A 144,179-nucleotide genomic window follows, 5' to 3' on the forward strand; every position below is an offset into this window, starting at 1 on the left:
CGCAGTTGGAGATCCAGTTTGTGAGGTTGAGGGCTGCGTCGTTGGGGTCGGTGGTGAGGGTGGGTTGGTTGGCGGCGAATGCGGAGAAGAGTTGCTCTTCAGGGATCTTGTTCCACTGTCGGCGAGGGATGGGTTGAGTGCGGAGGTGGCGGGTCTTGCGTCGGAATGTGAAGTGCACGCAGCTGTGGTCGGTCCAATGAAGGGCGGAGGCGTGGCTGAAGAAGACGTGTTTGCTGGCGGAGAAGATAGGGTCGAGTGTGTGTCCGGCGATGTGGGTGGCAGTGTTCACCAGTTGTTTGAGGCCGAGGTTGGCGAGGTTGTCGAGCAGGGTGGTGGTGTTGGGGTCGTTGTTTTGTTCCAGATGGAAGTTGAGGTCGCCTAGGAGGATGTAGTCCGGTGAGGCGAGGGCGTGCGGGGAGATGAAGTCGGCGATGGCGTCGCTGAAAGGGGCGCGAGGTCCAGGAGGACGGTAGACGAGGGATCCTCTGAGGGTGGTCCTCGGGTCGGTGCGAATCTGAAAATGCAGGTGTTCAGCGGCGAGAGGGGAGTCTTCAGTGGAGGTGGTGACGCTGATGGAGTCTTTGAAGACGATGGCGATACCTCCTCCTACTTGGTTGGTGCGGTCTTTCCTGGAGATCTTGTAGCCTTCGGGGATGGCGGTGGTGATGTCTGGAGCAGAGGAGGCGTTCATCCAGGTCTCCGTGATGAAGGCGACGTCCGGTGCTGTGGAGTCCAGGAGGTCCCAGAGTTCAACGGCGTGTTTGTGAACGGAGCGAGCGTTGACTAGGATGCACTTGAGGTGGTTGATGGCACGTGGGCTTGTGGTCGTGGTTGTTGCGTGGTGGAAGATGCGTTTGCAGGAGTTGCAGGCGAAGGGTCCATGGGTGCGTTTGGGGTGAGCTTGGAAGCAGGTGTTGGAGCGTCCTGGGTTGAGGGCATGGAGGGTCGTAGCGGATCATCGGGGCTTGGGAGAGCTGGGGACCAGGGGTCGTGGCGCTGGGCGCGGGCCAGGCGCGGACGGGCGCAGACGGGCTTGCCTCTGGCGCGCCTCTGGCGCGCCAGCGGCGCAGACGCGCAGCGGGCGCCATATGAGGTAGGAGGGGGGGGAGGAGTCAGCTGGGGGCAAATGGGAGCAGGGGGGCGGGGGCGTGCAGGAGGTCGCGGCGGGAAAGCGCGAGGGAGGGGGGGACAGGTAGAGTGAGAAGAGCTGGGGGAGGGGGGTTGAAGGGTGGAGGGGGGAGAGTGTTAGGAGGTTTAGGAGATTAGGGAGAAAGATAGGTGTAGGGTTGTGAAGATAGGGGAGGGGGGGTTGTAGAGGTGGGTGAGGGTGAGAGGTAGAGTGAGGGGATAGGAAGATAGGTAATAGAGGGGGTGGCGGGAGGGGGGGAGAGATAGAGAAATAGGTAGAGAGAAAAGGTAGATAGAGAAATCGATAGATAGGGAAAAAGATAGAGAGATAGGAAGATAGGAGGAGGTGGAGAGTGAGGGAGTTGGATAGTGGGATAGAGAGATGGAGAGATAGGTAGATAGGAGGAGTGAGGGAGGTAGAAAGTGAACGGGTTAGATAGGGGAGATAGAGGGGGGGATGCGAGTGGGGGAGGGGGATGAGGCAGGAGCAGGAGGGCAGGCACGGGGAGAAGAGGACGGAGGAGGCAGAAGAGCCGAAGGCAGAAGACAAGAAGACAAGAAGAACAGAAGAACAGAAGAACAGAAGAACAGAAGAAAAGAAGAACAGAAGAGCAGAAGACCGGAAGGACTGAGGACCGGAAGAACAGAAGAAACACAGAAGAACAGAGAGGAATACAGAAGAACACCGAGGAAGACAGAAGAACAGAGAAGAATATAGAAGAACACAGAGGAAGACAGAAGAACACAGAGGAAGAAAGAAGAACACCGAGGAAGACAGAAGAACAGAGAGGAAGACAGAAGAACAGAGAGGAAGACAGAAGAACACAGAAGAACACAGAGGAAGACAGAAGAACACAGAGGAAGACAGAAGAAGACAGAGGAACACAGAAGAAGACAGAGGAACACAGAAGAACACAGAAGAACACGGAGGAAGATACAAAAAACAAAGAAACAGAGTGCAGAAGACCACAGCAGAAGATGAGGAAGAAGAGAAGAGGAGAGAAGACGGGGAGAAGAGGAGTACAGAAGAAGAATACAGACGAGGAGAGAGGAGGAAGAACAGAGAAGAAGAAAAGAGGAAAAGAAGCAGGAGCAGGAGAGAGGGTGAGTAGCGCGGGGCAGAACGAGGGGCTGGGAGGTGGGGGGTACTTACTGTGGGGTGGGTCTCAGGAACTCAGGAACCTGGAGGAGCTGCAGCGGCAGGGGGAGCGACCTACCCTTGGGTCAAGGGTCGCTACCACTGTCGCGCAGCGGCCGCCATATGAGGTAGGAGGGGGGGGGAGGGGTCAGCTGGGGGCGAATGGGAGCTGGGGGGCGGGGGCGTGCAGGAGGTCGCGGCGGGAAAGCGCCAGGGAGGGGGGGGACAGGTAGAGTGAGAAGAGCTGTGGGAGGGGGGTTTAAGGGTGGAGGGGGGAGAGTGTTAGGAGGTTTAGGAGATTAGGGAGAAAGATAGGTGTAGGGTTGTGAAGATAGGGGAGGGGGGGTTGTAGAGGTGGGTGAGGGTGAGAGGTAGAGTGAGGGGATAGGAAGATAGGTAATAGAGGGGAGGGGGGGAGAGATAGAGAAATAGGTAGAGAGAAAAGGTAGATAGAGAAATCGATAGGGAAAAAGATAGAGAGATAGGAAGATAGGAGGAGGTGGAGAGTGAGGGAGTTGGATAGTGGGATAGAGAGATGGAGAGATAGGTAGATAGGAGGAGTGAGGGAGGTAGAAAGTGAACGGGTTAGATAGGGGAGATAGAGGGGGGGATGCGAGTGGGGGAGGGGGATGAGGCAGGAGTAGGAGGGCAGGCGCGGGGAGAAGAGGACGGAGGAGGCAGAAGAGCCGAAGGCAGAAGACAAGAAGACAAGAAGAACAGAAGAACAGAAGAACAGAAGAAAAGAAGAACAGAAGAGCAGAAGACCGGAAGGACTGAGGACCGGAAGAGCAGAAGACCGGAAGAACAGAAGAAACACAGAAGAACAGAGAGGAATACAGAAGAACACCGAGGAAGACAGAAGAACAGAGAATAATACAGAAGAACACAGAGGAAGACAGAAGAACAGAGAGGAAGACAGAAGAACAGAGAGGAAGACAGAAGAACACAGAAGAACACAGAGGAAGACAGAAGAACACAGAGGAAGACAGAAGAAGACAGAGGAACACAGAAGAAGACAGAGGAACACAGAAGAACACAGAAGAACACGGAGGAAGATACAAAAAACGAAGAAACAGAGTGCAGAAGACCACAGCAGAAGATGAGGAAGAAGAGAAGAGGAGAGAAGACGGGGAGAAGAGGAGTACAGAAGAAGAATACAGATGAGGAGAGAGGAGGAAGAACAGAGAAGAAGAAAAGAGGAAAAGAAGCAGGAGAGAGGGTGAGTAGCGCGGGGCAGAACGAGGGGCTGGGAGGTGGGGGGTACTTACTGTGGGGTGGGTCTCAGGAACTCAGGAACCTGGAGGAGCTGCAGCGGCAGGGGGAGCGACCTACCCTTGGGTCAAGGGTCGCTACCACTGTCGCGCAGCGGCCGCCATATGAGGTAGGAGGGGGGGGAGGGGTCAGCTGGGGGCGAATGGGAGCTGGGGGGCGGGGGCGTGCAGGAGGTCGCGGCGGGAAAGCGCGAGGGAGGGGGGGGACAGGTAGAGTGAGAAGAGCTGGGGGAGGGGAGTTTAAGGGTGGAGGGGGGAGAGTGTTAGGAGGTTTAGGAGATTAGGGAGAAAGATAGGTGTAGGGTTGTGAAGATAGGGGAGGGGGGGTTGTAGAGGTGGGTGAGGGTGAGAGGTAGAGTGAGGGGATAGGAAGATAGGTAATAGAGGGGGTGGCGGGAGGGGGGGAGAGATAGAGAAATAGGTAGAGAGAAAAGGTAGATAGAGAAATCGATAGATAGGGAAAAAGATAGAGAGATAGGACGATAGGAGGAGGTGGAGAGTGAGGGAGTTGGATAGTGGGATAGAGAGATGGAGAGATAGGTAGATAGGAGGAGTGAGGGAGGTAGAAAGTGAACGGGTTAGATAGGGGAGATAGAGGGGGGGATGCGAGTGGGGGAGGGGGATGAGGCAGGAGCAGGAGGGCAGGCGCGGGGAGAAGAGGACGGAGGAGGCAGAAGAGCCGAAGGCAGAAGACAAGAAGACAAGAAGAACAGAAGAACAGAAGAACAGAAGAACAGAAGAAAAGAAGAACAGAAGAGCAGAAGACCGGAAGGACTGAGGACCGGAAGAGCAGAAGACCGGAAGAACAGAAGAAACACAGAAGAACAGAGAGGAATACAGAAGAACACCGAGGAAGACAGAAGAACAGAGAAGAATACAGAAGAACACAGAGGAAGACAGAAGAACACAGAGGAAGAAAGAAGAACACCGAGGAAGACAGAAGAACAGAGAGGAAGACAGAAGAACACAGAGGAAGACAGAAGAACAGAGAAGAGTACAGAAGAACACAGAGGAAGACAGAAGAACACCGAGGAAGACAGAAGAACACCGAGGAAGACAGAAGAACACAGAGGAAGACAGAAGAAGACAGAGAAACACAGAAGAAGACAGAGGAACACAGAAGAACACAGAAGAACACGGAGGAAGATACAAAAAACAAAGAAACAGAGTGCAGAAGACCACAGCAGAAGATGAGGAAGAAGAGAAGAGGAGAGAAGACGGGGAGAAGAGGAGTACAGAAGAAGAATACAGACGAGGAGAGAGGAGGAAGAACAGAGGAAAAGTAGCAGGAGCAGGAGAGAGGGTGAGTAGCGCGGGCAGAACGAGGGGCTGGGAGGTGGGGGGTACTTACTGTGGGGTGGGTCTCAGGAACTCAGGAACCTGGAGGAGCTGCAGCGGCAGGGGAAGCGACCTACCCTTGGGTCAAGGGTCGCTACCACTGTCGCGCAGCGGCCGCCATATGAGGTAGGAGGGGTCAGCTGGGGGCGAATGGAAGCTGGGGGGCGGGGGCGTGCAGGAGGTCGCGGCGGGAAAGCGCGAGGGAGGGGGGGACAGGTAGAGTGAGAAGAGCTGGGGGAGGGGAGTTTAAGGGTGGAGGGGGGAGAGTGTTAGGAGGTTTAGGAGATTAGGGAGAAAGATAGGTGTAGGGTTGTGAAGATAGGGGAGGGGGGGTTGTAGAGGTGGGTGAGGGTGAGAGGTAGAGTGAGGGGATAGGAAGATAGGTAATAGAGGGGGTGGCGGGAGGGGGGGAGAGATAGAGAAATAGGTAGAGAGAAAAGGTAGATAGAGAAATCGATAGATAGGGAAAAAGATAGAGAGATAGGAAGATAGGAGGAGGTGGAGAGTGAGGGAGTTGGATAGTGGGATAGAGAGATGGAGAGATAGGTAGATAGGAGGAGTGAGGGAGGTAGAAAGTGAACGGGTTAGATAGGGGAGATAGAGGGGGGATGCGAGTGGGGGAGGGGGAGGGGGATGAGGCAGGAGCAGGAGGGCAGGCGCGGGGAGAAGAGGACGGAGGAGGCAGAAGAGCCGAAGGCAGAAGACAAGAAGACAAGAAGAACAGAAGAACAGAAGAACAGAAGAAAAGAAGAACAGAAGAGCAGAAGACCGGAAGGACTGAGGACCGGAAGAGCAGAAGACCGGAAGAACAGAAGAAACACAGAAGAACAGAGAGGAATACAGAAGAACACCGAGGAAGACAGAAGAACAGAGAAGAATACAGAAGAACACAGAGGAAGACAGAAGAACACAGAGGAAGAAAGAAGAACACCGAGGAAGACAGAAGAACAGAGAGGAAGACAGAAGAACAGAGAGGAAGACAGAAGAACACAGAGGAAGACAGAAGAACACAGAGGAAGACAGAAGAACAGAGAAGAGTACAGAAGAACACAGAGGAAGACAGAAGAACACCGAGGAAGACAGAAGAAGACAGAGGAACACAGAAGAAGACAGAGGAACACAGAAGAAGACAGAGGAACACAGAAGAACACAGAAGAATACGGAGGAAGATACAAAAAACGAAGAAACAGAGTGCAGAAAACCACAGCAGAAGATGAGGAAGAAGAGAAGAGGAGAGAAGACGGGGAGAAGAGGAGTACAGAAGAAGAATACAGACGAGGAGAGAGGAGGAAGAACAGAGAAGAAGAAAAGAGGAAAAGAAGCAGGAGCAGGAGAGAGGGTGAGTAGCGCGGGGCAGAACGAGGGGCTGGGAGGTGGGGGGTACTTACTGTGGGGTGGGTCTCAGGAACTCAGGAACCTGGAGGAGCTGCAGCGGCAGGGGGAGCGACCTACCCTTGGGTCAAGGGTCGCTAATTGGGTCTCAAAAGTAACAATCAAAAAAGTATTTTAACAAATATGTCTAATAATGGCCAGTGATGCAGAAAATAATCGTGACTCTTAATCCTCAGCCCAAATGTGTTAACAGAAGCTATTATAGCTGCTGGAAGTGTCCGTTTTCTTGATACTGCAGGTCTTCACTCCATGGTGATGTGCTGGCCTGGGGGAATATAGGTAGACAGTTCAAAATGGCTGATTCCAAATCTCCAGAATCTTCAGTACACATTAGTCTCAATGCTCAAAAGGTATCTTCTTCTGTAGATACATATAGTTTCCCAGTGGTACTTCAGTTAACTATATATTCCGGAGCTAGTGCATCATTTTCCTCTGGTGCAAGACTTTCTCGGACTCCAAGCATTCCTGGGTCTCAGGAGGCCTCTTCCTTCAAAACATCGAAGAAGTTTTCTCAGGCAGGCTTGGGTACAGATGTTCCATTGCACTTATTTAGTTAACTGACTCTCACAGTCCTTCGAGGAAGCCCTACTAGATTACGAGGATAGAGGCTGGATCAAAGCTCCTGGTTTTAATCTAGAAGGATGATTCTGACTGGTTTTTTTTTTTTTTTTTTTTTTTGTGAGGTGATTATGTATTTTAAAAATGATCTTACTGCCTTGGCATTGATGAATATTCATAAAGCTGTTCCTAGACTATCCCAATAACCTCTAATCCTATCTTTTATATTTTTATTTCAGTGGCATAGATTTTCTCAAGGAGCTCCTTTCAAGACGTAGCCACAATTATGTGTGTGTTTCTACATAATCTGGAGCTCGTTTCTGCTGCTCAAAGTACCTCCTGGATACCAAACACTCATATCGCACTGCAAATGCTTTGGGCTGACAACAGAGGCAGAAGGTCTGAAGGAGTACAGTAACAGCTGTGAGAGGATCACCAGACCATTAGGGGAAGGTCTTCTATATTCAAATGCAGGAATACGTTGGTACAAATCTCATGCCCATTTTATTAGAAATCGTGTACATTGATAGAGACAAAAAGGGTATTTACCTGCTATGATTAGGGTTTTATTTAAAGTTATTGGTGGCGGCCCGCTGTCTGTCAGAGTTCGATGTGACATCAGAGGAGTTTCCCTCAAGTGGCTTCTCTGAGGCATTGCAGATTTATTGAGTGGCCCCCATATTTCAATTCAATGCTCAGCATTTTTTTCCGTTTTTCAAAAACAAACTCTCAAAGGAGTGTAAGACATTTAGTTATTTTTTGAAAGTTCTGGAAGCACTACTCAAATAATGAACACAGTCCCTTTCAGGGCGAATAACAAAAGTCCATAAATAGACTTGTGCTTAATCCTCTCGTAGCTTGGCAGGAAAGCAGTCAGGCTTAGTTTAGAGGCAACGTGTAAAGCATTTTTACAGCACTCAAACAACAATAAAGTGAAAACACAACAAAAGAAAAATCCCAAACCAATTTAGACAAATAAAATAATGTTTAATAAATAACATTACACCAAAACAACAAAGATCCAATCAGCAGACCCAGAGGTTTGTGTTTTTAAAGGTTTAGGTGAAAATAGTGCCAAAAAAGCAAAGCACCACTAGTGAGCAACTAATCGCGCTGGACGGGGTCAAAGGTACAAGTTCAGGATGACTGCAAGGGAGTGTGGGTTGGATACAGGGACTATATTTTCTCTGGTGAAGAGTTTAGCTTCTTAAAGTCAAAGTCCACATTGGGGGCCTCGGTTGGAGCTCTGCGTTGGTGGGGGCTGCATGAGGAGGTCGATATTGGTGTGAGGAGCAGGTTGCTGCTGAAATTTCACATCGGTAGTTAACGCACATGGTGGCTTTTTGACACGAAGAGTAGGTCATCACTGGACCTTTGCACTGGCAGGAGAAGTGGCGACTGTTGCCCTTGTGTGAGGTCATTGCTGAAGCAAAGAGCAGGTTGTTTCTGGAGCTTTGCATGGACGGGTGCCGTAGATGGTCATTTTATGGCACGAGGAGTTTGGTCGTGAGGAGTCAAAAACTCCTTCATTCTTATCTAGAATTCAGAAATAGTACACTCTGATACCAGTCAAAGTCTCAGGACCTGTGAGTTACTCCTTGTGGTTCATGACTCACTCCAGTAGAGCCCAGAAGCAGGGCTCAGTCAAGTCCATGTAAGTCCAGTTGGCGGTGAACAGCCAAGCAGTTGCAGGGAGGCTACGGATGCTTGTTATCTCCCTGTAGCTCAAACAGGAGGTCAGCCAACTAACCTTTGGATTCAGCTCTTGGTAGCATGGGTTCAAGGCAAGCAGGTCCACTCTTACATTTTCAGACGGCATGGCAGTCCTTCTTCTGAAAATTCAATGGGTCCAGGAGTGTTATGAAGGTATTATTCTTATACCCAGTGCCAGCCTAAGGGTGATGGATTGCCACTTCATGTGACCAACCATCTTCCCTGGGTTTGGCTCCAAACCATCTAAGTAAACCAATGTCAGGCAGGCCTAGGTGTGAGCTACATTTCAGTGGTAGGAAAGGCATCTTTTACAAGTCAGGAAGGGGGTGAACATAGCCCTGAGGCTACTCCTTGAAACTCAGAAAGAGCTGAGTACAACCCTCTGGAGAGGAACGCCATGCCCCACATCCAAGACTCTTTTGTTCTAGTGTCTGGGAAGAACACACAGCCTACAACAGGAGAGCCATTCACAGTCATGTGACCCTAGGCACTGACAGAAAGGCACATTTGGTTTTGGTAGAGAAATGTCTACTTTTAAAATGCAGCATTTTCAGAATAGTATATTCATAATCTGATTTCACCAAGGGGATTTTAAATCACCGTTCAAAAGAGTGAAAGAAGCATTTCTCTATCTGTTACCAAACTGAAGTTATCATGTATAACCCAGTGTTAGTCTGTGGGTGAGACGACTTAACAACAGTGAAAAACAAAATCAGGGTTTTTCACTGTTAGGACATGTAAAAAAATCTAAGCACATATGTCAAACTTTTTAAAAACCATGGACCCTGTCCTAGGAGTAGCTAAGACCTAATTTAGGTGTGAACTATAAGTAGCATTACAAAATGTTTGTTTTGCCAGGTCTGAATGGCAGTTTAAAACTGCACTTCTGGCTACATTGGAAGGTCTTAGAGGGTGCTTCTTTAGGGGTGATACAACGAGTTCTGCATCCCACCAGTAGCATTTATTTTACAGGTCCTGGGTACATGTAGTACCATTTATTAGGGACTTGTCAGTAAATTAAATATGCCAATTAGTTGTAGGACAATTTACCCATGTTTAATGGAGAGAGCACAAGCGTTTTACTACTGGTTAGTGTGGTACATTGGATAGAGTCCTAAAGCCAACAAAGACAAATACAGTAAAAATAGTGGAGTGTAGGCATAATGCCTGGGGGAATACCAGTTCAAGGATGTCATATCTATCAAGAAGTTCCTATTTGAAACAAAACAAAACTTATGACCCTGTCACCCTGAGGCCATTCTCACCGGGTGTGTGAATATTTTGTTTTTGGGAAGGGCGTTTCCAGGGTTATCTTGGCCATCCCAAGCAAGGAAAAAGTACATCAGAACTTCCTGCCTAATGAAGGGAAAAGTTCTGAAGAACTTAGACCAACAGCTCAATGTCAGTGGGGTCATCAGTCTAAGGTTTTCACCATCAGAGCCAGTGGGGAATCCAGCAGTGGAAGCATCATGGTTCACGCTGTTGGAAAATGCACACAAAAGTCTGTCTTTCATAACGTGAAAACAAAAATATAAAATGTAATTTTATCTGCAGATTTGATACTCACTGACTCAACAATATAAACATATTGCATTTGATATTTAGATCTGCCATCAGTCCAGTGTCAGAAGATGGCAGTCAATCCGATTGTTGTGACCCGCTTGCTGCTAATGGCCACTGGCTACCTGTATGACTGACAGACATGATCAAGAGGAGCAATACCACCTACAACAAACATTGGAAAAGCCAATAGGTTTTGCCTTTGGGATCGCTTGGTTTTGCTAAAGATGTGCACCATTGGTAAAATAATTTTTTCATTCAGATGCTGTGAAGCATCAGAAAACAAAATAGGGAAAGAAAGCACAATGAAGCAGCCAAAACAGTTGCTAATAATGTCAGTTCACCATTGAGTGCTTACATTTCACGCCCATGCATGCATTTATCACCATGCATGTGCATAAATTCGAAATGACAAGGCGCTAGGGGGCATATTTACAAGAATATGGTGCATCAGTCCTGATGTGCCACTTTTCTTGCATCCCCCTACCGCCAGCTAACAACACCATGGATGCACCGTATTTATAATACAGTGCACCATGGCAGTCATTATGACAATAGCGTTAACATTTTTTATGCTATTGTGGCGCTTTGCTGCACTAGTGTCAGTGACTGTGATACTAGTGCAGCAAAGCACAGGGAGGCCCATAGGTTACCATGGGTGTGTCATTTTAGCGCCTGCCTTGGGCAAGCATTAAAAATGACAAAAAAAATTATGCAGGGAAATGTTGTAAAGTTCACTTCACCATTTTGTTCAACCCTCTCTGTGTCAGAACGCCCCCCTTGCATACATCGTGCCTGTTGCAGGCATGATGTGGAGCAAGGGGTCGCAAAGTGGTACAATCCAAGCATTGTGCTACTTTAAAGCTGCATAGAGCATAAAAAGCATTAAAAAAATTGATGCTAGGGCGACACAAGACTGAGATGGTTCAATAAATTTTAAAAAATTGTGTAAGAGCATTTTGCTTCCTGGTCCTGCAAAAAAACATTACATGTAGAAGAAAATGACACTGATATAGAATGGAGAAGCAGGTGGTGGGGGGGTAAAATAAAAATAAAGCCAGGTGGGGCAAGGAGGAGAAAAGCAGCACATGAAGGAGAGAGCAATGCCGGCTGGGGAGAAGCACACAAGGGAGAGAGCAACAAGTAGCTGGGACGTTTGGTGTAGTGTCAAGATACTTATTAGGCAACAGAAGAGTATCACTCACTGTCCGCACCTTGGGCCAGCAGCAGGGGAGGCTCCTCCATTAGGGTGGAGGAGCGTAGCCCCCCAGATCCCCACCAGCAGCAGCAGCTGCAAAACCTTTCAAAGAAAAGGATAATAAACCATGTTTATTATCTTTTTCTTTGAAAGGGGCGGGCCAAAAGTGTGACGTGCACTGAGGGGAAGTGCACAGCAATCCCCCTCACTGTGCATGTATGTTTGGCCGGCTGTCTCGGGCTGGCCAAACACACATGCATACAATACTCTCTGCACTCTCTAGCCCAGCAACACAGTTGCTGGGCTGGAGAGAGCCTGCACAGGCTCCCAGTCTGCCTGGGTTTGCCCTGGCTGAGACACAAAAACAGGACTTTCCCGCCTGGCTGGAGTGTCTAAAGGTTGTATTGATCTGGGCATACCCACATGTGCTTTGCTATGTTGAGAAATCACCCGTTTTCTCTACAGGGCTGTTTACCTCTGTCAAGCTAGTAACTCTGCTGTGACTTAGTTGTAAAATAGTTTGTTATTGATGAACAAGCCTTCTCTCTTCAATATTGTTACTTACTGATTACGACCTTGGGGGATGGGATACTCTGTCACAAACATGACGGATATCACTTCCGCGGTATTACAAGTTCCATTATATCCTATGTAACTTGTAAAACGGCATGCTGGATATCCGTCATGTTTGTGACGGAGTATCCCTTCCGCCAAGGTCTTAATCAGGCCCATAGTATGGTGTAAGCATGTATTTAGATATTAGATATTTAGGGGCTCATTCTAGGAAAAAGCGGGAAAGCCCCTGCAACGAGGAAGCCGGCTCCGAATGGAGCCGGCGGAGTTGCAGGGGTGCGACGGGTGCAGTAGCACCCGTCGCGATTTTCACTGTCTGCATAGCAGACAGTGAAAATCTTTGTGGGGCCCTGTTAGGGGGCCCCTGCACTGCCCATGCCAGTGGCATGGGCAGTGCAGGGGCCCCACGACACCCGTTCCCGCCATCCTGTTCCTGGCGGGTTTTACCGCCAGGAACAGGATGGCGGGAAGGGGGTCGGAATCCCCATGGCGGCGCTACAAGCAGCGCCGCCATGGAGGATTCTCTGGCCCAGGGGAAATCCGGCGGGAAACCGCCGGATCCCCTTTTCTGACCGCGGCTTTACCGCCGCGGTCAGAATGGGCACTGAAGCACCGCCAGCCTGTTGGCGGTGCTTCCATTGCCCGTGGCCCTGGCGGTTTAGGACCGCCAGGGTCAGAATGAGGGCCTTAGACTTTTATCATTTTTTCTTTTATATTTCATAAAATAAATAATCTATTCCCATTCAAACATTCACTGCAGCCTCTCTTCTCCACCGAAAATGTACTCGTTATGACATCTTATGCATTGTGACGAATGTCGCCTGAGAAAAAAATCACAGCACATTTCAGTCTAATAAGGGTATCAAAATTCCAATTTAAGGAGTATATAAAACGGGATATATTTCAAAAGATCACACTGAGGGACTGATTTAACAGCCCCTAGCGCCTCCTTGCGCCACATTAGCATAATTTTTTTATGCTAATGTGGCGCAACGAGGCCAAAATCACCACACCAGATTTAGAAAGAGCTGTAATGCATGCAGTGAACCACTTTGTAACCCTTTGTGCTTCATTATGCCTGTGCCAGGAATAATGTATGCAAAGGGGGAGTTCCCCAATTAGAGAGGGAGAAAAAATGTCGCAAAGAAATCTAAGAGTTTTTTTGGCACTTTTAATGCCTGCTCAGAGCAGGCATTAAAAGAAGGAGCACCATTGTTTTCAATGGGTCTTAATTAGCTTTGCATCACCATTTTTGACGCTAGTACTGCAAAGCTCCGAAATAGCGTCAAACATTTTGACGCTAGTTTCCCTAAGTACCACCGTATATTAGAAACAGCGCACACATGGTGGCGTTGATGGGGTGCTAAGGGGGGAAAGGACAGGGTGCAGCACCACTTTCCTTAAATCAGGCCCTAAGAGTGCAGAAGAAAATGTTGTAAATTAGACATAAAAGCTTCCTGTTGTCCCGTTTTTTGATAAAAAGTGCTGCAAAGCTTTGTGTAAAAAGGGAAAACAAGAACAAAGCATCACTGATCATTCAAATATTATGTCTAGTTTGTAGATATGGTGAAATCTGAACACAAATATTCAAAATGTGTTTCGAAAACTGCCTACATGTTATTACAATGGCTCACAATTTCATATTTTATACATTTGACCATAGTTGTAATTAACCCAGAAGTCATGCAAGTTGCAAAAGTGGGTGCATGCCTGTCAGAGCCCAACTTCCTTACCATGCCTTAATTATTTTATTATGCTACAATGACTTATTTCCAGTGGTTACACCTGTTGTGTACAGTGTTGTGAAACAGCACAACTGCAGCAGCAAGCACTTTCTTTGTTTATTTGGGAGTTTTTCATTATGAGACTTAGGGGGTCGCCGCCCGCCAGGCGGGAACCGCCATTTGGCCGCCATGCGGCCTAAATACCGCTGCCCCCATTTCAACATTCCCGCTGGGCCGGCGGGCGCTAACCAAGTTTAGCAGTTGCACCCGTCGCGCTTTTTACTGTCTGCTAGGCAGACAGTGAAAAGCTGGCCGGGGCCCTGTTAGGGGACCCCTGCACTGTCCATGCCCATGCCATGCCAGTGGCATGGGCAGTGCAGGGGCCCCCAGGACACCCCTTACCGCCAGCCTCTTCCCGGCGGTGAAAACCGCCAGAAACAGGCTGGCGATAAGGGCGTCAGAATCCCCAGGGCAGCGATGCTTGCAGCGCTGCCCTGGCGGATTCTCCCAGCCGGGGCAAAAACGGCGGAAAACCGCCGGCCCCGGCGGGGTGACCGCGGCTTTACCGCCGCGGTCAGAATGGCATGTGAAGCACCGCCAGCCTGTTGGCGGTGCTTCCATCATTCGTAACCCTGGCGGTCCAAGACCGCCAGGGTCAGAATGACCCCCTTAATTTTTTGCAGTGGTTATAGAGCAATTAGCCTGCCAATCTGTGGTGGTGGCTAATGACTTAGAGCTGAGAGCACCACAGTGTACTTTAGGGCAAATAACGTTAAAGATATGTAGGAAGTTCTGCACCACCAATAAAACGGGAACAGGCTTCTTCACATGTGTGGATTCAGAACTTGAGTCTTCTGACTGGTACATTCATTGGGCAGCTTCATCTCGTCCTCTGTCATAAACTGCATGAAAGGAATGTTTTAGCCAGTTCCTTAAGCTGTCCTTTTTCCATTGAAACCTTAGAATCAGTTCTAAGTTGTTCCATAAGATAGGGATCAGGCCCGGTTCCAGGAATTTTTATCTAGACGGCACAAGAGTGCATTGGGTGGGCCAGTGCGGTCACAATTTATGTCAATTCTGGAGGTAGCCTACTAGCCCTAGATTTACACATGGACATCGGTTCATAAAATGCCAGGGGCTGCAGAAATGACATCACACTCCCTTGCCCTTAATGACATCACAGGAAGTGACATCATATGACCTTTGTCCCTTAATCTTCCTACAAAGTGATGTCACATGACATTAACCCTGATGGCCTCTCAATAAATGACATTGCTGAAGTTATAATGGAAGTCATAATAAAGGCATGACTAGTATAATAACACAATATAGAGAAAAGTCTGTTTTAGATACCACTTGTATTAGGTGGCTGATGTGATATGCAAGTAGATCATTACTCGTTTATCTTAGTATTACATGAAAATTATGCGTTCATCTGAAGAGGATAGAGTTCCACAACACACACAACAGCACTGGAAACCTACATTTTTTATACCATAAGCTGTCATTATTTAATAGTTTCCTTACTTGGTGCAATGAGAAATGTATTGCTAAATCATAGGGAGAAGAAAAAATTGATTTACATAAAACAATGCTAGGTATGTCCACATGTATTAATGAATGTATAGCTGACCATTTATTAAATATAAACTATATTATTGGTGTAAATTATTCTTCACTGTTAATCGTTTTGATTATGAACATCTGCAAAGTTCTATCATCCATGTGAAGCACAGAGGTAAAGGTATTATTCAGACACAATTTTTCACGTATTAACAATAATGAAATATTGCAACAAATTCTACAAAAAAGTTTGTTTTAGTTCATTTTTTTATTTAATCCTAAGAGTGCACATTGCACTGCCAAATATATACATTTTACAAACTCTAACGTGTAATATACCAGTCCCAGGGGAAGCTGCTAAAAGTAAACAGTGCTCATGACGACCCCATTTGGCTGCTCTTCTTGGAGCCACAGCTGATGATTTTTTAAAGTGGTATGCTGTAATACTTGCCCTGAACAGTTGAGAGTGAAGTGAGTGAACCTGACATCTTCTAGAGAGGGTTCCAGGGGGGGCTCCCCAATAAACATTTTAAAAAACGGGACTGAGTGCATTTTAAAGTTTAAAGCACGTTTTTTACATACATTTGCTGAAAAATCCTAGGCTCCGCTCTCATTAAACATTCAAGTATTTCATGATATGTCAGGTCAGTTTAACCGGATGCTCCCAAGAGTTCACCTCAGTTTTGCCAAAATGTACTAAAGGTACTCCTACATGACAAAAAATACCTGCATTGTCCCAGATACAGCATTTTGTCATGAGTGCTCCACATATGCTATATGTGATCTTTAAGTCCACAGCTTACATACAATACGCTCCTGCCAGAATTTTGCCTTTAGTGCCACCAATAAACCATGCCTGAGCCTAAAATCTAAATTATCTCTAGTATGTCAGGGCCAGCGCTTTCTTATAATCATCCTGCCCCGTTATATATCATGGTTGTCCTCCTTTACACCAAAATGTACCTTCAGTATGCCAGGATTTTGACATGGGTGGCCCTATGCAAAAAATATTCTTTAGTATCGTAGTAATTTTCCAAAGTTACCCCTGTGCCACAAATTTCTTCCAGTATGCAGATTACAGGATTTTGTCATAGGTGTCCCCATTTTCTAAGTACAATGTCTAGTGTGTCCTTTTTGCCTAGCATTTTGTCACAGGTGCTTGTCATACGAAGAACTGCCTCCAGCATGCCAGTGAGAGAATTTTGCCATGGGTTCCTCTTTAATTCAAGAATTACTTTCAGTATGCCATTGTGAAGGGCACAAGCACAACATAACATTCACACTCATGCTTACATATATCCACTCGTTCACAATCTCACTCTCATTCATTCTCACTAACATGCACTAATTCGTTCTCACTCAGTTGTGCTCACCAACTGCCACTCACTCTTACTCATTCTTGTTCACATTCATACTCATTCATTCTCACCCATATACTCTCACTTTTTTGCAGTCACTCTTTTTCTCACTCACTGATTCACGCATACTCACTGACACTTAGGGGCACATTTACTAAAAAACATAGCCACATGCAGCACAGTAACAAACGTTGCTACACTGCACTGCACTTGAGGAAGAAGGCATCTTAAAGATACATCTACTAAGATATTGCATTGCTGCTCTTTTCTCCAGCACTCGCGCACAGACAAGCTGCCTACCACTACGCACTCATTCCTTTGCACCATGGTGAAAATGTATGCACATGCTGTCTAAGAAATGGTTTGTACTTGATAGTTAACCTTCCGGTACATAGTACAAAATACTGTGCTTAAATATACTTTAAAACCTTTCACACATTGTATGTGTGCTGTACAATGCAGCACACATGCAGCACTGTGATATTCCAAAAGGGGCTGCAGACACTTGAACAGCTCCTTCTGCAATGCAAATGAAGGAATCACTTTACCTCTGCTCCTGTCCTGTATTATGAATGCCGAACAGAGGAAAACAGACAGCATGTATTTTCTTAATGGGATTGTGATTCAGCTTTAGGCCCTGAAGGGTGAGGGACCACATACTGTGCATCTTTTGAGCATTGATCATCAACTGTGTGACCTCCAATTGTAAGATAGCCCCTTATCAAACCTAGTCCTAAATTGTGCAAAGTAAAATGTAAATAAACACTAATTAGGAAATCTGACCAAATACAATAGATCAAATGTTGTCTTAATACTTGTTCATTTGGTTTAAATATGGCTTTATAAAGAATATGCTGTGATTTACATAGAGACTATCCATTTATCTGAAAATCATATTTTGTTTGTGGCAAAACGTTAGAGATGCTCATTTTAAAATACATCTGTGCACTGAAATATTTAAATCTGAGGTAAGTTTGGATAATTAGCATTAATGCCACTATATGTATATATTGTCATATTGTATAACCCATGGTAGTCTTTCATTGAACTAAATTATGACCATTGCGAGTAGAGATGATTAGAAAAAGATTAAGATCACTATAACCAGGGCACCTGAAATTATGCAGCCAGGGAGGCCCAAATCATGTATGAATAAATTGTGCAGCAAGAAAAGACAAATTCATAATGAGCTACATTTTGTGATAGTATTATTTTGTCATTTGTCATTTCCTTTACACTTGTTAACACTGTCCGGGTATAGGTTGCACTGCATTTGTACATGTGTAACACCCAAGGACAGCAATAAGCAACAGAAAGTTGACAATTTAACCTTTGCAAAGGGCCTTCAACTGCACTGCAACACGAGTTGCAGCATTTTGGTCAGTTTGAGCTACATTTTTTTTAATCTGCAGATTTCGCAGCAGATGACGGATTATGTGGCAAATCAATAATTATATGGAAAACACCACAGCAGCAAAATTACATAATTCCAAAGGCCTGGACTATAACCTGGGAATGTGCAATGTAATGCAACAAGATATCAGAACATGAAATGCTCACATTTGTAAACCCTGCCAGGTGGGTGAGAATAAATTCAGGCCAGCACAATATCTTAAAAGAAATATACTGGTTATTTTACCACTACATCCGGCAGAGAACAGACAAACACACATACTCTAGTATATTGTAATTCCACATATATTCATAAATAATGGTCAGACAGTTATGCACTGCGACTAAATGAATAGTATAATATATGCCCCATTGTACAGTATATTACTGCACGCATTATACACAGACTAAAATACATAAACACTCTCAGAACCCCCACACTGAAACAGACATAATTAAGGGTCAGAAGGACACTAACAGCTCTGGGCCCTGGTGCCTCTGCGACTGCTGCATCATTGGCAGCTAAACCACTACCCCACTACACATCGCCCAACTGCAGCTTGCCTCAGACAGGAGCTAGGGTTGCCACAGGGTCATCTTCTTCAGAAATGAATATTTTAATGTCTCATTCAGTAGACAAATACAAAAAAATCATCTAAAGCTGGCATGTTTTCACTTATTAGTGTATATCTAAAACAGTATTTAAAAAAACAATGGGGGTCATTCTGACCTCGGTGGTAAAAGCCGTTTACCGCCGGTCAGAAGGCCGCCACAATACCGCCACGGCCGCGGTTAGCCGCTACGGACATTCTGACCCACAACTGCAAAACCTCCAAAAATCCGACCTCCACTGCAGTCCGCCACATCAGCGGGCAGTGGTAAACTGGAGATGACCAAACCTCCACCGCCACGCCAACAGAAATACGCCCATGCCATTACGACCCGCAAATCCACGCGGCGGTCTTTCAAACGCGGTAGTCGATTGGCGGTACACACCGCCGCGCTCAAAATACACACACCTTTACAAAACTCTACCACATTGGACAATGTGAAAGGCACACACCTGAAACACATACACACACCACACCCACACACCCAATACAATATAAAACACACACCCACATCACCCACAAACCCCTACTAACAAAAATCAGAGACGAAGGAGAGAGAGAAACATCACAGAATAGAGAGCTACATCACACCGAGGCACACTACACCATCACACACACCACATACAGTAGAAGCACAAAGCACCACACACCAACACACACATCACCACATACAACACCCCACACCTCATACACACCACCCATGGCACCCCAAAGGCACCCACGCTTTTCGGACCAAGAACTCCGGGTCATGGTGGAGGAAATTATAAGAGTTGAACCGCAGCTCTTCGGCTCACAGGTGCAGCACACCACCATAGCCAGGAAGGCGGAGCTATGGCAGCGGATCGTGGACAGGGTCAACGCGGTGGGACAGCATCCCAGAAATAGGGACGACATCCGCAAACGCTGGAACGACCTACGGGGGAAGGTGTGCTCGATGGTCTCGCGACACAACATCGCAGTGCAGAAGACTGGCGGAGGACCACCACCCACACCACCCGAATTCACAGCATGGGAGCAAGAGGTGCTAAACATCCTGCATCCTGATGGCCTCGCTGGAGTATCCGGAGGAATGGACTCTGGTAAGTACAAGCTCAACTACTTCACCCCCCCCCAGCATGCTAACCACCACCCCCACCCTCACCCCCAACCCCCATCACACATCCTCCCTGAGAATGTCTCTCCAGCACAACCCACCCAACACCAACCCCTGCATGCCACCACAAACTATGGACACCCATCACCTAAGCATGACCACTGCACATACATATCCCCCCCCCACAAAACACCCTCACAACACCTCCCCCAAGGGAATGCCAGCACTGGGGGACAAGGGCACCCATAAATCGCACGCAATTGTACACACAGAAACAATAACCATACTCTCTTACCCCATGCAGGACCCGAACGACAACACACCGGTCAGGAGGGACCAGAAATGTCCATCCCACCCCCGGAAGAGGCCCCTAGTGATGACAGCAGCTCTGTCGACCTGGACCCTGATGACCAGCCCGGACCATCGGGGACCTCTGGACAGTCGGTTCCCCTCAGGCAGCCACAGGCCACTGCAGACCCAACCCCCTCTGGGAACAACAGCACAGCTCCCACCCAGCGGGCCCATGCCTCTGTCTCTAGGACAGGTCAATCAGCGGTGTGTCTGCCACTACAGGGCACCCAGGGTAACCCACCACCCCAACGACAACAGGGACCTGGGGGCAGTGGTAGTGGGCACACCGTCCAGGGGACAGAGGCCGGGGGAAACCGGGCAACTCAGAGGGCTGCTGTGCGACAGGGGGGGGAGGAGAGGCCCAGGGAACCCACTCTCCAAGAGGCCCTCACCACCATCATGGCAGCCTACCACCACTCACAAGAGACGATGGCGACGGTACTGGCCAGGTTCCAGGAGATCCAGGCACAGCAGGAGGAATGCTACATGGGGTTCAGCAACCAACTAACCAACATCTCTACCGCTGTGGGGAGCATAGTCCAGGCCCTCAACCGTATAGAGGACACGTTTCGGGACCATGTGGCATCACACAGGGCCCCTGTCACTAGCCCGGAACAGGAACAGCCTACCACCTCCGCCGGCGCTAGTGGACAGGAGGCCCCACCACAACGACAGGCCACCAGAACCCCACCTCCTGCTGAACAACAACCACCCCGCAAGAGGAGCCTGAGATCCAAAAAATCGACAGAGTAGGATGTCAAGACCCCCGCCAGCATCAGATACCCCCTGAAGTCCTCCCACTGTCCCACATTGCCACCCTGTCAAACCTTGAACTGCCCCTGCTCCATCCTTCCACAGGCATATGGACAATGCACCTGTGAGACTGAGAACTGGACTCCGCCATGGACATTACTCCACCCCCACCCATCACCGTTTGACTAGAATGTACCATCATCTTGCACTAAAAATAAATCACTCATTGCACTGAAATCAATCAGGACTCAGCCTGTATTATTTACAAATGTATAACACATTACATATCAATTACGTTCTGTTAACTTTGTGCTGAACACATACCGAGGTCACTTAGCATTAGTCCATGGGCTAACCAAGCAGAAGTCACGCAGTGGGTCATACAGCACTGAAAAGGGAACGGAAAATCAAACATCAGTTTTAAAGTTCTGGGGGGAAATAGACAAAGTTGAGATGCAGGAGGCTTTCAGGAAATGTAAAATGGCATGGGTGATTCTTACCTGTGTGCTACTGAAAATACTGTTCTATTACTCTGTCCCTGTTGTCTGTGTCGTCTTCTGAGTCTTCCTCCTCTTCACTCTCCGCAGGCTCCACAGCTGCTTCAACACCACCATCTGCACCATCCTCCTGCAGGAAAGGAACCTGACGTCGCAATGCCAGATTGTGAAGCATACAGCAGGCCACGATGATATGGCACACCTTCTTTGGTGAGTACATCAGGGATCCCCCTGTCATATGCAGGCACCTAAACCTGTTCTTCAGGAGGCCAAAGGTCCTTTCTATGATCCTCCTAGTTCGCCCATGGGCCTCATTGTACCGTTCCTCTGCCCTTGTCCGGGGATTCCTCACTGGGGTCAGTAGCCAAGGCAGGTTGGGGTAACCAGAGTCACCTATTAGCCACACACGTTGTCTCTGTAGCTGCTCCATCACATAGGGGATGCTGCTATTTCGCATAACATACGTTTATGGACTGACCCAGGGAACTTGGCATTTACATCGGATATGTACTGGTCAGCCAAACAGACCACCTGGACATTCATCGAATGGTAACTTTTCCTGTTTCTGTACACCTGCTCATCGTCTTTTGGGGGCACCAAAGCCACATGGGTCCCATCAATGGCACCAATGATGTTGGGGATATGTCCAAGGGCATAGAAATCACCCTTCACTGTAGGCAAATCACCCTCCTCTGGGAAAATGATATAGCTCCGCATGAGTTTCATCAGGCAGACAACACTCTGGACAAAATCTTGGAAAACATAGGCTGAGACATTCCAGATGACATGGCCACTGTTGTCTGGAATGACCCACTTGCCAAAAAATGGAGGACTGACAGAACCTGCACCAGAGGGGGAATGCCTGTGGGTTGGCGGATGGGGGACATCAGGGCTGGCTCCAGCTGGGCACACAGTTCATGTATAGTGGCACGGTCAAGTCTGTAGCGTAGTATTATATGGCGTTCTTCCATTGTCGACAGGTCCACCAGCGGACGGTACACGCGAGGATTCATCCTTCTCCTCGGAAGTCCCAGCGGACGGTGCCTAGGAAGGACAACATGGAGCACCGAGTCAGGCAAACCACAGGTACGTTCACACAGCTTACACAGTTAAAGAATCGCAATGCATTGAAAGGCGTGTATGTGTGGCAATGCAAGGCCTAGGCCTGTGTGACGCAGTCAAATTTAAGCCATGTGGGCCCTTGAAATGGCAGCTGCCTGACCTGTGAAGTGGGACAATGGGATGTGAGGTCAATGCGCTGGCATGGCACACCGTGGCGGTAGGCGGTCGAAGACCGCTGTACGGAGTCGTATTGGTTAACATTGAACCCTATGGGATTCAGGAGCCAATGACGATGTGCGCCGGCGGTCGTGGTACGCACCGCCGCGGTACGCACTGCCGCGGGCGTGACCGCCATTTTCTATCTGATTAATCACTCGAGACCTGATCATCCACAGGAGAGGACCTATACTGCAAGTGCTGCTGTGAACTCGGTCTGGAAGTGACAATGGCTGCTGCGACTGGGGAAAGGGCCCCTGCCTTCACGTCTGAAGAGTTGGAGAAACTTGTGGATGGGGTCCTCCCCCAGTATGCACTACTCTACGGTCCTCCAGACCAACAGGTGAGTACACTGAGTACTCCTTGAATGGTCTATGCCTGTGTGTTGTGGGGTGGCGGTCAGTTGGTGGGGTGGGGAGAAAATGAGGAGTGCAACGCACGACAGATGTGAGAATGGGCCACATGGCAAGGTTGGGGAGGGGGGGGCATTTACTCCATACTTGCAGAAATGTGACGTTTTCTCTTTCCCACCCTGTACATGTCAAACAGGTGAGCGCCCATCAGAAAATCGATATTTGGCATGCCATCGCCAAGGAAGTCCGGGCCCTGGGGGTCTACACCAGATGGGGCACCCACTGTCGGAAGAGGTGGGACGACATCCGCCGCGGAACCCGTAAGACCGCAGAGACACTGCTGGGGATGGCCTCCCGACCTAGGAGGGGTGCCAGTCGTACCCTGACCCCCCTGATGTCCCGGATCCTGGTGGTGGCCTACCCTGAGTTGGATGGGCGCTTGAGGACAGCACAGCAGACACAAGGGGGTGAGTATCAGCACATTCTGCTATCCTTACGTGCAGTTGAGGCGTCTGGGTGGGGGAGGAGGCCTGTGTGTGACAGTAGGCCAGGGCGCTTTCCGTAGTGTAGTCCCCTCCCTTAGACATGGCCCTGTGCCCCCGCCCCCCACCTCTGTAGGGTGCCAAGTGCAGCTATCCATGGTCCTCCATCACCCATGTGCGCGTCTGTTGTCCCTAGACCTGTTGGCCTAGTCAGAAGTACTGAGTAGTATTCCCCAAGTTCGCGGCTTAGTGCACGAGGCACCTGTGTCTGTCCTCTCCGCCAAGGGTATTGACAAGGCATACACTCAACGTTGTTTTATTTCTCCCCCCACCCTTATTCTTTGTTTTCTTGTGCATTAGCATCATCAGGCGGAGGAGAATTGGCGTCGGAGCACGAGGGAGCTGCAGGTCACCAGGCCCCGGTGGGCACTGACACAGACACCGAGGGCACCAGTGATCCGGAGGGCGAGGGGAGCACCACAACGGGGGCCGGTGGAGACACCAGCGACACGGACACGTCCTCGTTTGGGAGCTCCCTAGCGGGGGCGGCAACATCTGTGCCCCCCGCAACAACAGGTACAGCCGCCACCCAGCGCACCAGCACCGCCCTCCCAGCAGCCCCTCAGTCTTCGCTCCGTGCCCGTTCACCCAGGAAGGCGCGCGTCTCCTTCGCCCCAGGCACCTCAGCCCCTGCCTCTGTTACCCCTGCTGCCCTCAGTGCGGAGCTCATTGACCTGGTGAGGACGCTCATTGTTGGGCAGACTACCCTTTTGAATGCCATCCAGGGGGTGCAAAGGGAGGTGCAACAGAGCAATGCCTACCTGGAGGGCATTCATTCGGGTCAGGCTGCCCATCAACGAGCGTTCACTTCTCTGGCCTCAGCACTGACGGCAGCCATTGTCCCTGTCTCCAGTCTCCCTCTTCTAACTGCCTCCACCCTTTCTCTGTCTCCTGTTCCTCAGCCTATCCCATCCACACCATCAGACCAGCCTGCACACACCTCAACACCAAAGGCCAGCTCATCCAAACATAAGCACCACAGAACACACAAGCATTCACCCAAGCAACACCCAGATGCAGACATACCAACATTCACTACCACCTCTGTGTCCCCCACCTCCTCGTCTCCCTCCTCCCTCCCTGTGACGTCTACACTCACACCTGCGTGCACACCAACATCAGCCAGTTCTTCCATCACCAGCACACCCTCCACTACAGTCCTCACACGTGCAGTCACCACCCCCACTGCCATCTACACGTCCCCTGTGTCCTCTCCCACTGTGTCTGTCACCCCCTCTTCCAAGACACATAAACGCAGGCAGCCACCCAAGCAACAGCCAACCACCTCACAACAGCCTACGTCCAAGGACAGCACACCTGACTCTCCTACAACCACATCCTCTTCCTCCACTTCTATCACCACTACTCCACCCTTTACCTTGGTCCTAAGAAATATTACCTCTCCAATCTTAACCTCTTTCCCTCCCCTGACCCACCCCCTCCATCTGGGAAAAGTCCCAAAGGCACCTCAGCCACCACCAGCCCAGCTGCTAAGGTACAAGTGGTGCATGGATTATGGAGCCCACCCTTTGGCGGCAGTGACACTTCACTGAGCAGCAAGGGGACTGCCAGCCCCCCCCAGGCAAGAGGACCCGGAAAGTGAAGGGCCGCCGTGAGCGGACTGAGACGGCTGCCCCCAAGGAGGTAACTCCAGCCACTTCACCTGCCACAACAGCCAGGGGAGGCAAGGGCCCGAGAGCCCCATCTAAGGAGCGGAAGGGCAGCAGGGCGGAGAGGCCAGCCAGCAGGAGCGCGGAGCAGGAGGGCCCCACACGCCCCATCCCGCCTGCAAGGGACGACACCAAAGGGCCCATGACTCCGTCTCCGAAGGGGCCTGACACTGCACGTTCGGAGGGCGAGTGAGCAGGTTGTCAAGGCCAGGTCTGACTCCCTACACTGACTGGAAGAGCACCGCTGAACAGGGCCCCGCCATGAAGACAAGCACCGCTGAACAGGGCCCGCCGTGCAGAAGAGCACCGCTGAACAGGGCCCCGCCGTGCAGAAGAGCACCGCTGAACAGGGCCCTGCCATGAAGACAAGCACCGCTGAACAGGGCCCCGCCGTGCAGAAGAGCACCGCTGAACAGGGCCCCGCCGTCTCACACACCGCTCCGCTGGGCCCTTCCTGTCAAGCACCGCTCCGCTGGGCCCCGCCGTCTCCCGCACCGCTCCGCTGGGCCCTTCCTGTCAAGCACCGCTCCGCTGGGCCCCGCCGTCTCAAGCACCGCTCCGCTGGGCCCTTCCTGTCAAGCACCGCTCCGCTGGGCCCCGCCGTCTCACGCACCGCTCCGCTCGGCCCTTCCTGTCAAGTACCGCTCCGCTGGGCCCCGCCGTCTCACGCACCGCTCCGCTGGGCCCTTCCTGTCAAGCACCGCTCCGCTGGGCCCCGCCGTCTCAAGCACCGCTCCGCTGGGCCCTTCCTGTCAAGCACCGCTCTGCTGGGCCCTTCCTGTCAAGCACCGCTCCGCTGGGCCCCGCCGTCTCAAGCACCGCTCTGCTGGGCCCCGCCGTCTCAAGCACCGCTCCGCTGGGCCCTTCCTGTCAAGCACCGCTCCGCTGGGCCCCGCCGTCTCAAGCACCGCTCCGCTGGGCCCTTCCTGTCAAGCACTGTTCACGGTTCACTGTGCCCACCATGCATCCTCCATGACTAGTGGACTCTGTTATCCACCTGATGGACTGTGGCTTTGCACTCCCCAGGATGGCACAGTGGGCAAGCCACCCACTGTAGAGACTTTGAGAGACTGTGGCTTTGCACTCCCCAGGATATGTCAGTGGGCATGGTGGGCCCTTCGTGGATCTGGCGTCGTGGACTCATGTGGCTGTGGTGCCCCCCCCTTCCCTTCCCCCTGAGGTGCCTGTAGTTTTGTCACCAGATGCCCCTGCAGTGTTCTCTCCAAAGGACTCAGGTATCCTGTGTGGGCTTTGCCCTTGTTTCGCTACACTTTGGCCCACGGACATGATGAATTCGTAAGATGTGCAGGACTACTTGCTTCAGTTATCCACTGCTGTGTAAATACTTTTTTTTAATGAAATATTTTTTGATGGTTGAATAAGACTTTTCTGAAGCTATTTTGTACATAAATATTTGTTCTCAATTTGGTTATGTCATTGTATTTTTTACGGGTGTTTGGGTGGTGTCACTGTGAGTTGTTGCTCTGCATTGGTGTGTACATCTTGGGGGGGGTCGCATATGTGTGTGCCCGTAACCTTTCCTCCTCCCCCCTCCCGTGTGTCGTAGGTGCAGTACTCACCGTTGTCGTCTGCGCCGGACTTCGTACTCGTGGTAGATGAGAAGGTAGACGAGAGCAGGTAGGATGTTTAATTCGGGTTCCATGCTGTCCTCCGTACTCGTGGAGTGCGTAGAGGTGAGCGTTTTCCCGTTCGTAGTCTGTTTCCGCCGTGTTTTTATCGGCGGTGCTCCCGCCCCGGAAAAGGTGGCGGATTGGTGAGTTGTGATAGTGTGGGCGGTACATTGTCTGCCGCCTGGCTGTTGGCGGTGACCGCCGCGCTGTTTGTCGGTCCCGCCGTGGCGGTCGGAGTGTTAAAGTGGCGGGCTGTGTTGGCGGTTCCCGCCAGGGTCAGAATTCCATTTTTTGGACCGCCGGCCTGTTGGCGGTTTGGCCGCCGCTTTATCACCGACCGCCAGGGTTAGAATCACCCCCAATGTTCTTTAAAAGGTGTTCTAAAACTTCCGTAATGACCCTTGATTCGGATTGCTATCTGGCTAGTTTTCTACCTGCACCACCAGTATTTTAATGGTAGTTTTAGCCCTTATCTGTACATACTTCAAACAGCAAATATAGATAGAAAACACTTTTAAATGTGTTGTAGGGGTGCAAAGGTTACTGACTAAGAAAGTAAATACAGGCAGAAGAGTCATGCTACATAGAAATGAATACACTCGATTGTATACATAGTCCTATTTAGCATAATATCCATGCCTTTGCACATTCTTATAACTACAACAAATGCCTGGTATCTTTATTTTGCAAAGGTGAGAATCCTACCCTTGGCTGATAAAATAAATAAAGTGAAAAAACATCACAAGGTTTGGCCGTCCACATGGAGGAAGCAATTCTCAGGTGCGTTGTCCATTGCCTCCTCTGCGAACTGGGACGGGCAAAAGTCATCTTTGGGTGGGCCTGGCACACCTGGCCCACCCATAGAACAAGGCCTGATGGGGATGCAGGTTTTGAGAGGCAGTTTTGTGAAGTGGACCTCACTGGTGTAACGAAACGTGAGGGGGTCCCCCTGCAAAGTACATGGAGGGACCCCACTACTCACTAGGAGCTCTCGGGCCAGGGTACTGTACTGAGGGGCACCCTGGAGCTCTGGCCCCTCCGCAGGGTGTGGGCTGCGGGGGCTTTTCTTATGCCACTGGTAGATCTGTCTGAAAGTACTGCCCCTAATGTCAGAATTCAACCATAAACATTCTGCTGGAATATATTATAGCAGACAGATTCTTCACGATGCACTGCCTCTGAATGATTGGCTCTGCTGAAACAGAGCCCGCCACGTCAAGCTCACCCGGCAAGTGCATGACTCTTCCCCAGCACGACCGGCGTTTCGGAGGCGTCAGTTTATCCGGGAAATCGTCTCATCTCCCACAAGGCCAGCCTGCCGCTGCTGGCACTCTGAGCAAAAAAAAAAAAAAAACTTGAACAGTGTCAGCAGGCACAACACTGGTTTTCACAAGAGCAGCCAACCATATCAGAGACCAGTGAAGCTCAGCGAGCTGGGTGTGAGCAAGCAGCCAGCCGTTCAAGCAGAAAGCAATCTAATTTGTATGACTGATGGCTGCTATGATACCCCAGTTCAGCCATGCCTTTGTGATTTTTTCTCCGTGTTTTCCAAAGAAACCAGAGCACCACTGTTCTAGTGTTGTTAGTTAAAGTTACAATAGCGTTTCGTCTAAAAAAAAACAACGTTATCAATTGTTTTCAACCCAGTAGAAAATGTGTGCCCACTATATCGAAAACGTTCGCTTTTCTTAGCAATGTGAGCTCTGTTGGCTCTGATCAACAATAAAGTGACTAGCTACTGGGTAGCATTTGTTGCTTTGACTAATTTCTCCTGTTACCACATTTGAGGATCCACCAGCGTTTCCTGATCAGTCCAGCAACCTTGAGTGTCTGACCATTGTATGGAGTAATCAATCGCACCTCTTCTTGTAACTCTTTCACACTCACACAGTCTTGTTCTTCTTTCACACTCACACAATCTCTCCCGTACAAAGCCTGCCCCCTAGATTTCCCATTCACTTTTTGTACCGCTTTGTCCAGCACCACCTGCGGATAACCTCGTTCTCGTAATCTTTCAACCATAACATTTTGTTCCAATTAGAAGACTGATTTGCTCCTACAATTGTGTTTGGTCCTTAGTAGTGCCATGTAGGGAATATCACATTTGCGCACTATTCCAAGGTGGTGCCTTATATGTTGTGCTATGGGTGTGACTAGACATTTTTGTATGTTTAGAAGATCACACAAGCAGTGCCACGCCCAGATGGTGCTCGTTTCAATGAGCACAGCTGTTTAGCCAAAATAGCCAGCAAATTGTACATCTATGATAATTTGCTATAATAAATTTGCAACTTTATTGGCGTCCAGACTTAGGGGGTGATTCTAAGTCTGGCGGGCGGCGGAGGCCGCCCGCCAGACTTCCCCCCTCCAGAATACCGCACCGCGGTCGGAAGACCGCTGCGGCTATTCTGTGTTTTTCACTGGGCTGGCGGGCGACCGCCAAAAGGCCGCCCGCCAGCCCAGTGTAAAACTACCTTCCCACGAGGACGCCGGCTCAGAATTGAGCCGGCGGGGTGGGAAGGTGCGACGGGTGCAGTTGCACCCGTCACGAATTTCAGTGTCTGCAAAGCAGACACTGAAATTCTTTTTGGGGCCCTCTTACGGGGGCCCCTGCAGTGCCCATGCCATTGGCATGGGCACTGCAGGGGCCCCCAGGGGCCCCGCGACACCCCATACCGCCATCCTGTTCCTGGCGGGCGAACCGCCAGGAACAGGATGGCGGTATGGGGTGTCAGAATCCTCCATGGCGGCGCAGCTTGCTGCGCCGCCATGGAGGATTCATTTGGGCAGCGGAAAACCGGCGGGAGACCGCCGGTTTTCCACTTCTGACCGCGGCCGAACCGCCGCGGTCACAATGCCCAGCGGGGCACCGCCAGCCTGTTGGCGGTGCCCCCGTCATTTTAGCCCTGGGGGTCTTGGACCGCCAGGGTTAGAATGACCCCCTTAGTGTCCTTTTTTCTAGTGCCATTTAATAACTGAAGGCATCTAGGTTATTAATACTACTCCTATGCTTTGCCCCTTTCATATAAAAGAAAGAGTAAAGTGGAGTTATACCTGGGGCTTCTAATAATAAAACAATCTAAATGTAAAAAAAACACTGAAATTCACCAGTTACATGTAACTGACCGAAGTAAGATTTGCGCTGCCATAGACAAATGAAGTCATAACGGTGCAAGTAATACTGAGGTAATTTACATATAACTGGTGAATTTCAGTGTTTCTTTTCAATTGGAAGATCTACCTACAGCTCCAATTTAACTGTTGCCTTTTTTCAGTGAATTTCTTTGGGTTACTTTAAACTCAAGTTAAAATCGTACTTACTAACTTATGTATAACTAATGTATAGATCTTATGACCAAATGTCTGCAGCCAACCCCACTCAGTGGAAAGCCTTTGGCAAGGGGAAGCCTGGGGGGATTGGCTACAGGGCCTGGTCAGGGGCCAGGTCCTGGCCCAAATCCCCTAGGCAGCCAACACCTTGCGATTAGCCAAACACCTACAGACCTCTTGCCCCACATTTTCTTTTTTATTTATTCTTTTTTTAGTCCAAACAGAGGGGCCCTGCTGCATCCAGCAGGAGCTGCTAAAGAAGGTGAGAGTACAGCAGGACCAGCTTACCAAAAAAACATAACTTTGAGATCAGGGTGGTCCTTCTAGGACTCTCCCACACAGGTCATGGTACCTGCACCCTGCCCTCCTATATGTTTTTTTTATTTAATTACTTCATGAGACAGGGACGACAGAGTTCCATGGGGCTGAGACGGCTGACAGGAAAAAAACTAGGGGTGGGTGGTGAACTCTGCTCTGCTGGTAGAGTTAACAGAGTTTTGGCACTCCACGTTCCGCTTAGAGCGCAGAGTTCGGCAAAAAAACTCTGCCTGCCTGGCAGCAGAGCAGAGCACACCGGTGTACGCACTGCGCTGGCACTGTGTGGCCCATAACTGGGCTGCACTTTACACTCAGCCCAAAATGAAAACAACATTTGCCCTACGACAGGCAAGGAGATGCCTAACTAAAGCTTTGCTTTTGGCCAGTCAGTGTGGAGCTGCTGCAAGCTGCTGCTGATGGGCTGCACCAGTGCCAGCTCTGGATCCAGGCCTCCTTCCTTTCACTGTCCTCAGCGGCCCAGGAGCAGGGGGCAGAGAGAGGCTGAGAACCAGGTCGCTGGCAATGGAGATCCTGGATTCCGACAGCATTCAGACCCTCATTTTGCTTTCTCTTCTAAGTTTTTGTGCATGGACAGGATTTTCATATGAGCGGGGTCTGTTCTCGGAAAAAAGGAAACTTATAGTCAGAGTTTCATTTGAAAAGATCCTGTCTCCCCAGAGTCCCTGGGAAAGGAAGTGGTGTTATGGGGTACAGTGCTGAGGCCATCAGGGAGAACTAGAGACCGGGGCAGCATCAGCTGCTGAGTAGTAGTCCAGCGGCCCCCACCACATGGGGATGTGTGGCCGGGGAGAGTGCCCTAGATCCCAGTGGCAAGCACGGGTAGGCACTTTGTGAAAATACCCAGCTGCTGTTGCAGAGCTGGTTTCCTGCTGCTAGTGCTGGGCCCAAAGAAAGGGTTGTCTGAGCCTGTGTGTAAGTGAATAGGAAGTAATCTCAAGTCTGGTGCAAGACAGTGGGTGTGCTTGGCCCTCCACAGCAAGTTTGTGAAGGAGGGCATTTGGTGAAAGGAAGTGTGCAGGAGTGGTTGACAGCAGCAAGCTCCAGACCGGTGGGCTATTTCAGCATAAGAGGCCTGAAACAGCAGCTTTTGCTGCCTATAGCCATAGTTACCACCCTGAATGTGCCCAATCTTGAAAGCTAAGCAGGGTCGGATCTGGTTAGTACTTGGATCAGAGGCCGCCTGGGTATACCATGTGCTGGTGGCATTTTGCCTCTTGCTGACAGTAGATGGTGCTCGTCTGGAGCTCAATTACAAAGCTTACTTGCTGATTTCACTTTTCATTTTTTATTTCTTCTACTCTTTTTTTTCCTTTCTTAAAAAATAAATTTAAAAAAGCACAATAACACCAAAATACGAGATGCCCCTAACTTTCCAAAGGACAATTGAGAATTTAACCAAAATAGAGTAGCGGAGCATTCTTATTATGGGTAAAGTAGTAATCAGAGATCACAGGTATGTAGAGTGGACATATTTTACTTATTAAATGAATATACACAATTTTGTTTATTTTATTTTATTTACAATAAGAATATATTACTACAGACTAGATCAAGCTGTCTTCCACATTGTTTTAGCATGAAACATGGTCCTTGAAATTAATAATTGTTCATGTCCATCAAGTTGTAGAGGTTGTGATTTGCATGAATGTCGCTAGTCAATTCGAAGATTCAAGCTGATTGATGCAAAGATTCAGCCGACATGTGTTTCGTCCCTGTTGAGAGTCATCTTCAAGGCTGATATTAGGGTGATAATAAGCTCTAAAGCCAGAATACCTATATTACCAAAATAATCTCACTATACCTCAACCAGTAAATGTCACATGCATGTCTAACAAATGTTAGGATGTGTGGTTACCAAGTGACCATAGATGAAAACCACACAATTGTGAATCATTAATAAGTGGTAAAGAGTGTAAGAACACCAAGAGAGTGTTGCGACCACAGGAAAGGAGAGAAGTCACAATAACATGCTACATGAATCTAGTCAGATGTCTATAGATGTAAAGAAGACATACCACAAGCTTCCAAATAATAAATAAAGGAGTTATGTTATGTTATAATTGCTTATATAGCGCCTAAACTGCCCAGAAGCCTTGTTTCGCTTGTGCTGCAACACGGACCTATCACCGTCTATATTCGTAGTGAGTGAGATCAGTACCTATGCAAAGAGGTGAGAGTCTTCATAGGCCATGAAAAATGTAGTACTAGAAAATGTCCTGAGGTAGCCCAATATTTGTAGAAAGGGCAGCTCTTACCATTTAAAATAACGTATATGGAATCTTCCAAAATAAAGATAGGATGGATGAGGAACTTGAAAAGTGTCTTCCTCTATGGTAAGTGTTTTGGAGTAACTAAAAAGAAATATGAAAAGATAAACAAAAGTCCTTCCCTAAAACCATCATGAATTGTTGGTCCAAAAAACAATGGAAACAAACCTTCACGTCTCAGAGTGCAAGAAATTAAAGAGCCTTCATGGAAAAAGTATCAAAAATCCTTAATTGTCGAGACGGGGCCACTCACTTGAAAAGCAGGATGTCTGCAGGGGCGAAGTATGCACCTCGACCTCCTGGAACACCGCTCGACACTTCCTGGTGGACACAGAAACCCCAGCAGGTGTCCCAAAAGGAAAGGGGGAGTGGAAGAGAAAGAGACAAAACACTGCCACGTCTTGCCGGTCCAGCCAGGCACCCTGTATCTTCGGGGGGCAGGTCGTTGTTGACAGAGTGATAGTAGAGTTAGTGAACTCAACTTCCTTGAAACTGAATCTCTCTTTCTGATATGGGCATGGGAGCGGTAGAAGAGAACAGGGATGTTCCAGCACTTTTCTTTGATAATAATAACTGTTGGCACAATTACTAACACTGCATCACCAAAAACCCAAGCTGAGTACCATAACAATAAGTACTGCGACACTAGGGCTGGCTTCACAGAGATTCACTGTTGCACACTACAATTAGAACTGTCGTTGCACTTATCATGCACAAGAAAGACAAACAAGGGCATTAAATATATCACATATAACTTTCCTGCATGCATAGGGTTAAACTAAAAAGAACAAAAACAATCCAAGCAATACAAATGTCCACTCTGGGTTCAAACAGTTAGGGTGGCACAGTTTGGTTTGGTTTCACTGTGTGTGTGAAAAACCCTTCAAAAAGCAAATTCCTGAAACCTGAAACACAGACATGAATGACACAATTTAAAATCCAAGAGTGATGCTATTAGAGAAAGAAAAGTCACATAAATAGTCTTTCAAAATTGTACTGTCACTGTTTGTAGTACTTGAGCTCAAGCAGATTTCCTGAAGCATATTTAGGCAAGTAACTACAATAATAATGTAGAATGTTTCCTCAAGATAAGCACTCTGCCAAAATACGAGGTCTGAAATACACCAGCTGTTCTAGGAAAGCACAGCGCTCAAAGAACAAACTCCCTGGAGAATCCTAGTCACTTATCTGCAGTCTTTTCCAGAGTGCTGGAGGAATGCCTGATGTCAGCTGGTACAGGAACAAAGAAAATAATTGCCTCAAAAGTCCTGAATATGAGGATGACAGCAGGGGCTGGACTGCCAAGTCAGATCCTGAGAACAGGAAGCAAAACAAAGCCAAGCAGGGAGGCATGCTTCACTCTGCTATTTATAGCCAATCAGGAAAGCAGTTGAGTTTCCACATGTGGATGAGTCAGCACACCCAATTAGAAGCACATGTCTACACCTGCTCACATTAGCAAACAAGCATTTGTAAAGCAAGCATTGATAAAAACCAATTGTGTAACACAGCACATTATGTTTACTTAGAAACATGAACGTTTAACCAAGAACAGAGATATGATTTAACCCTGATCCCTGGGGATGCTGACAGATATCGCAGTAGGCACCTTGGGGATTCCTGACATTAATATTGGGATCTAAATACAGACGTAAAGTTGTGTCTTGAATCAATGGTGGTCCATAAGATATATTATTCAAATGTATATAGGACTCCACATTAATGGAGATCATTTTGCACTCACTGACTTTTTTTTCATACTTTTTCTCTTTTCTTTTATATTTTTTGTGTTTTCCTCTCTTATTTACTAGTTTTTGTAGTGGTTATACGGCATTGGGCTTACCATCATAAGCATTTTTTTAAGTTTGGCTAACCTTGATTCGATAAATTACGGCCAATAATATAATCTTTTTTACTTGATTTACATTTAAAGTCCTTCTTTTTCGCAAATTTCCTCCATTTTGTTAGTTTTTTGGGGTTCACTAGTGTGCTCGCTTTTTCTATGCATTTTTTTCAGTTCGGTGACCCAACGTAGGCACGTACATTCAGGATGTCACCGAGGAGTTTCCATGACATGTACGTCACTTAACGTGCATGATGTACATACGGCCTAGGCTTCATAGGAAAGCCTATTGTGTGCGCATACCAAATTCGGAATGCGCATGGAGCACCATCGAAGCTGAGGGACATGCTGTCTTGATGCATAGGTAGCACTTGGCTAATGGATTAGGTCAGATGTACATTAACCAGTTAATGAGCACTTGTTATGAATAACTTAGGTGATCTTTATTTGAGGGGGCACACATAGGCACACTTAACATTTCATTATGAATTTGGGTAAACAATATCTATGCACTGGATAACGGAGCTGGCAGCGGGAAACATATTAACTATTTGAATGCATATAGATATCTCTTTATATTCCTGCAGCACAGGGTACCCAACAATAAAAAAATAGGCTGATGAACATTATTTGGTTTTCAATATTGAAGGAGTTTGGTAAACAATGTTTATGTACTGAATAATGGAGCTGACGGCGGATAAACATATTAACTATTTGACTGTATACAGATATCTCTTTATATTCCCGCAGCACACGATGCCCAATGATAAGTAAAAATTGGCTGATGGATACTATTTGTTTTTTTTCAATTTTGAAGGACTCATATATATGTTTTTCTCATTGTTGTCTACTGTCTAATTTATTTTGGGGGCGTGACATGTTGGATGTGCGATATTGTAGTTATTAAATCTCTTGTTTTGTACAGAGACCTTATTGTGAAGGCGAAGTTGGAAGTTTGGCTAATATAGCTTATGGCCCACCATCGATTCAAGACACAACTTTGCTTCTGTATTTGGATCCCAATATTAAGGATTTTAGCTATTTTTCCAATGGAGGCTCTTTAATTTCCCATACTTTGAGACGTGAAGGTTATTTTGCAAGGAGAATTCATGATGGTATTAGGAAGCGACTTATGTTTATATTTTCTTATATTTGTTTTTAGTTACTCCTAAATACTTAACATAGAGTAATCCACTTTTCAAGTTCCTCATCCAGGTTATTTTTATTTTGGAAGATTCCATTTGTGGTACTTTAGATGGTAAGAGCTGTGCTTTCTACAAATATTGGGCTACTGCAGGACATTTTTAAGTGTCACATTTTTAGTGTCCTATGGCAGTGACTCCCACCTGTTTGCACGGATATTGATCTCTTTCCTTTGTTTACTACTTGAAGCAAGTGGTATGTTTTCTTTAAATCGATAGAGATCTGACTAGATCCATGTAGCATATTATTGTGACTTCTCTACTTTCCTGTGATTGCGACACTTTCTTGGTGTTCTTACACCCTGTACCCCTTGTTAATGATTCACAATTTTGTGGTTTTCATCTGTCGTCACTTGGTAACCACACATCCTAACATCTGTTGGACATGCATGTGACATGTGACATTTACTGGTTGAGGTACAGTGAGATTATTTTAGTAATTTAGGTATTCTTTCTTTAGAGCTTATTATCATTCTTTTATCAGTCTTGAAGAAGTTTCTCATCAGGGACGAACACATGTCGGCTGAATTTTCACATCAATCAGCTTGAATCTTCGAATTGACTAAGCACATTAATGCAAATCACAACCTCTACAACTTGATGGACACAAGCTATCATTACTTTCAAGTACAATGTTTCATGTTAAAACAATGTGGTAGACAGCTTGATCTAGTGTGGACTAATACATTCTTACTGTAAATAACACTCTTTATATAGAAATTGTGTATATTCATTTAATTAATAAGTACAATATGTACATTCTACGTACTTGTGATATTTGATTACTATGAAACCCATAATGACAATGCTCTGCTACTATATTTTAGTTTTACTAGGCCAGGCAGAATTTTTTTTTCTGATTAGACTTTTTCACATGAGGGCAACAGCTCTGTTGTAGCGTATGAGCATCTAAACGTGCAAATTTCTAGAAGTTACATGGGATGTGCATGAGTACAACCCATTGTTGCATTTCATTATGAAAATTGAGAATTTGTCTGCACTTTACAGTTGCCCAAAATGAAGACAACATTTGCCCTATGACAGGCAGGGGGAACCCTAGCTAAGGCCTTGCTTTCTGTTGGTCGGCGTGGAGCTGCTGCAAGCTGTTGTTGAGTGGCTGCACCGGTGCCAGCTCCAGATCCCGGTCTCCCTCCTTTCACTGTTTTGCTCTTTCTTCTATGTGCACATTGGTGCCGGCACTGGTTATGTAAATATTTTGGATATGAGGAGGGTCTGTGGCTGTGCTCTGAAAAAAGGAAACAGACAGAGCTCCATGGAAAAGAGAGATAGATTTGTTCTTTTCTGTGGAGCTCTGACTGCAAGATTGCATTTTTCCAATCACAGCCCCCAGCCACACATGCAAACAAATAATGTCAAGGCCCAGTGCCCCTGCTCGGTGCCCATAGATGAGAAACCGAGATGAGGGTCTCGTCTGTTGGCACGTGGGGTGGAGGCACGGGGCCTGGAAATTATTTATTTGCATATTACACATAGGGCAGGCAGCAATCCACTCCATGTTGAGTTACGCTGAATTATGCTGAGTTTTCAACTAACTTGGTGAAATCCTGCAGAGTAGAACTCCGTGAGCTCTGCCCACCCTTACAAGAAAATCCCTCGCCACCAATCAGATAGCTCTATTATTTAAATTTATGGTCCTGTGGGACTCCATGCTCAGTTTCTCAAATTTATTTCCTCACAAATGGCAGAATGCATTTACAACAAATAATAAATCATAAAAAAGACACTTCATGAATTCTAGTTTTCTGCCCAATTTGGTGCAATTTTGGTCCAGCATTTTTTTTGTATTCTGTATTTCCAAAAAATGGTTCATTTATGTCACCTTTTTCTAGGAAATTTAAGGGTGATTTGTCAAGCAGGAGCTGGGAAAATCAGTCAGTCAATCATAATTGATAAAGTGCGGCTAATCACCTGAGGGGATATCCAAGCATTGGGATCCTGCTGTCATCGCTTAAAGAGGCAGGCCTTCACCTTGAGTCCCTTTATGAATTCTGTCAGCTAGCGTGATGTTGGAGGAGGGGGAGGTTGTTCAATGATTTCAAGGTGAGGTAGAAGAAGGAGCAACCTCCGGTGAGGCTTTAACAGATGCAGGGAGTGCGGGAGAGGGAGGTGAAGTGCAGGTGTTTGGAGAATTGGTGGAAGTTGAGGCGGTGGTTGATGCAAGCTGATCCTAGGTCATGGTGGGCCTTATTGGCATGTTACCATTTTAAGATGGCATCTTTTATGGAGAGGGAGCCAGTTGAGGCTCCTGAGCTATGGGGATGATGTGGGTCCATCTGGGGATGTTAAGGATGAGCCTGGCAGCTGTATCAGTTGACGTCTCTTCAGGAGTTGAGTGGTGGTTCTTGGATAGAGCACATTGCCCCAGTCAAGCCGGATGGTGAAGTTTTTTCTGGTGTGGACTGGGAGCCATCTGAAGTCCTTTTGAAGCATGGGAAGGGTGAGAAAGCAAGCGAAGGCAATTGTGTTGATCTGGTGATTTATAATGAGTTTGCTGACCTGTATAAATCCAAGTTTGTGGGCGTGGGCTGGACCGAGTTCGGTGGGCCACCAGGTGTCGTTCCATGGGGAGGTGTTGTTTCCAAAGAGCCACACTTCTGTCCCGTCTGCGTTAGGCTTCAAGCAGTTGGTCTTCATCAATTCGGCAATGCTGGTCATGCAGTCGTGGAAGTCAGTTGAAGTGGTGGAGGGATCTTCTGAGAGGGAGAGGATAAGCTGGGTGTCATATGCGTAGGAGATGATGTTGAATCAATGGGTTCTGACAATGTCATCATGTAGATGCTGAACAAGGTGAGGCTGAGGGAAGAACCTTGCAGGACACTGCAGATGATGGTCATGGGTTCTGACATGAAGGGTGTTTGACAGATTCTCTGGGTTTGTCCTCTGAGGAAAGAAGCAATACATTTAAGGGTGTCTCCCTGGATTCCAATGTGGAAGAGTCCCTTGATGAGGGTATGGTGTGATACGGTGTCGAAAGATGCTGAGAAGTCAAAGAGGATCAGGGCTACTGTGTCTCCCCTGTCAAGAAGGGTTCTGATGTCATTGGTGGCAGTGATCAGAGTAATCTTGGTGCTGTGGTTGATGTTTCCCATGCAATTTGACGTTGGAACTTTAGAAAATGTTGCAGCCAAAACAGCTCTACCAAATGTGGTAGAAAGCTAGAACGTTACAGAGAAAGCATGCTTTTTGTGATTTTGTATATATCAGTAAGTCATTTTTGAGAAATTAAGGTTAAAAATTTATAGAAATTTCTCATACTGTAGGCAAGTGGGAGAGGCAGATCAAAAGATCTGATCAGTTGCCTTCAACATCAACAAAGATACTTGGCAGCCATTTTAGGACTTGGAAATTAAAACTCTTTGTCCTGAAAAAGATATAAAAATAACATATGGAGGGGAGAATAGGGATATCCTGACCTACTAGGCCTTGTCAGGGGACCAAAGAACTCTCCACATGAGGCCAAAAGAAACAGCTCTACCAAATGTGGTAGAAAGCTAGAACATTACAGAGCAAGCATGCCTTGGTGATTTTGTATATCTCAGTAAGTCATTTTTGAGAGTTTAAGGTTCACAATTTATAGAAATTTCTGATGCTGTAGGCAAGTGCGAGAGGCAGATCAAAAGATCTGATTAGTTGCCTTCAACATCAACGAAGATGCTTGGCAGCCATTTTATGACTTGGATATTAAAACTCTTTGTCCTGCAAAAGATATCAAAAGAACATATGTAGGGGAGAGTAGGGATATCCTGACCTACAAGGCCTTGTCAGGGGACCAAAGAACCCTCCACATGAGGCCAAAATAAATAAAAAGTGTTTTGCAGTTGTACTACCACAGTACCACAGGAAAACAAAATTAACGAGCATTTGCAATGCAATGGGTCTTGCCTTTGCTCGAGTTAGAGCTATTAGTGCTGTAAATTCCTAAGTGGACTTTTCTTGCCACATATACTGAAAATGAAAAGTAAAACAGTTAACATAAGCAGGTCAATTCCAAGCTCCATGGCTGCCGTGAGCACGAGAATATTGGCTCCCTGCATGATTGTCTAAAAAGTATCACGGGTGGGATGAAAGGCAAACCGAAACCAGAGGAGGGGCCATCACACACTGTAACCTGTAACAGGAGGAAGAGTGACGTAGTGTGATGCCAACAAAAATGTTCACTTAGTGAAATCGCCATGAGGGAACTCAGCACACAAAGGAGGTTCATTTCCCAAAATGCGCCAATAAAAAGGAAGCATTTAAAATAAGCACAATAAAGAATGAATAGCGAGAGTGGGTATGGTTAAAAGTCCACAAAGAGATTACAACAGGCCAGAGGGCTTGCACGCTCAACCCTAAAAAGGCTGGAGTGCCCTTTCCCAATAATCCCCCCAGGGTGGGCCAGGGCACGGAGTTCGCTGCTTTTTAGTTTTGTGGCTTGTAAAATGTGGAACTCTCTTCCCCTTTCCCTTAGGAAGGAAACTTCTGCACATTCATTCCACAAAAACTTTAAAACATGGCTATTTAGATCGCTCTGAGTGGGTTGCTCGTGGCTAATTGTTTGGATATGGTCGGGAGCTATTTTTAGCACTAGGATACTTTGTGTTGAAGTAAATTGCTTTATTATTATTTAAAATCTGGGGAGGAGCCATGGTGATTCCCCTTCCCAAAGTGCAAAGTTGCCTCAGGACTCCCATTTTCCAAGGGGGAGCCGCATTATGAAAGGGGTCCTGTGTGCAACCCCCATATTGCTTTGTGCTCTCACGCTCCCCATCATTGCGGGAGCAGTGCACACACTGTAAATAAACTCCCTGCCTGCATGGAGTGGGCAGAGAGCAAGAAGGTGCCTGCACCCACGCCAGCACAGACTTCAGTATTAAATTGGCAAGATTGCTCATGTAATATTTTCTGTCCACTCCTAGGTGCTCTATAATGCCCTGCATGTGCTTGTTTTTTTAAATATTCTAGTTATCGTGGTGCCCCAAGGAGGAGAAGTGTCACCACCAACAATCTATAAAAGTGTTTTGGGGACTGTAAGGAACACATCAGCCTCCAGGGAATGTTAAAAAAATTGTACGTTTCCTGGATCTTTGTACGCATGACTCCAGGACAACATACCATCATTTTTAAAGCGCTTTGAGCTGGAGTTTAAGCTCTTCAGCTGGAGTGTGGGGTCCCTTGTGTTTCATCCTAAGACTGCATTTGGGGCCTTAAGTGTGTTAAAGAAAGACTCAAACTCATGTTTATTTTTGTTCTGATATAAAAAAAAAAATGTAAATACTATTGTGACAATTATTGTTCTTGAGCATTGCCATGTGTGTATTAATAGAGAATACATTGGACATGGATATTGAGAACCAACAGCCCAGTTGGCTAGGCAAAGCCCTGGCTGCCATCAAGATCTGCACCCTGAGACTCTGGAGATCGCCTGCCTGTCCGATGCCAGAGGACTGGCTGAAAGAATTGTTTAAGATGGCTGATTTTCAGTAGACCATTGCTAGATTCACAGACCATTATGAGAGATTCCAGGACACATGAAGAGCCTTTCTACAAGATCCCTGATTCACACCTTTTCCATTGCCCGGGCCTCCTCCCCTTGTCTACCCTTCATGCCACCGCATCCCATGGTCACCTCTTGGTCCACACTCAACCCTAGTACCCTGCCTTGTCTCCTCTGTATCTCTATGCCCCGCTCCCTGGAGAGGGAATCCTGCACAGGGGCCATGCATCCAACATCTGGCTGGATCATAAAGCCCTAGTGCAGTCCCATCTGACTGATGGGTTGTCCTGATGTGGGATGCTTGACCCTTCCCCCCAGCCGCATGTTGCACCCACTTCTTGATGCTCGATGGACCGCGATTTCAGTACCTCTCCTTGCTTCCCCCCATTCCTCCCCTGGGGTAGCTTTGGGGTAAGCCTTCCCCTTATCCTCTCCTGCTGACCGCTCCTCACTCTGGTTGTCCAAGGGCTGGGTGAGCCCTCTGTCATCTTATTCTTGGGCCATGACTGACTACCCCAGCATTAGGGCAGGTCCCTGCTGCTGGATTCATTCCTGTCCCAGAACCCTTGACTCCACAGATGGTTTATAATGACACTCTGGTTTAGCTTTTTGCTTATGGTCATGCTTTTGTTCTTATGCATGTAGTTATTATGTGCTCTCAGCTTGTATCATCAACTTTTCTTTCAATAAGGAAACTTTAACCAAAAAAGGATATGGATATTGATAAATTAACATGGAAACTTTTTGACAAAGTCAGTAGATAAATCGAGATGTGCTGACTGATTCCTTGATAAAGCCAATAGCTCTGCCTTTTAAATCTTGATGTTGTAGCCCTTTGACAAAGCCAGAATGTCTGCCTTACTTAAACATACCCCTTCATATTGTTCTTTTACATCAAAAAAACCACTGAAATTCACCAGCTAAACTTAACTATGCACTGTTTGACCTTACACATTACTTCATTAATGACGTTTTTCAGGATATCATTGACAACACCAATGAGACCATCTGCAATTACACCATTGACGATAACACGGTGCCTGGGGAGGAGTGAGATATAGTTACTTCAGTTAAATATAACTAGTGAATGTCAGTGGCTTTAAAATTTAAAATTTTAGAGTTTAAAATGAGACCCCTAAAAGATCCTTAAAAAAGACCAAACATGTAGGCTGCACAAGACTTTTTTGGGTTTCTACCATGAATGCTGATTAATAAATTCTTCAGTAATTTTTTGATTACTTGACGATTGATGCTGACACCTAAACTGAAACGTATTATTATCCTTTGTCACCCTTTTGTAATTGAAGGTCTTGAAAAATCACTGGCCTGTGCACCACAAGAGGGAGCAACACCTGTGGCTGTAATCCTCTGTTACTGAAAAAACAAGAATAAAAGAACCACCAAATTTTCAGCCTAATTCCTAGTGCAAGCAGTCCTTTTCCTATCCTATTGCTGAGTCTGTTATATATATAAAAAAAATATATAAATATATATATAAATATATATATATATATCTATATATATCTCTACCGAACACTCCCTTCCAATACGAAGAGAACCAGGACACTTCCGTAAATAGAAATCCAATTTTTAATTAAGCAAATTTGTTTGTGTGCTTAATTAAAAATTGGATTTCTATTTACGGAAGTATCCTGGTTCTCTTCGTATTGGAAGGGAGTGTTTGGTATAAGTTAATTCGGCGTCTCGGAGCCCAGCCAGAACCGCTGTACCGTAGCGTCCACAATCAGAGGAAACTATTGTGTTTTTACGTGATATATATATATATAGAGAGAGAGAGAGAGAGAAAGAGAGAGAGAGAAAGAGAGAGTTAGTACCTAGTTTACATAGAAAAAGGGTTTTTGACTTGCCTATATCTTTGGCGCCGTTTGATGAATCTTCATGAAAATTTCCCCAAAAAATGTTCCAGAGAATCTTATTGTGCGTGGAAAGTTTCGGGGGGATCGGTCAAGCAGTGTCCAAGAAAATAGGTGGACAACAAAGTGCATTTCCAATTTTAATTCCCATAGGGATTTGAACCCGACTACAGCCCGAACCCCTTAACGGATATACACCAAATTTGGTCCAGAAAGAAGCCTTTTTGTGATTTGTTGTAAATCTGTTCAGTGGTTTTTGAAATTGTAAAAGAAAACCAAACTTTTATATCTGGAGGCGCCAAAGTTTCGCGAATACTCCAGATATCATGTAGAGATCTGATTGGCTGCCAACATTTCAACGAGGAAGTGTTGCCAGCCATTTTGAGACTTGGCTTCATCTGAGTCAAAAAAAAAAAAAGGAAAAGGGGGTATGGTACTGTTACCCTATCCCTCTAGCCTTGGTGCAGGGGGTCACCCAGAGACCCCACCAAGGATTAAAAGCATTTGTTTAACATACCAGCAAAAATTGTGACAAATCTGCACATTTTTTCCTGATTTGTTTTTTCAAAAAAGAACACGTGCGATCTTCAGTGCTTTCTTTTTTTTAGTCCCCCGAGTGGGGTAGGCCCCAGGAGCATACCAGAAAAAGAGGAGGGGGCACACAGGGCCCCCCTCCTAGGGCTTATCAAACATGCAGGGACTGCAACTTTCCTAAGGGCACTGCCCTTAATGTATGCAGGAGTGCCCTCGGGGCACCCTCACGCTCCAGGGACTGCCTCCTCACCAGTGAAAATCTTGTTAAAATAACAGCGTGAGGCCCACGTGTCCCCCGCAGCCCAGAGGACTGCCACTCCCCGTGGGCTAATGTTGTTAAAATAATGTGAGTGGGGCCCGTGCGGCCTGCCACGCAACCCCAGGACCGCCACCTCCCTTGGGTAAATCTTGTTAAAATAATGCAGGGTGTGTGTTTGTGCCCTCTCCCCACAGCCCCAGGGACCACCACAACCCTGGGGCTAAACATTAAATGAATGCATGGGGCCATGCAGCCCCAGGGACTGCCACCTCCCTGGGGCTGAAATAAAATAATGTAGGGGGTCTGTTGCAGACCCCAACCCTAGGCACCACCACGTCCCCTGGGCCAAATAGAAAGGAAGGAGGGGGGCCATTGACTAAGTGCTATAATGGAGCCATGAATGGCCCTGCGGACCACCACCACCCAGGGCCAGCTCCTGCTACCTCCTGAGGTGCCCACCCCCAGAAGATAGCTGTTTCCTTTCTATTTGGCCCCGGGGACATGGTGGTGTCTTGGGGTGGGGGTTTGCATGCCCCCCCTATTTTTACAATATGTTGTCCCTTGGAGGTGGCGGTCTGCGTGACCCCCTCATGCTTCTTACAGATAACCCCGAGGAGGAGGCAGTCCCTGGGGCCCGGGTGAGTCTGGAGGACCCCCCCCTTGATACTACTTCAGTATGTTGACCCAGGGAGGTGGTGGTCCCTGGGGTGCAGGGGGGGGGATCCAGAGGAAATCCATTACTATTTTTAAACATATAGCCCCGGGGAGGTGGTGGTCCTTGGTGCCCAGGGTGGTCCGCAGGATACCATTACTATTTTTAAACATATAGCCCTAGCTAGGTGATGGTCCTCGGGGGCCACCTGCTTATTTATAAAAACATAGCCCCAGGGAGCTTGAGGTCCCTTGGGCCTCTAAAAGCCCTAGGAGGTGGACCCTGGGTTCCCCCTCCTATTTTTACACCATAATGCCCACAGGACCTGGCCCACCCGGGGCATAATAAATGAAGAGCGCGGGAAACTGTGCCTTCTTTAAAAGCGGATCCATCTGTGGATTTTTCTGAGTTTTAAAACAAAATACTTTTTATCCCTGGCTGGGTCCCTAGACTCACGGTATTCCTACCCTGGGCCCTTTTCTTTTTTTGTTTTGCATTTTTCCTTTGGGACTCGGCTGAAGATGAGTTCCAAAATGGCTGCCAGCACTTCCTTGTCGAAGTGTTAGCAGCCATTGGATATCATCACAGGGACAGTTGTATCCGTGGATACACCACGTCCCTAAATATCTATATTTTTTAACCTTGAAATCTCAGAAACTACTGAGAGGATTTACACCAAAACACAAAAAAGCACAATCTGTGCACCAAGATCTAGCTTTCTTCCAAATTTGGTGCAATTCCATTCAGCTGTATGTCTAAAGACCCCATGGGAAAATGACTGGGGAAAATGCCTTTTGGGCACCACCCTTTTCCTCAGGTCCGCTTGACAGATCACCCTGAAACTTTCAAGACAGCAGCTGAACCGACTGTTGCATTAGTTTTGAAAATGTTATAAACAAAACTTTTGTAAAGATTCGTCAAGCGGCACTTAAGTTATTTGCAAAACATAAAATGTTTTTCCTATGGAAACTGGGTCCCTATAATTACCTACTGGTGACCGCCAGAAGGATATATATATATATATATATATATATATATATATATATATTTCCACAATGCGGACAAATTGAATGACAAGCTCCACAGGTGATGCTCATGCCGGGAGGGGAAACCAAACCCCTCAGTTTCAATCTGCAATCCAAAGAAGATTTGCACTGCACTCCACAATCTCTTGAATTCTTTGTTTGTTAAACATGTTGCAACTGTTTATATATAGCTGTTTTTATATAGGAAAGTGAAGGATTCGCAACCCCTAAAGATCTTGTGCAGATATCTGATTGGCTGATAACGCTTCAACAACAGAAGTGTTGTCAGCCCTCTAGGGACTTGACTGAAGCCGAGTCCCCCCCAAAAATATAAAAAAATACTAAAGGGGCCAGGGTACGAACACCTTCACCCCTTAGCTCTGGTGGTGGGGGCCAAAGGGACCCCCCCCCATGGCTAAAAGGCATTTCTTTTATTTTACGGATGGATCTGCCGTAAAATGCTTTTAAAAAATAAAGCGCCGGCTCCTGCGCTTCATTATCATGAAGCCCCTGGGTAGGCCAAGTACTGGGGGCATTTCTTTAGAGCTGCGGGGAGGGGGGCTTCTGGCCCCCTTCTGCTGCCCCAGGGGCCACCACCCCCGGAGCAACTGTTAAAAAAAAAGGGGGATCCCTTTGGGACCCCCATTAGCCCTGGGGACCACCATCCTCCAGGGCAAATCTTTAAAAAAAAAACAAAGGGGGTCCATATGGGATCCCCAAGCCCTGGGGACCTACACCCCTGAGGCATCTACATACATATGTGCAGGGGGCTTGTGGCCCCCTGCTCCTTAGGGACCACCACCACCTGGGGCAAACAGTAAAAAAAATAAATGGAGTCCGACCCCCACACCCTGGGGACCACCACCCCCAGGGCTTTCTTCAGACTGGAGGGGGGCCGCGCAGCCCCCTTTGTGGAGCCACTGAAGGCCCTGGGGACCGCCACATCCCAGAGCCGGCTCCTGCTAGGGACATAGCTGTTTGCTGTGGCTTGGCTGCAGTGCTGCAGCTGCAGCCAAGCAACAGCAAACACTCTGCTGTTTGACAGCGGAACTTTTAAAGCAGGTCCCACTGTCAAACAGCAGAGTTTTCATCTCTGTCCCCTGCACGCGTGCAAGGGACAGAGATTAAATGCTTCAACAAGCACGGAGCCGCTGTCAAAACAGCGCCGTACTTGCTGAAGCAATGGCATTTCAGGTGAAGCCTAAAGGCTTCCACTGCAGTGTCAGGTAGCCCATAAGAGCTTTTACAATAAAAAAATATATATAAATATATATATATAAAAAAATAGGTAAGGAAGGACGGACCACTCGCGGTCCTGGATAGCCCATAAAGGGCTTTAAATATATATATTTTTAAAGACACAACCCCCATAGCTCACTGAGATATGGGGGTTCGAGTCCAGCTGGACCCATTACCATTTTTTTATTTTTAAATAAAAAAATATATTTTATTTAAAATAATTAATGCATTTTTTAATTTTAAATTGAACACAAATATCTCATTCTAACTAAATGTGATATAAAAGCCTAAAACACTCTATTTCCCTCTCGCTTTCTTTCTTTCTTTCTTTCTCTCTTTCTATCAATTTCTCCCACTCAAACACTTATGCAGCCTCTCACACTCACTCAGACACTCATGCACCCACTCACAGACCCACTCACACCCTCATCTACCCACTCACAGACCCATGCACACGCTGATGTAACCACTAAAACACTGATGTATGCACTCCCACACCCAGACAGACAATCTGACAGCCAGTCTCACCCTAGGTACACCCTCTCACATCTATTCTTACAACCAGAGAGGTCTCAGCCAACTGGTGCCACGCACGGCCAAAGGCCTATGTACAGCATGGGGTTGAGTGGTTAGGGGGAGTTGGCCGCAGGGTCAGGTCTTGCGGGTAACCGCCCCTGTGCACAGCTGAAGGCTGTGCATGGTGCAAGTTTGGGTGTTTATAGGGGGTTGATCTAAGGGCCTGATCAGCCCTGAGATAACTATAACTGACGAATTTCAGTGTTTTCTAAGTTTAAAATGCTATGTTTTAATGGACTTTTTCACCTAACTATAGCGTCCCTAAAACCTTTGGTTAAAGGGAATAATCATAAAGCTTTTGCAATGATGCACCGCAGCCTGGCTGTTGGTTTAAATCAGTGACCAAGCCAGTAGTATGTGTAGGCGAGACATATTGGGCTTGCAAAACCTTGCTTACTTATGAGAGCTCCAATTATCAGAGGGTCTGAGCCAATCTCGCCTCCTGGCGTCCTTGATAAAATACTTTAAATTGCTATTTATGATCTGTGTGCAGCCAGTGCAAGATGTTCTCTTTCATTAATTACAGGTATTCTCGTTATTACTTTCACCTACTAAGAGGTCTTCAACATTTATGAGAACCGAAATAATATTTTTAATTTTCGCGTAGAGACTGTGGTTTTCTATGAGAAAACAAGTGTATTTCTAAAAGTCGACAGTCATAAATCCTACTCTTCTCTTGAGGGAAGCTTGCCCAGTCCATATTTTTCAGGCAATTAATTTCGGGTTATAATGGATGTCCACTGAAAGGTCAACCGCGGGTTACCGCATCCCTGCAAGCCAGGGGAACACACTATGGGCACTTGGGCAGCTTTTTCATGGCGACCCGAAGCTGAGTGTTCCACCTCCACGATTGAGACTGATAATCTAATTTGTGTAACATTCTTTCTCTATTGAAGCTGCTCTTTATGGTTTCTCTTCTGTTAAAAAGGAAGCACTAGCATTTGTTGATGAAAACGATATAGGGAAAGGAGATGAAGAGGACAGGAAGCCATAATCTCGTCTGCAGGAACGAGAACTGCGGAGTGCTGACTCAGTGACCCCATCACTTCTCTTTGACACTTTTGTATTGCATGGCACCTGCATCCATCTTGTAGAACTCCACATACTTACTTTTCCAGTCCAACTAAAAACTATAGAAGAGGGTGTGACGAGGGAAACTGTGACTGTGGGCCATATATGCCAATTAAATTATTTCACGTTCATTTGCTATGGGTGAAAGGGCACCCCATATCCAGGCACGCAATTGTGTATTTTATCCAAGTATTACTCCGTGAATGCTTTTTATGTCGGGTAGGCAGCCTGGTCCACTAGAGGCTTAAACTGAGTCGACAATATAGAGATTAAAACCCTATTAAAGATAACAAAAAAACATTAGCAAAGCTAATAGCTCTCTATTTTGTATGATGAAGTATTTTACCACATTCCACTAATATGCACATCACATATAAGACATGGGCAGCAGCTTCTATCACTTACACTTGATGGACTGCAGACACCGTGTAGACTAATTTCTGGTACAGGTAAGATAGCAGTGACCCCAGTTTGATCATGCACACCGAACAGAAAAAGCATTTACAGCAGTAGTGCAAACTCAGCTTATATCCATTGAGCAGTTACTGAACAGGCAGCAGGATTACAAAAATAATGTCACACGCTTCAGGTATTCTAATGGTGGAACAGAGGTGGGACCAACAAGACTCTGGTCCCAATCGGTACTCGTATGCCACGATACCAGTGTAGCCTGTCTCCTGCAAAGCTTTCCAAGTGTTTACCGGCGCTGTGCCAACAACTGGCCTATAGCACAAAGGACCTGATTACAACTTTGGAGGAAGGTGTTAATCCGTCCCAAATGTGACGGATATACCACCAGCCGTATTACGAGTCCATTATATCCAATGGAACTCGTAATACGGCTGGTGGTATATCCGTCACATTTGGGACGGATTAACACCTCCTCCAAAGTTGTAATCAGGCCCAAAGTGTCACAGTGACACCCGCACACATTCAGTGTGTGCTTTGTGATGCAGGCTACAGATGAAGAGGAATTGTGACAGTATCCTGCTCCAAACACTCCATTTCGGCGATTCCTTTTATCATAGTTGTACCTTGGTTGTAAGTAGGCCTCAAAAGTCCAGGGTAGCACTGGCGAAGATTGCCACACTTTTTTGTTGTAGTTTTACATGGCGAGAACTTGACCTGAACGTATTGGAGTGCCTTAGATGAACACTAGTTACATTACACAAGGATACATTAAATGTTTCGGTTGGAACCCACCAGTCTGGTTTGTTTACGACCTCTTGGGGCATTCTGAAATCTTTCCTGAATGTATTTCGCTCCTTGCTCATTTCTATTGGCTTTGTAGTTTGTAATTCACAGTTGCTTGCTTTCTATTTGCTGGCTATATTGTTTTAGGGTGTCCAGCTTGAGTCTGTGCCTCTGGTGAACTTGCCTCATTTACTGTATCCTTTTTCATACTCACTTTCATCAAACAGGCCTTTAGAACATGTTCTTATCTTGTCACATTTGCTGTGAATTCAAAGACAGAGGTCAAATGTCAGGCTCTGTCTTCCAAGGGGGAATGGTGTTAACTTTTCTTTCACTGAATTGAGAGAATTTATGTGACATTCCATCCTGCTGAGTACTCATGTGAGATAAAAAGCTTTAGGATGTCATTTTCTCTAGCACACAACAAAAGTGAACTATACTGATATATCAGCATACATCGGAAGTAGGAAAATATAAATGAAACTTTTTTTTTTGTAATTCTGAAGTGTGGTGGAAGCTAATATTTTGATGTGAACAAAACACATCCAGTACAGTAGGTGATGACATTTCAGCAGATTATTGTGTGTGCGCAGTAAAACTGTATGTCTGTGCAAAGGTCGTGGTCATTTCAATTGACAGTGTATTGTCTGTAATGGTACTGTGCTACCACAACATTTCCCACTCCACCCTATGCTACTCCACTTTACAGTACTCCACTCTACAACACTATACTTTACACCACTCTGCTCTGTAACACTCTAATCCACTCTATGCCGTGCCACTTTAGGCCATGCCACTCCATTCTATAACGCTCCACTCCTATCTATGACTGTTAGAAATGAAGTCTCTAGTTGGAAGTTGGGTTGCACCCTGTCCAAGTAGGAACCCTCACTCTAGTCAGGATAAGGGAGATACCCAGCTCAGATAACCCCTGCTCACACCCTTGGGAGCTTGGCACGAGCAGTCAGGCTTATCGCAGAAGCAATGTGTAAAGCATTTGCACCTAACACACAGGAATACAGTGAAAATACCACAAAAGGACACCACACCAGTTTTAGAAAAATAGCTAATATCTGTGTAAAACAAGACCATAACACGAAAAATCCAACATACAAAATAAAGATATGAATTTTGCAAGCATTAACTTAAAAATACAGTTACTTGAAGTTGATAGCTTCGTCTGGGGCTATCACGGTGTTGTGAACAACAAATCCAACAGTTTAGGTCGGCCACGGCCTTGCTGGCCATCTACGGTGTCAGGAACATCCACAAACGGTTCTTTGGAAATGTAGGGCGTCATGATCCTCATGATGAGATCTGGAGTGCAGCATCCCTGGCGTCGGTTCCGGAGGTCTGTGTGGGGGTTGTCATGCCCTTGAACGCATTGCAGATTGAACTCTGGGCTAATGACGAAGTCAGGAGTGCTGGCCTGGATGGCGTCTGGGCTGCGGTGTGAAGCGGGATGATGTGACGTGCGGTGCCCAGAGGTCACGGTACAGGCAGCGGCTCTGTGACGGCATCCTGCGGTGTCAGTGAGACCAGAGCTGCGGTGTGAAGCACGGTGGTGCGACGTGCTGTATCTTAAGGTCACAGTGCAGACAGCGCCTTTTTTGTTGCTGAAGTGCTGTCATCGGTAGGCCCAAGGCCGCAGTGCGGCACAGGACAGACTCCATGCGGTGCCCACAGGTCCTGGTGCGGACAGGGTTGTCTGTTGACGAGACTGGAGTCAATGGCGCTGGCTTCGGTGGATCAGGGCTGCGGTGAAGGAAGGGATGGTGCATCATGTACCTTACGAGAGGTGTCCTCATGCTATGGTGCAGGCAGCGGCGTCAGTGTCAGTGTGGAGCATCATCGTCGGGGATGCCAAGGCTGGGGTATGAGCAAGGCGATGTAGAATGCGGGGCCCACAGGTCACGATGCAAGCAGCGGCACGGAGATGGTGTCAGGTAGCAGCATCAGTGAGACCAGGGTTGCGGTGCGACATGGGGCATGGCTCCGTGTGGCGCCATTAAAGTCACCGTGCAGTCAGCAGCATCGTTGATGGCATTGCAGTGTTTTTTCTTCTCTTGCAGCACAAAACCACAGTTCCCAGTGCTTTAGGCAGATGAAGATGAAGTCTTTTATATCCCTGAGATTTCCAACAGGAGGCAAGCTCTACTCCAAGCCCTTGCAGAAACTTCAAAAGCAGGATACAGAGCAAAGTCCGGTCTTTGCCCTCTTTAAGGCAGAAGCAGCAAGTGCAGGCCAACCCAGCAAATCACACACCGCAAAGGAGCAACACTCCTCCTCCAGCTCCTAGCTCTTCTCCTTGGCAGAGGTTCCTATTGATCCAGAGGTGTTTTGAAAGTATGGGATTTTGGGTACACTACTTATACTCATTTTTGCCTTTGAAGTAGGCAAACTTAAAAGGAACGTCTCTTTTGTTGACAAGATCCTGCCTTGCCCAGGCCTGGCCCCAGACACACGCCAGGGGTTTGGAGACTGCATTATGTGAGGACAGGCACAACCCTTTCAGGTGTCAGTGTCAGCTCCTCCCTCACCACTCTAGCCCAGGAGAGTCATCAGAATATGCAGGCTACACCCCTATTCCCTTTGTGTCACTTTCAAGAGGGAATTCACACCAACCCAACTGTCAGTCTGACCCAAACGTTGACTACACAAGCAGGCAGAGGCACAGAATGCTTAAGCAAGAAAATGCCCACTTTCTAAAAGTGGCATTTTCAAACTAACAATCTAAAAAAACAACTTTACCAAAAGGTGTATTTTTAAATTGTGAGTTTAGAGACCCCAAACTCCACATCTCTGTCTGCTCATATTGGGAAACTGCACTTAAAGTATATTTAAAGGCAGTCCTCATGTTAACCTATGAGAGAGATAGGCCTTGCAACTGTTAAAACCGACTTTGGCAGTATTCCTCTGCCAGGACACGTAAATGACACTACTCAGTACATGTCCTACTTTTAACATACACTACACCCTTCCCATGGGGCTATCTAGGGCCTACCTTATGGGTGCCTTACATGTAGTAAAAGGGAAGGTTTGGGGCTGGCAAGTGGGTATACTTGCCAGGTCGATTTGGCAGTGCAAGACTGCACACACAGACACTGCAGTGGCAGGTCTGAGACATGTTTACTGGGCTACTCATAGGGGTGGCACAATCAGTGCTGCAGACCTACTAGTAGCATTTGATTTGCAGGTCCTGGGCACACATAGTGCACTTTCCTATGGACTTTTAGTAAATCAAATATGCCAATCATGATTAAACCAATCACCAATACAATTTACACAGGAAGCGTGTGCTCGTTAGCACTGATCAGCAGTGGTAAAGTGTGCAGAGACAATAAACCAGCAAAAACAGAGTCCAGCATTCCAAACAGCAGGTCAGAAGGCAAAAAGACAGGTGAAACACGTCAAAAGATGCTAGGTCTAACAATGACAATCCAATCTACAATGTACCACTCCAATATACCACTCCATTCTACACCTCTCCACTCTAAGATACTCTACAACACGTCACATCACTCAACTCCCCTCTACACCACTCCTCTCCACTTTGTGCCTCACCACTCTTTTCCTCCACACCACTTACCCAATGTACCAAACTCCATTTCACTAGAATCTGCCACAATTTATCAACTCCAATCTACTCCCACTCCACTCCACCCAATCTACCCCACTCCACTTCAATCTATCCCATTCCACTGCACCTCACATCACTCTACTCCACTCCACTCCAATCAACACCACCCAAATCCAAACTACCCTACTCCAGTGTACCCCTGTAGGAAAGTACCATCTTGCCTGGCATGTTACCCCCATTTTCACTGTATGTATGTTTGTTTTTGCCCATGTGTCAATGGGATCCTGATAGGCAGGACCCCAGTGCTCCTAATGTATGCCCTGTATGTGTTCCCTGTGTGGTGCCTAACTGAATCACTGAGGCTCTGCTAACCAGAACCTCAGTGCTTATGCTCTCTCTGCTTTCTAAAATTGTCACTGCAGGCTTTTGACTAATTTTACCAATTCTCATTGGCACACTGCAACACCCATATAATTCCCTTGTATATGGTACCTAGGTACACAGGGTATTGGGGTTCCAGGAGATCCCTATGGGCTGCAGCATTTCTTTTTCCACCCATAGGGATCTCAGACAATTCTTACCCTGGACTGACACTGCAGCCTGAGTGAAATAATGTCCACGTTATTCCACAGCCATTTTTCACTGCACATAAGTAACTTATAAGTCACCTATATGTCTAACCCTCACTTGGTGAAGGTTAAGTGCCAAGTTACTTAGTGTGAGGGCACCCTGGCACTAGCAAAGGTGCCCCCACATTGTTCAGGGCAAATCCCCTGAACTTTGTGAGTGCGGGGACACCATTACACGCGTTCACTACACATAGGTCACTACCTATGTGTAGCGTCACAATGGTAACTCCGAACATGGCCATGTAACATGTCTAAGATCATGGAATTGTCCCCCCAATACCATTATGGTATTGGGGGGACAATTCCATGATCCCCGGGTCTCTAGCACAGAACCCGGGTACTGCCAAACTGCCTTTCCGGGGTTCCCATTGCAGCTGCTGCTGCCAACCCCTCAGACAGGTTTCTGCCCCCTGGGGTCTGGGCAGCCCAGTCCCAGGAAAGCAGAACAAAGGATTTCCTTTGAGAGAAGGTGTTACACCCTCTCCCTTTGGAAATAGGTGTGAAGGGCTGGGGAGGAGTAGCCTCCCCCAGCCTCTGGAAATGCTTTGATGGGCACAGATGGTACCCATCTCTGCATAAGCCAGTCTACACCAGTTCAGGAATCCCTCAGCCCTGCTCTGGCGTGAAACTGGACAAAGGAAAGGGGAGTGAAAGGGGAGTGACCACTCCCCTGACCAGTACCTCCCAGGGCAGGTGCCCAGAGCTCCTCAAGTGTGTCCCAGACCTCTGCCATCTTGGATTCAGAGGTGTTGGGGCACAATGGACTGCTCTGAGTGGCCAGTGCCAGCAGGTGACATCAGAGACCCCTCCTGATAGGTGCTTACCTCTTTCAGTAGCCAAGCCTCCTTTCCTAGTAGCCAAACCTCCTTTTCTGGCTATTTAGGGTCTCTCCTCTGGGCTATTCCTCAGATAACGAATGCAAGCGCTCACCAGAGTTCCTCTGCACTTCCCTCTTCGACTTCTGTCAAAGATCGACCGCTGACTGCTCCAGGATACCTGCAAAACCGCAACAAAGTAGCAAGACGACTACCAGCAACATTGTAGCACCTCATCCTGCCGGCTTTCTCGACTGTTTCCTGGTGGTGCATGCTCTGAGGGCTGTCTGCCTTCACCCTGCACTGGAAGCCAAGAAGAAATCTCCCATGGGTCGACGGAATCTTCCCCCTGCCAACGCAGGCACCAAACTTCTGCATCACCGGTCCTCTGGGTCCCCTCTCATCCTGACGAGCGTGGTCCCTGGAACACAGGAGCTGTGTCCAAGTGTCTCCCACAGTCCAGTGGCCCTTCTGTCCAAATTTGGTGGAGGTAAGTCCTTGCCTTCCCACGCCAGACAGCAAACCTGTGTACTGCGTGATTTGCAGCTGCTCCATCTTCTGTGCACTTTTCCAGGACTTCCATTGTGCACAGCCTAGCCTGGGTCCCCAGCACTCCATCCTGCATTGCCCAACTCACTGAGTTGGACTCCGACGTCGTGGGACCCTCCTTTGTGACTCTGAGTCAACTGCTGTCCTCAGATCATCTAAGTGCCTGTTCTGGTACTTTTGCGGGTGCTGCCTGCTTCTGTGGGGGCTCCCTGAGTTGCTGAGTGCCCCCTCTGGCTCCTCTTCCAAGGGGCGACATCCTGGTCCTTCCTGGGCCCCAGCAGCACCCAAAATCCTCAACCGTGACTCTTGTAGCTAGCAAGGCTTGTTTGCAGTATTTCTGCAGGGAAATACTTCTGAAACCTCCTGCACACCGTGGGACATCTTCTCACAAAGGGGAAGTTCCTGGCACCATCCGTTGTTGCAGAATCTTTGGCTTCTTCCACCCAGAGGCAGCCATTTTGCACCTTCATCCGGGGTTTAGTGGGCTCCTGCCCCCCTGGACATTTGCGTGACTCTTGGACTTGGTCTCCTTCTTTTACAGGTCCTCAGGTCCAGGAATCTGTCTTCAGTGCTTTGGTAGCAGTTGTGGTTTTTGCAGAATCCCCTATCACGACTATACTGTCTTTCTGGGGTAGTAGTTTAACTTTACTCCTTTTTTTCAGGGTCTCGGGTGGGGTAATTTGGACAACCTTACTGTTTTCTCACAGTCCCCGCAACCCTCTACAACCTGCCATAGGCCTGGAGTCTATTCGTGATTCGCATTCCACTTTTGGAGTATATGGTTTGTGTTTCCCCTAGGCCTATGTCTACCTATTGCATCCTATTGGGATTCTACATTGTTTGCACTACGTTTCTTACTGTTACTTACCTGTTTTGGGTTTGTGTACATATAATTTGTGTATATTACTTACCTCCTAAGTGAGGGTATCCTCTGAGATACTTTTGGCATATTGTCACTAAAATAAAGTACCTTTATTTTTAGTAACTGAGTATTGTGTTTTCTTATGATATTGTGCTATATGATATAAGTGGTATAGTAGGAGCTTTGCGTGCCTCCTAGTTCAGCCTAAGCTGCTTTGTCATAGCTATCTTCTATCAACCTAAGCTGCTAAAAACACCTCTATTCTACTAATAAGGGATAACTGGACCTGGCACAGGGTGTAAGTACCACAAGGTACCCACTATGAGCCAGGCCAGCCTCCTACAACCCCATCCCAATCTATCCCACTTCACTTCAATCTACTCAACTCCACCTCAATTTATCCCACTCCACTCCACTCTACCCCAGTCTACCTCACTCCATTCCAATCTACCTGACTCTGAACTACCTGATCTACTCCACTCCAATCGACCCCACTCCACTCCACTCCAATCTGTTCCACTCCATTCCACCCTAATCTACCCTACTCTACTCCAATCTACCATAATCCACCCACTCCACTCGTTCCAATCTACCCCAATCCACTCCAACATACCCCACTCTACTCCAATGTGCCCCAATCCACCCCAATCTACTCTTCCCCAACCTATTCTAATCTCCACTCCACACCAATCTATTCAACTCCACTCCAATCTACCTCACTCCAATCTATCACAATCTACCCCACTTCACTCCTCCCCTATCTGCCCCATTGCACTCCAGTCTACCCTACTCCACTCTACATCAATCTACTACACTACACTCTACTCCAATCTACCCCACTACACTCTATTCATCCAATCTACCACTCTCCGCTCTACCTCAAACTACCACACTCCACTTCACTCCAATCTACTACATTCCAATGTACCACACAACACTCCAGTCTACCCAATTCCATCCCAATCCACCCCAACCAACTTCAAACCACCCCAATCTCCTAACTTCCCAATCTAACCCTCAGCAATCTACTCCACTCCATCTCACTCCACTCCACCCCACTCCATCCCACTCCAATCTACCCCATCCCATCCTAATCTACCCCACATCACTTTAGCCAACTTCACTCCAATCTGCCCCACTCCACTCTAATCTGCCCCACTCCAATCTAACCCACTCCTCACCAATCTATACCAATCAACCCCACTCCACTCCAGTCTACTCCACTCTACCCCATCTACCCCAATCCACCCTGAACATTTCCAAATCAATCTACCCCATTCCAGTCTGACCCACTCCCTCACTCCAGTCTACCCTACTCCACTTCACTCTAATTTAGCCCAACCCACTCTAATCTACCCTAATCAACCCCATTCAGCTCCAATCTACCCCCTTCCATTCCAGTCTACTAACTCTAATCCACTTGATCTACTCCACTTCAATTTACCCCACTCAACTCCAATCTGTTCTACTCCAATTCATCCTTATCTACCCTACTCTACTCCAATCTACCCAAATCTACCCACTCCAATCTTCCCAATCTACACAAATCCACTCCAATATACCACACTCCACTTCAATCTACCCCACTCTACTCCAATGTACCCCAATCCACTCCAATCTCCCCTCCACACCAATCTATCCAACTCCAATTTACACCAATCTACCACACTCCAATCTACGAAAACTCCACTGTACTCCAAACTACCCCACTCCTCTTTATTCCAATCTACTGCAATCCAATTTACCACACAACACTTAAATCCACCCCATCTACCCTGCTCCTAACTACCCATTCTAACCCACTGCAATGTACTCCACTCCACCCCACTCTGTCCCACTACAACCTACCCCACCCCATCCCAATCTACCCTACACCACTCTACCCCACTGCACTTCAATCTAACCCACTCCACTCCAATCTACCCCACTCCACTCCACTCTACACCAAACAACCCCACTCCACTCCAATCTACTCCACTCCACCTAGTCTACCCCAATCCACCGGAACTACCCCAAATCCATCTACCCCATTCTTATCTAACCCACTCCCTCACTCCAATCTACACTACTCCACCTCACTCCAATCTAGCCAACTCCACTCTAATCCACCACAATCAACCCCATTCATCTCCAGTCTACCCCACTCCACTCCCACTGCACTCCAATCTACTGCACTTCATCCTAATTGACCCCAATCCACAACAAACTACCCCATTTCAATCTACCACTCACCACTGCACTTTAACCTCCCTCACTCCACTCCAATCTGGCCCACTCCACTCAAATGTACCCCAATCGAACCCTCTCCACTCCAATCTACCCTATTCCACTCTACCTTACTCCACTCCAATATACTCCACTCCACCCCAGTCTACCACATCTGTCCCAATCTACCCCATTTCAACCTACCCCACTCCAATTTACCGGACTCCAATCTACCCCACGCCTCCCCAACCTAGTCCACTCCAGTCCACCTCACTCTATTTCACTCTACCCCACTCCAATCTACCCCACTCCACCCAGTCTATTCCAATCCCCAATCTACACCACTTTCCCACTCCAATCTACCCCACTACACTCCACCCCACTCCACCACTCCAATCTTCCCCACTCCTTCCCATTCTTCCCTATTCCACTCCAATCTCCCCTACCCCTCTCCACTCCAGTCTACTCCACTCCACCCAATCTATCCCAATCCACCCGGACTATCCCAATGGAATCTTACCCACTTCAGTCTACCCAACTCCCCCACCCCACTCTACTCCAATCTACCCACTCTACTTCACTCAAATCTACTCCACTCAAATCTACCCTACTCCACTTCAATCTACCCCAGTCTACCCCAATCCACCCCAATCTACCCCAATTCAATCTACCCCACTCCCCTATTCCAATCTACCCCACTCCAATCTACTCCACCCCACTGCACTCCAACCTACCCCACTCCCCTACTTGAATCTATCCCTCTCCAATCTACTCTACCCCACTCCAATCTACACCACTCAACTCCAATCAACTCCACTCTACTTCAAACAAATCTATCCCATTCTACTCTACTCCAATCGACCCCACTCTACTCCAATCTACCCCAATCTACTCCACTACAGTCTAGCCCACTCTACTCCATTACAATCAACCCCAATCTATCCCACTCCAGTCTGCCTCACTCTACCCAATCTATCCCACAACAATTTACCACACTCCACTCTCTCCCAATCTACCCCATTCCACTCTACCCTACCCCACACCATGCCACTAACTTGTAGCCATGCCGAACAGCACCCACACTGGTGTCCAACATGACTAAAACACATTGCCAAAGCCAATATCCTTCGCATAGGCGATACTGACTGGTTTTCCCAATGCTTGTTTTTTGTGGGCACGGGAGATTAAGGGGGTCATTCTGACCCTGGTGGTCATGGACCGCCAGGGCCAGCGACCGCGGGAGCACCGCCAACAGGCTGGCGGTGCTCCCATGGGCATTCTGACCGCGGCGGTACAGCCGCGGTCAGAAACGGGAAACCAGCGGTGTCCCGCCGGTTTCCCACTGCCCAAGGGAATCCTCCATGGCGGCGCTGCAAGCAGCACCGCCATGGGGATTCCGACCCCCTTACCGCCAGCCTGGCTAAGACCGCCAGAACCTGGCTGGCGGTAACGGGTGTCGTGGGGTCCCTGGGGGCCCCTGCAGTGCCCATGCCAATGGCATGGGCACTGCAGGGGCCCCCTAACAGGGCCCCACCAAGATTTTCAGTGTCTGCCAAGCAGACACTGAAAATCGCGACGGGTGCAACTGCACCCGTCGCACCCCTTCCACTCCGCCGGCTCCATTCGGAGCCGGCATCCTCATGGAAGGGGGTTTCCCGCTGGGCTGGCGGGCGGCCTTCTGGCGGTCGCCCGCCAGCCCAGCGGGAAACTCAGAATGGGGTGCGGTCATTCGGCGGCTCCCGCCGGCCCTGCGGTTACCGTGGCCGGCAGGAGTCAGAATGACCCCCTAAGTGATTAGCAAGGAGTCACAGGATGTTGAGCCAATGTGAGACTAGAACCTAATTCCTCAGCTCCAAAGTCACCTTCTCTGGCTGTTATGCCACATCTTCTCCTTCGTGACATCTTCCTCCCAGAATCACCGGGAGCAAAGATACACTCTCCATAACACTTCGTAGGTTATGGCAGACTCAGAGAGGAAATTAGATATCAAAGCTCTGAAGCTCTGTATGTAAGAAATGCAATGTAAATACTGTAACAAATGAATTGTAGCGGTTTGGGAACTTAATTATTGTTAGTTTTTTTTTTTGGCAATTATTTTTATTGGCATTTAAAATAGAACACACAGTACAACTGACACAACAATGTCAGGAGGGAAGGAAAGTAATAAAGATGGGCAGAGAAGGGGGAGGGAAAACAGGGGGAGAAAAAGCACTGTATCACACTGGTACATGATTCCATGATGGCACCCCATCCACATATTGCTCAAATCCCACATCACCGGCAGTGTGTACCCACCCCAACACAGCAAATGAGCAAGTTACAGAGAAAAATGAGAAAGCAGTGGTGGAATAATTAGGGGCGTGTAACGGCATCAGATAGGGCAGAATATCTTGAGCTCTGTCAACAATCGGAAATAGGAATGGTGTGGGAGTCGAGGAGCGAAGTGTGTTCCTCTGTACCTTTTCCTTGCATGGATGTGAAAGGGAAGTCCCTGTGGTGCGTTGGGTAGAGCCAAAAATGCAAGTACTGAGCCTGAGCACAGAGAACATATAACAACATGTCCAGCGTACCAAGACCCCATTGAGGGAGCAGTAAGGTTAGGATCTCCCATAAAATAAGGGGCTGCTTGCCAGCCCAGGTCAGTGCTATGAGGTTGGAGCATTTACGGCGCAAAAATTAAGCTGTAAGGACGAAGGCCAGGTTGAGGAAAAGATATAAGAACTTAGGTAGGATGGCCATTTTTGCTATCACTACCTGACCATAGACGGACAATGGTAGGTGCAACCAAATCGGAATTCTGTCCTCAAGCCATGACATGACCTGGATCCTCTGGATTTCAACTGAGCCAGATCCCCAAATTCCGGACTGGGTCAGATTCCCACCTGAATAGGTATTTTGTAGGGAAGGCCGGGTGCTATCAGTAAGGGGAAACAATAAAGACTTGGACTAGTTGACCAATATAACTGATTAGCCCCCAAATTGGATGACCTCAAGTGTTAGTGGGACAAGATTTTCCTGTGGGTTGCATATATAAAGGGTGAGGTTGTCTGCATGTAATGAGATGATTTGCCCCCTGGTTGTAAAGCCAAGGCCTCGATGGGCATGATGTTGGCAGAGTTGGGCCACCAATGGCTCCATTGCAATAGCAAAAAGAATGGGTGAGAGGGGACAACCTTGCCATGCTCGAGGGGTGATCAGGAACAAATCTGATATCATACCTTTAAACAGCACACAAGCAGTGGGTAAAGTGTATAAAAGCTGTATCTGGTGAAAAAATCTGATGCTTAGCCTAAGCATGCCAACAATGGGAAGAGATATGGCCATTTGATAGAATGAAATGCCTTAGTAGCATCGAGTAAGGCAGTCATAGCTGGAAACAGTGCGAAAATTGTGAGATGTGGAAAAGCCAGTGATAAACTCAGACTGGTCAGGCCGTATAATCCTAGGTAAAAGAGGAGGAAGGCAGTTGGCCATCATTTTGCCAAAAATCTTCTTATCCACGTTAATCAAGGATAGCAAAGCTGCTGTGGTTTGGCTGGCATGAGGAGCATCACAATGACAGCCTCTCGTAGGGATTTGGGTAGGGAGCCTCCCCATTGCATTCCTCAAACATTCCCAGCATATGGCGTGCTTGGATGGGCACATATTCTTTGTAAAAAGCAGTGGTCAGACCATCTAGGCTCATTGCCATATCTCCTAGAAGACTACGGATGATCTGCGTAAGTTCTTCCACTGTTATTGGTGAATCTAGGTAGGCCCGATCAGCCCAATCTAGTCAGATAAGCTGTATGTTGTCTAAGTATGGACGTAAATCATTTTCCAAGTGGACTGAGGTTGCGGTGTACAGTTTGGCATAGATGGAGGACATGGCTTTGAGAAGTTCCTTATGGGTGAAGTGGGGGACCTGTTTGTTGTCCAAAAGTTCTACTACGTACGGGGAGGCCCCCTGTTAATGAAATAAACCTGCTAGGGTTTTGTCCGGTAATGTCGCTCTCCATGTATTGGTGGGCCTGTGCTTCGCGGTCCAGGATGTGGGCTGCACGGATGGCCTCTTCTGAAAATTCTATTCCTTTATCCTCGAACCAAAGCCACCGTGGCCGGGTGTCCAGAGCAGAAGTATTCCTGCTGAAGATTGTGGATCTTATGCTCAAGCATGACGAGTATCCCCCTATAGCCTTTAGGACCTCAAATCATTTGGCAATACACCCCCCCAGGATGACCACATTCAAGGCCTCCAAAAGCATGGATGGGAATTCACTGAGCTCTCATTATGGGTGAAGTACTCCGAAATCACTGTAAAAAGCTTTTCACAGAATGCTGCGTTGTGGAGTGCACCAGATGAAAGGTGAAAGTGTGGGGGCAAATGGGTGATTACTAGCTCCAACAAAACAGGAGCATGGTCAAAGAGGGTGTGGTGGACATGAGTTACTCTCATCTGGATGTCCTGAGAGATCAGCAACATAGGTGCCTTCTACATATGTGATATGCATATGCTGCCACATGTCTTGCAGATAATGGACTTGTCTGATAGTGTTGAGTATCGATGCTGCATGTGGGTCCAGATGTTCCTGACCAGTCCAGCCGGTTGTCCAATATAACATTGAAGTCACCTCCCCATAACAGGGCCTTAGGATCTAGGCTAGATTTGAGCCCCATAGCATTGAGAAGGAAATCTGGGTTGTCGCTGCTAGGGCCGTAGACAGAGGTCAAAATCACATGTTGTCTGTAGAGGACGCCATCTAGCAGCATGTACCAACCATTCTCATTATAGAGTACATGTCCTGTTTGCCGCTGTAAGCCTCTAAGCAGTACTATATCAATATATAATAAATATATATTTGGAGGGAGAGCTGCATAACACTGCTGCAGGAGTTCGCAGGAAACTACAAATTGTACAGAACTTTTACACATAGTCACTGTACAATTATTATAACTTTGTATCACCAATAAAACACTTTGCACCTGAATCTCCTTGGTCTACTCATTCTCCACTACACATACCACTGGAATGTAACTCTAGCCTCAGAAAGCAGTTATGAAACACAATAGTTACAAGTATGGTAGCAACATATTTTGTGATGTAAGAGGGTGTAGTGCCTCCATGTCACACATCAGTCTCACATAACTCACGGGCATGTGACTCTTGAAGGCCTAGATCCATGCACCACAACATATAACGTGCCATCAAGTAGGCAATGTGCCAATTCCTAGCCCTTTTCCCACACCATCACTAAGCTTGGCAGGATGCATGCAAGGGGGGCAGACATGAAGGTAGGGGCTGTTATTAAAGGGTATTTATGTAATGTAGGAACAGAACAGTGTCACATCTCTGAGGGATTGCTGCTTCACCAGCACTTTGCATGTGTGACAAGGGGGGGGACATCATTGGTAACTCTGGACCTTCAGTAACTGTACTGGGTTTGTAACCAATGTTAGAGGCAGAGCCTGCACTGTGTATCCATGGGCTTATGTCCTGGCACTGCCATTGGGCACAACCCTGACTCATGGTGTGCTGTACCTCACTTATGGCACACACACCCACATTGGCTGTGGAGTGCGCTATGGGTTGCCAGACAAATGAAGCAGAAAGGGGTGCTGAATCACTATCCAAATATTTGACCCATTGTGTGGATCTAAGAATAAAATGGGACATTGCACCACCAAATTATTGTCTGGGTGGGATGTAGGCAGATTACGTTCCACTCCCTATGTACTTTATATGCAGACATGTCACACAAATCTGCTGTCTTGACACATGCCTACAGCAAATCCAGATAGACATGTGAAGACTGATGTACGGGTATATGGTCTAGGTAGCAATGGGTTTACAAGTACAACAATGGTTGACATGTATCAGCATGGTAACCTAGTATGCTCTGTATAACAACATCACATAGCATGTAGCAATACACACCACTCATAGTCGCTCACATGCCAGACCAAGAGCAAGGTACCAAAAGTGACACACTCTCCAGATATATTTTGGTGTCAAACATCCCAATCAGGTGTGGGATGTGCAATTATGTCCAGAAATCTCCAAACATGTCAGAGACCCACTCAAAAAATGAATGGGAGTAGAAGTAGACAGATATATTGCATTTGCCTATTGACAAACGCAGCACTGAGATGATTTCACACATCAACATCATACAGTCATGGTAAAAGTTACATAGGTTAAGAAATGCAGGAAGAAATGCATACCCATGTTCAACAAAGGATGAGGATGGACAGCTAAGAGATCCCCACAGATACTTGGAAATACAACATGGGAGGTCACTTGGAGATGACACAAGTGCTGTGGCAGGTGAAGTGTCATGTGTGTGTGGCACTCATTAAATTCGTAAAGCCCGGCAATAGGACGGTAACTGTCATGAAGCCAGTAGTAGAAGATGTGTTAATCTACAATTTACTCAAGTCACACGTTGAATCCTCTCCATGTATGACCAGACAATGTTGCTGTAGAAGATGTGTACAAAGTGTAAGCAGCCTAAAGAATGGCAGCAATGTAGAACACAAAATATTCCTAACAAGTAATGCGGTAAAATGTGGAGAAGTAACACACATTGACAATACTGACTGTGCAACACATCAATGTCTACATGTGATCACCCAACATATGTACAGAAAGAGTGGCTAAGTCAGTCATGTTTACCACTACTATAACCTCGTAGTTGCCCATTGCATGCCAACATGACAGGAGGCAGTGACAGATAACACCATCTGTCCCCTGGCACGTTCCAAAAATAGAAGTCACAACAGAGATACAACCCCTAACCAAACTGCCCATGGAAACTACTAAGGACATCAAATGATGAGACATGTCCTACATGTGCAAGTAGCCACTCCTCAGTATATGATAGGAGAAGGCTGGCATCAAGTACCCCTGAGGAAAAATTGATATCCCAGTCCATTTCATCACAATTGAGCATGTGTCTGTCTGCAGGGGACTGTGCATTGCTCTGCTGATTGGCAATCATGAAGGCTAGATCCCCGCCCAAAACACCCTAAAACAACTGCTCTGGCTACATAGACTTTTGACATTGTCAGGGGCCTGATAGGCATATACATGTAGCCATATCATAACAACTTTATTGCATAGCCCCTGTGGCATGGTATGTGAATCTGGGTGCAGTCTAGGCATACATAGCAAATTTCCACGCATTCCTGTCATGCATCAAATTTATTTTGATGCAAACGGCTCAATTCCATACTTCACAATGCCAGAAAAAAGATGCCTGGCCCGTGAGTGGCTATTGCAAGTCCACAGGCCTTTTCACGTACAATGGGGCAAAATCGATGCATGACCATCATGTGTCAAAAATTTAGACATGAACGCCTAAACTTCATACTTTTCTATGCAGCAAAATGACACCTGGCTCCTGAGCGTCTATCACAAGTCCACAGGCCTTGTCATGCACAATGGGACAAAATCGATGCATGACCATTGTGTCAAAAAAACTACGCATAACTGAAAACGTGACAAACAGCCCCAGGAAGTGATGTAACAGGACAGCCTGCCTGCATACATGGTACAGTGAGTTCACTTTCACTCCACAGTCTTATTGTCAGTGACTGTGTGAGGGTGTGTGGAGCTGGTGTTGTTGGTGGATTCAAGTTTTTGGAGTGTTTTGTGCTGTATCCTGTAGCTGTGGTGTCTTTTTTACCTTTTAATCAGTCATTTGTAGTGTATTTGTTTTGTATCTGTCACTCTATTGTGGGGTGTTTGTCTAGGGATAGGATAGTTTGTTCGGTAGTTGGGGTAGTTGTGGTAGTTTTAAAGTTCTTTTTTTTTTCCTGCAATTGCATTTGCAGTATATATATATACACTGCATGATGTCAAGTAAAGGAATGATGTGCAAGATGTTAGCTGCTGGGGGGCTTTTTTCGGCTTGTGCAGCATTACCTGCCATTGATGCTTGCACTAGGTGGCCGCGTTATCCAGGGCTACCCCACAGAGGCCAGGAAGCTTCAGTGGGGCAAGGTGCTCCACCACCTGCCACGAATATTCTGCACCATACGCAATGACCACCAACTCAAACACTGTTGAGCTGACCTGATCTCAAGGGAGCAAAATCTACTGGATCACCTGGACATTGAAATTGGTGGAGCAGTTGGTAAGTATCTAACTTCTATAGCAACATCATTATTTGTATGTGCATGACAGGTGCTGATAAGGTTGAGTGCAGCGTGTTTTATCAAAGGATCGGGACATGTAGTATTGTGCCTGTTTTAAGAGCCCAAGGGCCACCTTAGGGCTGTCACTGTAATAAACAATTATAAAGCAGAGCCGGGGCAGAAGTGCCATCTTCCCTGTGCAATCATAACAAAGTATTGTGATGCCCGAATAGCGCCACTGTCCTCTGAGAAAAATGAGAAATTACCTGATGCCACATTTCCGGCACTTTGAACGGCTGCTCAGAGCAGGTGTTATAAGGGAGCATATAATTGTATATGATGGGCCCCTATGTACTCAGCAGAAGTCATGATAATCTGTTTTGTTGCTACTCCTACTGAGTACATCATTTGCCTCCATATAAATAGATGCAGCTGGGCCCTCCCTGCACCATGCTGTGCCTTATTTCTCAGAAGGCACACACATGGAGGGGGAAGGGGTGCACTAAGGGACACAAGGACTGTAGTGATGCACTTGGTGCAGCACCACTTTCCTTCAATCTGCCCCTCTGGGTCATTTGTGCACGCCATTTAAGGCAGCTTGACTATGCACTGGTCCAGACTACTAGCACTTTACTCTTCCTGTACATTGTGTATCACATGCAGCCCAAAATTCATCTATTACCCCCACACACATGTGTTGATATTGTACTACAGGCCTGCTGCATCTTACTGACAGTATGGGGCTGCCCTGCATCTGTACCAGCACTGGCACAATACTCAGAAACCTGCACCAACACATGCATCCTTGGACCACAGAGCAAGTGTGTCTGTGTTGAGGCATATGTCTCTGCGCATGTTCTCATCTCTTCCTGGACAAGTAGTGGAATACCATGCCAACAATGGCTGGCCACACAGTGTTGGCAAGACATCAGTAATTTCAATCAGTTAATGTGCAGTTAGGAACAACTAAATGAATATAAGTAAACGGCCATGGCATTATAGTTCAAGTGTGTGTGCCTTGTAATGGCACACACATATTAGTAACTACAAACAAGAATGTATAAAAGTATTCCTCAACACTTTGGAATACTCACACAGCCCCTGGACAGTTGTCCATCAGCGGTGACAATGAGGTAGATATTTTCAACATCTGGGGCAGGCACAAAAGTTATGGGTGTCACAATGGGATGGCCACTGCAACAACCATCACATGCCCCTCAGATACAGAATACAGTGGCATGCAGTCCCATATGGTCATGGTGGTGTGATGCTACAAAAAACATACATGACAATTCCATGTACATATGGTGCAGTGAAAAGCACCACAGGAATGTCAGGGAAAGTGATGGTTTGTAGGTGCCAAGGTCTCCATTATCTGAAACTATGTGTGATTGACTAATCACACTAGGTTGACTTGCTCACTCAGCCTCACACGTAGATTTTTAACACTGTCATCCATTCACAATAATGTCCAAATATCACAAAGCTTTGTTTTCCTTTTGTTTATTGCAGGTGGATCTCCACCCTACACCGTTGGAGAGGTGGTCTGATTTGAAGACCCCAATGCTGCCAGTAAGTGTCACCTTGTGCGTCATGTGTGGAAATCCAGAGTATGGTGTGAGACAGTCTGATGTGTGCAATGCAATGAATAACAGTTGTGCGTGACCAATGCTATGATATCATTGGCGTTAGGATGGTGACATCATGTCTGTTGCAATGTTGAGCATTGAGAATGGCTTGATTGTTGCACAAGTGGCAACGTGTGCTGGTATGGAATTGTAGGTGTTAGGAAATGGAATGCATGGCCACATATACATTGAAGTCTATCATGATAGGTGTCAGAGCAGCTGTTCATATAATTAGCATGCCTGTTGACAACAACTTTGTCACAGCACTTTTGACAGCACTGTGTGCCACACATAGCTTACACTTACTCAGTAAACGGTAGAGATGAAGGAAATGTATAGAGGTCTTTAGGGGGCTCATGTAGGAGACACTTGCACCACTGGTGCCTCAGTACTCTTCAGATATAAATTGAGGCTGCAGCAGTGCCAGGAGCCATACTGTGATGGACAACAGTCAGTAGAGTACACAATTAGTACACAACTCAACTTCAGGTGGTTGTGGGAAATGTCTATGGATTGTCCCAAGCTAGTTCTCAGAAGGATTACCAACATGGTCCTGCATCATGATATTTGTGAGTGATGTTGGTCACATCACATGTGCATATGATGTGAATGTTGAGTACGTACCTGGTACTTTGATTTCTGACATGCATGTGCACATGATGTTCAATATGTAAGAATACTGTAGCAGCACCCAGTGCAGTGCCAAACATACTGTGGCCCTAAGGGCACCCTTACAGCCACCATGTGTGTGCCGCATTACGGCCCGTATTTATACTTTTTTTGCGCCGCATTTGCGTCGTTTTTTGACGCAAAAACGGCGCAAACTTGCAAAATGCCATTGTATTTTGTAGGTTTGCGCCGTTTTGCGCCAAAAAGCCGCGCAAATGCGGCGCTAAAAAAAGTATAAATACGGGCCTACATATTTTGCACAGCATAGCACAGGGTAGGGGGCATTAGTTACGTAATCTGTAGACAACTTTGATGTGCTGGTCAGGCTTTGGACAACCTTTATGGGGACATAGCATTATCTGTACATATGGGCACATCATGAGCAATGGTGTGCCTCCTTGTAACGTATGCTCAGACCAGGTCTGAAAACAGGACACATGAATTAAGCTTTACCAAGCCTTACAAAGCCGGTGGGAAGTTTCAGGCCGTCATATCAGAAGACCCCCTCTTTGCATCCACGATGCCTGGGCAAGCCTTGATGTGGCACTAGGGGTGTCAAAGTGGTGGGTTGCATACAAAGCCCCCCCAGAATGACAAGGACACAGAAAATCTAGACTTGTTGGGCCACGTGATCCTCACAGGTTTGTTAACAGAAATGAGGAAGGACGCATTAGTCCACTCACCTCTGGGCCCTGATGGTCAACAATGGATATTCAACATCACAGTGACATGTACATGATACCGTAGATGGCTGGTAGGAAATACTCATAGATTAGGAGTAAGTCATTGTTGAGGAATGTGTGGTGGACTGCTTGTGTCATCTGAGGATAAAGTGTACACTATGGCGGTCATTACAACATTGGTGGTAAAAGCCGCTTACTGACGTGCAGAACACCGGCAACACACCGCCGCGGCCGTGGAATTCCGCCACAGCTATTATGACCCACAGCACGGAATCCGCCAATATTCAGACACCCACACAAGTCCTCCACACCAAAGGTCAGGTGATAAACTGGTGAAAACAAAACCTCCACCGTCACACCAACAGAAATACGCCCACACTATCATGACCCAGGAATCCACGTGGCGGTCTTTCAACTGCGGTATTTCATTGGCGGTACACACCGCCGCGCTCAAAATACACACACATTTACAAAACACAGCCACATTGGACAAATCTAAATACACACACCTGATACACATACACACACCACTCCAACACACCCAATACTATATAAAACACACACCCACATCACCCACAAACCCCTACGACCAGAATCACAGAGAGAAGGCCAGAGAGAGACACCACCATCAACAAACTAGCATCCACAGGCACACAACACCATCACCCACATAACTTCCACGCACCTCACACTACACACCACTACATATCAGCACACTTATCACCACACACACCACCCCACACATCACCCACACCACCCCATGGCATGGCAAAGACACCCCAGGTTCTCGGAGGACGAGCTCAGGGTCATGGTGGAGGAAATCGTCCAGGTAGAGCCACAGCTATTCAGATCACAGGTGCAGCACACCTCCATTGCTAGGAAGATGGAGCTATGGCGAAGAATAGTGGACAGAGTCAACGCAGTGGGACAGCACCCAAGAAATAGGGATGACATCAGGAAGAGGTGGAAAGACCTACGGGGGGAAGGTGAGTTCCGTGTTCTCAAGACACCACCTTGTGGTTCAGTGGACTGGCGGCAGACCCACCCTCCTCCCCCACAACCAACAACATGGGAGGAGCAGGTCTTGGCGATTCTACATCCTGAGGGCCTCGCAGGAGTAGATGGAGGTATGGACTCTGGTAAGTCAAATCTCTCACTATTTCATCCCCCACCCAACATGCATGCCATCACATACCCCCACCCTCACCCCAATTACTCCAACTCCTCACAAATGTCCCAATATCACAAACCACACATCCCAACACCAAGCCCTGGATGCAACAACAAAGCATGGACAACCAACACCAAAGCATGCCCACTGCACAAACCCATACACAATCCTAAACCATCCTCACACAAGTTCCCACACAGGAATGCAAGCACTGGGGTACGCGGTCAACCACCCATTGCACATCACGGCACACACAGATGCAATAATCATGCTTTTACACCCCTGCAGGACCCCTATCCAACGTCACCGCACCTGAGGGTCCAGACATGTCCACACAACCAACAGAAGAGGCCCACAGTGATGACAGCAGCTCTGTCCAACTGGATCTAGATGACCAGCCTGACCCATCGGGGACCTCGGGACAGTCGGTTCCCATCACACAGTCACAGGTCACTACAGAGCTTCCCCCCTCTGGAAACACCAGCACAGCACCCACACAGTGGGCCCATACCTCTGTCCCCAGGACAAGTCAATCAGCAGTGTGTCCACCACTGCAGGGAACCCAGGCTAACCCACCACCCCAACAACAACAGGGACTTGGGGGCAGGGGTAGTGGGCACACGGTCCAGGAGACAGAGGCCCAGGAACACAGGGGAACTGGGAGGGCTGCTGTGCGACAGGGGGAGGACAGGCCAAGGGAACCCACTCTCCACGAGGCCCTCTCCAACATCATGGGAGCCTACCACCACTCCCAGGAGACGATGGCATTGGTACTGGCCAAGTTTCAGGAGACCCAGCGCCTGCAGGAGGAACAGTATTTGGGGTTCAGGGAGGAACTCAGAGCCATCAATTCCACCCTGGGCACCATCGTAGGGGTGCTGAAGGAAGTATTCAACACCAGGAGGGACTCTGTGGCACAACAAGGGGCCCCTGACACTAGCCTGGACAATTAACTGCCCACCACCTCCGCCAGCGCTAGTGGACAGGAGGCACCGCCATAGGACCACCACACCAGCACCCCACCCCCTGCAGAGGGAGAACCACCCCGCAAACGGTCCCTGAGATCGATGACAAAGACAGAGAACAATGCCAAGACCCCCGCCAAGAAATGAGACCACCCTGAATGTCATCTTTTTGTCCCACTTTGTCACCCTGTCCATCCTCAAACTGCCCCAGCTCCACTTCCTATGCCCATTTGGGAAATGCACCTGTGAGACCAATAGACTGGACTCTGCCATGGACATACCTCCACCATCACCCCTCCCCATTTTGCAACCCCCTCCAATATTGAGCACTTAAATAAACACCCTTGAAGCACAAAACAATCTGGAGTCAGTCTGTGATTTCGAATTAGTGTATTATCAATTACTTTGGCAAAAAGCTCTTACATTTGTAATGTCAACATACCTATGTCACACAGCTCTAGTCCATGAGGAATCAAAGCAGATGTCACACAGTGGGACCCACATCTGTGAAATCGTAAGGGAAAGTGACAACTCAGTGACCATACACTGGGTGAAAACGACAGACAGTAGAGAGGTAGTAATGTTAAAGTACATATAGTAGGCAGGTTTGTATTCTTACCTGTGTCTCACTGGAAATATTGCAGGATCACCGAGTCCCTGTTGTCGATGTCTTCTTCTTCTGCTTCCTCGTCTTCACTGTCCACAGGCTCCACAGTTGCAACAACACCACCATCTGGACCATCCTCCTGCAGAAAAGGCACCTGTCGTCGCAAAGCTAAGTTGTGAAGCATACATCAGGCCACGATGATCTGGCACACCTTCTTTGGTGAGTAGAATAGGGATCCACCTGTCATATGGAGGCACCGGAACCCGGCCTTCAGGAGGCCGAAGGTCCGCTCGATTATCCGCCGTATTCGCCCATGGGCCTCATTGTAGCGTTCCTCTGCCCTTGTCCTGGGATTCCTTACTGGGGTCAGTAGCCATGACAGGTTGGGGTAACCAGAGTCACCTGCAAATGGTGAGGGACAACTGTTAGACACACACTAACCTGTAGGGATATTCCCAGACCCAGACCACCATTCCCACTGACTTGCTTCCAGGTGCTCACCTAATAGCCACACACGGTGCCTCTGGAGTTGACCCATCACATAAGGGATGCTGCTATTCCGCAGGATGTAGGCATCATGCACTGAGACAGGGAATTTGGCATTAACATGGGAGATGTACTGGTCGGCCAAGCATACCATCTGCACATTTATGGAATGATAACTCTTCCAGTTTCTGTACACCTGTTCACTCCTGCGAGGGGGGACCAAAGCCACATGTGTCCCATCAATGGCACCTATGATGTTGGGGATATGTCCCAGGGCATAGAAATCACCTTTCACTGTAGGCAAATCCTCCACCTGAGGGAAAACGATGTAGCTCTGCATGTGTTTCAGCGGGGCAGACAACACTCTGGACAACACGTTGGAAAACATAGGCTGGGACATCCCTGATGCTATGGCCACTGTTGTTTGAAATGACCCACTTGCAAGGAAATGGAGCACTGACAGCACCTGCACTTGAGGGGGGATTCCGCTGGGATGGCGGGTAGCTGACATCAGGTCTGGCTCCAGCTGGTTACACAGTTCCAGGATTGTGGCACGGTCAAGCCTGTATGTGATGATCACATGTCTTTCCTCCATTGTCGATAGGTCCACCAGTGGTCTGTACACCAGAGGATGCCGCCATCTCCTCACATGTCCCAGCGGACAGTGCCTATGAAGGACAACAGCGAGCACAGAGTCAATCAACTCAGAGGTACGTACCCACAGCTAATACAGAACAGGAATCCTAATCCGAAAAGTGGCCTGTATGTGTGTAGAGTCTGTATTGGTTAACATTGGTCCCTATGGGTCCCAGGAGCCAATGACGATGTGCGCCGGCGGTGACGGTACGCACCGACGAAGACGTGACCGCCATTTTCTATCTGTTCAATCACTCGATACCTGATCTTCGACAGGAGAGGACCTACACTGCAAGTGCTGCTGTGACCTCGGTCTGGAAGAGACAATGGCTCGAGTGTCTGGGGAAAGGGCCCCTGCTTTCACATCGGAGGAGTTGGAGAAACTCATGGATGGGGTTCTCCCCCCCCGTGTACACGCTACTCTACAGTCCTCCAGACAAACAGGTAAGTACACTGGGGGCATGCTGTATGGGCTATGCTTGTGTGGAGAGGGGTGGATTTAAGAAGGAAGGGGGAGAGTGCGGCGTGCATAAAACGACGGTGAGTGCATGTGCCACATGCCAAGGGTAGGGATGGGGGCCAATGACTGTGACGGTGCAGTTGGTAATAAGTTTCTCTTCCCCCTGTACAAATCATGTAGGTCAGTGCCCACCAGAAAAAAAATATTTGGCGTGCCATCGCCAAGGACGTCCGGACCCTGGGGGTCTACCACAGATGGAGCACCCACTGCCGGAAAAGATGGGAGGACATTCGCCGCTGGAGCAAGAAAACGGCGGAGGCTCAGCTGGGGATGGCCTCCCAACGTGGGAGGGGTGCCCGTCGCACCATGACCCCCCTGATGTTCAGGATCCTGGCTGTGGCGTACCCGGAGTTGGATGGGCTCTTGAGGGCATCACAGCAGCCACAAGGGGGTGAGTACACTCCCATCCTGCTGATTTAGTGCACAGTGGAGGTGTCTGGGTGGGGGAGGTGGGCTGTGGGATTCCCTAGGCCAGGGCGAGTTTAGTAGGCAAGGTCCCTCCGTAAGGCAGGCCATGTGGCACCCCACCCCACCTCTGTAGAGTGCCAAGTACACCTAGTCATGCCCCTGTGTCATCCATTTGTGCAGATGTCGTCCATAGCCTAGTAGGCCATGTCCCAGGGATTGCACAGTAGAGCCCAAGAGCGCAGCGTAGTGCAGGGGGCTTCTGTGTCTGTCGTGTCCGCCAACGGTAGCGGTAATGCATGCACTCAACATGTCTTTCTTCTGTTGTCCCATTTCTTTTTGTGGTCTCCCTGTTCTTGTGTGCATTAGCATCATCAGGCGGAGGAGCAGTGGCACCGGAGCAGGAGGGAACTGCATCCCACATGGCCCTGGAGGGCGAAACTACGTACTCGGAGTTCACCAGTGGGATGGAGGGCGAGGGGAGCTCCACGGCGGGGACAGGAGCTGACACCAGCGACTGATACTCGTCCTCTGATGGGAGCTCCCTTGTGGTGGCGGCAACATCTGTGCCCCCCGCATCTACAGGTACAGCCGCCACCCCCCCTACCAGCACTGCCCTCCCAGCAGCCCCTCAGACTTTGCCCCGTGCCCGCTCACCCAGTAGGGTGGGCATCACCTTTCCCCAGGCACCTCAGGCCCTGCCCCAGTCACCCGTGCTGCCCTCAGTGAGGAGGCCATCGACCTCCTCAGGTCCCTCACTGTTGGGCAGTCTACCATTTTGAATGCCAGGGTGTAGAAAGGCAGTTGCAACAAACAAATGCATTCCTGGAGGGGTTTTATTCTGGTCAGGCGGCCCTTCAGCGAGCTTTTCAGACTCTGGCCTCAGCACTGATGGCAGCCATTGTCCCCGCCTCTAGCCTCCCCCCTCCAACTTCCTCCACCCAAAGTCACCAAATGAAGACCTCCTACAACCACAACCTCTTCCTCCACTCCCAAACCCCCTCCAGCTACCCGTCCCACTGTCTCCAAAAAACTTTTCCTGTCCAACCTTGACCTCTTTACCATACCTCCCCCACCCCGTCCGTCTCCTAGGTCCCGACTCTCCAGGTCCCAACCTAGCACCTCAGACACAACATCTCCGGGACCAGTGGTGCCTGTAGTCACCGGAATCTGGAGTGCACCGGCCACCAGGGCAGCCAGTGTGGCACGGAGCCACAGCACGACAGTCCCCCACCTGTCAAGCATCAGAAGTTGGCCAGTGCCCAGCGGAAGAGGGGGAAGACTCTAGCCACCAAAGCCGCTCCCACGGGTCCCGGTGGTATTGTGGAGTCAGCTGCGACACCTTCAAAGGTGGGGAATGGCCACAAGAAACCCGGCAAGTCTGGTAAGAGCAGCACGGCGGAGGAGACCACCATCATCCCCCCTGCCCAGGAGGCCACTGCCATCATCCACGCTGCCCAGGATGCCACTGCCATCATCCCCGCTGCTGAGGAGGCCACCGCCATCATCCCCGCTGCCCAGGAGGCCACCGCCATCATCTCCGCTGGAACAGAGAGGACCATCAGCACGAGCCCTGCTGGGCTAGAGAGGACCGCCAGCACAAGCCCCGCTGGGACAGAGAGGACCGCCAGCACAAGCCCCGCTGGGACATAGAGGACCGCCTGCACAAGCCCCGCTGGGCTAGAGAGGGCCGCCAGCACAAGCCCTGCTGGGCCAGAGAGGACCGCCAGCACAAGCCCCGCTGGGACAGAGAGGGCCGCCAGCACAAGCCCCGCTGGGCGAGAGAGGACCGCCAGCACAAGCCCCGCTGGGACAGAGAGGACCGCCAGCACAAGCCCCGCTGGGACAGAGAGGACTGCCAGCACAAGCCCCGCTGGGCTAGAGAGGACCTCCAGCACAAGCCCCGCTGGGCTAGAGAGGACCGCCAGCACAAGCCCCACTGGGCTAGAGAGGACCGCCAGCACAAGCCCCACTGGGCTAGAGAGAACCGCCAGCACAAGCCCCGCTTGGACAGAGAGGACCGCCAGCACAAGCCCTGCTGGGACAGAGAGGACCGCCAGCAGCTGAGTCGCTGCAAAGGGGCCCGCCGCCTCAAGCACTGCTGAACAGGGCACCACCGCCTCAAGCACCGCTGAACAGGGCACCCCTGCTCCAAGCACCGCTGAACAGGGCACTGCCACCTCAAGCACCGCTGAACAGGGCACCGCCACCTGAAGCACCACTGAACAGGGCACCGCCTCAAGCACTGTTGAACAGGGCACCGCCGCTCCAAGCTCCCCTGAACAGGGGACTGCTGCCACAAGCATGCTGGGCCATCAGAGCCAAGGGCACTGACGCTACTGAGTCAGTCACGAGCAGGATGAAGCACTCTGGGCACCAGGCCCCCTCCAGAACCAGTGGATTATCACATCCACTATCAACGTCCTTAGCAGGATGAAGCACTCTCAGCACCAGGCCCCCTCCAGAACCAGTGGAGTATCACATCCACTACCTCTGTCCTTAGCAGGATGAAGCACTCTGGGCACCAGGCCCCTTCCAGAACCAGTGGAGTATCACATCCACTACCTCTGTCCTTAGCAGGATGAGGCACTATGGGCACAATGCCCCCTCCAGAACCAGTGGAGAATCACATCCACTACCTCTGTCCTTGCCAGGATGAAGCACTCTGGGCACAATGCCCCCTCCAGAACCAGTGGAGAAAGGCATCCACTACCTCAGTCCTTAGCAGGATGAAGGTCTCTGGGCACCATGCCCCCTCCAGAACCAGTGGAGACTGTTATCCACTTGAGAGAGTGTGGCTTTGCACTCCCCAGGATGCAGCAGTGGGCAACCCTCCCACTGTAGTGACTTGAGAGACTGTGGCTTTGCACTCCCCAGGATGCAGCAGTGGGCAAGATACCCACTGTAGGGACTTGAGAGACTGTGGCTTTGCACTCCCCAGAATGGAACAGTGGGCAAGCCACCCACTGTAGAGACTTGAGAGACTGTGGCTTTGCCCTCCCCAGGATGGAGCAGTAGGCATGTGGCCCCCTCGTGGATTTGGCGTTGTGCACTCAACCCCTGAGGTGCCTGTTTTCTTGCTCTCTGATGCCCCTGCAATGTTCTCTCCGTCATGGTCGGGGATCTTGTGTGGGCCTCGCCCATACCGTGTGGGCCCAGTGTTCCAGGGACTTCATTGGAGCACTACCTGGACTACTAAGCTTGGTGTATATTTTGTTTATGGTGTATATATATATTTTTGCATACTTGATTTTAATATATTACAGTGGTTACACTCATTTCCTTTTGTCTTTGCATTCTTCCGGGGGGGTTGGGAGGTGTAACTATAATGCAAAAATATGTATGTGTCGTAGGCGCAGTACTCACTGTTGTCTTCGCCACCGGCGTTGGTGCCTGCCATATTGGGTCTCTCCTACTGACTGGCAATTTGGAGGTGAAAAAGAGCTGGTGTTGGAGCTCTGTCAACTCTCTGACCAGGATTACATGCTCCTCCTCAATAAAGCGACACTTGCACTTCCTATTCTTCTCCTCTGACTTTGCTGGACACTTCTGGCTGGTACTTGGGTGATTGGAGTCTCCGTGGGATCTCTCCTGGCCTGCAATCTCCATCTTGTCTTTCAATTTGTATTTTTCTTGCTTGTGCATTGTTTTTTGACGCTGTTGTAGCGTGATAAATACGTGCAGCAAAACGATCTTTTCTAGCATTAGCCTAATTTTTCCATACGGCATGCCGCAATGGTTAGCAGCATTCTTTGTACGCCAACCATTTCTTAGCGCCATCATGCGTCATTTTTTAAATATGGCGCACGGATGGCACTAGGGAATGACGTTAGCTCACGTTAAAAATGTTGACTCACAACTGTGCCAGCACAGTTGTGCGCCAACTTTCACAAATATGGGCCTATGTCTCTCTGAGTGTCACCTCCTTAGCAGCTAGGAGAGTCCACCGTTGATGGTTCGTGCTCAGTCTGGCATGTGTGGTGCCTACTCGAGAAGGAGAGTTTCTGTAGTTGCACATCATGCTTGCCCACAATAGCCGTGAGGGTGAGCTGGGTCCTGAGGCTGTAGTGCAGATAGAATCTGGCCAGAGGGTACTCTGTACTGCACAGCTGGCCTGTGAAGGTTTAGATCGGCGATATGGACTGATCACCAAGTGAAGAGCGATGATGAACTGATGATCCTCTACAAGCCCTGCCAATCCCTGGACCAGCTCTGACTCCGGGGACGCATGAGCAGATTTGGAGCGCAGGGCTGCCACGCAAGACCATGAGGTCCAATTAGTCTATGTTGTCCCCAAGAGGCCCAGGAATGCAGGAACGGGCCCAAAATAACACGGGTCTTTGAGAGGGATCCCCAAGTGTCCCAAAAAGTGAGGCGGAGAATGTTGGAAAGTGGATTATTGGTGAGGGCAGGTAAGTACCTACACTTAGAAATAGGCCACAAACCCCCACTAAGACCAGTCAGGTTTCAATAAATGAATCCAAGCTCAACCCTTGGCATCTTGGCAATGAGCAGTTAGGCTTAACTTAGGAGGCTGGAGTGTAAAGCATTTAAAAATCAAAAAACATTAAAAAAGTAAAACGCAAAGCACAATAAAAATCCAACACCAATTTATACAAATAGATGGCATTTTTATCTTTGAAATGACACTACAATGACAAAAAATCCAATAAAGTGAACTGGAGATATGATTTTTTTTTTTATGAATGTTTTTTAGTGCATAGAAAATAAAAGCAACAATCTGGGAATATGGTCGCCCTTGATTGTGGAAAAGTCAAAATTTGAGGCTGGCAGCGATGGATCCCAGCTCAGCTACAATGAGCGGGGGCCTCGGTCAAAGTTTTACCTTCTGACTTTGGCCCTCATTATGACCGCCCGGGTTAAAATGGCGGTATCACCGCTGACAGGCTGGCAGTAATGACCGCCATGCTGCTCCCCAGAATCCATCTAACAGCGGTTTATGTGACTCAGCCCCCTCATTACCACTTACTTCCAGTGATACCCTTGACTTATTTGGCCAGGATACTTATACTCCAGTACACAGCATTTTTTTTCTCTTTGGAGGAAACATTAGATGCAATTAATTCTTTAAAATCAGGCAAGGGACCTGGACCTGACAAAATACCTGGAGATTTATATAAATCAGAACCAACTATTTGGTCCTGGTATTTAAATCTGCTCTCAAATAAGATTGCCAACGGTGGTGCTATACCAAGTACCTGAAAAGGTGCTGAAATAATTCCAATTTACTAAAAGAAGGAAATGTTAACTTGCAACTTGCCTGTTAATTACAGACCGATTAGTCTCATTGATAATCTCCAGAAAATGTTTGCAAAACAGCTTTTGGAGAGACTCATGAATTGGGCACAAGATCACCAGGTTTTTTCTCCGTTGCAGGCGGGGTTCCGTCTCAAAACCAGCACAATAGACCAGGTATTTAGATTGGTGCTTCTATATTAGAAGTACGTAGTTCTTGCCAAGCAAACTTTATATGTTGTTTTCGTGGACTTGCGATCAGCCTTTGATCTGGTTCCGAGAGACAAGTCATGGAAAGTACTACTTAGGCTAAAAGTTCCATTTAACATGGTTGATCTTTTACGGCGATTACATTAGAATACTTATGCAAAGGGGAGGTGGGGAGACCAGGGAGATTTGACAGAAGAAATTCCTATTCAGAGGGGTGTGCACCAGGGTTGGGTTATGGCCCCGTTTTTATTTACTTTATTTATCAATGAGGTGGTACCAATATTGTTCTCTTGTCAGAATGATGCCCCTATATTGAATGCTCACAAGATCCCCATTTTACTCTTCACCGATGATTCACTCCTACTCTTTAAAACTCCGATGGGTCTTCAAATTTTAGTTGATAAGTTTAAATCCTTTTGTTTGGAATATGGTTTGGAGTTGAATGCTAACAAAACTAAGTTAATGGTGCTTGGCCCGGGTTCCCGTTGGAGATGCACCATTGACTTGGATGGGTCTTTATTGACTCGGGTTAATTCAATAGATTACTTAGGTGTGAGGATATCAAGTAATTTGCATTGGGAGGACCAAATTGGCAAGAGTGTAGGGCTTCTTCAGCATAGAGCAGCCACTATCTTGCGTTTTTATAAAAGTTCGGTCTCGAAAGCTGTTTCTCCTGCCATTAAAATCTATTTGGCCAAGGGGCAGGGAGCAGCTGCCTATGGTGCTGAAATATGTAGGTTTTTTTATTGTAAAAAAGTGGGAGAAAAATAATTTTGCTAAGGCTGTAACTTCTTGCCCGCGTAGTACCCCTTTAATGCCATTGTTTTTGGATCTTGAGTTTAAACGTATAACAGATGTGATAATTTTAAGACCACTACTCTATTGGATAGGAATCTGGACTGCTCCAGAGCTTGCTACATACAGGGATTCCTTTTGTGATCTTTTAAAGAGACCAAATGTGACTTCCATCCCATGGGTCAAGCATGTGTCTAAATGGTTTCATATACTGGGATTGACTAGTTTTTGGGAAAATCCCCAAAGCTTAGAAAAAACTTGCAATTCTGTTTTGAAAATAACTTATTGGTCCTATATAAGAGCGGAGTTAATTCGTAGTAACTCCAATGGACGTCTCACGTACTATTTTATGGAATTCAAGTGGGTTCCCCAGTTTGAACCATATTTTGATTTTATACCTGATCTGCAGGGGAAGGAGTTGTATGCATGTTTTCCGTTTGGGAATCTTCCACTGTTATTATTTTCAAGATGTTGGGGGTCTACTCCATTATGCAATTTATGTCCTGTATGTTATGGTAACTCAGAAACGGTGGAGCATTTTATGTTTTTCTGCCCTGCTTATTCCAATCTACGCTCAAAGTGGATTCGTACTATCTGTCGAGCTTTGGGCCTGAATCAGTGTTGCATAGCAATGAGGATTTTAAGGAGTGATACTTCTAAGCCCTTGAGTGAGGCAGTTAGCAAGTTTCTTGTGGCTGCATGGCACATACCTAGTCGTTTTTTAAAATAGTAGTTTTTATTAATTACTTTTAGCATACAGTATTTTTTTTTTAATGTATCCTTGTGATTATATATTATAAGATGGTTACATAATGCTATATTATTGTTATATTTTCTTCGAATTTTTATTGTATTTTGATTGCATATGACGATGCTTTGATGGTTATGTTGACCGAATAAAGCTTGTGTTGATGATGACCGCCAAATAATGATCATGGAGTTGAACCCTCCCAAAGACAGCCAATGTACCATACCAACCACCAGTGCAGGCAGGAGGAATACAAGGTTCCACACACCATACTATGACATAGCACACCAGCAGGATTTCCGGGGCGGTAGCAACAACACCAAAAGCCTGGCAAAAACACATCATATAAAAGGAGACAGTCACCTCCAGGGACACAAAGGAGTCGGTAGCCGCCATGGAACCCGAACTACAAGTATTCCTGTTGCTGTACCACTCCATGGCCGTCCTAGAGCACCAACAGCGATGAAGATGACAACGGTGAGTACAGCCGCCTAGCACACAAGGGAGGGAGGGAGGCAAGGAAGACTGACACAAGCACACGCACAAGACACACCATACACACACATCACACACCCAGAACCCTCTGCAGAGTAAAACAACAGTAACAGAACCCTGGAGCATAGAAACCCAAGACACATATGATTCCAAACACTGTAGTCATGTTGGGTGAATCAGTAAAATGCAATGATATACACAGCTGCAATAATATATATACATGCAGGCCCAAAGGCCAGTCCAAAGTCACAAATGCCCACAGGGTAAAGTCCAAGCCCCAACCTGACTTCTGACAACATTGGGACTCCACTGTTTGGGGGCATCATGTTGGAAATGGGCAGACACCTCAGGGGGTGTGGAGTTGGCGGGGCTCCTCATTGGGAGGGGGCTCCTTGCCCCCTGGTTCTGAAGGGGGCTTCTTGCCCACTGGTTCTGGAGGGGGCTCCTTGCCCACTGGTTCTGGAGGGGGCTTCCTGCACACTGGTTCTGGAGGGAGCTCCTTGTAAACTGGTTCTGGAGGGGGCTCCCTGCTTACTGGTTACTGAGGGAACTCCTTGTCCTCTGTTTCGGGATGGGGCTTCTTGGCCTCTGATATGGGATGGGGCTCCTTGGGCACAGTACTGAGTGGGGCCTCCTTGGGCATGGATGTGGGTGGGTCTTCCTTGGGCAGGGATTTGTGTGGGGCCTCCTTGGCCTTGGATTTAGGTGGCTCCTCATTGGCCTTGGATTTAAGTGGCTCCTTCTTGGCCATGGATTTTGGTGGGCCCTCCTTGGCCTTGGATTTTGGTGGGGGCTCCTTGGCCTTGGATTTTGGTGGGGCCTCCTTGGCCCTAGGTTTTGGAGGTGGCTCCATGGTCTTGCCAATCTGTTTGGGAGGGGGCAGAACTATAGCCCTCCATTTTGGGGTGGGAGAAGTGTCCTTGGTGCAGGGGGCCAGCTTTGCACTCATGTGCCCCTTAGTGGCAGCTGGAGACTTTGGGGGTGGAGCAGTGTCAGACTGGGTGCCTGAGTTACTGGGCTGGGGTTGTGGGGCCTTCCTCTTATGGGCAGGACAGGAGGAGGGGGAGGGAAGAGGTCAATGCGGGAAAGGAAAAGCATCTTAGAGCCAATGGGGTGGGATGTGGGAGGAGGGATGGGAGTGGAGGTTTAGGTAGTGGTTGTAGGAGGAGGAGGTGTGCTAGACTTGGGTGCAATGCATGTACATTATGCGTGTGTGAGGTGGATGGCTGTTGGGGGTCTGAGTGTGGGCGTATGTGTGTCTCTGGAGTGGGAGAAGACAGGGTGGGGGAGGACAAACAAGACGTGTGGATTTATGGTGTGGTGGTGTCTGTAAGTGAGGTGGGTGTGCTTCATGAGGTCGTTATGGTGGTGGTGGTGACTACACATGTGGTGTGTGGGGTACATGTCTGCGGGTCTGCTGTTGTGGTGACTGTGTGCAGGTGGCAGGTTCTGGGTCTGTTGATGCAGTGCATGCAGGTGTGAGTGAGGATGTGACTGTGAGGGAGGAGGAGGAGGAGGAGGAGATTTACACAGTGGTGGCCGGTGGATGATGTTGTGAGTGCATCTATCTGTTGGCTGTGTGAGTGCCTGTGGACTGAAGTGTGCTTCCTGTGTTTGTCTGTGTGAGTCTTGTGTGTTGTTTTGGGTGCATGCTTGTGTCATGATCACACAAACTTGCCAAATCAAATCAAAGAAATGCTTGAGAAAAGCAAAGAGATATCCTCAGTGGAGACAGCAAAGCCCAAACTGGAAGAAGGTTTGCAGAGTAATCTTGCGCTTATTTCAAAGGAAGAATCAAGAAGACAAGATTCAAGATGGTCGTCGTGAGTCCTGAAGGTTAGTTACAGTTCTAGTCTTGCAATCGGTTGGTTGCTAGGTTGCGAGCTCACCAGCTGCAAGCTTGGCACTTCGACTGAGGTCTGACAAGAATCAGCTGAGTGGAGAGAGAGCGCGCTTCAGAGCAGAAACTCCTGTGAGGTAAAATTACACTTGAAGACTATTTTACAGAAAACGTGATAAATATTGTCAAGGTTCATTTGAGGAGTTTGATAGTAGACCGTTCCAGTGGAGGTTTGGCAAAGCTACAGAGTTTAATGTATGAATAAACGTTATGTTTACAAGGTTCCTGTTTATGATACCAAAGTCAAAAGAAAAACGAACTTTAACAAGCAAGTATTTACAAATACCAAGGTTATAAACAAAGGCCGAGTTTAACGGAGAAATGAATGTTAACAAGTAAGCATTTACAAATGCAACGGTAATAAACCACAGTAGAGTTTAAAAGAGAAACAAACTTTAATAAACAAGCATTTACAAATACAAGTTATCGACAGATGTTGAAGTAAGAAAGGAGAAACTAACTTTAATAAACACGCATTTACAAATACAAGTTATCAACACATGTCGAAGTAAGAAAGAAGAAGCAAACTGTAATAAACAAGCATTTACAAATACAAGTATTGACAGAAGTCAAAATAAGACAGGAGAAACAAACTTTCACAAGCAAGAATTACCAATGCACTAAACGTAATAGAACTCTCTAATGTAAAGTAGAACCAACTAACATCAGCTGATTTGGAGAACGCATTATTACCAACTATGTATATATATATATATAGCAACATAAAACCAATCTCTAACAAAGGTTGAGAAGTTCTTCCAGAATCAGTAATAAGCATTTTTAAGAAGAGCTTATCATTCATAGAGAGAAGAAAGGCTACAGAGAACTCAGGGTGAGTGAAGAAATAATAGAATTAAAGAGAATTAAGTGTTAAGAGTAGAAAGTGTAAAACTGATGTATGTCCCTAGTAATTGCGACTGTTACTCTTTCAGGTGCTGCATCCAATCTTAGACGTGAAGAGGCAGACTGAGTACTGACGTTCATCATCTCTGTGGCAGTCTCTCTACAATCCCATTCCCCTTTCCCCCTCCGGGGTACTCAGCACGAAGGATTAAAATTTGCTGTGAGTAGCTCAGGTCGGGACTGAGGAGTTATCTTCTGCGGAAATCGAATTGAAGTATCCTGACAGATTGAAGTGCCATCACCCTAATTTTAGGGAAAAAACAGATTTCCTCCTGAGCAGAATGGCAGAAGGAATTGATATAAAAGCATTAGCCACCGTTTTGGAAGGGTTACAGAAACAATTAAATAACACCATAGAAGAAACAGTCCAAATAAAACAGCGAATAAATGAGTTAGGGAACACCGCTAAATCAAATGAATCTGTGCTTTCACAAATCCCTAGCCCTTCACAGTCTGCAGGTATATCCACTCAAGTAATTCATGCGGTTTCCCCTATTATTCCTTTGGCTCAACCCGAGGGCTTCGGTGGGGAGCCAAAAATGGCGCAGATTTTTATGACCCAAAGCTCATTGCATTTTTTATGTAGACCAGTCATTTTTTCCGAAGACCAGTCCAAAATGGCATTTATATAGTCTTATCTGACAGGTGATGCGGCTGCATGGTCCATGCCAATAATTTCCAGAAACGATCCTGTTTTATATAATTTCCAAAATTTCAAGGAAGAGTTCTTAAGAATATTTGATTGGAGAACTGCATTTCAAGCCACTGACAATGAACTATTGGAAATCAGGCAAGGTAATAAAGATCTAGTAGCCTATCTGGCTCATTTCAAGAAACTCATTGTAGAGACTGCCTGGCCGGAGTCAAAAAGAGCTGCCATATTTTATCGTGGACTGAGAGATGAATTGAAAGATGCCTTAGCAAAAGTTCCAAATAGACCCACCGAAAATTCGGAGTTAATTGATCTTGTGTTACAGATTGACTACCGGTTAACCGAACGAAGAGCAGAAAAGAGAAGAGAATATCGACCATTTCCCCTCTGAATTGATCGTATAAGAAATTATCATACGAGAGCCAGAGAAGGGATAACGATAGAAGAACCAATGCAAATTGGTTCCATCCGAGGTCCTTTATCTAAGGAAGAAAAAGAGAAAAGAAGAGTGAATCAACTATGTTTATATTGTGGTGCATCTGGGCATTTTGTTAAAAACTGTCCCAAGAAACCCAAAGCTCTTCAGTCGGGAAAAGGCCAGCTACATCAGTAGAGGGAGTTGCCCTGATGAAAGCAGAACCCAAGACAACTCCTTTAGATCAACGAGTGGCAAATACCTTACAAACCGCAGCGCCACATTTGGTACAAACAGTATCAGTTAAGATCCTTGAGAAGGAAATTCAAGGGATCTCAGTTATGATAGACTCTGGAGCTACGGGCAACTTCTGTTATATCAAATATGCTTGTAAAATGGGTATTCGATTTATCAAGAAATCTACTTTGGAAGTAGTAAGAGCTGTGGATGGAACCAATCTTTCTTCAGGACCCATTTCCCATGAGACCGAACCAATTCAGATGCAAGGTTTTGATGGGCATCAGGAGCAGATAATCTTTAATTTGATAGATGCTCCACAATTTCAACTCATTTTGGGTCTTCCCTGGCTTACAGAACATAATCCACAAATTGATTGGAGCAAGAGAACGATCAAGATGAATTCCTCATACTGCAATGAGAATTGCTTTCATGATGGAGTGGAAGTGTCCACCAAGTCCCAGGCGGCCTGTTTATCATCACACTCTTCAATGATCGGTGCACTAAAAACAACAGAAATCCCAAAAGAAAATTAGGATTTAGTCGCCGTTTTTGATGAAAAGGAGGATGCGAAATTGCCGCCACATCGACCCTACGACTGCAAAATTGAACTGGAGCCAGGTGCGATATTGCCATGTAGCAGAATATATGCATTGACCGAAGCAGAGAACCAACATTTAAAGGAGTATTTGGATCAATATCTTGCTGATGGTTTTATTCGTCCTTCTGAATCCCCAGTGTCATCCCCACTATTTTTCATACCAAAGAAGGATGGGGGTCTTCAAACTTGCATTGATTATCGAGCCCTCAATCAGGTTACCATCAAGAATCGATACCCACTGCCTTTAGTGTCAGTTTTATTAGATCAAGTAAAGAATGCTAGAATCTACACCAGATTGGACCTGCGAGGAGCATATCATTTGATACGAGTGGCTTCAGGGGATGAATGGAAAACCGCTTTTCAGACTCAATACGGATTATTTGAATTTCAAGTGAAGCCTTATGGGTTATGCAATGCTCCCGATGCTTTCCAGCATTTCGTTAATGATATATTACGAGAATTCCTCTACCGGATTGCCGTGGTTTATATAGATGACATTTTAATCTTTTCCGACAATCTACAGGAGCACATTTCCCATGTTCGATCCATCCTCACAAGGTTGCAAGAAAACCATCTCTATGTAAAATTGGAGAAGTGTGCATTTCATGTGGAACAAGTTGAGTTCTTAGGATTCATTTTGTCACCAGAAGGAGTTAGTATGGATCCTACCAAGATAAAGACAGTGCAACATTGGCCTTCTCCTTGCAATGTCAAAGAGATCCAGAGTTTCATGGGGTTCGCTAATTTTTATCGAAGATTCATATCCAATTTTTCTCAAACAGTTACACTCATTACTCGATTGTTGAAGACAGGAGTGAAGTTTGAGTGGACAAAAGAAGCTGAAAATGCTTTTAATTTTTTGAAGAATTCCTTCGTCTCAGCTCCAATCTTGCTCCACCCCAATCCGGATGAGCCATATTATGTGGAGGCAGATGCTTCAGATGTTGGCATAGGAGGTATCCTTTCTCAGTGTCATAAAGATACAGGTCAATTACATTCAGTGGCCTATTTCTCTCGAAAATTAACACCACCAGAGATAAATTATTCAATTGCGGATAAGGAGCTATTGGCAGTCAAAGAAACTTTTCGTGAGTGGAGGCATTACATTTTGGGAGCTAAGCATAAAGTGACCGTTTACACGGATGACCGAAATTTACAGTTTTTGAAATCAGCTCGAACTCTAACAGCTAGGCAACTGCGTTGGTCCCTATCTTTTGCAGACTTTGATTTTGTTATCACTTTCAGACCAGGAAAAGTAAATGGGAAGGCAGATGCTCTATCTCAAATTGATACCGGTGCAGTCAAAGAGCCTCCAGAAAAAGAATTGATTATTCCACAAGAGAAGTTCATATCTGCCATATTGTATGAAGATTTAACCAAAGAAATTCAAGAAAACTTTACATTCGTAGGAATGCTGAAGTGGTCCAAAGAAGGCCAAGGAAGAGAAATCAAAAATGGTTTGCCATACTTTAAAGGTGCACTGTATGTTCCGACTGTGGAGCTGCAAGAAAAAATTCTTCAGGCTTATCATGATGATCAATTGGCTGGACACAAAGGAATTAAAAAAACTCAAGATCTGATACAACGAGAATTTTGGTGGCCAAAAATGAAAACTCAGATAAGACAATATGTGTCAACTTGTGACAAATGTCAAAGAGGGAAATCAAATAGAACAGCTTCACAAGGTCTGTTAAGACCTTTGCCCACTGCACCCCATGCTTGGCATACTGTTACTATGGATCTTATAGTGGACCTCCCTAGTAGCCAAGGTTTTAACACTATCCTAGTTTTTGTAGACACTTTCACTAAAATGGCGCATTTCATTCCTTTGAAAGAAATTCCTCGAGCCCCACAGGTTGCACAGTTGTTTACACAACGCATAGTACGTGCCCATGGTATCCCAAAAATTATAGTTTCTGACAGGGAATCCCAATTTGTTTCTCGGTTTTGGAAGGTCTTTAGTAAAAGTTTAGGAATTGATTCTCGTTACTCTACCAGTTACCATCCTGAAACCGATGGGCAAACAGAGAGAGTGAATCAAGAGTTAGAACAGTATTTAAGACTCAATTTATTTGATCAAGAGAAGGAATGGCCCGAGTTGATGTGGGCAGCTGAATTTGCTTACAATAATGCTGTTCATTCCACCACTGGGTTCACCCCCTTTTATCTGAACCATGGTAGACATCCTAATGTAATGTTGGGTAAAGAAGATGATTCAGTGCCTGCAGTAGAAGAGATGGTGAGGGATTTCCAGACCACGTTAGTTAGGGCTAGAAAAAACATAATTCAAGCAAAAGATTCATATGAGACTCAGGCTGATAGAAAAAGAAGAGAGAGCCCCATTTATTCGAAAGGAGACAAAGTTTGGTTATCCACTCGTCATTTACGTCTCAAAGGAAATCGCAAATTTCAGCCACGGTTTATAGGCCCATTTAAAGTTGACAAGATGATCAATCCAGTGGCAGTTAAATTGCAGTTGCCAGCTCATCTAAAGATACATCCTGTTTTCCATGTCTCCTTGTTAAAGAACAGTCCTCCAAATTTACGTCAAAACTCCCCTCCAAGTCCTATCCAGATTAGCTCTGCAGAAGAGTATGAGGTCAATCAAATCTTAGATTCAAAAATCCGTAATGGCAAGCTTTATTATCTAATTGATTGGAAAGGTTATGGTCCAGAGGAACGATCCTGGGAGCTACACGAGTATGTACATGCTTCAAGATTAGTGAGAAACTTTCATAGAACCTACCCAGGCAAACCTAAATTGGAGAACTGTTCCTTCAGGTGGAGTACTGTCATGACCACACAAACTTGCCAAATCAAATCAAAGAAATGCTTGAGAAAAGCAAAGAGATATCCTCAGTGGAGACAGCAAAGCCCAAACTGGAAGAAGGTTTGCAGAGTAATCTTGCGCTTATTTCAAAGGAAGAATCAAGAAGAGAAGATTCAAGATGGCCGTCGTGAGTCCTGAAGGTTAGTTACAGTTCTAGTCTTGCAATCGGTTGGTTGCTAGGTTACGAGCTCACCAGCTGGAAGCTTGGCACTTCAACTGAGGTCTGACAAGAATCAGCTGTGTGGAGAGAGAGCGCGCTTCAGAGCAGAAACTCCTGTGAGGTCAAATTACACTTGAAGACTATTTGACAGAAAACAAGATAAATATTGTCAAGGTTTATTTGAGGAGTTTGATAGTAGACCCTTCCAGTGGAGGTTTGGCAAAGTTACAGAGTTTAATGTATGAAAAAACGTTATGTTTACAAGGTTCCTGTTTAAGATACCAAAGTCAAAAGAAAAACAAACTTTAACAAGCAAGTATTTACAAATACCAAGGTTATAAACGAAAGCCGAGTTTAACGAAGAAATGAATGTTAACAAGTAAGCATTTACAAATGCAACGGTAATAAACCAAAGTAGAGTTTAAAAGAGAAACAAACTTTAATAAACAAGCATTTACAAATACAAGTTATCAACAGATGTCGAAGTAAGAAAGGAGAAACTAACTTTAATAAACAAGCATTTACAAATACAAGTTATCAACATATGTCGAAGTAAGAAAGAAGAAGCAAACTTTCATAAACAAGCATTTACAAATACAAGTATTGACAGAAGTCAAAATAAGACAGGAGAAACAAACTTTCACAAGCAAGAATTACCAATGCAATAAACGTCATTGAATTCTCTAATGTAAAGTAGAAACCAACTAACAACAGCTGATTTGGAGAACGCATTATCACCAACTATACATGTATATATAGCAACATAAAACCAATCTCTAACAAAGGTTGAGAAGTTCTTCCAGAATCAGTAATAAGCCTTTTTAAGAAGAGCTTTTCATTCATAGAGAGAAGCAAGGCTACAGAGAACTCAGGGTGAGTGAAGAAATAATAGAATTAAAGATAATTAAGTGTTAAGAGTAGAAAGTGTAAAACTGATGTTGTATGTCCCTAGTAATTGTGACTGTGACTCTTGCAGGTGCTGCATCCAATCTTAGATGTGAAGAGACAGACTGAGTACTGACATTCATCATCTCTGTGGCAGTCTCTCTACTATCCCATCCCCCTTCCCCCCTCCGGGGTACTCAGCACGAAGGATTGGTGAGTAGCTCGGGTCGGGACTGAGGAGTTATCTTCTGCTTCTGAGGAAATCGAATTGAAGTATCCTGACAGCTTGTCAGAATGTGTGCGTGGGATAGGTTGGGGGTGAAGTAGTACTTATAGGGGTGACAGAAGACACAGGGGCACTGGCTGCCATCAGGGCAGAGGCTAGAGCCTGAAACGATCTCTGTAGGGCCTCGAAGCCACCATGGATGCCCTCTAGGAAGGCATTGCATGGCTGTATCTGGGATGCCAGCCCCTGGATGGCATTCACTATGGGTGAATGCCCTAAAGAGATGGATCTCAGGAGGTCAATAGCCTCCTCACTGAGGGCATCAGGGCTGACTGGGGCAGGGCCTGAGGTGCCTGGGGTGAAGGAGATGCCCACCCTTGTGGGTGAGCGGGCATTGGTAATTCAGTGGGGGGCTACTGGGAGGGCGGTGCTAGTAAAGGGGTGGCGATGGAACCTGTTGCTGGGGTGGTCCTAGAGGGGTCCACCGCCACCAGGGAGATCCCGTTGGAGGACAAATCAGAGTCAGTGGTATCACCTCTCCCCACCGTGGTGCTCCCCTCGCCCTCCGTTCCACTGGTCACCTCGGCTTCGGTGGACTCTGCCTCCTGGGTCCTGTGAGCTGCAGCTCCCTCACTTGCTTGTTCCCCTGCTCCTTCACCAGATGATGCTAATGCACACAAGGGTAGGTAGACAAAAGGTGGGAGAGAGGGAGCGAGAGAAAGGGAGCACAGGGTCAATCTCAGCACCAACAATACAGATAGCAGACACACCACTGTCACACACTGAGACTGAGAATGGGCAGTATGGACCACACTGGCATACCGTTGGCTAAGTATCACAGCAGGTAGGAGACAAACACTGCCATCTACACACCAACTGGGACCAGATAAGCCCTTTCTGACATGGGAAGCCATCTACCTACCTATCTAATACATGCTTTTCACCCTGTTAACCTGAGCTGGACCACGCAGATATTTCTAAACTGGCATATTGGGGCATCCACTGACTAGTACCCTGCACCCAAATCCCATGCCAGGCCACAGAGTTGGTTGACAAACACACTGTACTCACCGCCTTGTGGCTTATGTGATGCCCTCAAGTGCCCATTCAGCTCTGGGTAGGTCATCGCCAGTATGCGGGCCTTCAGGGTGGTCAGGTTCTGACGGGCACACCTCCCTCATTGGGAGGCCATCCCCAGCTGGGCCCCCTCGGTCTTCCGGGCCCAGTGTCTTAGGTCCTCCCACCGTTTCCTCTAGTAGGTGGTCTGCCTGCTGTAGAACCTCAGGGTCCGCATGTCTTTGGCGATGGCACGCCACAACCCCCTTCTTCTGATGGGTGCTGACCTGCATAGAACACATGAAAGGTGGGACACCATTAACCAGACAATCCAGCCTGTCACACAAAATGCATTATCCCCTCATCAGGCACACACATGACCCATACCCCTGCATTAGCGCTGCCACCAGCCATACCCCTCTCCATTTGACACACTGCTAGCACACACACACATCTCCATGCAGGCATTTTGCATGAAACATACCCATGGTAGGACCCAATCCACAAGCCTCTCCAACTCTCCCGACGTGAAGGCTTGGGCCCTTTCCACTGTTGCACGAGCCATGGCAGGTTCCTGACACAGGTCACAGCAGCACACGCAGTGGAGATGTCGTCCTATGGAAAGTCAGGAATCGAGTGAAGTGGTAGAAAGAAAATGGTGGTCACGTCCATGGCGGTGAATACCGTCACCGCCGGCGTTGATCATCATTGGTTCTCATTCTCCATAGAGTGCTATGTAAGCCAATGAGGAATTGCACGGTGGTATAGATAACCTCCCACCATGACGCGAACGCCAGCGGGGTGAGGTCACTTCCACCTGTCCCTGCATACAGGACACGCAGTGCCATTTTCTAATGCTGGTACACATGTACAGATTAATAAGTGTGTCATTGTAGTTGCATATACTCACCTATATAATTCTAGTGTCCAACATACAAGCATGCTCTGTGTACACTGCTGTGGTGTGTTCATGGTTCCTATGTCACTCCCTTCTCACTTTTGGGTGCCTTAGGTACCAAACCCCGCTGAGGAATAGGAGGAGGAGGCAAGCACCTGTGTACAGTCCCCTTGTGGACTTGACTACACTGGAGGACAGGCACATCATACTCACCTTTCTGCCAAGTATCCAGGGTTGGTGCATAATGGCTATGTCCTGAGGAATAGCAGTGTCCCACAGCTGATGGCATGACTACAGAGGTACAGAGTGTGGCTAATAGGTGAGCCTGAGTTCCCACCCAATGTATGTGAGCGTATGCCTTCAGGAGTCATTGCCCATGCCATTGTGCAGGGCTAATGTGTGTCCCTTAATTCTTTCAGGTGGTTCCTGCTACCCAAACCTGTCCTGGCTCCTGACCCCTGTTAGGAATCTGAAAACAGGGGCTGAAAATAGGTACAATGATGCTCATGGGTGGACCAAGAGGATTGTTGAAAGGTCCTTCGGGCTCCTGAAGGCTAGGTTTCGGTGCCTCCATCTGATAGGTGGATCCCTATGCTCCTCCCCTGAGAAGGTCTTCAGAATTATGTGTTTGTATGCTGCATGTTGCACAAGTTGGCCCTCAGACAACATGTGCCCTGTCTGCAGGAGGAGGGGGTGACAATGCACCTGTGGGGACAGTGAGGAGGAGGAAAAGGAGGAGGATGTGGACAACAGGACACAAATGATTCTGCAGTACTTCCAATGACACTCAAGTAAGACTGTTGGACTAAACATTTCTACATTTTATTGTTGTGCTGTGTGACTGTAGCATGATGCAAGTCATTACCTTTGCATCCTACCTGACTGTCATCTATACCTTCCCTTCTTGCAGATGTTGGTGCTGTTCTAACAGTGTACTGCTGTGATGTGTACAGACTGCTGAGACATGTTACTGGACATTTACAGAGGGTCATGCAGTTCATTACTCTTCAATACATTGTACATTACCTGTAGATAAAGCACTATTACTCAAGTTGTGTCCAAGGGTGTTTATTGAAAATTTGTATACAATAGAAAGTGCAATAGAGTGGGGTGATGGTTGGGAATAGTCCAGTGTAGTGGGCCAGTTTGTTTGTAGCATGGGTCCAGTCTCCAAGGGGCCGTAGGAAGGGGAACAATGGCAGTTCAAAGTGGACAAGGTGTCACGGTGGAACACAAGGGGCCATTGAGAAGGGGCTCATCTCCTGGCTGTGGTCTTTGTCTTGGCATGTGTCTCTGGTGTCTGTCTGGGTCGCAGCGACCATTTGCGGGGTGGTTCACCTTCAAGGGGGGAGGGGTGCTGGTGGCCTGTGGGTCCTGTGGCATGGCCTCCTGTCCACTAGCTGCAGCAGATGTGGATGACTGTTCAGTACACTGGCTAGTAGAAGGGGCCCGCTGGTGTGCTGTATAGTCCCTCATGATGTTGGCCATGTCACCCAGCACCCCTGCAATGGAGAACATAGTGGTGTTCAGGGCCTGCAATTCTCATTTGATCTCCTGGTGATGTTCCCTCTGCAGCCGCTGGTTCTCTTGCATGATGTTTATCATCTGACCCATCTTGTCCTGGAATTGTTGATATGTCCTCAGGACATTAGTGAGTGTCTCCTGGGCAGTGGGTTCCCTGGGCCTGTCCTCCCCCTGGTGCACAGCTGTCCTCCGACCATCCCCGGCCCCCTGTGCCTGTGTCCCCTAAACAGTGTACCCACTGTCACTGACCCCTGGACCGTCATTGTCTTGCCTGTGAGGTGTGGACTGGGGTCCCTATACAAGTGGGCACACTGCTGATTCACGTGTCCTGAGAGCAGAGGTCTGGGGACGTTTGGTGGTTGATGGGGTGTTGGATACTGAGGGGGAGGCTCTGTGGTTGGCTGGGTGTGGGATGGGGTAGCCGACAGACCAGTGGTCCCCGATGGGCCAGGGAGTTCATCCAGATCCAGTACTCCAGAGTTGCTGTCATCACTGGGGGCATCTTCTGTTGGGGGACAGGGTAGCTGTGGCACCTCCTCCCCTATGGGGATGTAAGTGGTGTATTATGCTACTTGTCTGTGACATCTTCTGCATCTCTGTCTTCCACTGTATCATTGCTGTTGACCTGCCATCTTTGTTTATGTATGGTGATGTATGTATGCATGTATTATTTATAAAGCGCATTCCGGCTCAAAAGAGCATTGAAGCGCTAACAGTAGGTGAGTGGTGCAAAGCTGAGGAAGGGAAAGGAGAAAAAAGAACAGATGCCAGTGACTAGCGCGGGAAGAGCCAGGTTTTAACCAATTCCCTGAAGCCCAAATAGTTAGGTTCCTTCCTGATGTTCAGGTGGAGTGAGTTCCAGCACTTAGCCGCAGCCACGGTGAAGGCTTTATCACCCCATTTAACTTTGTTGGTTCTAGGGATCCGAATTGTATAAGCCTCAAGTGACCTAAGACGACGCTTCGGTCTATACCAGCAAAGCTTAGAGACCAGGTATTGGGAACCAAAGCCATAAACAGCTTTGTGGGTCATGCAGAGCATTTTGAAGATAATGCGCTGAGCTACCGTGAGCCAGTACAATTGATTGAGACTGTCGCTAGCAGAGGCAGAGCGAAGAAGATTGAGGATAGATCTAGCAGCCGTGTTCTGAATCAGCTGTAACTTATTCAAGGAAACTCTATCCAGGTAAAGTAATAAAGCTTTACAATAGTCCATTTTAGACATAACCAAGGCAAGAGTAACTGTAATTTTCCATTCCCGTTGGAGGTAAGGAAAGACTTTTCTTAGCATTTTTAACGTCCGTAGGCACGTTTTTACAGTAAGATTCACCTGGTTTTTGAAAGATAGGTGATCATCAAAGATGATTCCTAGGTACCTGCTGGCAGTAGTAGTGACCGGGAGGGTGCCACAGTCTGTCGGCCACCACTGTGTGTTCCACTGGTCCGTACTGGGTCCGAAACAAAAAAATTCGGATTTGGCGCTGTTAAGTTTAAGCCAGTTGGTCTTCATCCAGTTATTAACTGCCTGCATGCAGTTATTAAAACGATCAGCCACTTCCTCCCAGTTCTTGTTAACTGGGATAATCAACTGTATGTCATCTGCATAAGAAGTGGGAGAGAAACCAAATGACCGAATCAGGTTGGCCAGCGGGGCGACATACACAATAAACAAAGTGGGGCTAAAAGACGAGCCCTGAGGGACCCCGCAAGGTAACAGGTAGGCCGTGGATCTAAAGTCGCCACAGCTAACTGAAGTCCATCTATTGGTCAGGAAGGACTCTAATAGCTTAAGAGCCTGCTCTCTGATACCTGCTTGGTAAAGGCGAGCTAGCAAGATTTGAGGTGAGATCGTGTCAGAGGCTACGGACAGGTCTAATAAAATTAAGAACGCCCCTTGACCTTCATCGACCATTCTCCGCATAGAATCTGAAGAAGAGATAAGAGCTGACTCTGTGCTGTGTGCCTTTCTAAAGCCAAGTTGGGAAGGATCTAAGCCTCCCTCCACCATTAAATATGTTACTAGTTCCTTGTTGATATATTTTTCAAAGATCTTAGCCAGAAAAGGGAGGAGCGCAATTGGACGAAGGTTGTTTAGGTCCTGGTTCTCTCCATTTTGCTTTTTTTCAGGGGGATAACTATGGTCTCCTTCCAGGAAGCTGGATAGAGCCCGGAGATAAGGACCTCCTGGAAAATAGGAACTAAGGCTTGAGAAAAAAGTTCAGGGGCCAGTTGAAAAATGGAGGGGAGGCAGGGGTCCAAGGGAGAGCCTGATTGAATTTCAGAGATCAGCTTTTTAATGCTGTCCTGAGACGGGGAATGAAAGTTGGATAGGGTCAGGTGTCAATCATTAGAATCCGTATAAGTCATGGTAGAATGGTCTGCAGTGTCCTCATCGGGAGGGAAATTGGCCGGGATTTGTAGGATTTAATTTTCAAAGTGCCTCGCTACTTTGTTGCAAAAATCTTGAGAATTTTCCAGCTCAGATGGCATAGAAGGGGAAGACAACGGCTTAATTACTTTAAAAAGCTCTCTGGGGATATTATAGGCCTCTTTAATTTTAAGAGTATAAAATGCAGATTTAGCTTTAAAACATGCCATCTTATAAGTTTTAATAGCGGACTTCAATGTGTCTTTCTCCCCTGGGGAACAATTAAATTTCCAGCGTTGCTCATGTTGGCGGTACTTTCTTTGGAGGAATTTAAGTTCTTTGGTAAACCAGGGTTGACTGGGCTTCTTAGAGTTGCGAAGCACATATAGCTTAGAGGGAGCCAGTTGATTCATGGCAGTTTCAATTCCCTGATTAAAACTATCTAGCAGAGGCAGGGACAGCTTGATAGCCCTTTCCCATCTCTCTTCCAAAGCAGGGGCCAGCTCTTCTAACTTAACCCGTTTCCACAGTCTGATAGCTTTGTTATTGGCTGTGGGTACCAGGGGAGGATAACCAACTGTTAGCTTGAAGATCAGAAGATGATGGTCAGTCCAACTCAGCAGGGTATTAGAGGATACCAACTGATCCTCAATGCGGGCAAAAACCCCGTCTAGTATATGCCCCGCTGTGTGTGTTGCCGAGGAGACCTTAAGTGTCCACTCAAGGGCCGACATAAGGTTTGATGTATTTTGGGATTGTTAGTTCTCCATGCTGTGAATGCATCAGTGGTGGGTGTACATGCAGGGCTGGAAGGGATGTGCATGCAGTGGGTATGGCATGCAGGGCTTGGTATTTAGGTTTGTTGTTTGTGGTGGTGCACTGTGTGGGGTAGAGTGGGGTGATGGGAGTCAGGGTGAGGGTTGAGATGGCATGCAGGGAAGGAACGGTGATAGGTAGTAAATGTTGACTCACCAGTGTCCAGTCCTCCGGCTACTCCAGTGAGTCCCTAAGGATGCAGGTTTGCCAAGACTTCCTCCTCCCATGCTGTCAGCTGTGGGGGTCCCCTGCCAGTCCTCCTGATTATGAGCTGGTGCCTTGCTGCAATGGAACGCACCTTCCCCTGTGGGTCATTCCACCTCTTCCAGATGCTATCCCTTGTGCGTGGGTGTAGTCCCACTGCGTTCTCCCTGTCCACGATCCTCCGCCATTGCTCCATCTTCCTGGCAATGGATATCTGCTGGACCTGTGCTCCAAACAGCTGTGGCTATACCCTGACTATTTCCCCAACCATGACCCACAAATCCTCATCGGTGAAACAGGGGTGCCTTTGTGGGGACATGGGTGTTGTGTGGTGCGTGTTGGTTGTGTAGGGGTGATGTGTGATGTGGTGTGTGGTGCCCGTTGGGTGACTTGGTAGTTGTGATGTGTATGCAGTTCTCCTTTGGATTGTCCTCACAAACTGTAGGCCTCTTCTCATGTTAGCAAAGGATTGTGGGTGATGTGGGTGTGTGTTTTATAGTGCTGTTGGTGGGTGTGTGGGGTGTGTGTATTTGTGTCAGGTGTGGGTTTTTTGTTCTGGCAAATGTTGTCTTGTTTTGTATTTGTGTGGCCCTATGCACTGCAGTGGTGTTCACCGCCAATGGTTTACCGTTTTTGAAGGTCTACTGTGGTGATTTGTGGGTAATTATTTGGAGGGCTATTTATTGGTGGCGTAATGATATGAGTGGTAGTTCCGATCAGTTTATCATGTTCAGTGGGCATGGCGGATTTATGGTTGCGGCTGTTTTCTGTCGGTTTTGTGTGTGTGTCTCATAATCTGGTGGACGGATGTTCGCCTCCGCTGTGGTATGTTGGCGACTGTCACCACGGATGTATTCAGAATTTAATGTCAATGTCTTAATGAGGGCCTTAGTCTTTATCTTGAAGATTTTCTTCACCTGGACGAAGTCGCAAGTCGGATCCGACCTCCTTGGAGCCCTCTTCAGATACGCGTCACAGAAGACCTTGGTGAAGAATTCTATGTTTGGACTTAGATGCAATTTTGTGACAGAAATCTTTGTCCGGCCCTAATTTGAAATTTAATCTGACCCCTCTGGAGCCCTCTTCGCAAGCGCTGCACGGGAAGCCTCGGTCAACTTTTTACATTGGGACTTTCTTGGAGCTTTTTCTCTCAGAGGTCGACCCTCCACAGCAAGCCGATGTCGATGCAATGTCATCGGATTGCCTCTCCATGCGCCTCTGGTGAAATCCTGCAAGTCTGGGGCTCTAGAGCTATTCAGCGGGACGAACCTGCAAGTCAGGCCGGGTCGCAGTCGATGTAAGCTTGCTTGACTCACGATGTTGGGTCGGTCCACTTATGGAACTTTTTTTCAAATGTTCTCCAATCTTCTCCAAACTTCTGGATCTTCTTCTAGAACAGCTTTGAAGGTCCTCTAGGAGTCCACAGCTCACTCCAAGGTTCCAGAAGCTCTGAGTGGCTCCTCAAGGGTTAGGATTCCAACTCCCAGAATGCATCTGGTTCAAATCCAAAACTGACCACTGATCAGCTGGTCACTTTCTTCAAGGCTTGATGCAGGGGACTCTGGTCAGCTATTTTCTACTTGTAGAAAACAGGGAGCCCCTTCTTGAACCAGTTGAAGACAGCAAAGTCCTTTTTGTGGTGAAGCCCAAGTGTGAAGTTGGTGCAGTCCTTCAGAGTGCAGTATCCAGGTGCAGGTTAGGGGTCCAGCTTTGCAGTCCTTCTTTTCTTGTCTTGTTCCTTGTAGGGATCTGAGGTGGGGGTGCAGCTCAACCAAATGTATCCTTGCTCCTGGGGTGGAAAGCGGGGGGGTGCTCTTGACCTATCACGTGCAGGCCCCCACCCTCTTGAATGACCACTTCCAGGGAAGTGTGGCACAAATCAACTCCAGGGAGCAACATTTTCCCCAAATCCAAGATGGCAAAAATTCAATCTCAGAGGTTAGGTCTGGTGGAGCCCACCCACAAGTGTGGCTACGTTTGCTTGGAACACCCCTCTCCAGCCCGCTCCTAATTTAATCAGGGGAGCACCTGGTTGTCTGGGTTTGCTGGAAATGGGGGTGGTCCACTTGCAAGCCCAAATGTCCTTCCCTTCTTTCAATACCAGTTTGGCTGCTCTCCTCCATCCTGCTCTGCTATCTGCTGAGGTAGATCTCCTCCCCAGGCACTTCCTTTGTGTTTAGCACAGGCCACTTCACACCTCATCGAGGCAGTCTGGCCAGGCTGCCAGAGGCTGGCCAATCAGAAAAGGGCACTACAGAGTTTAAACTGGTAACTTTTAGGAAGAGTTCTAAAACTCTTTTTAGGTGCACGTTATATTAAATTAAAAAATGGCAGGTAGTTGGATTTACTATAGCAATACATTTGGTACCAAACCTGAAGTATCTAACTCCTTTTGAGACTTTATTAATTAAAAATAAAGTCTCCCCATGTTAGCCTAAGGAGCCCATTCACTACAATGGGGGAAAACAAATGTAGCTATTTTTCCATCACCAGGGCTTATAAAAACTCTTCCATAAAGTCCCTGCTTATAATTACACTGGGGGCACCTAGGACACACCTTAGGGGTGACGTATGTAAAAATAAGGTAGATTAAGTCTTTGGAAGCACTTTTATTTCCAAAGTCGATTTTGAGGTTAACTTTAGCTTAAAAGCAGCCAGCAAAGCAGGCCTGCTATTAAAATGGCACTGGGCACCACAGCAGTACTCCTTTGGGTGTATTACCTATGCTGGGGCCCTTTAACCTACATACCAACCCATATACTAGGGACTTATAGGTAGGTTGGCACAGTCAATTATAATTAGTCTGGTTTGCATATGTAATTTGAATCAGAGCACAGGCCCTGTGATTGTTTATCAGTGCCCAGGGCACCATCAGAGTCAAGATAACACCAGCATAACTGAAAAATGGAGGCAAAAAGAGAGGGGGCTTCTGAAATCAGCCCAATTTTCGCACAGGGAGAATATGTGCTGTGGCTAAGTAGATACTATTTCTCGTGGTCCCTTCCACCTGGACAGGAGTGCAATAGGTAAGAGACACCAGCTCATGCTAAATAGTTTATAAAAAGTGGGCCAGTTCAAGGAGGATGGCATGCGGCGCTCACCATTGGCACAGGAATGTCATGGCTAAGTCCTTCAAAAATCTGTGAGGTCCATGCATGTGAGAGGCACAAGTGTTTTCCGGAATGGGCGTGTAGCTATCCCCCAGATGGCCCCCATCAGGAAGCCAGCCAAACAGCAGTCTGCAGAGCGGCACCACCACCTGCTCCGGCCACAAAGCAAGGCCCAATCGTCGCACCCACAGCCACAGGAGAGATCTCGTCCTCTGGTCCACACAGCCACACAACACATGGCCGTGAGTGTCAGAGGGGCAGCAACATGAAGGTGGAAGTGAAGGCAAAGGGCCAGGCATTCATCAAGCCCCGTGCTCTTGCCCAAGTGGGCTCAGAAGCCACATGATCCCACCGGGGCGCACAGGGCATTCACCACATCCGAATGGATCTGGCGGCTTGGGCAGGTCGCAATCTGGATCTCTGTGCCCTCTGGGCCAGGAGGCTGCCTTAAGCCCCCCAAATTGTGCCACTAGCCATGCCGTCCTCCAGCAGGACAGCTGCGTCGATCAATGGCCTCAGCTGGTCCATTGAGGAGCAGATCCTTGAAGGATATCGTTGTCGACCAGCAGAGCCCTCCTAGCAAGCGGCCATTTTGCCGCCCGGTCTGGCTGCGCCCTAATAATTATTGTTAGTTAATGCTCAACTGAATTATACCTATTTTCTTAAACAAAAAATTAAAAATGTTAAAAGTACAAGCAGTGCAAATTAAGCCTTTGTATATTACATGCAAATGTTTACTGTAGACACATGATTAAGCTCTGTTAATACATTGAGATCTGCAGGTTACCCAAAGATAGCCACAGAAGATGTAGTTACCCTGTAAACTATTTTATGATGATTCAATCCTGTAACCCACAGATCACACACTAGTCCCGATTGGATGTACATTTTTCACCAGATTTTTCTTCCTAGAGTTATATCACAAGAATTTCTGGATACATATAGACCTCTGAAGCAGGCACCTTAACACCTTAATATATCTTTAAATACAGACTATTTTAGACCAATAAAAGAGGCTATAATAAAGCAGATTTGCTAGTGAATTTCTGATAGTCAACTTCTTTGGGGTCAAATTTAAAAAGCAAAACTGCATATGTATTGACAGGCACATAGCCGGAATGCAGACATTCTTAGCCTCTGGTGACTTTGCCATTTATGTTACACCATTCTCAACATGTGTAGGTTTCCAAATTAATGCATTTCCTTTTCTGGAACTGGAGACACTCTTAGCAGCAGAACCCACATAGAACAGAGCATTTGCAGTTGCAGTCCATGGTTCCCATGTCCATTTCAGACATTCTCACATCAAATGATAAGAAAATGAGTAAACAAGGATGGGGGAAAGCAAAAGGACTGTTGAGATAAAGAGGAAGAGAATTATTCAGCTGAACAGACCGTTTATATGTTAATATTGCATGATGTATATGTCAATGATAAGGGGTCGTATAGATCATGGGGTTCAGTTCGGGGACATGGAGGCTAGCGTGATGTCTAGTTCTAGAGCTGAATTCTAGCTTTTTGTGTCCCGTTTTAGAGACCACCTCTGACATGTTGTGGTCAGTTTTAGAGACCACATTTTGCACGTTATGTGTTCTTTTGGGTTTATCATATTTAGAGTTGTGTTCTTTCTGGATAACTCATCTGGTGTATTGAGTCAAGTGACTAGTGCCCTGTGTGGAGTACTGTGCGTGGCTCTTCGTGCCTCACTTCCAGAACCCCAACAACTTCTAAGGACAAACTGGGCTTATTTTCAGCAGTATCTCTACTGTTATCTCCAGTTCTGGAGTCTGAATTTGATCAATTGTTTCTGGTTCTCACGGGCCCCTGAAAGGGTATTGTACTGAGTTTAGGACCCCATCTGGTTCTATGCTCATCTGAAATGTTATCTCTAGTTCATGAGGACTTATGTAGAGTAATTGTATCAAGTATGGAGTTTATTTCTAGAGGTGTCACTAGAAGAGCTGTCTCCAGTTCTGGAGGCCTCTTCTGGAGTAGATTTTGCAGTTTTGGAGGCCAACACTAGTGCACTGCATCCAGCTACATCTAATATACTTTGTCCAGTTTTGAAGGACCCACCCAGAACCATATTTTCATTTCTTTTGAACACATCTGTATAGGTAGGTTCAGAAGACCACCTTCTGCATATTGGAGCCTACATTTGTGGTATTATGTTCAGTTCTGGAGACCACATCTAATAAAGCGTTTCCACTTCTAAATGCTTATTGAGGCATGTTTTGTCCAGTTCTGGAGACCAACAATGGAAAACTGTGACCATTTCTTATGGCCACATAGGGACTCTTCCTATATTTAGAAAATATGTAAACCATCCGAGTGAAATTACTGTCAAAACTGACATTACTAAATTGTTTCAAGCACAATATATTCACATGTGAGCTCACACAAGTATAACCATGTGCCAGATATTTTAAAGTACACTACAAACACAAATAGAATTCAGAGTTGAAACAATGTTTACAGTTTTTCCCATGAAAGGGTGTTTTTGGGAACTTCCTATTATCTACTGGCTCCTGCGCAGGCTAAACACATTTTCAGATACAAATTGAGCCTTCTGCAGAATAGAAGGAAACATTTTATAGTTAATATGGTACACTTTTTGAGAGACATTTGTACTTTGGTTTTTTATCGAAATTTTGTTGTTTTCCAATGTCAGGAAAAGAGACAGCAAAGTAGATCAAGTCAGGAGCAGCTCCTCCATTAGAGTGGAGAAGCGCTGCCCCGCCAAAATGCCCCAGAAACAAAAAAATAAAATGGCAATGAAGTTAATTCATTACCATTTTCTTTTTGGTGAACCCGTCCTGAACTGAGTGCCAGGATGGGGCGGGGCCTACTGAGTGGCAGGAGTGGTGGGCTGCCTTTGAAACAATTTAAAAGTACACGTCACTTTGGCCAGCCGGCTTGCAATGGCCAGCTTGACATGATCACTTTTAACCTCTCTACCCAGCTGTCTGAGGACAACTAGGTTGAGAGAATGCATAGGGCTCTAGTGTCCTCAGGAGCACCGAGACAGGCCACTCCCTCCAGTCCTGGTGCTTCTCCCATGCAGGTTAACAGCATTAGAGCAGCACAGGGACTGGTTAAGTGAGTTAGCTGGGACCCTTGACATGACATTAGGAGGCGAAGAAGAAGCGGACTGGAGCGAGGAAGAGATGTCTGTGGAAACACACAAAGTAACTTTTCTTTTACGTTTTTTTAAAGTAATTTTTTACTGCACCCACCCATTTGCCCACCTCTCCACTCGCTATAGTTGCCAGCCGCCATTGGATGAAGTTATCACATGCATGGGTTATCCTTCTATTGTGTGTTAAGTAGTTGAACTTTCAGATTCAAGGGGTGTCGCTTCTGAGGGTAACCAAGCCTCAATTACCTAGGTACGCATGTGGCAATGTGCGGGGCACCACTGCACACTCAGCCTCCTAAAACATGGAATGGGGGCAGTGCTGCTGAAATAAATTACGCAGTTAAGTTGTAGCCATCAGTGTTACATTGCTGAAGACATAGGAATTGCAAAATATCTACGAGGCCTACTAAGAACAAGTGTAGCATATGAGCCACACCCATTCAGCAGGAGAGTGGTAGGGGAGCAGTATGTAGCAGGTGGTGCATTTTGGCACACACTGTCACAAATATATTACTAAAGCATAGTGTGGGAACTCGCTGTCATTTACGGACAACCCATCGCCGATTGAAATGGCTATAAAATTCAAACTGATATGCAGTTTTATTGATTAAACTATGTAGCATAAAATCATTATCATTTCCACATCGTCAAGTGAAGTGTCTTGATTCTATTAAAATCTTTTTTTCCATCACAGTCCCTAATTACAAGAAAATGTGCTTCATTTGTGATTTCCTTGCTGCTAATATATTTCAAACTGTTTGTACAGTTCATTTACAGGAATTTACATCTTATTGTTAGGAACAAATAACATCCAATAGCCTTTCCTTTTACAGCAAAATTGTCAGATAATTCACTTACAAAATTCTTTAACTTTGCAGTCAGAGAAAGGAAAATAAACACCAGTCTCCATGTTAAAAGAATGAGCAGCATTTTGAGGAGAGATGGCCAGACATTGGACCTCCTCCAGCATAGTTATTTTTGGGGTGCGATACCCCAGCACCACTCCTTCCAGGGCCTCTGATTGTCGGAAACTTTAGTCCGCAATTGCAGCTTGTACTATACTGACAAGGCGTCGTAATAGGGAACAATGGACATAGATGAAGACAGCAAAGACCTTCAACTCCAATACAATTTCTAGATAGGGTGGACGGTGTGTGTTCCAGGGTGCAGAACTGGCAAACCAGGGGTTCGAGCCCTCTGCAGTATACATAGATCGGGAAGAAAAAAGTAGAGAAAGAAATACAGGAAATTAAAAAAAACACGCACATTTGTGAAAATGTTTCTTCTTACTGAAAGCCGAAAATATTAAATGAACGTCTCCCTGTGGAGCAGTGTGCCAGAAGAAAGAACGGCTGGGCATGTCTTTTTAACACCATCTGCCCTTGTGCGCCCCTAGGAAACGAATCAGACAAATAAGATGAGGAAGGCACAGGGCCTGACCTATATTCCTAACTGAGCCAATGCTTTGTGACTTACAAAACTTCAGCCTTTTTTTCCTGGGCCAGTTTCTTTCTTGTTCGGGTCATGACCGCTAAATCAACGTTTCGCTCCGGGAAACCTTTCCAGCTTTCACTGCAGGCCTGGAGTTATCCGACTCATCTGGAGACAAGAGCACAGACAGCTGGGAGAGTTATCTGCAAATCCGCCTTAGGTTTGAGCTGCCCATTTCTTATCAGCAGAAGGGAAGGAATGCTTAGGTCATAATCGGGGACAAGCTGGCAGAAGTGCCCCGAGAGGCGGGAGTTTCATTGAAAGGAGGAGACGTTGCAGACGTCATATCAGTGGCTGTGATTTGCAAAGTTAGACACATGAGAGAACGGAGGGTAGTGGACGATCTGCTGTTTTTCTGGGATTTGTATGGCGAGTCTTTTGTTAATTCTGTTTCTGTTTCACTTCATCAGAATTGTGCTGAAAACCTCCCCTTAGCCATAAGCTGCATATGCGTCGACGCAAGTGACGCCGACTGTGGTTCAGTTGCATGGAGAGGGATCGTGTGCTCTGAATGTACGTTCTGTCTAGTAAATGGCATGCCTCAGACGTAAGCAAACATTGGCCATGCCTGAATTCTCCTTTGCAAGCTTATGCGATGGTTTAATGTACGATGTGCTAACAAATAACCACTGCAAATAATTTCAGTAAAACTGCAGGTGCTTCCTAGCAGGCAAGTGTGATTAGAACATGCATACAACCCTTTTGGTTTTTAAGGCATATCAATTGTATTCTTATAGGTACAAACGAAATATAGTATTCGCCTTCAATTGCTGTAACCTTAAGGCTTAGTTGAAACACCCATGGATCAAAAACATTTTAAAAAACGGTAAAGGATGGAAAGAAAAAGCTAAATATTGGTCTTTCAGCACTGGCACTGAATTACACTTCTTTTTAGAAAGAAGTGCACATGTGATCCGGCAAAATGCAATCTTTCACAGCGCAAGAGACCCAATGGTTGAAACGGGTTAGCACATTGCGCTGTGCTGTATGCTGGAGTGGGGAGTAGCAAAGGGAGAATGACAGCTGAACAGACTAATTATCCATTTTTTTTTTTTTTTTTAAGGGGGTGGACCCAAAGCCCCTTTATATATGTATAACTATGTATGTATCTTTACTTTCTTCGTTTTTGTATTCAACATGGTAGAAAAATGACCAGAACCAAAAAAAAATGGTTGCATATTTTACGTAGTGATTCTTCCACAGTTTGGGGGCTTAGTAGCACTGCTATGTCAAATGTTATTATTAACTGTTGTTGACTCTTATTAATGGCTATCGGCCAGAATCTCCACGGACATGGTGGATCAGTGGGCTTTACCCAGGCTCTAAATGTGTGTCCTAATACACAGCCACTTGCCACAGTCCCCTAGTACCCTTTATGCCTTTCCTTCTTCTCCCACTCAGAGTGCCCTATTCACCACTGTCATCACTGGAGCAAGGATTGTGTGCAATGCTGAAAGTAGCTCTGTGAGAGCTGCTGCCAGTGTGAGTTGAATGCCATTTAACCATGGGCCTGCAGAGACCCATGGGTGTCAAAAGAGATGGTTGCTTGTGTCACCAAAGGCCACTTGCATTCTTCTGCCTCCCTCAGATCTGCAAAATCCTGAGGGGGGTGGCAGACAGTAAAACACCTTCCTTATTCATCAGCTCCTTAGAAGCAGTGAATTAGCAGGGTTGGTCTGTGCTACAAGGAAATCAAGCAGTGCTCGATGGGCTGGACTGAAAGACCAGATTGTGGGCTGTTTTTATCACTTTGTGAGACTGTTTTAAGGCCTGGTGATCCAGCTTTAATGTTAATTACCTCAACATTGCCACAAACATTATCTGCAGTAAACACAAAGGCATGCAGGCTCCCACACCTTGAAAAATGCCCATCCAATATGTCTTTCCAAGTTCAAAACCTGTCCTGATTTGCAAATGTGAGCCACTTTTTTTAGCTAACTGGTTCGACTCTCAGTAGCACCCACACTAACACCAGTATCAGGAAAAAACTAATTTCCATCTTTCTTCTTGAGAACTAAGAATAACTGAAGGCGGGATACATAACTTAAGGTAATGGCTTTGTCTGGAAACAGTACTGGCAGAATTGTGTTGATAAATATCACTTAACATGAATCCTGCTGCTACCACACAAGGGAATCATTCGAATGCACATAACACTTCTCTGCTTACCAAGAGAACCACCAGATCAAATAAAATGAGCAGTTGAGAGAACTTGCACCTTGTAAATCATATTACATAACAATATAAAATCATACTTTTTTTGTTTAAGAGATAATGCCAGGCTTAGAACTCAGACCTCTAGGCCAACAACTTAGCCAATAGAACATAGCTCGTAAGTTTTCCTAAAGGACACAGAAAAATCGAGTTTTCTTTGATGCTCGACTCAATCTCGTGATTGTGCAAGTCAGGTGATGCCTAAGCCAGGGTACCCTCTATCTCTGAGGAAGGTGATCCGCGGCATCTGCAGATGATGGAACGCATGATTACCATTAGCACACGGGGATGATTAATATCACCTCAGACCGCCCACGTGCTCCCAGAATATCCATCATTTCTCTTCAGCGGAAAAAAATGGTTCTTTTTAGAAAAGGGGGACGGCCCCCTGAACTATGAATAACTAAAGCATCCCCTGGCATGTTTACTAATTGAGAGGTAGAGACTGGGCCCAGCACTTACATATTTTTACACTGAACAAATGTTGGTCTTTTAAAAAAAGATGCCGAGGGAGCTGTGGGTCACACTGACATAACAAAGCACTTCTGTAGCTGAATTATAGGTCGTTTTGTGATTAATACGCATCGAGAGATGTAACCAGGCTGTTCGCTCTTCCAGGATCTATTTTTCCACTTAAAAGGTTCACTAGATTGCTGCCACAAAAAGCTTTACAGCTGTGAACTTTTCAGAACACAAATAAAACAATCCTCCAACTGGCCCTGCAAACAGGCAATCGGGTCTGTGTTTTTTAAGATTTCTTGCAACAAACGCACAGACAGGACAATCCAGGCAAGGGCATGCTTGCGTTGAAAGGACGGCACTGTTTACAATTACGATATTTCACTTATTTTATGTTGCAGGGATGAAGCCAACATGTGAGCAGTTCTCAAAAGAGCTCTATCAGCCTCCTCTGGGCCTTCATTATGGTCATAACATGTATGTCCATATTTGAGAACATCCAGGCCCGAATGAAGCGAATTTTATTTGCCTGTCTAGAGTAATTAGAGCAAATGTAAATTTTGAAGGGAACTGTTGGGGAATAAAACAAATCTTAAACAAGCCTTTGCAATGCAATAGGTCTCGCATTTGCTCGACTTAGAGCTATTAGTGTTGTAAAGTTCTAACCGGACTTTTATTCACACATAAAATGAAAATGAAAAGTAATACAATTGTACATAAGCGACCTGATTTAAAGCCCCACGCCATGAGTGTGAAGGAGCACACAAAATGAAACAGAAGTTCACTCCCAGTCAAACGTATCGACAAATGTGCAGCGAGATCGCGCTGCACAGGAATAAAAAAGAGTAGTCCAGAAATTATGCTGAAAACATGGACCGTCGTATGTTTTCAGTAGTTGGACATGCACTCGAGGAGGGCTAAACACCAGATAAGGTATGATGTATACATGCCTTTCACAAATAAAATCAATCGATATTTAAAAAGCAAGCCCACGAACCAACAAAACTGATGGGCATGCAGTAGGCATGGTTAAAAGCCCACAGATAGATTACAGCAGTCTAGAGTGCTTGCACTCTCAACCCTAAAAAGAAGATGATTTTCCTATCCCAATAGTGAAAGGTGACACTTGGGCCACAGGACACCATATCAGTGAGGCATCATGTTGTCCATCCTCGATTTTCATTTTCCATATGGTTCTAACTTTGGTACATTTGAAGCAAATGTTCAAAATACTCTAACTCTTTACTTAAAGGACAGATATTGTTTCCTGGTGAGATCAAGGTAAACAGTCAGCGTACCCCAAACTCCACGCCTCAGCAATGTGGACCGGGACTAAATCTGGCTCTCAGCAAGGTCTATATTGGGGACCACTATCGTCCCCTCAGCCTTCCAGCTCTTGGGCTTACATAGTGTTCCTCGCTAGCAGGAACTGGGTGAATGTTAATCCATTACAGCACTTCATAGGCTGGGTGAAGAGTCACATGGAGATTGCCACATATTTCACACAACTCATACAAGACATCTCGGATTTTCCAGGATAGTCATAGGACCAGATTTACAAGGCCGTAGCTCCTCTTAGTGCCACACTAGCGTAATTTCTTTTACGCTAATGTGGCGTTAAGGATGCCATTCTCCTTTGCCATATTTACAAAGTGGTGCAATGCTTGCATTGCACCACTTTCTAACCCCTTGTGGTACATTATGCCTTCACCAGGCATAATGTATGTAAGGATGATGTTCCCCCGCAGGGAGTCCCATAAATATGCTGCAATGAAATTTACAGCTTTTCACTGTTCCATTCTTAGCGTCATTTTTTTTTTTGATAAATAATTTTTATTGATTTTTGCAAAAGAAAAAATAACCATGATACAAACGTCATAACACGATGCCAACGGGCATCCAACATTGGTCGAACCTGTGATCCCAGATAGCACTAATATTACAGATAACAGATAACATAGTATTCAGGAGCCTAGTGCGGCCTCCCATTTCCCCCATATCCTATTATATATATTCGGACAACCTCTAGCCTCGTATACAAGTTTTTCACTCTGCGCACACCAATCCACTCCCTGTCTCCATTTAGCCAATGATGGGGCATTCTTGGCCTTCCAGTTTGCCACTATGTCCCTCTTAGCCACTAAGCACGCCACCCCAAGGAATATTCGATCTGGTCTCCTTAGCTCGATGTCACCCATGATCCCGAGGAGGAGGGGTAGAGGCTCTCTCTCTATATTCTCCTGCAACACCTCAGAAATCTCCCCCAGGACCGCTCCCCAATAGGCTACCATGGCCGGGCAGGTCCACACCATGTGGAAGAAGTCAGCTGTAAGGTTTCTGCAGCGGGGGCACTCCGCGTTGGGGCGGAGGCCCGCTCTGTGTAGTTTGTCGGGTGTGAGGTATGCTGTGTGCAAAAAGTAAGTTTGTATCAATCTGAAACGGGTGGCGATCGCCAGGGCCCGCGGGGCCATTAGCGCCTCACCCCATTCCATCTCTTCCATGGGGCCCACCCACCCCTCCCATCTCTGGCGAAGTACCCCCAGGGAGCCCAAGGTGCCGGAGACCAGGGTGCGATATATCTGGGAAACACCTCCCCTACCTAGGCTCCCCATCAATGCCTTGGCCTCCATGAGGCTGCATTCAGGTATGTTTTCCCCCTCTCGGATATGTACTGATAAGGCATGTCGGAGCTGGAGGTATCTGTGGAACTGTGTCTTGTTTAATGAAAAGTTTTTCTGGAGATCTTCAAAGGACCGTATGTGTGCCCCGTTCCAGACATCGCCTAGTGTGGAGATGCCTATGTTGTCCCAGTTCCGAAACCCCTCCAAGCCCGCCACCTCCACCAATTGCCTCCCATGCCACAGTGGGGTCTGCTGGGTAAGTCGTCCCCACCACCCCGTCGACTTTTGAGCCGTCCGCCATCCCTGTAGAACCACCCTGGTCACATCTGGTACGTCTCGAGAGATCGGACCTCCATAGAGGGTGTCCAAAATCCGTGGGTAACCCATCGTTTGGAGCTCCAGTCGGTACGCCGGGTCTGTCCACCCACCCCCCATCCAGTCATTAATCACAAGTACTTGTGTCGCGAGGTGGTAGGAGTGGATATTGGACATGCCCAAACCTCCATCATATACATCCCTCTGGCAGGTTTTGAGCGCCAATCGTGGGCGGGCTCCGCTCCATATAAATTGGCGCACCAATGAGTCCATTTCCCCAAACCATTTCCTAGGGATGGGATGGGGAAAATTTTGCAGGAGGTAGAGGAGCCTAGGAAGGATCATCATCTTATAGAGCGCGATTCTACCGAGCAGGTTAAGGGGGAGTGTCCTCCAGTGTAGGAGATCACTTCTGATTTTTCTGGTTAACGGTGTAATGTTAAGTTCCCATGACAACTCAGGGAGAAGTGAAATATACATTCCCAGATATTTGAAGCTATTTCTTCGTACTGGAATGTTTTGCTGCCAGTCCACACAATCCCCGGAGCGGTGTAGGGGGACCAGTAGGGACTTGGCGGGGTTCAGGATCAGCCCGAGGCCTCCGCGAAGAGGCCCAGGATCTCTAGCACGCGGGGGCCACTTTTAGCCGGGTTGGATAGGTATAGGAGGACATCGTCTGCGTAGAGCGCCACACGGTCTTCTGCACAGGCAGGCCAGGACCAGCCCTCGATCACAGGATCTCCTCGCAGCAGTATCACAAGAGGCTCTATCATTAATGCGAAGAGCAACGGGGATAGCGGGCAACCCTGCCGGGTTCCGCGGCCAATAGGGAATGGGTCAGAGACCACTCCATTCACCCGGACTCGAGCTGTCGGTTTGGAGTACAGGAGTCTCACCAGGCTTCGGAATCTGGGACCGAGTCCATTTTTCTGCAAGACCAGTTCAAGGTAAGACCAATCCACTGTGTCAAAGGCTTTTTCAAAGTCCAGCAAGAGTAATGCCAAGTGTGCGTGCGACAGAGTATTGCGATGTGCCAGAGCCAGATGCAACCGCCTAATGCAGTGCCTGGTGCTACGAGTGGGCATAAAGCCACACTGGTCAGGGTGCACTAGTGTAGGCATTATCTCTTTCAGTCTAGAGGCCAGGGTCGAGGGAAGCACTTTGATCTCAATGTTTAGAAGTGAGATGGGTCGGTATGCCGAACAATGTCTCGATGGGGGCTGAGTTTTAGGAATCACTACTATTGTCGCTTGGTCAATCTCGGTGGGAAATCGGCCTAGCTTCTCGGCTTCCCCATACATGTTGAGTAAGTGGGGACCCAATATATCACTGCATTTGCTATATAGCTCTGCCGGGAATCCGTCAGGGCCGGGGGTCTTGCCCGATGCCAGGCTGGAGATTGCACTGGTGATCTCTGCAAGGCTAATAGTTTCATCTAGCCTGTCTCTTGCCTCCAGGGAGATCCTGGGGAGAGTGATCTCATTCAGGAGGGGAGTCTCTTTCTCAATAGCGGGGCGGGGGTGCATTGCATAGAGGTGGGCATAGTAGGACGCAAAACTTTGTGCGATTTCAGCTGGTGTCCTAGAGAGGGCGCCGAGGGCTCCAAAATCTCAGGTATAACCCTGCTGGCCAGAGGACGCGCGGCCAGCCAATGTAGGAGCTTCCCATTTTTGTCCCCCCAGCCATATATACGGGACACCGAAGCTCTCCAAATGCACCTGGCTGAATCTAGCATTATGTGTTTAATTTCTTCTCTAACCATAGTCAGCTGTCTCAGGGCAGCGGCAGACGAAGAAGTCATTTGTTGGCGTTCCAGTCTCAGGGCCCTGGCCTCCAGGTCAGATATCTGGGAGTTCCTGTCCCGCTCGTGGGTACGGAGAAGGTACTTGGCATGCCCTCTGAGGGTAGCCTTACAGGCGGCCCATAATGATCCTTGGGAGCGGACCGACCCCAGATTCAGATCGAAGTATTGAGTTAGTTGATTTCTGATCTCTTGGGTGTAGTCTTTGTCTTGTAAATACCATGCGTTTAGGCGCCATACTGGGCGTTTGGAGGGATCCGCTCCACCCAGTCGGACCCGCACTGGTGCGTGGTCCGAGACTCCCCGGGGAAGTATCTCTGCCCCTGTGACACTCGAGAGGTCCAGAGCAGACATGAATACCAGATCAATTCTGGATTGCGTCCGGTGGGCGGCCGACATGTGGGTGTATCGGCGATCCCTAGGGTGCCAAGTTCTCCATACCTCGCAGAGGCCAAGGCTCTCGGTCCAACTAGTAAGAGCCGAAGCCCTGGCTAATCTACTGGCCGTAATCTCGCCGGATACATCCAAATCCGGATCGAGAACCGCGTTGAAGTCCCCCCCCAGCAGGGTGGTCCCCTGGGGCAATCCCACAACCACTCGGGGAAGCGAGTGCAAGAAGGCATCAAGTCTCGTCGGGGGGGCATACGCAGATATAAAATTTATCGGAGTTCCATGAAGAGTCCCCGTAGCCACTACAAATCTGCCCTGTGGGTCGGCCTGTGTTGCTGTGATCACCACAGGCAGAGAGCGGTGAAGTAAAATGGCTACCCCTCTAGAGCCCCTGGAGAAGCCTGCGTGGTATACTCTGTCATACCCTCCCCGTATGAGCATGGGGCACCTAGTCCCAAGGAGGTGGGTTTCCTGCAGAAGGACCACTAAGGGGGAGTATCTGCGGAGAGTGTTAAATACTGCTGACCTCTTAATCTTATCCAACAGACCATTTACGTTCCAAGAAAGAACCTGAGTTAATGAGTGCCAGGCGTGAATTGTATAGGTGGTGCATAGGGCTGAGTGTCAGGCTGTGGACCCAGGGACGACCATTTCAAACAAAACAGTAAGATAATAAGGAAGCTAATCAACTTCTTCCTATCTAGGCTAACTTCAAAAACCCCTCCCCCCAACCACCCTCTTCCCCATACTCCCACCCCGGAAGCATCTGTCGCCCAAATACCCAACCAAAACCAGACAGCCAGCAGGACTGTCCTTGGGGTGGAGTGGTGGACCCCTCAATATAGTCGGATCAATTACAATTAGTGGTGACCTGCCAAGTCTCAGGTATCTTATAGTAGAAAGGCATGACGCCTTCTGTAGTGACCCTTGTAAGGTCTGCATAGGTGAAACGGACATCTCAAGTCATTTTGGACTCCCATCAGCAGGTGTCAAGTGTGTCATATTAACCAAGGACCGGGGACTGACTCAGGCCGTTATCATCTGCCGTTTGGCCTGAGATCTGAGGCCCAGAAGGGTCCGTGGATTTCTTCTCTGTTTGTGAGCCAGAATCTCGGATTTCCTCATTGTTGTCCAAATTGTTTGTGTCTTTCGGTCTCCCTCTCCGGGATCTGGCGCGCCTCCGGCTCCTCCGGGGGCCTCCCGGGGTGAGGAGTCCGACCCGAGGGGCCCCCTCCGTGTGCTCCAGGGGCCCCCTCCGGGCACCGATGCCCTCCTCCGTCAGCCAGTCCCAAGCCTCTTCAGGTGTTTCAAAAAAATGTGCTCGCCCGGCCAGGAGGACCTTGAGCCGCGCGGGGAAGAGGAGCATGTAAGAAAGTTGCATCGCTCTAAGTTTCTGCTTAACGTGTTCATACGACCGGCGGCGGATCTGGACCTCACGGGTATAGTCTGGGAAAATTAAGATTTTATGGTTCTCCCATTGAAGATCTTCCGACCTCCTAGCCTCTTTAAGGATATTGTCTCTATCCTTAAAGTTAAAGAAGCGCGCAATCATTGGTCGTTTTGGGCCGCCCGGTGGGGGGCGCGGGGCCAATGCCCTGTGGGCTCTTTCAATCGCAAACCAGGGCGAAAGGGACTGGTCCGGCATCCATGCTTTAATCCACCCTTCTAGGAACTCAGATGCCCCACCATCCTCCACGCCCTCCGGAAATCCGATGAAACGCAGGTTGTTGCGTCTTGATCGGTTCTCTGCATCTTCCGCACGACGGTGTAGCTCGCCAGTTCGAGTCTGCAGCTGGGCCACTTTACTTCTAAGGTCAGCTAGGTCGTTTTCAGTCTGGGAGACTCTAGTTTCAACCTCGGTGATCCGGCTCACTGCGTTTCTGAGGTCTTGCCGAACCAGACCCACGTCTTCTCGTACTTCCCCGATCTTAGTCTCCACAGCAGACTGTGATGCTTGAATGGCTTGAAGGATGGCACTCACTCCGTCCGGTGCGGGGCCTCCCCTAGCTGTGTCTCCCTCTCCTCGTTGGCCAGCCGGTGTCGTGAACTGGTCAATCTTTTGCTGGGAAGATGGAGGTTGCTTGTTCGCCTTGTCTCTCCCCATCACGGCATCGGAGACAGGAGTCGGGTAGTTTTCCAATCAAGGCTAGATCCCTTGCACGTTTACTATTACTGCGATTATGAGTGCGTGGGGAGAGGCATCCAGGCCCAAGCTGTGATCTTCTTCACCTTTGAGATCTGATGAGTCCAGTTTCATCTTGGCCCAGTTGCCAGTTGCCATTAGGTATTAAGTGCTAAGGGGGGGGGGGTAGGGCATCTTTCCTCCCTGACTCCTTTCCCCTCCCGCACCCCGTTTTCACTTCGAGCCGGTACCTTCAGTAAAGCCTTGACCTGGCCCCGGTGTTAATTACGCTGCTCCAGTGGCGCCATAAGGTCACTCAGGGCCATTACCCTTCCGTTAGTTCGGATCGCGGTGCTGATTTTTCGGCCGTATCAGTAACTTTAGCACAGCCTCATCCTGCCTCGATGTCTCCGCCGCGCTCCGTGGACCCCCGGCATGCCTCCGCCGTCACTCAGGGCACCAGGGAGTCCCTCTCTGCAACCGCCCCTCCGCCGCTCCAGCTCCGGCCAGCGGGGTCCCAGGTACAGCGCAGCCGCTTAGCTTCCTCCGCCGCTGTCCCCAAGTTTGCGCACGGCCGCAGCCTCATCCACGCGGCGCTCTCTTCCTCCAGATGCGGCGGCGCCGCCCCACACGCCGCGGGAGTCGCGCTAGGGTCGTAGCCTCAACCCTATCCAGGGTCCCCTTCTTACCCCATCGCACCTCTGATCCAGCGCGGCCGCGTCCGGGGGGATCGCCGGTCCGGCCCCCGCTCAGCCGCGGAAGTCAGTCCCGGCTGCCATTTTGTTTTCGGGGACAGGACGGTCGCGGCTCGACAACGGGGGCTGCTTTCACCAGGAGTTCCTCGCCGGAGCCTCTCAGGGGCCCAGGGGTCACAAGGACTGTCAAAACGACGTCTCCGGCTCGGTCAGGCCACTCTAACTACGGGCGGATGACGGAGGGGTCCAGAGCACTCTCAGAGTGCGACCGCCATCTTGACGCCCGAAGCCACGCCCCCAGCGTCATTTTTAATGCCTGCCCAGAGCAGGCATTAACATGACACACCCATTACTTTCAATGGGCCTCCCTTTACTTTGCAGGATTAGCACCACAATTTATGATGCTAATCCTGCAAAGTACCACAACAGTATCATAAATTGTAATGCTATTGTCCTAATGTGTGCCATGGTGCACTGTATTGTAAATACGGCGCACACATGGTGTAGTTCGGGGGGCCACAAGAAAAGTGGCGCATCACAGCTGAGGCGCCACTTTCTTGTAAATCTGGCCCATTGTTTTTGATTGCTTCCCCGACATCCTAGCTCTTCCCTGTTAGATGCATGCCCCAGTTTTGAAACAGCTGTTGTGTAAGAATGTGAACTGCTCACCGATCCTCAGGTGATATTTGCTAGGTTGTGGGAAATCACTGCCAACCCCTGCACTTCCTCATCCTTTGCCAATGACAACCAGTCACTGTGTCTTAAAGGGGCAGGCGGGTGGGGGGACAAAAACATTAAATAAAAAAATTAAATAAAAAAATAAAAACTTACCTGCGCGACACCGCTCCCCTGTCCCCTCAGCAGGCACAGGCTCCCAGCCTGCCCTGCAGCCAATCCTGATGCTGCTCAGAGCAGCTTTAGGATTGGCTGGAGTGCCCAGCCAGGGCACTCACAGGCAGACTGGGAGCCTGTGCCTCCTCTCTCCAGCCTGGCAACACAGTGCCGGGCTGGAGAAAGCACAGTGCGCATGTGTGTTTGCCAGCCTGAGATGGCCAGCCAAAGACACAGGCACACTGAGGGGAGTGCACAGTGCACTCCCCTCATCCCCATCATCCCCATTCACCCTTTCTGTTAACAACAAAAGGATAATAAACACTGTTTATTTCCTTTTGTTGTGAAAGATTTGCAGCTGCTGTTACTCGCAGAGGAGCGATGCTCCTATGTCATACCGGAGGAGCCGCCGCTGATGACAACATTTCAGAAATATTACTTTAACCATTATTCTGTCAGGTGTTATATGTAATACAGCTTTTTGAATTTATTGATCTTTTCTCCATGTGTAACCATCACTAATTGTATGTTTCAGGTGCTCCAAGAGGTATTCAGTGTCTTCTTCTAAGTCAGCAGATGTGTTCATTTCTATGTATATGCTATTTTTTTTTTGCAGCGTGGATCACTTTATCCTCAATAAGTGAATTATTAACTATTCAAGGGTATGTGGAGGACTTCCACATATTTGGTATCTGAACTATCCCTTTATATATCAATGCAATCAGGAATTTTACTTCAGTTAGTTTATTTGAAGTGAATCAAGGTCACAGGCTCAGAATGCAAGTGCTTGTTAAATTAAGACTCAGCAGGAGATTAGAAACATGGGGGCATATTTACAAGAAAGTGGTGCATCTGTCCTGATGCACCACTTTTCTAGTGTCTCCCTGCACACCCCTAACAACATCATGGTTGCAACATGGTGGTCTTTACCACAACAGCATCGAAATTATTGATGCTATTGTGGTGCTTTGCTGCAATAGCCCCAAAAATTTGGCACTGCTGCAGCAAAGCGCAGGGAGGCCCATAGACCAATACAGGCGCATCACTTCACTGCCTGCCTTGGGCAGGTGTTAAAAATGATGGAAAAAATGGGGCAGTGAAATCTTGTAACTTTCACTGAGCCATTTTTTGGGGCTCTCTGCAGGGGAACGCCCCCTCTTGCATACATTATGCATGGTGCTAGCATAATGTGGTGCAAGGGGTTGCAGAGTGGCACAATGCATGGATTGTACCATTTTGTAAATATGGCACAAGGGAATGGCCTACTTTGATGCTAAGGCCTTGTAAATCTGCCCTTAGGTGTTCTGGCTCATCTCATTATGCGTGGGTGTGAGGGGTGTCTGTCTAGCTTTGGGAGTGACATATGAAGCCTACATTAAAGAACCTCACCTAGAAATGTGCTGCTGTAGGAACTTAAGTAACCCATTGGCAACAGTGCAGCTAATCTGCCATGATATCTTAAAAGCCAATTGCCATGCTTGCATTTGGTGAACAGCTGGGGCCAGACCAGGGGTGTGTTAGGGAAAATAGATAGGCCCCATAATGAGTCGTAGTGATGAAAAGAGTAAGCTAGAGTAAGTGTGACCGCTAGGCAAAGCTCACACCTTCAGCATGAATTATGAGACCCACTCACAAAGCTATGTTTTCATGTGACAATCTTTGCACATGGAGATTTCCTCTTACACCTAGGAAAAGATCTTCTCCTGAATGGAATTCACTTTTGAGTGCCTGGTAGAAAACACATATATTCCCAGCCCCATTGGGATTACATATTGTGTTGTTTTACATGGAGTTTTAAGGTGGTGAAAGCAGGTGGTATCTCAGCATGAAACACTGGGAGCACATTTGCCACAGAAACACTTATTCTTGGATGTTATTCTCCAAAAGATTGTAATCCTCATCATTTCCGTTCGCCAGAATTAGTGCCCCAACACCTCAAGTATCGGTAATTTCAGAGAGGGGAAATAATGGATATTATTCTGGTCAATTCACAATTAATCCTCTGTTTCCGGTGCACAATAAATCCCAGACTGGCACAATCAGGCTCGGAGTGGCTGTTCCAGGTATTTTACTGGTGGGTTGGCAGGGTGAAGGGCCCGTGTTATTGCTGATGGAGGATGCCAGGCCTGCCTGCAGCTCGCTTGTGCTTTACAAATGTTGCATAACAATGGTTTTAAAGTGTGCCCAGTCAAACCACGTTTGCTTCAAAACCTTTTTTTTTGCATTTCAAGAATTCAAGGAGGAGGCTCAGAGTGTCCAATATATATATATATATATATATATATATAGAGAGAGAGAGAGAGAGAGATACACACACACGCACACGTACTGTTTGTGTCCAGTCAAACCATGCTTGCTTCAAAATTCAAAATCATTTGTTTTTGCATTTCAGGAATTCATGGAGGAGGCTCAGACTGTCATATATATATATATAAATATATATATATATATATATATATATATATATATATACACACACACACACACACACACACATACACACTCACTGGAGCCTACTCAGAGTGTCCAATATATATATATATATATATCTATATAAATATATATATATATATATATATTGGACCCACTGAGCCTCCTCCTTGAGACTTGAGACTCTTCAAAGTTTGGAACAGTGTATTTTTGTAAAATATGACCACTGCAACGCATTTCAGTTTAGTATATTAAGTTATACCCTTACATTGAGTAATAATTGTTAGAAGTTATTCGAATCAGTGTAACGTACAATGCACACAACACAGTGCAGCAAGTAATGTTGCTGTGCTGTGTTGTGTGAACGAGAAACAGCAGAACATTGTCATATCTACTCAGATGTGGTGCTATTCTGTTCTCCCTGCACTGATGCACTTTTTGCTGCTATGCAACAGTGCAGACACCCTTGCTCCACAATGCAATGGTGTCTGTGCTGTGTGAAGCCTTGTTTCTGCATTGGACTTGTAGTACAAAAACTATGCTTTAAGATGTTTCTGACTTTGTATGTGTGCTGTAGAATGCAGCACACACGGAAAATGAGGAAAAACAAGCAGAAATTAAAACATTTCTCCTTGTTACGTCTGCCCAAGGAGGTGCAGAGTTTTGGAGCAAATCCCTAGCTATTCTTTATAGATAGGGATTTGAGTCAAAACCATGGGTAGTTTCCTGGGAACACCGATACACCAGCCATGGAAAGCCCCCCCGGATGCAAAGCAATGTAAGGCAGTGCATTGTGCAGCTTTGCATTACTTTGGTGTACAATATAACACAAATTGCGATTTGCTTTGAACTGTAAATCCCACCACAACACTCAGGTTTGCTTTAAAAAAGTAAATGAACCCCAACTCAAAGTGTTTGTAAATCTTGGTCTCTATGTTTCATTCTGTATGGCCAGGGCATCTGCGGGGGGCAAGGGCAGACACTTGAGCCCCTCCCGGATTTAGGAGGAGCCTGGTGTGCAGACTCACCGTGCAGTTTAACACTACGGCCGCCGTAGTGTTATGCTACCAGTACCAGTACTTTAAAATGATGCCCTCCCCTGATGAAAATTCTGCAGACGCCCATATGTGTGGCACTGAATAAGAGCACTGTTAACTACATCCAAGCTATACATGTTTCCCAAGGATTGATGGTTGTGCTTGAGGAAAGTGATATTTAATGCAGAAGCTAAAATAAAAACCGGAGTGCCCAACAGTGATTAGTGCTTTGAGACCATTTGTTCAAGTTAGCTAAGAGTCTTCATTCATTGTGATCCATTCTTAAATAAATGTATCCACCCACTCCTCATCCATCCAGCCATTTATTCATTGAACTATAGAGCCATGTCTCCAAACTGCAATCATTGATTCAATGATTAGACAACATTCTAAATGAAAAACGTATTATAAAATACACTATGGCCCTCATTACGACCCTGGCGGTGGGTGATAAAGTGGCGGTAATATCGCCAACAGTCTGGAGGTAACTACCGGCAAATTATGGCCATGGCGGAAAGATCTCCAAAAGACAGCCAATGTACCACACCAACTGCCAGGGTGGAAATAACATGCACCACGGCGGTAGCCGCCTACAGCCAGGCGGGATTCAAAGTTCCTCCCACCATATTGTGACAACACAATCCGCTACCTTTTATAGGGTGGTACCAACGCCATCAAAAGCCTGGCAGAAACACATTACAGAAGTGAAAGGACTCACCATTGGAGACACAGGGAAGAACCACACCACCATGGAACCAGAACTGCTAGTTTTTCCGATGATATTCTACGTTATGGTCCACCATGAACACCAACGCCGGTGAATACGATGACGGTGAGTACAGCCACCTAGCACACAAGGAAGGGGGGAGGAAAACGAGAGTGACACACACACAACACACACACCATACACACACAACATACACACAACCAGCTGCACAAAAAAACAATGTATCCCTGTAAGTCGGCTGAATAATGCAAGGACAACAGGAATTTACTAAAGTGATTGTAATGAGATCAACAAAATATTAATAATAATTTTGCCAATGCAACAGATATGTACAAATGTACAAAAAAGGGACACTGCCCAGTCCTCAGTTCACAGGGGCCACATGGCCACAGGGAAAAGTCCAAGGCCCCACTCGTTACCTGCATCAATAAAGAGAGAACGTTGCAGGGGCATCAGTTAGCAAATAGGCAGGCACATCGGGGGGGGCACCTCAGCTGGATGTGGAAACAAGACCACTGGCTCTGGAGGGGTCAACATGCCCTGTGCTTGGTCTTGGGGAGTGCAAGGCCACAGTCTCTGGAGTGGGTGTCTTCCGCACTGGTTTTGGAGGAAGCAACATGCCCTGTGCTTGGTCCCGGGGACTGCAAGGCCACAGTCCCTCAGGTGGGTGACTTGCCCACTGGTTCTGGAGGGGGCAACATGCCCTGTGCTTGGTCTTGGGGAGTGCAAAGCCACAATCTCTGGAGTGGGTGACTTTCCCATTGGTTCTGGAGGGGATAGGCCGCTCAGCAGCCCATGGAGGCTGGATCACATTGCGTCTGCCGGCGGCGGTAATGGCTGCACTGTGGTGGTGCTGGTAGTGGGAGACTCCTGCCCAGCCCCTGCACCCTGCGATGGCTGCACTGTGGCGGTGGTAGTGGGAGGCTCCTGCCCAGCACTGCACCCTGCGATGGCTGCACTGTGGTGGTGGTGGTTGTGGGAGGCTCCTGCTCAGCCCCTGCACCCTGCCATGGCTGCACTGTGGTGGTGGTGGTGATAGTGGGAGGATCCTGCTCAGCCCCTGCACCCTCCGATGGCTGCAATGTTATGGTGGTGGTGTTAGTTGGAGCCTCCTGCGCAGCCCCTGCACCCTGCAATGGCTGCACTGTGGTGGTGCTGGTGGCAGTGGGAGGCTCCTGCTCAGCCCCTGCACTCAATGATGGCTGCACTGTGGTGGTGGTAGTGGGAGGCTCCAGCTCAGACCCTGCACTCACTGATGGCTCCAAACCACGGTTGGTGGTGGGAGCTCTATGATAGCTGCTGGTTCAGGGTCCTTTCCCTTTCTGCTGGCTGGTGCAGGCTCCTTCCCCTTCTTGCTTGCTGGTGCAGGATCCTTCACCTTCTTGCTTGCTGGTGCAGGCTCCTTCCTCTTTCTGCTGGCTGGTGCAGGCTCCTTCCCCTGTTTGATGGCTGGCGCAGGCTCCTTCCCCTTCAGTATTTGTGTCCTGGAATCCTTTCCACCATGAGTAGGTGCGGATAGAACTGGGCCCGTGGACAGTGTGGCTGTGGTGCTTGGCTGGGTTCTTGATACCCTGACCAAACTTTCAGGACGGGGTAGGGGAGAGGGGTAGGGAAGAGGACAATGGTGGAAAGGAAAAGCTTTTTAGGGACATTGGGGCGGGAATAGGGAGAAGTAATGGGAGTGGAGGATGAGGGAGTGGTTGTTGGAGGTGTTTTTCTGCTGGATTTGGGTGCAAGTGCATAGGTTATGTGCTGTTGTGAGGTGGATGGCTGTTGGGTGTCTGAGTGCTTGAGTTTGTGTACCTTAGGCGGGGGGGACAGACACGGTGGGAGAGGACACAGGGGACGTGTGCATGGATGTTGTGGAGGTGTCTGCCAGTGATGTGTGTGTTCTGCTTAGTGTGGTGATGATGCAGGTAGTGGATGATGATGTAGTGCATGCAGGTGTGAGTGTGGACATACCTGGGTGGGAGGTGGAGGAGGGGGAAGACAGTGGAAATAGTGGATGTTGTTGTGTCTGCAACTGGATGGTGTTTGTGTGAGTGCCTGTGGGATGAAGTATGGTGCTTGTGTTTGCCTGTGACACTCTTGAGTGTTGTCCTGTGTGCATGCTCGTGTGGCTGTGTGCTTGGGATGGGTTGGGGTTGAGGAGAATGAGATTGGGAAGTGGAAGTTGGAGGGGGGACGGTAGAAACAGGGACAATGGTTGCCATCAGAGAGGAGGCCAGAGCCTGGATCGTTCTCTGTTGGGCCGCCAATCCAGTGTGAATGCCCTCCAGGAACACATTAGATTGTTGCACCTGGGTTGCCAGCCCCAGGATGGCATTCACAATGGTTGACTGCCCTACAGAGATGGATCTGAGGAGGTCAATAGCCTCCTCACTCAGGGCAGCAGGGCTCACTGGGGCAGGGCCTGAGGTGCCTGGGGTGAAGGAGATGCCCACCCTCCTGGGTGAGTGGGCACGGGCAACTCACTGAGGGGCTGCTAGGAGGCCGGTGCTGGAAAGGGGGGGTGGCGGCTGTACCTGTAGCTGGGGTGGTCACAGAAGTGTCTCCCACCACCAGGAAGCTCCCATCGGAGGAGGTATCAGAGTCTGTGTTGTCCCCTCCAGTCTCTGCTGTGGTGCTCCCCTCTCCCTCCGTCCCACTGATGCCCTCAGCGTTGGTGGACTCTGCCACCAAGGTTCTGTGGGATGCAGCCCCCTCTGTCACTGGTGCCTCTGCTCCTCCGCCTGATGATGCTAATGCACATAAGGACAGGATGACAAAACAAGAAAGGGGAGAGGGAGACAAAGGATACACTGGGTCAATGACTGCACCAACACCACTGTTGGAGTACACAGCACCCTCACACACAGGGAACAGGCCTATGCACTACACATTGCACTACAAGTGATATTGCTAGCCAACAAGGCATGAGGAGGGGCACACACCGCCAACTGCTGCACACCTGGGACCCACGCAGCCCTGGCCAGTAGTGGATGCTAACAAGCTCAGTAGGCAGTATTTTCCCTTCAGACCCCTAGCCACCAGAGGACCTATGCTGCTATGTCTGGCCAGGCCTAGGGGCACCCAAGGACACACAACCACCACCAGGATACCACTCCACCAGGAGTAGGTTGTACTGACAGCCACTGTACTCACCCCCTTGTGGCTTCTCTGTTACCCTTAAGCGCCCATCCAGCTCTAGATAGGCCACCGTCAGTATGCGGGCCATCAGGGGGGTCAGGGTTCGATGGGCACCCCTTCCTCATTGGGAAGCCATCCCTAGCTGGGCCTCCGTGGTCTTCTGTGCCCAGCGTCTCAAGGCCTACCACTGTTTGTGACAGTGGGTGCTCCGCCTGCCATAGACCCCAGGGTCCGCATAACCTTGGCAATGGCACGCCATATACCCTTCTTTTGATGGGTGTTGACCTGCAGAGGCAGTACACACAGGAGAACACCATTAGGCAAACAGTCCAGCCAGTTACACATATGGCCCACTATACCTGTTTACAGCACTATTGGGACACACATAGCCCAGCACTCAATGTGTACCAAGCCAGGAGGACATCCCTCACTCCTTACATGGAGCCGTCACACACACCTCCATACATGCATGCCACATGCATTGTGCCCACAGTGTACTCACCTGTTGGTCTGGAGGCCCATACAGCAGTCCGCATTGGGGTAGGACCCCATCCACCAGTCTCTCCAACTCCTCCGAAGTGAAGGCTGGGGCCCTTTCCCCAGTCACATGGGCCATGGTAGGTTCCAGACACAGGTCACAGCAGCACATGCAGTGTGGGTCCTCTCCTATGGAAAGTCCGGTAACAAGTCAGGAATCAGATAAAAATGGCGGTCACTTCCACGGCTGTGCATACCGTCACAGCCGGCGTAGATCACCATTGGCCACTGTACCCCATAGGTCCCAATATTAACTAATGAAGAATTGCACAGCGGTTCCCGACCGCCTCCCGCCACGGCACACAACGTCAGCGAAATTACCTCACTTCCACCTGTTCCTCCACCCAGGTCAGGTGGACGCCATTTCGGGGGCGGGGGCAGCCCTATGGATAATGCTGCGTCACAGGAGAAATAGTCACATACTAGACAAATCACACTGACCCATTACATGTTTACAGAATGCAAACTACTGCTCTGGCTCCATTGTTCAGTTTGTGACAGGCTCTTCACTCTTTTGTCCCATAGATTCCTACCGCTGCGGATGAATAGGAGATGGAGACATACCCCGTGTACAGACCCCTGGTGGACTAGGCTACACTGGAGGACAGGCACAGAATACTCACTTATAGACTAGACAGAGCCACAATCACAGAGCTGTGTGCCCGATTGGAACCTAACCTGATATCTGCTATCTGTCACCCCACTGGGATCCTCCCTCTTGTGCAAGTGCTATTAGTACTCCATTTCCTGGCAACTGGTTCTTTCCAAGTGACAGTGGGCTTGGCAGCAGGAATGTTACAGCCAATGTTCTCAATAGTGTGGACAAGAGTATTGTCTGCCCTGATAAAACACATGTGCAGCTACATTGCATTCCCCCAGGTTGAGGATTTGGCCACTGTGAAGACCGAGTTTTATGCAATGGGACATATCCCCAATATAACTGGGGCAATTGATGGAACACATATTGCATTTGTACCCCCTCCCCCCCAGAATGAACAGGTGTTCAGGAATCGTAAGAGTTTCCACTCCATGAATGTGCAGATGGTGTGCTTGGCAGACCAGTACATCTCCCACATCAATGCTAAGTATCCTGGTTCGGTGCATGATGCCTTTGTCCTGAGGAATAGCAGCATCCCAAATGTGATGGCCCAACTACAGAGGCACAGGGTGTGGCTAATAGGTGAGCCCTGGTACCCACCCATATATGTTGGTGTATGGGTATGGAGTGGGCCATATAGAATAGTGTGTGGCTAAATGTTGTCCCTTAATAATTGCAGGCGACTTTGGTTACCCAAACCTATCATGGCTGCTGATCCCTGTGAGGAATGCCAGGACAAGGGCAGAAGAACATTATAATGAGGCACATGGGCAAACCAGAAGGATCAATGAGAGAACCTTTTGCCTACTGAAGGCCAGGTTTTGGTGCCTCAATCTAACAGGTAGTGCTACTGTGCTACTCACCCAAGAAGATCTGCCAGATAGTAGTGGCATGCTGCATGTTCCATAACCTGGCCCTCAGACGCTATGTACCTTTTCTGCAGGAGGAGGAGACTGGAGATGCCCCTGTGGCAGCAGTTGACCCTGTGGACAGTGAGGATGAGGAGGCAGAGGATGAGTATGAGGACAACAGAACATCTGTGATCCGTCAGTACTTCCAAAGACACACAGGTAAAACAGTGTAACTTTACATTTTAATGACTTTTGTTGTGTTTTGTGTGGCATTGGCATGCTGGTAATTCCCAATTCAATGCCCACTTACTGTTCCCCTTGGCTATTCATTTTGCAGATGTTGGTGATATGACAAATACTCCTGGTGTGATCACTACAGAAAGCCACAGGTCATTGATCTATGCTCATTCTATGTACAGTTCATTTGCAATGGTTGTACCTGTTTCAAACAATACATATTTGATATACTGTACATGACATTCTCAAAATATTTTTTTTTCAAAGGGTGTTTTTTGAAATGCTAACATATAGGGGGAAAGTGCATTGGAATGGGGTGATGATGGAGGTGAATTGTCCCAGGGGACACAGGAAGGGGAGCAATGGAAGTTCAAGGTGGACAGGGTACCTGTGTGGGACACAAGGGGGACAATCAGGAGAGTCTCATTTCCTGGTGGGGGTTTTGGCAAGTGTCTCTGGCTTCTGCCTGGATTGCAGGGAACGTTTACGGGGTGGTTCACCTTCTGCAGGGAGAGGAGTGCTGGTGGCCTCTGAGTCTGGTGGCAGGGCCTCCTGGCCACTAGCGGCAGAGGAAGTCGAAGGCTGTACAGATTACTGGCTAGTGGCAGGGGCCCGCTGGTGTGAGACTGCCTCCCTCATAATGTTGCCCATGTCTGCCAGCACCCCTGTTATGGAGATCAGGGTGTTGTTGATGCCCTTCAAGTCCTCCCTGATCCCCTGGTACTGTCCCTCCTGCAGCCGCCTGTTCACCTGCACATTGACCAGGATCTGGCCCATTGTGTCCAGGGAATGTTGGTAGGCTCCCAGGATCTTGGAGAGTGCTTCCTGGAGAGTAGGGTCCCTAGGCCTGTCCTCCCTCTGGCACACAGCAGTCCTCCCAGTGTCCATGGTGGCCTGTGCCTTTGTCCCCTGAACCGTGTGCCCACTACCAGGTACCTGATTGTCTTAGGTTTGAGGTGTGGCCTGGGGCCCCTGTACATGTGGACACACTGCTGATTGATGTGTCCTGGAGACAGAGGTGTGGGTACGCTGGGTAGGTGCTGTGGTGGTGTTTCCTGATGGGGGAGGCTCTGTGGTGGTCTGTGACTGGGCTTGGGTAACCAGCTGTCCAGTGGTCCCTGATGGGCCAGGTAGATCCTGAAGACAAGAGTTACTGTCATCACTCCGGGGCTCTTCTTTTGGGGAACTGGATAGTGCTAGCACCTCCTCTCCGATGACAATGGCTGGGGTACCAGTGGGGATGTAAATGATGTGTTATGGTTAATGTGTATGACATATTGTACATCCCTGGCTTCCCCTCTATGTTTGGTGTTGCCCTGCCACCTTTTACTTGTGTATGTTGGTGTATGGTGGGATTATTAGTTCTCTATGCTGTGCATGCTTTAGTGAAGAGTGTCCATGCAGGGCTGTGACGGGTGTCCATGCATTGGTACAGCATGCAGGGCTTGGCATTGGGATTAGTGAAAAGTGATAGTGGAGTGAGTGGGTGGGATGTAGTGGAGTGATGGGAGTGAGGGTGAGGGTATGTGATGGCATGCAGGTAGGGGGTGATAATAGTAGAGAGTTGACTTACCAGAGTTCAGTCCTCCTCCCACTCCGGCCAGGCCCTCAGGATGCAGTATTGCCAAGACTTGCTCCTCCCATGCTGTGAGTTATGGGGGAGGAGGTAGGGGTCCACCGCCAGTCCTCTGTATAGCGAGCTGGTGTCTTCCTGCTATGGAACGTACCTTCCCCGTAGGTCGTTCCACCTCTTCCTGATGTCGTCCCTTGTTCTGGGGTGCTGTCCCAAGGCGTTGACCCTGTCCACGATTCTCCACCATAGCTACATCTTCCTAGCTATAGATATTTGCTGTACCTGTGCTCCAAATAGCTGTGGCTCCACCCTGACAATTTCGTCCACCATGACCCTTAACTCCTCCTCTGTGAAACGGGGGTGTCTTTGTGGTGCCATGGGTGTTGTGTGAGGTGTGTTGGTGAGGGTGCGTTGGGTAATGTTTTGGGGTGTGTGATGTGGAGTGTGTGAGTGGTGTAGGGGTGTGATTGGTGTGTGGCTCTAGTTGACTAGGTGGTCTTGGTGTCAGTCTTGTGCCAATTAATTGTAATCGTAAAGGGTTGTGGATAATGTGGGTGTGTGTTTTTTAGTGGTGTGGGTGCCGTGTGTGTATGGGTGTCAGGTGTGTGTTGTTTGAATTGTCCAATGTGGTGTTGTTTTGTCTGTGGGTGTCCTTTGTGAGCTCAGTAGTATGTACCGCCATTGGTTTACCACCGTTGAATGTCCACCGTGGTGATTCGTGGGTCATAATGTGGTAGACATTGTTCTGTTGGTGTAACGGTATGGGTTTTGATACTGCCACTTTATCACTGACCTTTGGGCTGGAGGATTTGGGTATGTGGCTGAATTCTGTTGGATTGGTGTGTGTCATAATATGGTGAACGGATATCTGCAGCCGCTGCGGTAAGTTGGCGTCTGTCAGCTTGGCTTTAAGCGGGATTTACCGCCATTGTCATAATGAGGGCCTATATTTCCCATTTTTTTCAAAACTTTCTTTGAGGGAGAACTTCATAAATCCTCCTTGCAATGGTCATGCTTGCTCTCTGCAGTTGCTCGCTACCTGCAGTATGATGGCTGGTCTGACAACATTTTCCAGGGCCGCTTTTGGTTCCCAGTCTAGACCTGGGCTTTATTCTTCTCTAGGTGGAGAGCACCAAATCAGATATCAACGAGCAAATTTGGCTTGCTATGTATTGGACGCTGATACTCTAATCATCAAGCCAGCCAGGCCCCAAAAATTGTGTACTTAAAGTGAATTTTCAACAACTAATCCAGTTTGAGAACAGAATGAGAAACACATTAGTTGCCCAAAAGATTATTCGAGGACGTTTATGGAGAATGTTAATAGTAATAAACACCTTTGAGGTTTCCATGACCTATAAAAGCAGGTGGTAGAATTATTTGACTAAGGAGTAATGTTTTATTTACTGCATTAGGATAAGAAGCTGATTCATTCCTACATGGTCCTGAACCATTGACCTTCAGGTTGTGAGATATCTAGTGTAAGTAGAATGTAAGAATGGAGAGGTTAGAATGTTAGAAGGGGAAGGTTTGAGAGTAGATGGTTAGCTGACGGTGAGGTGAGCCAGCTGGGTGGTTGTTAAGCTGCTCTTCACTTATTATGGATTAAACATTTCTCTTCACCCCACATTTGTGTGTCTTTACCACACAAATTTGGGATGAGCTGGTAGAAGAGCAGCAGTCATCTCATTAGCGATTGGCAGTTCAGTAGGATTAGGCACTTAGGTGCTTGCCTGCAGTGCTTGCTTCCTCAAGTGACAGACTTCTTCTGATGGCCTGGAGTTATGGTGGCAAAAAAGAGCAATTATACCCAGTCGAGTGTTGTGACCCCAGCAGTGCCTACTATATGAGTTTTGGCCTCCATGAACTTATTCTAAACATGTGTGTGCAGGCACATTTAGTGAAACCATTTCCTCACTGCATCAGGAACCCATTCATTGCCCGTAATTCTGTGTGTCGATTTGCTCAGCATGATGTGAATACAGCAGCCATTTTGATTGGGAATGTTCAAGGAATTTGTGCATTATTTTTCTTCAGTATTTTCATACATTTTGTATTGGGAACGTCTGTGACAATCTTCAAAATTGTCATTGCATTTAATATTATTTGGATTTATTATGGCTATCAGCCTTTAAAGGATTTCACATGTAAACAATTTTTAATTACTCTGTGTGGCTACTTGTGCAGTAACTATTGGTATCATCGCAGCTCCACCTCATTTCTTGCAGTCAGTTGGGGAGCCACAAATAGAATGGGAATTGTGGTGTTCCATGTTCTTGGCTTACATAGAGGTACTGGAAGGCAATGATTGTTCTTCACAAAGCAAACAATAATTGCTGAAGCATTGTTTAGGAGAAATTGGCTTGAAAGAATTTAAAAATGCACCTCCTTTAGAGGGTTCAGGGGATATGGAAGTTTTTGACTGAGCAATTAAACGAATGAGTATTGGGTTTGAAAGAAAAATCAGCACAGTGATGGAACAATTTAAATTTTATTCACATGCACAAAAGGAGGAGTCAATTGAGGAGTACATGTCTGTATTTTTTTTTTAAAGCAAGAAAGATTCAGAACCCTAAAGCAATGAGAAGAAAACTGGTATGAGTATTTTTAACTGTGGGAGTTCATACCATGAGGGGAATTTTAAGTGGTATTCAGCATGGTATAAAGTGTGTGTCTAAGGCAAGAGAAAAGAACATTTTGGGTGGGTGTGTAGAGTGGTGCCATCTCAAAAGGTTAATTGTGTCACATGTGATGAGAGAAGAGAGGATTGTGCAGATTTAAATTATATTCTATGTGTGAACAACACTAAATGTAAAGGTTTTCCCAGGTTTACCTTACTTATCAATGGCAATCCAGTAACAATGATGGTTGATTCTTGTGCCTGGTATAGTATAATTGGGAAAACATTATTCAGTAACATTTGGGATAAAAAACATTGTTTCCTCCTGGTATACAGCCCGCTGGATATTCAGGCCACAAAATTGATTTGGAAGGGTACTTTTGGGCAGATTTGGAATTGAGGTAGAAGAACAGATGCAAAGTATATGTGGCAGCAAAGGCGATGACATTCTATGGTGGTCTCACCAATAGGAAATGGGAATAAGATTAGATCCAAATTCTTCCCCACCAGTTTATGTGGTTACACGTATTAAAAACAAGACAGAGTATGTTTCTGGTATAGGTACATATTTCCTAAGTTTTTTTCAAGATAGGTTGGGAAAATAAGTGGATTTCAAACACAACATTATTCTGAATGAGGAGGCAATACCAGTGAGGCACAAAGTTAGGAATGTGCCCTTAGGTTATTGTGAAAAATTCAAAGACATGTTGAATTAATTATGTGAGAAGAAATGTATTGCACCCACAGCTTCTTCTCCTTGGATGTCTCCCAGTGTTCTGTCCCTTAAAGGGTCTGGTGAACTTCATTTATGCGTTGACTTGCAAAGTCTATATAAGGAAATGTGTGTGGTTATACACACTCTTCTTAATATCCATGAGTTATTTTCAACACTGACTGATGTTACAGTGGACTTAGCAAGTGCATACCACCAAGTGGAAACACATGACAACTGTAAACATCTAAGAGCATTTGTGACACCTGAAGGGATTTTCATGACTTGAGAATGCCATTTGGGTTGCAAAGTGCAGCTTCAGTGTTTCAGAGCTTAATCAAAAACATGCTAGAAGGTGTTTTCAAATCTGTCGTCTTCCTGGATAATTTATTAGTCTTAGGGAAAACCTATGAAGAACACAATTAGATTGTGCTCATGTGATAAAGAGATTGCAAGATAAAGGCCTAACACTAACATTTTCAAACTGCAGCTTCCAACAGGATAAGGTTGAGAATTTAGGGCATGAAATCTCTAAAAATGGCATCAAACGTGAGAATAACCATGTGAAATGAATTTCAGATGCTTCTGCACCTACTTCTAATGACCAAGTAGACAAGAAGAGGCTTTCCATTTATTAAAGAGAGAAATTGTTGTAGTGCGTTTGTTTAGATCATACGTAGTGGGAAAGGAGTGTATTGTAGTAGTGGACATCAGCAGTGTGAGTTTGGGTGCAGTGCTAATGTAGAGAGACAAACATGAAGAGCGTGTGGTTTCATATGCTTCCAGGTCCTTGAGGAACTCTGAGTGAAATTATGCTGCTACTGAAAAATAACCGATGGCTTGCACCTAGGTTGTTCAACATTTTGTGATGTGGCGTACACTTTGGATGATGTTAATGGATGGAATTGAAATAACAATATGTTAAAAGTCATATCAGAGGAAAAGTGGGGTGCATCTATGCTGAGTGACTAAGGGCCTTATTATGAGTTCGGCGGACAGTTTAGGCCGTCCGCTGAACTTCCAGCAGGGAGGTTGCCGCCATAGTGGCTACCTCCCTGCTGGGCCCATTAGGAGTTTCCCGTTAGGTCAGCGGGCGGAATCCTTGGTTTCTGCCCACTGGCCTAGCGGGAAACAACCTACAGCATGTACTCCGGCTTGTAACCGAGCCGGTGGCAATGCTGCAGGATGTAGGGTGCACCAGCACTCTCGCAATGTTCACTGTCTGACAGTGAACATTGCGAGAGTGCTGGCCAGGGGGACCCCTGCATTGCCCATGCCAAGTGCATTGGCAGTGCAGGGGCCCCCCTGGGTCCCACTGAACCCGTTCTCTGACAGCCTTTTTATGGCAGTGCTACCACCATGAAAAGGCTGGAGGAGAACAAGGTTATAATTCGGGCATCGCTACCCTGACAGATTAGGACCATCGCAACTGCCAGACCGCCTGATCCTGGCAGTGCTGGCTGTTCCACCGTGGCACGACCACTGTGGTCAAAATAGAGCACTTGGACCACCACATTAGCAGTGGTATGACTGCGAGACTCGTGATGAGACCCTATGTGTTGGGCGATGTTCAGGGTTATTTGAGTAAAGGAATTTGAGTGGTGAAGTGGCATCATTTTTCAAAGTAAGGGAGGAGTTGATTGTTTCTGATGATATAGTCATGGGACGTGACACAATTGTTCCACCACAGAACTTAAGGAAAAATAATTTCATGTTGTCACACAAACGTCTCATGGGGATAACTATTATGAAAAGAAAACTATGTGAATTTTATTGATGACCTGGAATCGATGGTGTGATTGATAATTGGGTGAGAATATGCACATGTGCATGTAGTGACAAGTCAGCGAAGGTGCTGGTGGTGGATGTGGCTCTCATTGAATATGGTAAAAGACCTTTGAGGAAGTTGGGAATTGATGTATTGGTTCCATTCAGAAGGTTATCTAGCAAAGAAGCATATACCATTGTAGTAATTGATTTCTTTACTAAGTGGCTGGAAATTGAAATCATGGAGAAGGTTACCTCCATTCATGTCATAGAGTCTCTGGATGATGTTTATTACCAAGAAGGAATACCAGAGGAGCTTGTGTCAGATAATGCGTCCCAGTTTGAAAGTAAACAGTTGGACAGTTTCATGATGAGATGTGGTGTTTCACATAAAAGTGTGTCAAATCATCATTCTCTAGCCAATGGTTAAGTGGATGTTGTTAAGGAACCAATTCAATTGGCTTTGAAAAGTAGTTTACTTTGGAGGAAAGCTTTATGGACTATTTTGTTGACATGCAGGTCTTCACCTAATTCAGTTACTGATTTATCCCTGTTTGAAATGTTATGAGGAAGGAAAATGGGTCTGAAGTTGATGCCAGAGTGGTTGAGAGGGAAGAATGCGGGTGATACTGAGATCAATTGTTCTAAGATCAGGGAGTATGTAGAGATGTATTAGAAGAAGATGAAAGATGGCAGTCCAAACGCAACATTTGCTGGGTCAATCTTGAAGGCTGTTGAGTTAGTAAGAGTGAAGATGGGTGGTGTATGTCAAATAGGAAGTTGGCCAAGTGGTTGTATCTTGTGAAAGTTGTGGAAGTTTTTAGTAAGGCTGTGAGAGTAGAGGTTGTTAGAATATGGAAATTTAGGAGAATTTCTTTGTACAATTGTTTATCGATGACAGGACATATGTTAATGGATGGAGATGATGGAAGTTCTTATTATGACATAATAGTGAAATTGACAGAATATCATTGGGAAGTGTGGAGAATTTGGATGGAGCTTGTGTGCCCAATGAGGTTATGGATAGGTCTAATGCAATGTGTGAAGAGTCCCAAGGTTCCTGTGGTATGGTTCATGGAACATGTGTATTACGTGATGGGGATGTTACGCTTCATACCAGTGGCGAGTTGATGAACAAAGAATATCATTTTGATACTTGTAGGAGTGTACCAGCAAAGAAAATTCCTGTGAAATTGAGAGATTTTGCACAGTAATAATTGGGACTATTTTATGAAATATTGTTTTCTTGCATTCTCGCAAAATATTATATTTGTACATAATTTCTTGTGGTATATAACTTGTGTTGATTTCTTTTTTTTTTTTTTTAAGAGGGAAGGTACGTGGTACCTGGTGTAAGTCCAATGTTAGGGTGGTAGGTTAAAATGTTCTAAGGGGAAGGTTTGATGGTTAGCCAATGATGCAGAAAGCCAGCTGGGTGATTGTTAAGCTGCTCTTCAAGTGCGATGGATTAAACGTTTTTCTTCACCTTGTGTTTATACACAGCTCTGTGCAGCAGAGACATTACACTACCCGTTTTCCGCAAAGGCTTTAATCAAGCGGGTTTAAGTCTCAGCATTAGCTGCAAATAAAGATGTGGTGGTGAAGAAATCATGGCTTGTAATGCTCGCTGATCCCGGCATGGGAAGGTGGCAGTAGACAATGGTCTGGAACATGGCTGACTCGACGCCTTTCGTCCTGCCCCCTCCTTCACGTCGCCACAAAAGAATGTGTGCTTGAAGTTGAGACTGTCGCTGCACATGCCAAAAAGTCGAACAAGCTAAGCAGTAGTCAAACGAAAAGGGTGGTGGGGTGGCAAACCTTTTTTTTCCATCTGTGGCCCACTCCTCCTCTCGCTCGTGCTCTGTTGCGTGCCCGCGCTGTTGACTGCCTGTCCTTTCCCTTGCCCTCTATCGCCTGCCACATCACCCTAGTTTTCCTCACTCTGCGACGGCTGTCCGAGGCAGCTGCTCTCACTACGTCTTCGGCAGTGGACCGGGTAAGGTATTAATCATATTTTTGAGGAGGACACACTGCTATTTATCTCCCTGACACCTCCAGCATTTGGGAGCCCCGGCCGCACACAGCCCATTGACTAGTAAGATTACACATTACCGTGCTCCATTGCCTCTCCCTGCCCTCTTCATTGAGCGGTTGCCCAGCAGTGGCGCTGTGTTTGTTCAATCAGACATAATTTATGCACCCTTCCTTCTTTTTTTTGTTCTTTGTAGCAAGCAACTATTACTTTGGAAGTAAAACTCTCCATTTCACAGAAGGCCCAGGTTGCACTGCACTTCCGCGTGCACGACAGTGAATGAAAACAAATGGCCTGACATATTGCCTGGATATCACCTCGAATCTGCCCAGCTGCTCTGACATTAGTAGCTGTGTATGAACTATTTGACTTATGATAGCAGTAAAAGCATGAGGTGCTTCCTTTAACGTTGAAAAGTGAAAGGGAGAGCGTAGACATACAATTTCAATACACAATAACACATGAAGGGATAATGAGCAGTGCAGTTATTATTATTTGTAATAGCGATCAGATTACAAATAATAACCAAATGGCATCATATGCACATACATTAATGTCTCGCACAAACATTACTATTTTCAGTATTCGTTTGTATCTAGTATTTATTAGTAGCTTATTTGTTACATGTACTTTTCAAGGTAGGAAAGAGAACGAATTGCTATAGCGTTGCAAGATGATTTAGACCACTGTTCACATGTAGTAACTACCCCTGTACTAAATTAACAATTAAAATCTGCATATATTTTTTAAAGGAAAAGAGTTTTGGAAATGTTTGTAAACTGACAAAAATGAAGCTTCTTCAGTTTGGGGTCATCCAGCTGGTGTTCTTCATTTTTGATTTCCCACGAAATGAGTTATAGCCAGGAATTAGAAGGGTTCAAACTGAATTTGATGCGAAATTGAACACTTCAAATAACTTCTAAGATAATTTACTGAAGAATGACTCGTTGACTGAATGGAGTTCATACTTCTCATTTAGAGACGGGCTGCTAGAGGACATCTGACAAAAATGTCCAGATGCCCCATCTGCCACCTCTTGTTTCGACTACCTCAGTTAGAGATCAGGGGAATGTGTTTTGAACAACAGCAGAGCCACCATTAGCTCTGGCGATAGGAAAACCATTGTGCAGACCTAAGGTCAGTGAAATTGAAATACATGGGCACCCTATTTAGTATGGCCTCTTACCAGCGTCTTTTCTGTGTGGCACCACTAGGTAAACTTCACATACAGTGACATGTAACATGCATTGGGAAAGGCAATAGGACTAGCTTTAATATGTAAACACATGTAAACATAGCCATTCGCAAACACTGCTTATTAACGTTGCGTGAGCAAACGTTGTGTATTACATTTGAAGCCGGTGCTTTGGGTTGTGCCAATGCTGAGCTAAAAGTAGCAAAAATGAACTGACTTATAGAATATACAGAAAACACATAGGAAGTAATGAATTTAATGTGACAAGCAGTCCTGCTTGAGTATGCTTTTAGGTGTAAAATACACCCTCGTGCACTCAGGGGTGTACCTATCATGTACCTATCAATGGTGTAGCAGGCACAGTGGTACCGGGGTCATGCACCAGTTCAGTTATGTTATAGGCCGCCCACTCTGATTATTTTAAACACAAAGCAACCTGGGGCCTAGCTCTATGCTTACATTTAATGGAGAGAGTGGAAGAAAAAGGAGGAATGGAGAAGAAAGAGAAAAGGATGAAAGAAAAGGTGGAATGGAGGAGTGACAGAATGAAAGAAGGGGATAATTCTGAGAGGGAAAGAGAAAGAATATAACGATGAGGAAAAGGAGCAAGGACAGATGAAGAGTAATGGGACAGAAAAACAGACGCCAGGGATAAAGGAGATGATAGCTAGTCAAAGGGAGATGTGGAAAGTGAGAGACAGAAGAAGGGTGTAGGGCACAGAAATGAAAAGGGTCGTAGAGGATGAGGGTGGTGGAGTTAGGAATGAGAGAACGAAGGACAGGTAAATTGATTACATTGGAGTACTGTAAGCAGGGGTGTATTTATCATTGGAACAGGAGGTGGTAGTCACAACAGACCTACGTGTGTGAAGGGCCCACTGTACGGCAATCGTGTCTTATTTTAATATCGGTCAAGGATGCGCAGGGACCAGATTTCCTTGCTTGCATTAGGGCCCAAGATCCCCCGCCACACCATCGCATGAATTCCAATGGAAATAAAACCTGGAAGGTGGAATGAAACACCAAATAGCCACTAGCATGAGGTAAGAGAGTTATTCTCCTCTAGCTGGAGCCACACTGCTCTCCGTGTATATTTTAAAGTATTGGTAACAATATGTCTTGACGACAACTGCACTGTATTGCCAGATCTAAAAAGGAATGTCCCAATTAACTTGTCATCACCGAGCCAAAAGAGATTTGCATTTTTAGCATGCCCTTTATTAATGGGTAATATATTTTCGTACCTTAGGTACTCCCAAATGTTGCAATTTTGAAGGTTGTGTCCTGCTTTCAAACCCAGGGATATAACTTAAATCTAATGCCAGCTGAGTTTGTCCAAATGTGACGCCCGAGTCATTTGGACATGGCAAGTGACCTGTAGTGGTGGGCCACTGTGTGCAGCATAATGGTGAAAGACACACTCTAGACCAATGGCTACTGAGCTCTCCCACAGGGAGTACTCCGTGGATACTTTTCCCTCATTACATATGGCCGATATAACTCCATTATGTGAAGTAAATCCGCATCCGCAATTTTTCAAGCAAAAATTGAAATAGACAATAGTTGTTCCACCAGATAAATTCTGAACGCCTTGGTATAGGATTTGATTGTGCAGTAAATTTATCACACAGGAAACTGAGCTACTGGTATTGACAACTTTAGTGTAGGTATCAACGAATATCATGACTAAAGCAAACAATTCACTTACAAACTTTTTTAAAAGGAAGCTACCGTTGATAATTTTGGACACCAAAATACGATTTGTTATAGAAACCTACTTAAGGTCCTCTAAAAACTATCCATTGAAGCAAAATTATAATATGGGTCTAACTTCTGAAAAACAATGACCTTATTCAGTTATGAGGGCCTGCACAACCATAAATCCCGCCCGCCCGATGCACTCATCATGACTACATACACAATATGGATAAAATCACACATCAGAGCATTAATGAAACCAACGGGGGCATCACATATCAGATCCCCATTGGCACCACTGAGTAAATGGCTAGATGCCTTTCAGTGTTTGGCCCACTCTGCTTAAACTTTCTTTGTGCCTAGCATGTTCTTGGTGGGGGTAGCCGTAACTCAAGTCATTCAGTGCAGCTCAGTCATGCAGAATTACCTAAAAATTGTGTGAGATTATGCATAATTACATGAGAAGAGTAATTTTGTATTTAGAGCTATTTCTTAACACAAAATGCCCCTTCATGTCCAAAATGGGCACAAGAATATATTTTGTGCTATGAAATAGTGCTAAATGCAACCGAACATGAATAGTAAGTCTGAGCAGCTACTAATGATCGCTGAATGTGCTCTTGGGATAGGATTTCCTCTGACTTAACTACAGCATTTTATCATTTTTTTCATATTGCAAAATGACCCCCATGCATCCGAAATTAGTGCGAAAAGACATTTTATACTATGTAATAGAGCTAAATGTGCTATTGGGGTTGAATTTTCCCCCAACCTACTACCAGCATGCATTTTTGTTAAGAAATAGCACTGAATGTAGCAGAACACAAATATTGAGTGGCCACTGGCGGTAACCCAATGTGCTCTTGCAGTAGGATTGTTTTCCCCAAAGTAACTCATAGTTACACAAGAAGACAGAATCACATTACTATCAGTAATTCTGAGCTAAGGCATAATTACCAAAATTACTACAATTATTCCAGCATAATTAAAATTGCTCTCTGGCCTAGTTCTGGGCAGACAGACAAGTCATAGTCCAGACTCTGGTCCCAACACCACTTTCACAATGCTTACTGGACATAGTTAGTTTTCAACAATTCCCACTGGACCCCAGTTTCAGGGAATTGCATGTAGTTGATCTATGTGTAGAAGAGTAATCATTTCTAATTTCATGGATTACATCACTGATGTTATAGATGATGGGACAACAAACATCATCACTGATTTAACTTTAGATGCCATTCATGTGTTGGGAAAGTTATTCACTGAATATTGATATTAATGAGGAATTTTCTTTTCTGATTCTGGAGGATTGGCAAAGAAAGGGTTTTCCATCTGGCCCACACAACTGGGATACTTCGAGGCCTGGACAGAACTCACAAAGTTTCACTCCACAGAATTCTGCTGAGTTACATCAAAAACTCTACGAGAATCTATGGAGTTCCACGAGCAGATGGAATTTGGGCATTATGCACTACTCATGCTGATTTTTAGTGCTGGGAGCTTGTTCTGCACTGTAGAATAAGCGCAAATGGCACCACACAGTGCACCAGAGGGCACTGCTTCTTTCTGCCACTTAAGTAGATTTTCTACTTCAGCTACAGCTTTCTCAATGTGAACGGTTGTGACCTGCCACAACCACCTCTTGTTGAGAAATGTTGCCAGGAGTCATTCAAGTGCCCAAAAATTGTTTAAGGAGACATGAATTCTCGCTCACGCTCGCCAACTTATTGTTGGCGAGACACACGTGAGAAAAAACTCTGCTGCACTGCAGTTGGTGGAGTTTTGCTGGAACTCCGTGCTCCAAGTGGAGAGTGGAGTGGGCAAAACTCCTTGAACTCCACTGGTGGAGCAGAAGTTTGCACCCATTCCTAGGTATTTCCCATTGCTGTATGTCCCACTGTGAAGGCAGTATATCTTGTGAAAGGGAAACAGCTGAGAGCAGCAAAAATATGTGATAGGATGGGATATGCGACAGAGAAGTGCTGGAGTTGCAGAGGTTACTGAAGTTCCTTGGGCTGTGAACAGGGCCCTCACACCCCAGGACCTTGGAGGAGAAGAAGAGGGTGCAGGGCAAGATGAGATGTATGATTAATGGGTCAGGGGACATGCCAGACGTGGACAATAAGACATCAATGCACCCATTGCCCCTAAAGGGAACTTTTCCCCTTTGCTACACTTGGATGCTGAAGTGAGTTCTCTTTTTAAAAACGAGAGAAAAACAGAAGGTTAAAACATAGTAATTTTGCACAAACTCACCTCTGATATGAAAACCAAATTCATACAGTGTCATGTAAGGTCCTGTTTAATGTCACAGGATGACACCTACTCAGTATGTAAACAGAATGATGGAATACAGAGACATTTTAAGGCATGGACAAAGTGGGCAATTGCCAAGGGTCCCATCTACCAATGGGTCCCCTGGGAAGTGAAATTCCGTTCTACCTAACACCTGTCTGTTCATCAAACTCAACCTTTGATATATGAATTACATTTGTTTATCATAATAAATCATTTGAATTAGCAAAAAATGGGCCACAAAATACAAAGCTTTTTACAGACAGGGGCCCACAAATTCCTTAAGATGACACTGATGAAACCACTTAAGCACCAGGGATTGGTGTGTGTGTTTTGTTTAAGGGAGCGGCCCTTTGGGCAAGAGTCGCTCCCCATGGGGGATCATTACTGTTGACTATTTCTACCCCTCCTTGGGGCAGATGGGCCTTTTTTACTTAGGTACCATTGGTGTGTGTGTTTTATTTGGGGGCGGCCGCTTGGGAAAGGGTCGCTACCCATGGGGACACATTATTGATGGCCGGGCAGATCAGTATATTTTGTAAGGCTCATCTGCCCCCAAGGGGGGGCAGAGAGCCCACTAGTCACCAGCAAATAATTATTTTAAAAAAGAGGGTGGGGGTATGGTCATTTCCCCACCCCAAATAAATGGGGACAAAGTTGTTCTGGTTCCGGTGGGCAGATGGGGTAATTGCCCATAAGCCACTCCCCGGGAGGGGCAGAAAGCCTACTAAATGCCAGGGAATAAAAAAAAAATAGAGGGGTGGGTGCTGCTAACCAGTATGGGCATGGTTATGCCCCGCACCCCAAATGAAGGGGATAACAGTCTTTCAGCACCCACCCTGCAAATAAAAGCATCTCATCCCGACTGCAAGCAAGAGGACAGTTGATTATTTGGGGTTTTGATTTTACATTTGGGCCAAGCGAGCTTGGCTAACTCCAATATCATCCCACTTGGAATGGTGAGTGGCTGCACTATGTGGACTTTGGGACGCTGTCACCAAGAAAAATCTACCAGACCTAGACACATCTGAAAACTAACCAACTGGGTGAGTCCAGGGTGGTGTGCTTCACATGTACCCCATACCATTTTCTAACCCACAGTGCCATGCAAACCTCTGACTTTGCTTGAAATCACACATTTTCCCTACATTTTTGTGATGGAACCTTCTGTAATCCGCAGGAATCCACAAAATTCCTACCACCCAACATTGCTGCATTATACCGATAAAAATTCGTCCCCACTTGTCAGCTTAAAAATGTTTTTTTTCTAACTGCCCTTTTGGACCCACTTTGGTTCCCCCTCAATTTCAACATGTTTGTGGCCCTTCCCTGTCACAGGTACTTGGCCCACCTACACGAGTGAGTTATCATTTTTATCGGGAGACCAAGGGGAACGTTGGGTGGTAGGAAATTTGTGCCACTGTGGTGATCTCACACAGAAATGTGAGGACAATGTGATTTGTTAGCTAAATTTGAGGTTTGCAGGGCATTCTGGGTAGAAAACTCTGGGGGATCCATGCTGGTCTCACCTCCTTAGGGACTCATTTGGGTGTCTAGTTTTCAGAAATGTCTGGGTTTGCTAGGTTTCCCTAGATGGCTGCCAAGTCCAGGACCAAAAACACATGTGCCCCCTTTGGAAAAACAGGTACTTTTGTAATAGATAATTTTAATGTGTCAATGTTGTGTTTTGGACCCTTCCCTGTCACTGGCACTATGCCTACCCACACAAGTGAGGTACCATTTTTATTGGGAGACTTGGGGGAAGGAAGTTGGTGGCTTTTCTCAGATTCCAGAACTTTCCATCACCGAAATGTGAGGGAAAAGTGTTTTTTTGGCCAGGTTTTGATGTTTGCAAAGGATTCTGGTAACAGAACCTGGTGAGATCCCCACAAGTTAACCCATCCTGGGTTCCCCCATGTTCCTTAGGCCCTCTCTCATTTTAAAAAATGCACAGGTTTGGTAGGTTTCCCCAATTGCTGGACGAGCTATAGCCCAAAATCCCAAAGATTTCAATGTAAAAATGTGATGTGTCCATGTTGCGTTTTGGGGTGTTTCCTGTTGTGGACACTAGGCCTACCCACACAAGTGAGGTACCATTTTTATTGAGAGATTTGGAGAAATGCTGGATGGAAGGAAGTTTGTGGTTCCCCTCAGATTTCAGAACTTTCCATCACCGAAATGTGAGGAAAAAAATGTGTTTTTTTTTTACATATTTGGAGGTTTGTAAAGGATTCTGGGTCACAGAACCTGGTGAGAGCCCCACAACTCACCCCATCCTGGATTCCCCTAGATGTCTAGTTTAAAAAAATGCCTAGATTTCCATAGGTGCCTGCTGAGCTAGAGGCCAAAATCCACAGCTAGTCACTTTCCAAAAAAACACGTCAGATTTCAATGTAAAAATGTGATGAGTCCATGTTGTGTTTTGGGGTGGTTCCTGTTGCGGGCACTTCATCTACCCACATAAGTGAGGTACCATTTTATAGGGAGACTTGGGGGAACACAGAATAGAAGAACAAGTGTTCTTAGCCATTGTTTTTCTCTACATTTTGTCCTGTATGTAAGACAGTGTGTAAGATAGAAGTCTATTTGAGAAATACCCTGTAATTCACATGCTGGTATGGGGACCCCCAGATTCAGAGATGTGCAAATAACCCCTGCTTCGCAACACCTTATCTCATGCCGATTTTGGAAATACAAAGTTTTCCTTAATACCTAATTTTAACTCTTTATTTTTTACCAAATGAATCGCTGTATACCTGATATACAATGAAAACCCATTGCAAGGTGCAGCTCATTTATTGGCTTTGGGTACCTAGGGTTCTCAATGAATCTAAAAGCCCTATATATCCCCACAACCAGAAGAGTCCATCAGACGTAACGGTATATTGCTCTAAAAAATCTGCCAGAGATTAGAAAAGTTACAGAAGAAAACTTAGACAGAAAAGGCTGTTTTTTTTCCACTCAATTTCAATATTTTTTAATTTCAACTGTTACATTCTGTAGGAAAACCTTTAATGATCTACACAAATTACCCCTTGCTCTATTCATAATTTTATCTACTTTTCAGAAATGTTTAGCTGTCCGGGATCCACAATTGGTTTGACATCCATTCCTGTCAATAACTTGAAGCAGGCTGAAAGCACAAAAACAGTAAAATTGGGGTATGTCCCAGTAGAATGCCAAAACTGTGTTGAAAAATTTAGTTTTATGATTCATGTCTGCCTGTTCCTGAAACCTGAGAAGATGGTGATTTTAGCACCGTAAACCCTTTGTTGAAGCCATTTGCAGGGAAAAACCACATGCTTTCTTCTGCAGCACTTATTCCCATTTTCCCCCAAAAGGACACATTTTAGCTGTATTTTGGCTAATTTCTTGGTCTCCTCCAAGGGAACCCAAACTCTCTGGGTACCTTTAGAATCCCTACAATGTTGGAAAAAAAGAAGCAAATATGTCATGGATATCCTATGTGGGCAAAAAGTTATGAGGGCCTAAGCGTAAACTACCCCAAATAGCTAAAAAAGGCTTGGCACAGGAGGTGAAAAGGCCTGGCAGGGAAGGAGTTAAAAAGGAAATACCTTACTAGTTTTGAACTGAAGTTGTTCAAAAACTATAAATGTGATTCTCACACTACAATTGCAAGAGTGCCACAGTTCAGCTCTCCCAATAAGATTTCTGTTTGTTTTTAACTTGCTCTAATGATTTACAAATACTCCTTTTTAATGAAGGAAACAGTAAAGGACATGTGTAATGCTGTCAGCCACCCAAACATCACACAGAGCAATCATTTATATTACTACTAGTGGACAGCTGCCCGCATTGTGCCACCCACTAAAGTAACACCGTAAAACATGTCTTGGCCTGCCACTGCAGCCTGTGTGTGCAGTTTTAAACTGCCGTTTTGACCGGGCAAAATAAATCTTTTGTCAGGGTTACACCTTCCTTTTTAATACATATGTCACCCCTGAAGGCTCACAGGGCAGGGTGCATTATATTTAAAAAGTAGAATATGTGTGTTTAACTTTTACCTGTCCTGGAAGTGAAAAACACCCAGTCTTTTTCCACTCTTGTTAGGCTTATCTCTTCCATTAACTAACACCAGGTTACATCATTGCATTGCTAACCGCAGATAGGGAGCTGATAGAGTTCTGCTGTTTACACTCAAATTAATTGTAATTTGAAACTGTCCTTTATGTTAAAGTTGGGTTTTAACTTACAATTCTGAAAATGTAACTTTTAGCAAGTTGGCATTTTCTTTTTTGTCAC

The sequence above is a fragment of the Pleurodeles waltl genome, chromosome 3_1 (assembly GCF_031143425.1).
Source record: "Pleurodeles waltl isolate 20211129_DDA chromosome 3_1, aPleWal1.hap1.20221129, whole genome shotgun sequence".
Taxonomy (NCBI): domain Eukaryota; kingdom Metazoa; phylum Chordata; class Amphibia; order Caudata; family Salamandridae; genus Pleurodeles; species Pleurodeles waltl.